Source organism: Carassius auratus, unplaced genomic scaffold (genome assembly GCF_003368295.1).
Source record: "Carassius auratus strain Wakin unplaced genomic scaffold, ASM336829v1 scaf_tig00214714_1_2670353, whole genome shotgun sequence".
Lineage (NCBI taxonomy): Eukaryota > Metazoa > Chordata > Actinopteri > Cypriniformes > Cyprinidae > Carassius > Carassius auratus.
In genome coordinates, this window is record NW_020527778.1 from 393,576 (window position 1) to 517,542 (window position 123,967).

At 36.3% G+C, this 123,967-nt stretch overlaps 6 protein-coding genes across 12 annotated transcripts in view; 4 read left to right on the forward strand and 2 right to left on the reverse strand.

Annotated features, from left to right (window-relative positions):
* LOC113092680 (myeloid-associated differentiation marker-like protein 2) overlaps positions 1–269 on the forward strand; it is a 1,256-nt gene extending 987 nt beyond the window's left edge. The window contains exon 1 of the mRNA XM_026258390.1: positions 1–269. This exon is cut by the window's left edge and continues 987 nt beyond it. Within this exon, the coding sequence (XP_026114175.1) occupies positions 1–25 (25 nt within the window). The 3' untranslated portion in view covers positions 26–269.
* A 1,184-nt stretch (positions 270–1,453) lies between these two features.
* On the forward strand, positions 1,454–2,347 carry LOC113092734 (myeloid-associated differentiation marker-like protein 2). Its single transcript, XM_026258417.1, has one exon. It carries the CDS (start codon positions 1,454–1,456, stop codon positions 2,345–2,347), a length of 894 nt encoding a protein of 297 aa, XP_026114202.1.
* A 288-nt stretch (positions 2,348–2,635) lies between these two features.
* Positions 2,636–7,303, reverse strand: LOC113092676 (MSS51 mitochondrial translational activator). Its single transcript, XM_026258386.1, has 6 exons — positions 7,130–7,303; positions 5,533–5,676; positions 5,328–5,452; positions 4,003–4,566; positions 3,505–3,595; positions 2,636–3,420 (listed from the first exon to the last, which is right to left on the reverse strand). The coding sequence occupies exons 1-6, from the start codon at positions 7,144–7,146 to the stop codon at positions 3,222–3,224; spliced, it is 1,140 nt and encodes a 379-aa protein (XP_026114171.1). The 5' UTR covers positions 7,147–7,303; the 3' UTR covers positions 2,636–3,221.
* A 2,519-nt stretch (positions 7,304–9,822) lies between these two features.
* LOC113092659 (calpain-15-like) lies at positions 9,823–37,756 on the reverse strand. 3 transcript variants are annotated; one of them, XM_026258346.1, is made up of 13 exons: positions 35,290–36,054; positions 33,789–34,528; positions 25,599–27,048; positions 22,253–22,461; positions 21,913–22,096; positions 20,652–20,875; positions 19,373–19,498; positions 18,113–18,265; positions 16,624–16,785; positions 16,310–16,536; positions 14,288–14,451; positions 13,211–13,389; positions 11,441–11,618 (listed from the first exon to the last, which is right to left on the reverse strand). In XM_026258346.1, the coding sequence occupies exons 2-13, from the start codon at positions 33,971–33,973 to the stop codon at positions 11,441–11,443; spliced, it is 3,441 nt and encodes a 1,146-aa protein (XP_026114131.1). In that variant the 5' UTR covers positions 33,974–34,528; positions 35,290–36,054. The 3 variants fall into 3 exon arrangements, with proteins under 3 accessions (XP_026114133.1, XP_026114131.1, XP_026114134.1); XM_026258348.1 differs by lacking the exon at positions 35,290–36,054 and having other exon boundaries at positions 9,823–11,618; positions 33,789–33,973; XM_026258349.1 differs by lacking the exons at positions 33,789–34,528; positions 35,290–36,054 and adding an exon at positions 37,354–37,756.
* Positions 37,757–40,297: 2,541 nt separating this feature from the next.
* Positions 40,298–102,468, forward strand: LOC113092658 (ankyrin repeat and fibronectin type-III domain-containing protein 1). Of its 5 annotated transcripts, none has more exons than XM_026258343.1 (25): positions 40,298–40,538; positions 42,114–42,219; positions 43,348–43,412; positions 49,572–49,750; positions 50,864–51,087; positions 70,696–70,736; positions 77,684–77,803; positions 84,210–84,417; positions 84,709–84,916; positions 85,985–86,182; positions 86,265–86,378; positions 87,250–87,347; positions 88,388–88,478; positions 89,329–89,436; positions 90,463–90,562; positions 90,660–90,789; positions 91,339–91,458; positions 91,578–91,796; positions 94,836–95,002; positions 95,079–95,229; positions 96,163–96,331; positions 96,416–96,582; positions 97,725–97,929; positions 98,875–99,428; positions 101,771–102,467. In XM_026258343.1, exons 3-25 carry the CDS (start codon positions 43,363–43,365, stop codon positions 102,098–102,100), a joined length of 3,951 nt encoding a protein of 1,316 aa, XP_026114128.1. In that variant the 5' UTR covers positions 40,298–40,538; positions 42,114–42,219; positions 43,348–43,362; the 3' UTR covers positions 102,101–102,467. The 5 variants fall into 5 exon arrangements, with proteins under 5 accessions (XP_026114128.1, XP_026114129.1, XP_026114127.1 ...); XM_026258344.1 differs by having other exon boundaries at positions 42,114–42,185; XM_026258342.1 differs by lacking the exon at positions 42,114–42,219.
* Positions 102,469–116,351: 13,883 nt separating this feature from the next.
* Positions 116,352–118,394, forward strand: LOC113092686 (noggin-2-like). The gene has a single exon (XM_026258397.1). The coding sequence runs from the start codon at positions 117,085–117,087 to the stop codon at positions 117,718–117,720; it is 636 nt and encodes a 211-aa protein (XP_026114182.1). The 5' UTR covers positions 116,352–117,084; the 3' UTR covers positions 117,721–118,394.
* Positions 118,395–123,967: the final 5,573 nt, after the last annotated feature.

The following is a 123,967-nucleotide window of genomic DNA, read 5'->3' on the forward strand; positions in this document are numbered from 1 at the left end:
CTGTGGATTCAAACGCTCTCAATAGCATCAGAACTTAAAAACAAAGGTTGCAAAAGGGTTAACAAACCATTTCTGATTCACCAAAGAACTTCCAGAAAACAGTTCTTCAAAGAACACTTTTCTCTTAATGTGAAGAACATTTTAATAATCTAGAACCTTTTTTGTTTCACAGTAAAGGTTTAAAAGATGGTGAATGTTTTCCGTCAATGCCAATTTCAAGATCCTGTTCACTGTTATTATTGTTTCTATATAGTTACTGGAAATGTTTATGTATTTTTTATTTCAGTTCCATAAAAAGCTTGATTGTTCAAAATAAATGGTTTTATTTAATATTGGTGTGTGTGTGTGTGTGTGTGTGTGTGTGTATAGTATTATAACTAATGGGATGTTTGTATAATTTGTTGTTTAATTTTAACATCTGGCAAAAGGACTACCAATGAAAACTAGTCTTTGGGCTAATTTGGGTACTTTTACATTCATGAATGTTGATTAATGTACACTGTCCCTTTTTTATAATTTGAAATAAATAAATAAATAAATAAATGTATCAAATCAGTCAAAAGTAACAATAAAGACATTTCTAATGTTACAAAATACTTTTTCTCAGCTGATGATAATCAGAAATGTTTCTTGAGCAGTAAATCATCATATTTTCATGATTTCTGAAGATCATGTGACACTGAAGACTGGAGGAATGATGCTGAAAATACAGCGGAGCATCACAGGAATAAATTACATTTCAAAATATATTCAAATATTAAACTGTTCTTTGAAATTATAATAATATTTCACAATATTACAGATTTTATAGTATTCATTAAACACATAAATGCAGCTTGGTGAGCAGAAGAGACTTTCTTACTGAGAAAACCTTACCTACTCTGAACGAAACATATATTATATATGATGTAAGGAACTATAATCTGCTCCGACCCAGATTCCACTCCACTATAGATGTCTGATCATGCTCATTTCCCACAATGCATCAATTTTTATAGAGAAGAACGCTAACAGTAATGTGCACCAATTGTAGAACGGAAATGAATGTGAGACACCAAGAACCATCTCAGACAATTAAAACTCCATTAACACACAGACCTTCATTTACACGAAGTACAACTGTGTAAAAGGATGTTCGAGTTCATTCTGAATCCAAAGTGCTAGAAATACTTTGTCAATGCATACTGTGTAATAAAAGCCATTCTTCATCAAGATCTTCGACGTCCTCATCATCTGGACCTTTTTTAATATTCTGAGCATCACCTCTCTCTTCCTCTTCAGTCTTTTTGAAAATGTTCATACTTTCGTTCACTCGCTGAACTCACTTTTAATTGTCGTCGGGGAGGTTTCACAATAGAGATCTAGAAGTAGTCAGACTGAGAGTTTATGGTGTGTGCACAGCCTTTATTGTCAGTGTAAAATGTAAATCGTGCAGTGTGAAGTAACGGTGCACATGAGCACGGCTCACACTTCTCTAGCATCAGACGAAGACAAGATGTTGCTCGGACTGAGTCTCTCCCACATTTTCCGGATCCTGGAGATCGTGTTCTGTGCGTTGGCACTGATCATCCCGATGTTTCGTGGAGCCATGTACAGTCCCTACGGGATCTGGTGTGAGTTTGTGTGGGTGTTCGGCCTCGTCGTGGCTGTGGTGATCTTGGTATTGGAGAAGTGCCTGGTGGATAAACTGGTGGAGACCTTTGTGCTGAAGCACTCCTGGGCTGATCTCTCCTGTGGACTGAGTCTTCTGTCGTCTCTCATGCTGTTGTCTGCGTGTCTCATCTACTGCACTGTGTTCGTGTGCTCCATATGCATCGCAGACATCTTCTGCGCCATCTTCTCTATCCTGGCGTTCGGTGTGTATGTGGTCGACGCCGTGATGTTGAAACTCAAGTGTCCTGAAGGCTATCTGTCCAGCGTACGAGGCATCCTGCGCTTCAGCCAGGCGTTTGTGGCCTGCCTCATCTTTACCGCGGTACACAGCTACTTCTTAGGGGTGGAAAGCCAGTTCCGGCCTGGAGGTTTGATCTGGTGCATTCTGGTTTATGTGGTGTGTTTCATTCCGACTGTGGTGGTGATCCCGTTACACCTGCAGAAGTGCGTGGATCTGCTGCGATTCTGCGGCCTCGATAAGATGGAGCTGGTGCTTGATGTAGTCTCCGTGGCTCTGTACATCTCTGCTGCCATCCTCTGGCCTCTGTTTGGGTATAAACACTATAATAGAGACACGTACCTCATTTACCGCATTCATGACCTGAACCTGGTCACAGTCCTGACGTATGTCAACCTGGGGCTTTACGTCGCAGACCTCATTTGGACTTTGATTGTAATTTGTAAAAAACGGTAGACGTAGATTCAGGGCGTTCTACAATGTAAAGAAATGTCTTTGGGGAAAGGGTGTTTTTTTTTTTTTTTGTAATTAATAATTTAAGGATTTAAAGGGGTTAAAATGAATGAAGAAAAAGCTTAATAGTAAAAAAAAACTAGGATTGTTATAAATTTAACTAATAAAGATAATATTTAAAATATGTACACATTCGCAAGTCTATTTGACATCTGATGGGAAATTACTTATCGCATTATATGCATATTAGCGGAAATAATTTAAACTAATTTTATTATTTAATGTCAAGGTATGTATTTATTCACACATGATCACACGTCACATTTAGTTATGAATTACACGAATTGCATAAATTATAGCTTCAATTCAAAATAGCTCAAGGGAATTTTTATAAAATTGCATATTACTGTGGGTCATTTAACATTTCTATAGCAAAACAGTTGTCGAATATTAAATATTTCACACACACACACACACTTATTAAAATTTTTAAAATGAATCCTAAATTAATATTCAGACTGTATACACACAGTTTCCAGAAACAGATTTCCAGAATAAAAATTAAAAAAAACTCTCAAATATTTGAAGCTCCTGATAGTTGCAAACGGTTTTACAATTTTTGCAAATAAATGTAGTTGTGTTTGAACTGTACTATCATTTGTATGCTAAGCTGAGTTTATCTTTAAACACACGTTGATTTATCAGTATATTTGCATGATTTTGCATAATCGTTGAAGCACTTAAGGCAGATAGAATCAATGAGGTATAAAACAGCTAAATGCAGACAAAGACATATCAAAAATATAAATTCATTAATCCCATATTTTCACATCACATTTATTTATTTATTTAAATGTGCATTGAAAAATGTCCAGCATTAGTTGTGTTCTTCCTCCTCTTTCACCTCCAGCAGTCCCCGGAAAGAAACATAGTGAGAGTTGGCATAAATGAGTGCTTTGTTAGGGCTTTTTGGCAGTTGTTCGGGTTTCAGAGAGCTGAAGGGGTTTGAGCCGGTGTCCTTCACATCCATCTCCAGCTCCATAAACACATGAAGAGTACTCTGCAGCTCCTCATTGCTAAGAGGAAGACAGACAGACAGATAGTTATTCTCACATGTGCTGTTCTGTGTCTCATGTGTCAACTCCATATGTATGACATACTTGATCATAGTGAATAAAGTGGGGATATTATAATCTCGTAGCAGCAGGAGTGTCGCCAACCAATCCTGATTCACTTCCTGTCCCTCAAACTCTGCAAATAAAGTTCAGAATCAATGAGAGCTCATACATTTAAAATGGTGATTACACTAAATCTTGTACAATTATATATAAGAGGACACTTTAAATACACGACCGTTCAAAAGTTTTGAAAGTGTCAACACTGATAGAATGTTGAGCAGCAAATCAGAATATTAGAATGATTTCTGAAGATCATGTGACACTGAAGACTGGAGGAATGATGCTGGAAATTCACATTTGTATCATAGAAATAAATTACAGTTTGAAATATATTCACATAGAAGACCGTTTTTTAATTGTATAATAATATTTACTATTTTTATTGTATTTTTGATTAATTAAGTGCAGCCTTGTTAAGCATAAAAAAAAATTCCAAACTTTAAACTCGGGTATGAATGTTTTACTCTGGGTTGTTTGTACCTGGATGAAATCCAACCACTAGATTAGGTTTGGCTGCTTCTCCTTTCTCCACAACTTCCTCCCAGAACTGATGGTACAGGCCCTTGTAAGCGCTGATGTACACTTTTCCCCGGGGTCCGAACGCTCTCAGCGGGGGCCTCATGATGGGCCCCTGGACCACCTCGGGCCCCACCATCACCACTTCTAGCCCCTGGTTCCCCGGGAACATGCGGCCGAGCTCGTCCATGTCTGTGGTTCTGGCTCCCAGGGTCTCGTTGTGAGTGGCTCCCACCACGTGAATGGTGAGCGGCCGTGAGTACGGGTCCAGGTTAAACATCCTCACTCCCATTCCGATCGTAAGAGGCCGGGAGAGAAACTCACTGCACACTCGCCACACAGACTCACGGAGCTCCGCCTCCTCCGGCCGCGGCCTGCAGGCATTGGTCCAGAGCTCTGTCATGTTTTGTCCAGACAGGATGGGCTCCAGACGAGACGTCAGATCTCCCTGCATGGACAACCAATCTTTCCAACAGCTGACTTTGTTCGCGGGACGAGACCATGCCTCCGTAGGGAAAGGGAGATCTCCTATGTATAATTATATTTACATAAACATATATATATATAAATTCTGCTGTTCAAAGGTTTGGGACCAGGAAGTAGCTTTTTTTAAAGAAGTTAAGTCACATTTGTCCAGGATTCTGAACACCATTTAATTAAAATAGAAACCTTATGTAACAATAGACACTACAGTTCAAAAGTTTGAGGTCAAAAATAATAATAATAAAAATATTATTAAAAAATATTATTATTAAAATAATAATAATAATAATAATAATAATAATAATAATAATAATAATAAAAAAAAAAATATATATATATATATATATATATATATATATATATATATTATTCAGCATGGATGCATTAAATTGATTAAAATTAATAGTAAAGACTTATATTGTTAGAAAAGATTTCTATTTTGAATAAAGCTGTTTTATGTACTTTCTATTCATCAAAGAGTCCTGAAAAAAGTATCACAGGTTTCCAACACTGATAATAGATTGGCCTGTTCTTGACATTTACTGGAGTAATGAGGCTAAAAAAATTCAGCTTTGCATCAAATAAATAAATTATATTTTAAAGTATATTAAAAAAGAAAACTGATGTTTTAAATTACCATAATATTTCACAATTTTACTGTCTGTTTTTCTTTTGTATTCTGTGATCCAATGCCTTGATGAGCATAATACACTTTTGAGTGGTATGTATATGTGCATGTGTTGAATAGTAGAAACTGTGCTAAAAACTCTGTCATGATTGCCCAACAACATCCTCCTCATCCTCACCTTTATAAAGGAGCCACTCGACGTGTCTGTCCACCGCCGCCATGCGTAGTTTATCGCAGTAGAGTTTATGTTGAGGCCAGTCTTTCTTCTGACACTCTTTACTGCAGTAATACACATTCAGACAGCTGTAGAAGACAGAAGAGATGTTACAGATGTGAGATACAGCATTTCTTCTGATCTCGACTGAATCATCCCGTCATCGTACCGTGTGCATCTCTTCAGAGAGTCTGCGACCTGTGACGGGAGTCTCTCACACCGCGCACATATTTTAAACGATTCCTCCATTTTCTCAAACATCTCCTTCACCGAGCGGAACGTAAGAGGCTTATCGGCCTTACTGTCTGAAACACTGAAGAAGAGAGAGAGAGAGAGAGAGAGAGAGAGAGAGGAAAATTAACAATAACTGTGCTTAGACTATTCTGATAGAGAGAGAGAAAAAAATACTGAAATGCATTTTAAATATATGTTTTGCATAGTTAGGAGAGCAAAATATCTTCTTCTTTTGCTGCTCAATTTTAGGGCGGTATGTTTTTTTTCGAAAAGCAATTTTTATGCTTTTATTTAGTAAGGATACTTTAGATTGATAAGAAGTGAGAGTTGAACATGTATAATGTTACAAACGATTTTCTTTTAAATAAATGCTGTTTTTTTTTATTTTTTACTTTCTATTCATAAAAGAATCCTGAAAAAAAAATGCATCACTGTTTCCAACCAAGTATGAAGCAGCACAAGTGTTTTTAACATTGATAATAATCAGAAATGTTTCTTGAGCAGTAAATCATCATATTTTCATGATTTCTGAAGATCATGTGACACTGAAGACTGGAGGAATGATGCTGAAAATACAGCGGAGCATCACACTAATTACACTTTAACAGAGATTCACATAGAAAACAGCTATTTTAAATAGCAATACATTTCATTATGTTTTTGCATTTTTCATACATTTTTGATCAAATAAATCCAGCCTTTTTTCAAAACTTACACACCCCAGACTTTTGTCATTAATATAGTACTTTTGGCATCTTGCTATCTATAATAATCTTGAATAATGGACACGTTGTGTAAAATAAAAATAAATTAAAAAACATAATGCAATACTATGCAATATTAAATAAAATATGACAAATATAACATTAAATACAGGTTGCAGTAAAAAGATAAACGAGTTTAGTTTGTGCTGTTAAATATCTTATGGTTAATTACTACCTTAACCATAATCTTTGCCATTGGAAAGTACTTTACTAAAAGCACTGCTAGTGTTATTGCAAAGAGCAATACTAAAAATGACAAGAGAATGAAGCACCGTGAAAACAGTTACTCTTGGGTGTTAATGTGGTTAACAGCAGATTGTCCTGTACTTGATTTAATGACTAATCAATAACTTGAAGCCTTTTTGAGGCTGGAGTGAATGAACAGAAGCACAGACAGCTGCTGAGATATTTATATCCCCTCCCAAAATACAGCATGGAGTGAGACAGCTGGGACAACACACACAGCTTAAAACAACGGCTCACTGCTGAATATGAGCTTCATGCATTTCAACACAGACCCATAAATAAATAAATAAATAAATAGGAAATCAAATTAAACTCTAAACTCAGGAGCCATTTCAATAAATAAATAAATAATATCTTAAGGTTCAGCCATGTCTGCTTGCTTACTAAAAATCTTTAAAAGTGCACATGTGCACGTAAACAAAAAGACTCCAGATTTGATCACGTGATCTTATCTCTCTTACAGTAAAGCGTGCACTTGTTTTACAGTGAAGAAAGAGCGCGTGAGTCAGAAACAGGTCTTACCTGTTGGAGCAGTTCATTGTTTTGAGGTCACTCGTTCGCTGATGCGGTGAGACTGAACGGGTGTCTTCCGTCGGTGGCGGGTGACGCGCGTGTTTTATAGCTGCGCGCGGCCGTGCGGGGGTTTTCTCGAGGCTTCTGCGCGAGACGATTCTCGGGTGTCCACATGTCCACGGGGAGTTCAGCAACTTCTGACCAGTGTTGTTTACAAAAACGGAGACGTCCTTTAATAATCACATGGACCATTCTCAAAAAAAAAAAAAAAAAGCAAAGAAAATAAAAATATTATATATACTGTATGTAACATTTTCATTTACATTTATGTTTTATTTATATCTTTTAATTCTATTTAGACTGCTTATTGTTTGTATTTTGACTTATGACTTATATATATATATTATAATAAATTTAATAAAACTTCAATATTCCAACACAATAAATAAATAAACATTTGTTTGTTTTTTGTTGTGTATGCAAGTAGTTCTATGAATTTAGCAGCAATGAATTATATATATATATATATATATATATATATATATATATATATATATATATATATATATATATATATATATATATATATATATATAACATTTGCTTATATAAATGTATGTTTTAGCTTTATAAGGCTTCTTCCGTATCAAATAAATAATAATCCCTGAAGTGAAACTAAAACATACAGATCTGGCACAAGTTTTGAATCAGGAATAAAAATATACCTTTCGGTTTAGAAAAAAAAACTGGAATGATTATGAAGATTTATATAATATAATATAATATAATGTTATTAATATGTTTTAAAGAGCGAATAAAGAAGATGTCATGGCAGATCTCGGCTCCAGGGGGCGCTTAATGTTCACTACATTGTGACGCAAACAACTGTTATAGATGAAACATTTATTTCTAAAATAATATATTTTTTTTTTTTTTAAGGTGTGACTGATGTCATCCATGTAGTGATTTAATTGGGATCATAATCTCAGTCTTTGTTAGTTGGTCTCCACTTTATGATTGATAGTGTGTAGGCTATATCCTCTCTATCCTTTCATGATTTGCATTAAAATATATTTGGGATTTTATAAACTCAACATGTGTTTCATTAGAAAATAAACTATTATCCATGCACCAGCTTCTGGATGTATGTCTGTTAGGGAAGGTTAGATGTAATTTTAATGGGCCATGATCTAAAACAATGGCTTCATAATATATTTTATTACTGATTACTGAAAATTCAATCATAGCATATGAATTATGTGGCCACAAAATAAAAAATTATATATATATATATATATATATATATATATATATATATAAAAACTTTTTCTATGTGAATATATAGTAAACTATAATTTATTTTTCTGAAGTGCAGCTGTATTTTCAGAATCATTCCTCCAGTCTCATAATCTTCAGAAATCATGATAATATATACTTATTTACTGCTCGAGAAACATATTGAAAACAGTTGTGCTGCCCAATATTTTTGGACAATGTGTGATCCTTTTTTCAGGATCGTTTGATTGAAGTTCAAAAGAACATCATTTATTTGAAATAGAATTCTTTTGTAACATTATAAATGTCTTTACTGTCACCTTCGATCAAGTTAATGCATCCATGCTCATTTAAAAAAAAAAAAATTCAGGGTTGATGGATTTAGAGGGTGATAGAAAAACACCAATGTATAGCTCAAAACATTATCATAAATTGAATATCTGGCTGATGCATAAACTAATTTATACCTAAAGTTTATGAATCCTCAACATCAAAGCAAACGCTCATTTAGAGACTCAATCTGAATTAACATGATGACATGTCAGTGATCCACTATTAGATGCTCACAAAGCAGATACAGATGCACTCCGCCTGTTTATTACACAAAAACGGGAAGATTTCGTGTAATAAACAGGCGTTGTGCATCAGTGTCTCCTTTTCTTCAATGCATGTTTGATATTATTATCCATGCTGTGAACTTGTATTTTCATAGATGTCTACTGGAATTTTCCCTTTACATATTAAATGAAGTTCTATGATCAAAGCAGTGGGTCACTCAGGAAAATGTGACCGATATAATTACATAAAAAATATTGTGTGAATATATATAAGATCAATGCATTTATTGTTTGTAATTTAATTTTTTAGGAAAAAGTGATAGGTATGAATATATAACATTTTATGTAATATATCGATATATATATATAATTATTACATGTCTAAAAATTACACATGTATATGAATCTTAATTACTGCACAATTGATGACAGTTTTATACTATATACTTAAAATAAAGCAGTCATTATTGGTGACATGCAAATTAACTACCTGTACATGTAAAATGTATTCTTTTCTTTTGCATTTCACAAAACAGAGCATTGTATATATATATATATATATATAGATAGATAGATAGATAGTAAAAACTGCTATATTTTAATTGATTATATAGTTGAGTGTAAAAATAAACATTTAGCCTATATTTTGCATTTGCAGTTGAGATTAAATCATACTTTCACTAATTCAGATTAAATGCAAAATTTACAATACCTTAAAAATTATGTAATTTGTTTTTGGGGAAAAGGTGCAAATATTGCACTAGTGAAGAAAAATTATGCACTTCAGAAACAAATGAAAGAATTAAAGCAAGTAGTTCCTTGATAAAAAAAAAAAAAAAAAAAAAAAAGAAAGAAAGAAAGGAAGAAAAAAATGAAACAAAACCTTTATTTGTCATTTTGGTCCAACGGAACCTGAGATTGCAAATGAATCGTAAAGATTTTAAACTTTCATAAATTTTTTTTCCTCAAAGAATCAATAAAATATTCTACATCTTATACTCCTGTCCGACAGAGATCTGTGTAATTACAGCGAGTACTTCTGATGGGATTGTGCAGAGGGGAACAGCGCTGTACAATTTACAAAAGAAAGACGGAAAGTGTGTGTGTGTGTGTGTGTGTGTGTGTGATGTCACATGAATGATCAGACTGACACACACTCACAGAGGGAGACCCTGACCAACACAAGAAACACAGGAGACGCTCAGTGCACAAATAAAGTCCATCACACACGGTCAACCTGCTGATCAAAACATTCCCATGAGCCTCTGCAGATCAGCGCTCGTTCAGCAGCTCCTCTTGTGCTTCTTTACTAAAACACAGCAGAAATAAATTAAAAGATGTTTCCCACGTGTGTCTTCAAACACATTAACCCCTCACGGTCGGTGGAATCTCACATGTGGCTTTCCAGGAAATCAAGTATCTCCATTCATCGTTACATTCCCATGATACACAGAGCAGGCTGCTGATTGGCTGTCAGAATGGCATTAAACAAATCTCACAAAACATGTCAAAACTTGGCACATTTCACCCTAAAATTAGGAAGAATAAACATATAGTTTGCTTAAGGAATTTAAACCTGCATTTTTGGGCCTCTAAGATATCCTGGGTTGTGACAATTATACACAATAAAAAAAAATAAAAGTGGAAAACAATTATATAATATTTTAGTTCTAATTATATAAAAAAATATATAAACAAAAACAAAAAAATACAGTAATGTGGAAAAAAAAACAACTACATAATATTTAAATTCTTATTATATATATAAAAAAATCTAAACATAAAAAAAATATTTTTACACTTTTTAATATAATGGATTAAAACACTGTATTCAAGTAAGAAGCTAGTGAAGATTATCCTAAATAACAACAATTATTGAAATTAATTTTTCCAGAAGACTTATAGTAATATGAAGGGGGAATTAAACTAATATAACTGAAATAGTTATAATAATAACAAAATTATAATAATAATAATTTGTATTATTATTATTATTATTATTATTATTATAAAACTGTAATGTCCAGGAGTCTTACAGTAATGTAAACAGGAGGGAAAATGTGTTTAATTGTCATGGGAAAATATAATATAATTGAAACTGTAGTAGTAATAATAATAATAATAATGGTCCCAAAAACAGGCTTCATTTGCCTTAAAAAAAAAAAAAAAAAAAGATTTTGATTATGGTGAAATAATCCATGTGAAATATTTTGTTGAGATCGGCCGTCTGACTGAACGTGTGTAAACGTGACGGGAGACTCCAGGATGGATGTGAATGAAGCAGAGCGAGTGTGTGTGTGTGTGTGTGTGTGTGTGCAGTGGGCGGGGCTTGGCTCAGCGAGCAGACGTGTGATTGGCTCAGTAGTTCCACCCAGACTCTCTCAGTGTCTGCGTGTGTGTTCATCCTCACGGGTCTGAACTCGTCCTTGTCTTTTCATGAAGGGAGAGTGTGTTTATGTGTGTGTGTGTGTGTGTGTGTGAGCGTGTGTCAAAGCGGCCGCGGTCTGTGCAGTCCGTCAGTGTCAGGCGTGAGCTGGGGCGAGTGTGTGGCTTTACTAGACGTCCAGTCGCCCAGGGACGCCTGCGCTGCTTTCCTATGGGCCAGTCTGTGTGTGATGGAGAACCCGGCGTTCCCCTCCAGCTGGGACAGGACCACCAGCACCTGTCTGCAACACGTGAGTGAACACATGTGTGTTAATACATCACACCGCTGCTCCGCCGGAGAAAACATACACAGAAAGCACTTCACAGGCAACCAAGAAGACTTCCCAAAAGGTGAGCAGCAACATTAAAATGCATTCAATTAAACATTCTTCATCAAATTCTAAGGTAGCAGATACCAAAAATGCACCGCAATGCTCTCACGGAAAAATTAAGATAATAGATAATGATAGAAATTCACATTATGATTATATATTTCACTCAAGGTGAGAAGTTATGGACTGAATACAGATAAAAATTGAAAAAAATAGTAAAATAATATTAAAGATATATTTAGTCAACAAAAGGAAATTGTGAGCAAATGGGAAAATGTGCTTAATTGCTACAATCTATCTATCTATATACAGTACAGACCAAAAGTTTGGAAACATTACTATTTATTTGATCAAAAATACAGAAAAAAAGTGTAATATTGTGATATATTATTACAATTTAAAAGAATTGTTTTTAAATGTATTATACTTTAAATGATCATTTATTTCTGTGATGCAAAGCTGAATTTTTAGGATCATTATCACATGATCCTTTAGAAATCATTCTAATATGATGATTCATTATCAAAGTTGGAAACAGTTCTGCTTCCTAATATTTTTTCAGAACGTGATACTTTTTAGGATACTTTGATAAAAAGTAAAAAAAAAAAAAAAAAAAAAAGAAGCAGCAGCTATGTTTTGAAAATATAAATATTTTGTAATAACAATATACACTACTGGTCAGTAATTTGGGGTCAGTAATTTTTTTCTTTCTTTTTTTAAAATAAAATCAATACTTTTATTCAGCAAGGATGTGTTAAATTGATAAAAAGTGATAGTAAAGAAAATATATTATTAGAATATATATTAAATTTTTTTTTTGAATAAATGCAGTTCTTTTTAACCTTTAAATGATCAAATATACTACACAGCAGAACTGTTTCCAACACTCATAATAAATCAGAATATTAGAATGATTTCTAAATGATCATGTGATCGACTGATGTTACATGTGACACTGAAGCTGGAGGAATGATGCTGAAAATTCAGCTTTGCATCACAGGAATAAATTATTTTTCTAAAGTATATTTAAATAGAAAACTATTATTTTAAGTTGTAATAATATTTCACAATATTACTGTTTTTTTCTGTATTTTTGATCAAATAAATGCAGGCTTGATGAGCAGAAGAAACTTCTTTCAAATACATTAAAAATAGTAATGTTTCCAAACTTTTGGTCTGTACTGTCTATATATACTATACTATACTATAACTCAAGTCCTCAACATTTTTTTTTATAAATTAAAGTGCATATTAAATTGTATGCACTATTTGTACTTTTTAGTTTGAATGAACCCATATTTTTTTAAGTGAATGGTTGTGTTCAAACAGCACTGTTAGTGTTGATGAGGCATGTGAATGAGTGGAGAGTGAATCTGTGTCAAGTGGCTCTCAGTGTGAACGAAGCTGAACTAAAACAGCACTCAGGGTTCACAGTCACACACGTCCTGCTCTGAGGATGAGGATGAGGATGAGGATGAGGATGAGGATGAGGATGAGTTGACCTGTGCAGCGGCGGCACGCTGTCGATGGTCTTCAGGCTGCCGCGGGTCGACACCACATTGAAGCTGTCGGTACAGTCACATGACACGTGGAGGTAGTACTTCGGGTGACGGTTCTCCACCACCACGATAAGCCCCGCCCACCCGTGAGTCAGGTAGTAACACGTCATTCCTTCCCGACCCTGAAAAACACACCAGATCAACAATCCCATCCTGAAACGGCCATCACTGCTGTTTGTGCTGAATTATTAATGACGCTTCTTCTCAGCTGAATATGCATATTACTAATCTAATACTAATACTAATACTAAAAAATTAAGTTTTGATATATTTACGGTAGGAAATGTACAAAATATCCTCATGGAACATTATCTTTACTTAATATCTTAATGATTTTCGGCATAAAAGAAAAATGTATAATTTTAACCCATACAATGTATTTTTGGCTTTTGCTACAAATACACCCCACAGACTTAATCTTTTTTTTTTAATAAAATGCATCATTAAAGACTGTGAATTAAAATTTAATTCCAAAATCCATAAGAAATAAATAAATTAATAATAATAATAATATAGTGTGCGTGTGTGTAAAACAAAAATTTATGTATAAATTCTATAGTCATAACATATTTCAAAAACATAATATACATATTAGCAATTATTCAATTATTAATTCCTATTATTTAAAAAAAGTTTATAATGACACAAAATTTCCAAAATCATATATGGATATAAAGTTAACCCATCTTCCCCTTATAAATGTAAATTACATTTAAATATATTTTTACAATTAAATTAAATTCATGCCTTTAGCAGATGCTTTTATCCAAATTGAGGCTAACATTTTTCACCTAACATGAGTTCCCTGGGAATCAAACCCACAACCTTTTGCGCTGCTAACACATTGCTGTACCACTGAGCCAAAGGAACAATATATATATATATATATATAAAGCGCCTATATATATATAACCATTTTATTCATCATGAAGTTCTCACAAATTGAAAACCATACATATATTTCCATCTTCATCTAGATGCTCTGAACTGCTTCTGAGAGCTCTTCGAGTGCTGCAGTACCTCGTGTCTCTCTCCCTTGTTCTCCGTCAGCAGGATGATGGCGTCGGCGAGGGTGGTGGACGGGGCCTCCACCTGCTCCACCATCACCTGTCTGGAGCTGTAGATGGCCAAGATGTACCCTGGGAAATCCTGACTGGGTCTGCGAGCGTTGGTGGGGCTGGAGACTGCAAACACACAAAACATGCTCCGAAATGAGTCCTGCTCACTCTCCAGACTGTGTTCAGCACCGGAGGCCTGTATCGAGTGCCTTATTGCTCTTAGGAAACGGCTACCACACAAAACAAATATTAAAACCAAAAATTGCATGCGTTTATTTGTTAAGTAAATTCATTCAATTCTATCCTTCCACTAAAAAATAGTCCCTGACAGTAAACGGTCAGAGAATGTTCTGAAATAAAAACCTAGAACAGGAATTATTCTCATCTCATTTTTTTTCAACACCATGTTTGTGTCCCTGGAGCACAAAAGCAGTCTTAAGTAGCTGGGGTTTATTTGTAGTAATAGCCAACAATACATTATATGGGTCAAAATTATTAATTTTTCTAGGGCTGTGCAAAAATTCGAATGCGATTTTCATGCGCATCTCATCAGGTTTTCACAATAAATCCTGCCCAGTTGCTACTAAAAACTAGTCCAAAACTAATCGTGATTCCAGGAGGTTTCCCGATAGAAATTGCTTCCCAGGGTTAAAATATAAATTTTTTGGAAGGGTTGCCTTGGTAAAATTAAAATGAAAATTACATTCGATTTTTTGCACAGCCCTAAATTTTTCTTTTATGCCAAAAATCATTAGGATATTAAGTAAAGATCATGTTCCATTAAGATATTTTGCAAATTTCCTATTTCCTATTTTTGCATTGCTATTAACTTCATTTTGACAACTTTAAAGATGATTTTCTCAATATTTAGAGATTTTTTTGCAGATTTTCAGATAGGTGCATCTCTAATAAACCATACATCAATGGAAAGCTGATTTATGCATACATCTCTTTACCCTTTTGACTGGTTTTGTGGTCCAGGGTCCACACAGACACACACTTCTCAATGTTTCTCTCTTTGACTGTGGGTTTAAGGTGAGTGATGCACCGTCTGGCCAGCAGGGGTCGCTCATAATTCATCACATACATAACAAACCATTCATTTAGCTGAAATAAAAAACACACTTTTGATGCTATAGTGACTGTTTATGTTGCTGCAGTGATGCACAGAACCATGGACGAGGTCCATTATTATAGAATTGTGCTATAATAACCCCTATAAATACTAATTACACTTGAAAAGAGAGAAATGTAGATGTTTTTGAAGGGATGCTCATTTTTAAATCATACCCTGTTTATTGCATCAAAGTTTAATACTATATTTATGGAGTGGATAATTTTATCAGTTGTTTATTATTCATGCAAACATACATACTGCCCACCAAACGTGTTATTCTCGGATAATCAGGATTGTGTGTCATACATATTTTGACACGATCGACACTTTTGATTACTGCCAGACTAATGCCGGCCATGCAATGTTGCCAGATCTTGCTATTAAAATAAACAACAACCTATAAATAAATAAAATACATCAAAATTATTTCAAATATTGTGGAAATTAGATAAGATTATCGCTGACCCTAAAGTGCAAATTCCTACTTTATTAGGACCTCAGTGACCTCATAGCTGGCTACGGTTATGCACAGAACTGTTGTGCTTTATCATGAATATAAAACACCTCCAGACCAATCAGAATCAAGGACTGGAACTAACCATTTCATAATGAAATTATACTGAAAAATACATCACTTTTATTTCACGGTTGCTTTTGGAATCAAATGAATAGTGTTTCATGGCTCATAAATGTGTGCTGACAGCACATCTCTTCCTCTTTACTACTAGTTATAGCACAAAATAAACCTGACTGAACATCAGAAGGTTTCTTGTTTCAGCTGCAGAAAGACGTCTCCTGTCAGATCCAGTGTTATGATTGGTCAGAGCACCTGTCAATCAGACTCCAGGTGAGGCATGGTTTGTGTACCTGGCGTCGAAGCCCCCGTCAGGTCCATCTGCCAGTGATTAAAGGCACAGCAGACCACCGCGTACTCTCCCGGCTCCAGCATCACATCACATCCTACGAACTTCTTCACCGCGCGCTTGCTGTGCCCCAGCAGACGTCCCAGGACCAGTCTGTTCCCGTTCCCAAACGAGGCCCGGAAGACCATGATGCACAGATCCAACAGGTGACTGTCGGCCGTGTCTGAACGCCTGGAGGAGTGACACAGGATTGAAGTTGCTGTTGTTTTATGATTATGATTTCATGGCTCATTCTTTATTTATTTTGTTGGTCTTTACCTGCTTCCCTCCTGGAAGAGGGCGAACTCCAGCGCGGTTCTCTCCAGGACCGTGAGGGCGGTGACGGTCACCGGTTTACTCGCCCGACAGGGCAAACAACCCTGAAGACGAACTTCCTGCCAATCAGCATGAATCTTGCAGATATCCACCGAATCAAAGTACCTGCACGCACAAGATCAAATAAGGTGTTTTCTGTTAACTAGATCTAAAGATAGACTGATCCCTCGGTCTGACGGTGATTGTGAACATCAGGTGATAACAATACCCGATTAAATAAATAAATCAAATTTAAAATAAATGTATGCATTTAGCAGACGCTTTTATCCAAAGCAACTTACAGTGCATTCAGGCTATCAATTTTTACCTATCGTTATCGATTAGAATTACTTTTTAAATATTTTTTAATTATTTTGTCTTCATTTACAATAATCAAAGAACATGAATAAAAGATCAAATAAAATTGTTAATATATATATATAAAAAAATTTTTTTCAAGTTTAGATATAATTTGCCATTATTAAATAATTATTTAATATCATTAATAAAAATTGTGTAAAATGTATTTATTATTGTTTACCTAGATCTCATATAAAATAATTAAAAACATATATCATAATAAAGTAACTGAATCGTAATGTAATGTTCCATATGTTTTTGCTGTAAAATAAATAATTTTTTTATGTATGTAGATATTGTTTGATTTAACCAATTTAATACATTTGTAACATTTGTAATAAATATGATGTAAAAAGTATTTTTTGTTTTCAAATATATTAAGATTTTTAAATAAATATTCATATTAAATAATGTTACATAATTGAAAAATTTTTTTTTTTATATAAATGTAATTATTTTAATATAATGTTCTTAATAGACTTTTTTTATAAGCTTTAATTTTTTAATAAAAACTGTAACTTTTTTAAAATAATAATAATATTTTTAAATAAATAAGGTGTAAATATGTCTTGTTTTTTCCAAGTTCTTCTCATTTGCTCATATTTAATAAAAAACTGAATTTGTATATAATACATAACATAATACAAAAAACATACAGCACATTTTTCAAATTTAAGTAGATCTCCTCCATCATTAAATAACATTTCTATAATTTAAAACTAATTAATTTTAATATATTCTTTAAACAGAATTTTCAGAAAACCAGCATAATATTTTTTATATTAAAATTATGTGAAATGTGTTTATGTAGATCTCACGTTCCATCATTAATAATATGCATATAGAATTGAATTCAATCATTTCAATTAAACATTGCGTCCTCATTTTCCACCAACTTTATATAGAGCTAATTACTAATACATGCATAATACAAAAACAAAAAATGGAATAAATATACATAATAAAATAGAAAGCTAATGTAGGCCATCAACACATTCACATCTCTTCTGAAAGACGTCTGTCCTCTTTATCTGCTGAGGCTGATCTCAGACTAAAGGTCAGTTTAACACAGATGAAGCACTTAATGACTCACTTAATGAAGTCTCCGTACTCCATCCAGAAGACACCTTCACTGCTGCCGTGAGCCATGAGCTCGTGACGCAGGTTCTGCGGCCAGTCGGCCCACTCGTCTGACCACGAGCCGTTCCAGGAGAACCGGCCCCAGGGGTTCCTCAAACGCAGCAGCCTGAAACACAAGAGCCTCGGTGCTTTACCAGAGGCGCTCAGGATCTACAGCTCTGGCATGCTTTTATTGTTCAGTCACAATGTTTGCACAGTCGTCACTCACGATTTAAAAATGCATGCATCATATGACCTCAAAAAAAACCTGTATGCACTGCTTTTTTTGTTCTTTGCATGACAGCATGAATCATCTTCATTATATGCAAAGCAGCAGGTGTGCACAAAAATGACGGCTCGGTTTTGAAGTCACATTTCGGTATGCTTTCAGGAACGGCAACTAAACATAAAACAATGGTTTACTCAACAAATTTAAATGAATTCAATAAAAAAATATAAAATCAACCTGAGCTAATGCTGTAAATTACATAAGAGCCAAATCACTCGCATATTACCATAATATTAAACGTTACAGTTAACAAAGAATCCAAACTGTTAAAGTCAATTACGATTTATTTTTAGATACAATAACCAGCACTGAAATAAAAAATTATATGCAAATGTAAATTGCACACAAGGCAGTTTTTAAATTAACTTCTAAATCTAAGTAGAAAAGTAGGTTTCTACTCCAATGTGTTGTTGAAATATAATCATAACTTGTTTGCATGACAGTTCTGTTAAATAACAGGTTTAATTAATATAATGAATATATAGGCATATTTAGTGCATATATTTAGCAAAATGCTCTTCTCTAGACTTAACTTCTCTAGTGATCAAATGAGCTAAATGTAATGCTAACAAAGCTTTTTACAAGCTGTTTTAATGATATCTTTACACAGTTGAAACACAAAGTGTGTCAAAGTGTGTGAACTTCCTGATGAAACTGACTGAATATGAATGATCCGACTCTGTTTCTTGTTGAAAGTCACTAAACACAAAGCTTACTGCGATTATAATATCTAATGAAGCTTTATTCACTGAAACAGCGATCTTGTTTTGTTCAAATGAGGATATATGAAAGTAGAAGTTTCAAATGAGCTTCTGCAAACGCTGTGGTTCAAACAATGCTGTGTAAAACAGTTATCAGGATAAACACGTGTAACATCACTGCCTCACAAAACAGATCTTTTGTGTCGTATGGGTGAAGAAACTCTTGTTTGACAGTATGTCTGACCTGTAGCCCTGAACATCCCTGACGTCCAGTATGGAGTAGGCATGTCTCGGCCGTAGCCCCAGAGACTCATACACAGCATCATCCACCTTCATGTTCCCGCCACCGCAGGACGCCCCCATCAGAAACCTGAGACACACACAGACAACCATCACAAACTCACTGCACAGTTACACCAGCGCAGAACAGTGTTTTACTATCACTGATATGGGATTATCATTTTTTTAAAATTAATTTCAGTTATTTCAGTTGTAGCTGTTTTAGTAGAGAAATGATACCTTGGTAACTAACTGATTTTTTAATAATAATAATAATAATAATAATAATAATAATAATAATAATAATAATAATAATAAAACATCAATCAATAAATGAAATAAATAAAAAATAACTATATATATTTATATAGACTATTTCATTTCCGTTCAACTTTTTTTAATTTTAGGTAAAAAAGTTTTTAATGATTTTTAATGATAAATACTGTATATAAACTTGAAACTGAAAAAAAATTTTTTTTTAAATTTTTTAAAATTAAATTAATTATAATAATAATAATAATAATTATTATAATAACTATATATATATATATATATATATATATATATATATATATATATATATATATATAGATATAGATATAGATATAGATATAGATATACACACACACACACACACACACACACACTATTTTATTTCAGTTAATCTTTTTTTTTAAGGTATACATTTTTTTTTCAGTTAACAATAATAAATACTGTATATATCCTGGTATATAAATACCATATGAATATAAAAATAATAATAATAATAATAATAACACATAGCAAAGATTATTCAAAATTCTAAATTTCAATCTTGCATATATTTATAATGTTTTAGATTATATTTTGAATATTATTATTATAATTTTTTTATTTATCTTTAGTTTAAAAATAATAAAACAGAACAAAACACACCAGAATCACAAATGAACAGACAGAGAGAAAATAAATAAACATAAATATTTTAGTTGAACTTTAGTTTAGCTTTTAAATAATGGCTGAAAGTATCCAATAATGTATCTTTTACATTTAACATTTATTGCAAATTCTACAACAATAATAATGCTTATAAATAATATAATTATCAATCGTTTGATTCAGTTTTTATAACTATTGCTAGTATTTTAGGTCATTCGAAGCATCTCTAGGAGCATGTGGACATTAACTGTCTTGTGAATGCCGAGTAGCACAGTAATTAAACTACAGGACAATTAATTGAACGATCTGGAGAGTGTGTGACGTACCCGGCCTCTTTGGAGCTGAGCATCTTGGCCCATATGAGGTCCGTGTCGATGGGCTCTTCTCGAGGGTTGGTCGAGCTGACCTGCAGCATCAGACTTTCACAGGGGGCGCCAGTGAGCGTCGCCAAACCCTCGATGGCACGGCCGGCCTGCAGCGCAAAATAGGAGCCGTGCAGCTTCGCCAGAGCCTTCTCTATCAGAGCAACCCACAGCTGCCTCCGCTGAGCCTGTCCCAGAGAAAAACCCAGATTCAAGAAATATTAATGCAGGAAGTAACAGAGAAAACAGGGATGTAGTGTTTGTAGCATAAGTGTCATTTCCAAAAATACATAACATTTTTTTTTCACATGCTGCTTTATTATAAAAATCCAAAAATATTTAAACTGTTTTTAATTACAATCGATATATTTAATCATAACGATACAATTTTAATGATAATAATAGTGTATATAATTGAATTAATAAAATAAATTTAAAATACATTTATAGTTAAATGTAGTAATATTTACATTTTTAAATTAATGTGATGTTTAAAACACTTTTCACTTACTTTTTAAAATACTTTTCACTAACGTTTTCAATAACTATTTGCTATTAGAATTATTTTTCAATTAAATTTTTTATTTAAATAATGTATCACTATGTTACATATTGTTTGAGCAGTTTTGCAATTCTTTAATTTACTTTTATTAAGTTTTCATAAAAAAAAAAAAAAAAAAAAAAACTTACTGGCTATCATTAAATATCATGTATATACTATCAAATTCATTACAGTTGATATTATTTATTATATATATTTATATCTTTTTATAAATAAAGTTCAAAATTAGCATTTCAGATAAATGTATATATGATTTGTGTTCAATAAACAATATGCATGTACTATAAAATTTCTTACAATTTATATTTTTTATTTATTTATATATATATATTTATATAATTAATTTTTTTTAAATAAATACAGTGTAAAATACATCTTTATATTTTATATAAACTTTATATAAATCTAGATATGATTTGAATAAATAATATGTATGTATCCCAACTATTTTCTTTTCCAATTAACTTAAAATAATTTATCACTCCCTCTGGTTGTCTGGTTGGCAATTTAGAAAATATGCTATTTTTCCCCCAGTTTTATTGGATGGCATTATCTGAAACTGCTCAGTGTTCCCAGTTACCTCAAATCATCATGACCCGTCTGCAAGCCTGTAAGCATATAACATCAGTCCTAACAAACAAACTCAAGCGCAGCAACACAAACCTGTGAGAAGAGCAGGAATCCGTATTCGTCGCAGGGCAGCATGTCGTCCACCAGAACCGTGGTCCACGTCCCGTCCTTACAGAGCCGCACCTGATACGCTCCCTCCTGGCAGATGGTTCTGGTGATCATCACACGCTCCACTAACTCGGGCCGCTCCGCTAGCACCGCTAGAGCGCTTAGAAACCTGTCAAACAAGCCAAAATTTCACTAAACTACACTGGACTCCACTCGAGCTCATATGACAAATACAGTGTTTAAACACATAATCAGAGCTAATGTAGACTGAGCCGTGAGCAGTAAACTAGCACTCCACTCCAAAACTCAACCATGTTTCTCGTACCAGCAATTTCCCAGAAGGCCTTGCAGTATGTCAGAGGGGCGGGGCGTCCTGAACACGGACCACTTCACGCCGCGATCCTTAAAGTTATTGCCGTTGATCTCGTGAGGGCGGAGCCACTTTTTGATTCGCTGCTGGACGCTGTCGTTCTCGGGGAACCCGACCGAACGTGGACCGGGGGGGAAACTGTCATCCACGAAGTTCACCGCGTTCTACAACAAACAAGAGTTCAGTAACACCATCGCACACAAATACACCAACATTTGCCATTATTAGTTCATGTGTGATCCTGGAGCACAAAATACATTTTTCGAAATTGAGATTTATACATCATATGAAAGCTGAATTAATAATCTTTCCATTGATGAATAGTTTGTTAGGATCAGATGATATTTGTCTGAGATGCAACTATTTGAAAATCTGGAATCGGAGGGTGCAAAAGAAATGTAAATATTGAGAAAATCATCTTTAAAGTTGTCAAATGAATTCTTAGCAATGCATATTACTAATCAAAAATGTAGTTTTGATATATTTACAAAATATCTTCATGGAACATGATCTTCACTTAATATTCTAATGATTTTTGGCATAAAAGAAAAATCTATAATTTTACCCCAGAGACTTAAGACTGTGCTTATTTTACTATTATTTTTTTTAATAAATAGGGTTAAAAGTTTTTTTTTTTCTACATTTATACAGATCTCATTTGCCATCCATCCCTCCATATATAGAGATACATATAAGTAACTAAAATGTTAATGCTTTTTATTAATATCATGTTAAAAAAAAGTTTTAAATCTATGTAGATATGATTAAATAATATGCATATTATATGCAGGCAGGAAGTAATTGTGCCATTTACCCTAAAACTACACAAATGTTCCCCCTAAAACATCACCTTCTCTTCACTTGTTAGTGTGCACAATGCACATCTTTATCGAGTCGACATGCTGTGCATCATATGAAGATGTAGAAACATGTACATTTGCAAAAAAACTGCAGCAGATACAGCTTCAAACATACATTCTCACAGACTGCAGAAGCTCACGCAACACCTGATTTTAGTTTTTTTTGCAGGAAAGACGTGCATGCTGGAGAAATAGGGGTCATTTTGACTCTGGGGAGACGTTTAATTGCTGCCACAACCGTTTCTAAAAATACATCTCCCGAGCTGCAAGCGCAGACGGACGCAGATCGGAGGGACTGCTGGGAAAATGCATGAGAACTTGTGTTTGAGATGTTTGAAATCCCATTTGCAAAGACAAGGTTGGACAATTAGACAGGTTCTAAACTTAGTTTGTGATGCAGCATTTTTCATGATGTAACTATTCTGAAGTGAGAACATCTGGGACAAATCCCAGCTGTGCTGAGACCTCAAATTAATATTGATCCTGAATATTAATGATGTTTTTAGATCAGATCAGAGCATCTTCAGGGATGCTTACGAGCACAACACATTAACAGTGTAAACACTAACACATCCTGACGTGCCCCAGAAAACACTGAAGGACCTTCTAGTCATGTAACACACACCAAAAAAACGAAACAAAAAGATGTACTTCATCTCAGAGAAAACATGAGGATTCATATCATGTTGCATATCTGGGGAAACAGCGTGTGTAGTCCGGAAACCACTGCACACAAATCTCAAGAGGACACTGGAGAAGCAAGCCAGAGCTGCATCCAAATATATTTAACCTTAGTAAGATGATACTAACATGTAGAGATCATAACTGTGGCTTATCTGGATTTCAACCTTTGGTTTTAGCGTCACGAGTCTTTAAGAGCTGTTTGTCTGCACGAGGAGGAGATACAAAGGTCAGACTGATTTAACTACCAATCTCAAGGCTGAAATAGAAAACTAGCCAGAGATATGGAAGACATACCTCAGCGATATCAAGGAGTTCCTAGAAACATTCCTGAAAGGAAGACTTTGAGAAGCTGCTGAAGTTGTATTCACGAGGAATCGGTTTCATTTAAGAGATGAAGTACCGCTTTTAAGTGCAAATGATAAATTGAATAAACACTTCCGTGTTCTTTTGCGAATCCTTTAATTGAATATGGAAAAATGAGCATTTCAGCCCCGTGGGGAGTGAATCATTACACACTCGACTCACAAGAGCACAAGGCCACTTACTTCAGCGGGACGCTCCTTAAACGCTCCTTCTGTCTGAACAGAACATCACGAGCTGAACAACTGCTGCCAGCATCTCCTCAAACACAAAGTCTGGCCATTTTCCCCTCGATTAAGGTCAGAGATATATCAAATATTTAGCAGATATGAGGGGCGCCGCTGTTTCACGCTCTGCTTGTCGCTCTGATATGTCAACAGAATAGAGTAGCAGGATGTTTAGATGATGGAACATTAGTATTTATGTGGGTCAGGTGTGTCGCATAGAAACACACACACACACATATATATATATTACAGTATAACACTACAGACGAGACCACGAGATGCACTGGTGTATCAATCACTGACATTTAAACTGATATTAAAAACAGATGGTTCATTAAAAATTAATATAGTACATCTATTGTGTTGGATATGGTCTATAATTGGTTCTTGAGCAGCAAATCGGTATATTAGAATGATTTCCGAAGGATCACATGACACTGAAACTGGAGTAATGATGCTGAAAATTCAGCATTACATTAAGGGAATAAATTACTTTTTAAAATATATTACAATAGAAAACATTTATTTTACATTATAATAATATTTCACAATTTTACAAATAAAATTTAGATCAAATAAATGCAGACTTCGCTCAAAACTCCAACTCTCTTTGGATATCATTTAAAGTAAAAATATCAGTTAAAATAAATAAGGCGAGTTTTGGTAATTTTCACATAAGGACGTTTTACATATTAATAATTTTTATTTAACTCTAAAATAACCCTAGCCTCATGAATGAACAACATTTAACTGCATATTTTGACATGGAAAACATAATAACACTTTCAAGATTAAATTAAATGGACAGCTTAAATGACCAATTCTGTTACTGAAATGTATTTTAAAATATTATCGTATTGTCTCTTAAACTAAAAAGAATCATTCCCAGGACTTATTAATTTTTTCCACATTTTAGGTAAATCGATTTTTGTTATAATTTAACTAAAATGACGGAACAAATTTGTCAATACCTATAATGGGACAACAGATTAATTTTATATAAAATGTGTATCATATGTGTGTATCTGTAGAATAGAGTTTCTGCTTATTTTTGTTAAAATCAGTATAAAGTAAGTATCTCTGCATCTTTAGACGCTGCTTAACGCATTTAAAAATACTACACAAATATATATATTTTATTTTTTATAAATCAAACTGACAGTGTCTTACCTCTCTGCAGAAGCTGACAATGTTTTCCCACAATTCCTTGGCCTCTCCTTCATCCGTGCGTCTGCGTGTCTCCACATGCATGCTCTCCCGGCGTTTGAGCGGTTTCCCGATTTTCCTCTGGTTCAGATACTGCTGTGGGGTGTGACATGCCACGCAATGCTTCATCCTTACTTCGTTCAAGAGTGTGCAGGCAGGACACGTCCACTGACACGCGCTCTTGTCCGGCGCAGACGGGGATGAGATGGAGGAAGAGGAGGTGGAAGTAAAGGCACGCTGTTGTTTCCGAGAACACGACGAGCAGTTGGACGGCTCAAAGAAACCGTGCAATTTGGATGAACCGCAGGCCGTGCAGTGGCCCGCGCCCGTTGGGTTGCGCAACGTACATTTGGAGCACGCCCACGAGCTGAAGTCTGGACTGGACGGTGACGCCGGAGTGAATCGCACTGATTCGCCCAGTACGTCGATGACGTCACCGCCCGAACCCGGCCGCGACCCTCGACATGCATCACAGCGGCCGGCGGATGACGAGGGAGGAGCTGTGGGGGCGGAGCATCCGGGGCACTTCCAAGAGGGCGGAGACGTGACTGGAGGGGCGGGGCTATTAGGCTCCTCCTCCAGCACACTCAGGCGCTTGAGTGAGTAGTTGTCTGATGGTGGGAGGGGCTTGGGTTTGGTAGGCGGGCAGGTTGAGGGGGAGGTTGGTGAGGGGGCAGGGTTCGGGGGCCGGCCAGGAGGCGGGACTTCCCTTCGGCTGCGAGGCACGGGGTTATTCTGAAGCGAGGATAGGGAAGGGGGCAGAAATGGGATGGGGGGTGGAGAAGGGGTTTCAGAAGGAGCTTGGGGTGGAGAATCTTCAGTCAGATCGATGAGAAGAGGCGCGGATGCTCCCGCTGTTTGCGTGGGAAACCCGGTCACGGGTGTGCGCACTTCCGGGACGACTAGTGCTTCAGGAGGGATCTTCGGTAAGGAGAGTTTCCTCGGACCACCACATGCCGAGCACGATAACGCCACCGGAGTATTCACTAAAGTACAGCGAGGACACGCCCACTCTGATGACCCCTCCCCTCCCATGCACACCTCCCCATTGGATTCCGCACATCGGGACTCGCCATTGGCTATCTGACCTTTGGCTTCAGGGCTGGAGGCGGGCTGTACTGGAGTGGGCGGGGGCTGCTTGGGTGGGAGGGGTCCGTTGGGCGTAACTGGAGGTGCTCCGCACACAGAACACGAACCTAATCCATGGTGATTGGTCACAGTGCAACGGGGGCAGGACCAGCGAGGTTCCTCAGCACTGCTGAGGCGCAAAATATGGTTCAAATCCGGCTTCTGCCGAGGAGCTTCACAAATAGAGCAGCGTAAGGAGCCGCTGGAGTTAAGAAACGTGCAGCGCCCACATGACCAATCAGAAGTCCTCACAACTGCAGCCATCGAACCGGGAGAATGAGAGTTACTGAAAAACAAGGAGAGAGATAAAACAATTAGTTATGGAATTCAATTCCCAAGTACACAAAAGAGTGCAGAATGGAGCTGTGGAAAATCAAATAGCATTAGGTAAAGATAGAATAATGAGGAAGATTAATAATACAATGCATTATTAATAAACCAACATTATGAATATACCAATGTGTTAACCTAATATTTCAAACAGGTTGATTAATCAATATTCAAACTGTGATACTGGTCATATATAAAACCAATTTATTTTTTTAATGCTATATGTGAGGCCAGTTAATGTAAAAAAAAAAACATTTAATTAAATTAATAAACATACATAAAAGGTATACAAACAGGATAAATATTTTACAGGCATAAAAATAAGATCCACAAACATTTTAGGGTGCATTTGAGGGGTGTGTGTGCGTGTATATACACACACACACACACACACACACACACACACACACACACACACACACACACATATATATATATATATTATTATTATTATTATTAAAAAAAAACACATAATATTATTATTATTATACATTTTATATAAAAATATAACATTTTAATTATTTAAACGAATAAATAAAAAACTTACAAAAAAAAAATTCAGAGAGGAGATAAGGAATAGACAAATTTTCAGTGCACTTGAAGTCTGTCTATATAAATGTAACATAATACTTCCATACATTTGTTTAGTTAACAGCAGTAACCAAGGAATCACTGTATAGCTTCTGTTTCATCAGCGCCATCTGCTGTCAGAGAGTCAATCTGCACTCTCATTCAGTTCCTCCGCTGTTTTGTTTTGTGCAGATGTTTTATGTAGTACAATTAAAAAAAAAAAATAGTCAGAGCATTCAGATTTGGCTTTAAATTTCGAAATTACAATCTAATTTAGATTTAAAACCGCTCGTGCTTGTGATTAAAAAGCAGTCACAGCCTCTAATCATAAATGGTTGTTTGTTATTTTATTTGTTATTTATCTTAAATTTCAATTTAGTTTTGTTATTCAACATATTTCAATTTCACAAAGAAATGCGCAGCAATTTGGTCCAAGCATTTATATTTGTCTTAAATCTTGTCGCGAGAAAATCGTATCGTGAATTCAGTATTGTGAATCCTATTGCATCATGAGTTGAGTGACTTGTTACATCCCTAGTGCCGAGACATTTGGCCCAGAGTCTCCAAAAACCATCACATACACGCAGGAAGACATTTGTACTGTGAGTCACAGTCATTAGCACTGGTCTAACAGAACTGGCCCTCATCCCACTCCTCCCTGAGTGCGTGTGTGTGTGTGTGTGTGTGTGTGTGTGTCATATCAGGACACAACTCTGTATAATGACATGGGTATGACACAGGTATTACAAGGAGAGGGTGACTTATGAGACATAACCCATGTCCCCATTTTTCAAAACACTTATAAATCATACAGAATGAGTTTTTTTGAGAAAGTAAAAATGCACAAAGTTTCCTGTGAGGGTTAGGGTTAGGTGTAGGGTTGGTGAAGGGCCATAGAATATACAGTTTGTACAGAATAAAAACCATTACACCTATGGGATGAACACACTTTTCACAAAAACAAACATGTGTGTGTGTGTGTGTGTGTGTGTGTGTGTGTGTGTGTGTGTACTATACGACTGACTAGTGAAACTAATTGTCGGCCCAAGGAGGATCAAGCTAATAAATAATGCAAAGAATCAAAGCTGGCCTGCATATCTGATCATATTGTATGCATCCTGCAGTGCATGATGGGTGTGTTCGGTGACCTATTAACACTGCTGGAAAGCAGGGAATTATTGGCGGAAATAGTTTTTCCGAGTACGTGATATAACATCATTCCAACAGCATCATATTTTTGGCTTCGGGCTGATGAACATCATGTAAGAACTATGTTGACTGGAATCCATTTAAAACGGTCACATTAGAGTCATATAAAAAAGATCGGAGCAATCTGGGACAGGGGAAATCTGAGGTTAGGAAACACCTTTCATTACGCAAACGAGGAAACCACATGATACGAGGTGAAAGAGAATTTAAAGATCAAACTATATTTATGAATTAATATGGACGTGTGGATTTAGGCTTGAAGTGTCCTCTTTTGGAGAGACTGTCACACTTTTACTCCAGTGAATATTTCTCAGTATACACAAACCTTGAAGTCTCAGCTACAAAATAGATATTGTATTTGCGTTTGCATCATTATTGGCCATAAGTACAAAAGGTAACACCAAAATATGAAGACACTGTTTCAGCCAATAAATAATCATTGATACATTACAATTAACAACTTGCCTCAACCTGATACATGAAAGCATATTTCCCAACAAAACCGATACATTTATGATAATTCTAGCATTTTAGTTTATAAGACAGACTTTTGAAAGTAACATACTAAACCACGGTGTGTGTGTGTGTGTGTGTGTGTGTGTTAGAGAGAGACAAGCAGGGAGAGTTCATTCTGAATTGTGATTGGCTGAGGTGATAGGAGCTTGTTGCTATGGGAATAAATCCTCAGTAAAGCCTCAGAGGACAGAGACTCACTTTCTACCGATAAAACACTCAGGAAACATCTAGATAAAGACACACACACACACACACACACACACACTCACTCACAATAGAGACGTACAGCACTCATGTCTCAAGTGTCAAAGGTCATCGCAAAAGTGTTTTTTTTATGCTTAAAAACTTCACCTCAGACAAACTGAAGTAGATGTGTGTGTATGTATATATAGTAAAAATAGTATATATAATTTTTTTTATTAAGAAAAAAATACATTCACACACATTTATTTGGTTGTTTTAGGCCATGTCAAAGACTATGAGGTAAATAAGTAGTTAAATAAACAATAGGATAAAGAAACAATAGGCCTACATAATTTACAAACAAAGAAAATCTTTTTTGGCAAAATTATATTTGTTATTTATTAGTTTAAATAATTTAATTTCAAATGAATTATATTTGAATAATTAATAATATTATATATATATATATATATATATATATATATATATATATATATATATATATATATATATATATATACACAGTACAGACCAAAAGTTTGGAAACATTACTATTTTTAATGTTTTTGAAAGAAGTTTCTTCTGCTCATCAAGCCTGCATTTATTTGATCAAAAATACAGTAAAAAACTGTAATATTGTGAAATATTATTACAACTTAAAATAATAGTTTTCTATTTGAATATACTTAAAAAAAATTATTTATTCCTGTGATGCAAAGCTGAATTTTCAGCATCATTCCTCCAGCCTTCAGTGTCACATGTAACATCAGTCGATCACATGATCATTTAGAAATCATTCTAATATTCTGATCTATTATGAGTGCTGGAAACAGTTCTGCTGTGTAATATATTTGATCATTTAAAGGTTAAAAAGAACTGCATTTATTCAAAGAAAAATTTTAATATATATTCTAATAATATATTTTCTTTACTATCACTTTTTATCAATTTAACACATCCTTGCTGAATAAAAGTATTGATTTTATTTAAAAAGAAGAAAGAAACAATTACTGATCCCAAATTACTGACCAGTAGTGTATATTGTTATTACAAAATATTTATATTTTAAAAACATAGCATTTTTTTTTTTTTTTACTTTTTATCATCAAAGAATCCTAAAAAAGTATCACATGTTTTGAAAAAATATTAAGCAGCAGAACTGTTTCCAACTGATAATGAATCATCATATTAGAATGATTTCTAAAGGATCATGTGATAATGATCCTAAAAATTCAGCTTTGCATCACAGAAATAAATGATAATTTAAAGTATAATACATTTAAAAACAATTATTTTAAATTGTAATAATATTTTACAATATTACTGTTTTTTATGTATTTTCTTTCAAAAACATTAAAAATAGTAATGTTTCCAAACTTTTGGTCTGTACTGTATATATATATATATATATATATATATATATATATATATATATATATATATATATATATATATATATATATATATATATGTTGTAAATACACAAATCTGAACACACAGAAATGGTTCACAATTTGACGCAGATATAAACACATTACATAAAGTGCTTCTGAAGCTGCCTGGATTCTGTTAACATGAGAAACCCTTTTTAAAAAAACACAAGGACATGTGGAGCTCTTGCACTGCTCAATCCTTATAAAAATAATATGCCTGCATTGTTTTAGCAGTAAGAATAATTCATGGTCCTGTGCCATGTGACTCCAGCTGAGAGCTTGTTTCTTGTGAAGCGCTGCTGTTTGAGCGGCTGCCCCGTCGAGTCTGTCTGTGGCGTGTCAGTTGGTAAAAAGGTTTGTGACAGCCGTTTGTTTTACTCCCTGAACTTTTGGAAATGAACAGCCGCGTACAGCAGATGGTGCTCCAAGCCTGACAACTGAACCTCTGTTTTCTTTACATCGCGTGCCTGGACGGACAGGTTAACTCGGTTAAATATTCTACACTAGCATCTCGTTTTGTCCCTTAGGTTCACTTACAATGATAACCTTGTACATAAAAGCAGGTTTCTTTTGGTCATTTTATACACTGAGTATTTTCCACCCTCTCTCGGAGCCTTAACAGCCCATTTAGCTGTTGTCTTCTTTATGCAAAGTACGTCAATTATGATTGGCTCAATATAACAGCATAGACACCCACAAAATTAAACTTCTTCCATAAGTTAATCACCCTTATGTCATCCCAAAAGCATTTTTGTCATACAAAGAAAGTCAATGAGGCCGGACACTGTGTGTGTGTGTGTGTGTGTGTGTGTGTGTGCATATATGTATATATATATATATATCCACTAAAATATATTACTTGCATAATAAAACTTCTGAAGCCAAATAGTAACTTTGTATGAGGAAAAGACCTTTGAGGAAAAATGAAGTCATATTTAATGACTGCACATTAAAATGTTGACAGTCCCTCAGTTCTCTTTCTGTGTACATTCAAATATGGCGACTCGAGACGTTAATGACAAGACATCAAGAAACCATTATGTGTGATGTTTGGATGATGAGAAACTTTGACTTGAGGCACTTTACTCATTTACAAATGGTCCTTTTTGGAGTTCAGAAATCCTCCTTCATTCACTTTCACTGTGTGCAAAAGAGCAGCATGAATAGTAAACATTTTAAACTAAACATTTTCTATTGTGTTCCACAGAAAATGAAAACCTCACAGATTTGGGTCAGAGAATTATCTTCCTTTTTGAAAGAACATCAGCGACTCTTTTCAACATACTGATGATTCAGCTCCACCACACGTGCCTCGACATGTAACACAGACATGATCAACATCAGTGAAACAGAGAAGAACCTCAAAGATCGGTTATCAACATGTGAACACACACACACACACACGCGAGAAACCTCACGGGTTCACAGGGTGCCCCTGGCAAACAGTGTAACAGGGAAAATCCTCTAGTAAAAGGATGCCTTCAGTCAAAGTGGCTGCAATACCATCTGCTAAAACCAGACCATCTGCTTATCACACACACACACACACACACACACACACACAGAATCTGTCCAAGAAGTTTCAGCTATACACTGTATTGACACACACTCCATTAAACATGAGCATACACTAGTACACTAAGGTTTGTGTTTGATTTTTCTATTTTTTTTAACTCTCTTCTGCTCACCAAGGCTGCATTTATTTGATCAAAAATAAAGAAAAATCTTCAATATTGTGAAATATTAAATCCATTTAAAATAGTTGTTTCTTAATGTAATAAATTTTAAAATGTAATGCAAAGCATCATTCCTCCAGTCTTCAGTGTCACATGATCTTCAGAAATCAGTCTAACATAATGATTTTCTGCTCAAGAAACATTTCTGATTATCATCGATGCTGGAAATAGTGGTGCTGCTTCATATTTGTTTGGAAAGCAGGATAATACTTTAAATATAGATATTTTGTAACATTTTAAACTCTACTGTTACTTAATTTAATGCATCCTATCTGAATAAAATTGAATGGTAGTTTAAAATGCATCAACAATCCAGAACGCAAAATGAACTTGAAATATCATTCCCAACTAATTTTATGCATTTCTAAATGAAATCTAGGGCAGGACTGGATTATTGAATTGAGTGAAGTGGGAGAACATTTTCTACAGAATAACATGCACAGATAAAACAGTCCAGGATCATGCACTCAAAATATATTAAGGCTTAAATTGATCTATTTGTAATGTATTTGAATTTTATTTTCCATGCATTTGGATTACAAAGTTTGAACATAAACAAACCAATAAATGTAATGTGATGCATATTTGTCTGGCATACATAAAAGAAACAGGTCAGATTTCTATAATCATAACAAAACAAAATCTGTAAAGGTGTTTTTAATACACAAAATAAATAATCAATCAATCCATTTTAAATAATTGAATAATGCTTGTTCCATATTTGAACCTTGTTCATGAATAAATGTAATCATTTTCACAATTAACAGAGGCATGCTGTTTCTAAGCAATTTGAATAAATGTATTTTAATTGAAATAAAATTAAATCAAACCATGAGTTTTTTAGTGACCTGTTTCATTGCTGCATGACTGACAAACATGAATCACATTAGGTTTATTAGTTTATGTAACTAATCCAAATGCATGCACTTCAAATACATAAATCTTAAATTTAGATCTTAATATCATTTCTGAGTGTGTAAAGAGTCGATTTGACGTCATGTTGACTTATATCCCCTGATGAGGTGATGCTGGAGCGTGCACGTGTTTACCTGCGCTCTCTATGGGGGGTAGGCTGCTGCTGCTGCTGTTGGCGTGTGATGAAAGTGGTTCCCCACACCGGACTGCTGTGGCTGGTCCTGAGCCAGCCCATCGGAGCGGCCGGCGGGAACGGAGCCGTACTGAACCCGTGATCTGATTCTCTGTCTGTGGTCAGAGACGACGCAGAACTCCCCATTGCCACGAGCAACTTAGAAGCACACGCGCTGCGTCCCTCTGTTTGTCTTTGATACACATAAATACACTCAAACACAGAGGTCTACGGTTCTCAAGCTCAGTTAGGAGAGTCAGACATCTCCTCTAGTCTGAGAGATCAACATCAGGAAGTGGCTGTGATTGACAGGATCCACGGGTGCCGTTTTCCCCAAAGGTCTGCGAGGGCCGTGGGCCCTTCAGCTCAACAGGCCCGGTCTCTCGAAGCCTCAGGTGGCATTTAACCTGCCGTCACCTCGCCTGATAGGAAGGACGACACTTCGGGGATGGCAGTACAACACATTACTGAAGCACTCGAGACGAAAACACGGGTTTAAAAGAGGAAGTTTGAGGCAGCGAGAAAGTTTCCAGTCTCCATTCCCGTCTTGTTTTTCTATGCGTCTGGTTGAGTCACAGCACAGTCCCTCTAATCATGTTCACTGCCTGTCTCTCTCTCTCTCTCTCTCTCGCTCTCTGTCTGTCTGTGGCTCATCTTTCCGCAGCTGTCACCGGGATTACGATGCGTCACATTTCATCTGGCCTGCAGAAGCAAATATTCCTTTCATCGCAAACAAACATCAGCGAGCGTCCAGAAACAAGCATATGAATCTGTGTGCGTCTGCGCATGCGAATGAGTGCATGTATGTGTGCATGCATTTAATCAGCCATGCATGCAAAGACCAATTTTAAAAACGATTTCAACCCAGTACAGTAAAATCTGTTAAAAGCGGACTTCTAAGGGCATTTCAAGAGGTTATAACTAGTAAAAAAAAAACATTTTAAATATGGGAAAATTAAAGTGGTAAATAATATGTTTTTAAATTAACATTTTCTTCCTGATAACCAATATAATTTTGTGGCAAATATGACTGATATAATAAGTCTCTATGAGTTTGCATGCTTAAAAGATAAACTTTACATTTTAGATTTATGATCAGGCACTAAAACTATTTTAACGAGCAAAGAGGATGGATACCTTTACAAACATGGCACACACACACACACAAAAAGATCTGTATCTAATTCTGACCCAAATTATATTAATAAAAATAATAATTAAAAAAAACAAACACACATTGTAATACCTGCCAGTACCAGTAAAGCTACCACCAATATACCATCCACCCTATTAAGTCAGATATAAAAACATCATATATGTGACTATGCATGCAGGCAGGCATGTGTGTGTGTGCAAACCCCTGTATAAACATCAGTGTGTATGCGACTGCGCATACATGTACTCATGCATGTGTGTCTGCAGCATCAGTGGACTCATATCATGGCACAGAGAGGGTTTCTGACCCAGCAGAGTTCCTCAGTGGGTCAGACTGCAGCTGCTGCAGTGAATCTCGTCCTGCTTGTGTAGATCCAGCTGCTCATCTCATCCGAGTCTCATCTAAAGCTCATGCAGATGTTCATAACGTGACGGCGACGGATGTGAAGGTTCTCATCTGTCTCTCCGGGCACCGGAGTATCAAGTTTGACACTCAGATCGCGACTATGAATATTTAACGGCGCAGAAAGGCTCGGGTGAGGTGCAGTGGTCTCGGGCCCGGTGAGGACATGAGCGCTCCGGTTCCTCCGGTCTGATGTGGGTCTCAACTGCGGTCAAGAGTCAAAAGCATCGGGATGGATGATAGGCTACAGAAATATCCCGACTGCTGAAACGCTGGCGTCCGGGTGCGCGGTGCGGTTCGGATCGGTCCTGTCGGTCCCGCGCGGTTCAGTGTGCCGGTTCGGTCACTTCTGATTCGGCTGGAGCGGATGATGATGATGTTGATGATGCTGCTGCTGTCGCGCGCCGCATAAACACACACAGCAGCCGAACTGCAGCAGTGCTTTCATGCATCTCCTCACGGGACTCATCATGAAAGCATGCGTGTGTCTCAAGCGCACTTGGACGTGCAAGCATAAGATGCTGTTATTAATTTAATTCAGTTCTTAATTCAGCCCGTTCCTCTTCAGCACGCGCAGAGATGAGCGAGGATTACGGCGAGTCAGCAGCGCGCATGCGCAGACTCTACCTCTGCTACAGGAATCGGATTCTCTCGTTTTTCTCCTCTGGTGTATAAATGTACACAACTAATCTAGATTATAGGTGACTGAATCTCACAAAGCCTGTCAAAAGCACGTCCGGGTTATATAGCATCTCAAAATCATAAGAAGAAATACCAAAATATAAATTATTTCTGAATTACAACATTATTTTTTATTTAACAAGAATACCCAATCAACATGTCTTGAAAAACACATAATGAATACAAAATGATTGTTTTAATGTAAGTCAAACACAGGAAGTTCTATGCAAATTATGTTATTGCACTTTCGCAATTAAAGCCTAAAACCAGCCTGACAAGATCTTACGTAGAAGCACGCATGCAACAGATTATTGTGGGGTGAGAGAGTCGAAGTGTGAAACCACTTACAGAAACCACTATAGACTCTATTATGGACCATGTTAACTGACAAAACATGCATTCAATACTTAAGACATGTGACACTGATGACAGCAGATGCAGGAGAAAATGTCTCACTGTTGAAACACACACACCTACCTTTTTTCCAATTTCAGTGAGCTCACAATAGACTTCTACAGAGCTGATCTAAAGCAAAGTGCAAGAGTTCTAAAACATTATTTGAGCATTTCCTACCTAAATTAGCAAATTAAGCACACACACACACACACAGTTTGACTGTATATTCAGAGTCAACTGACACATGAAAGATATATTGCTGGATACAAAGACAAACCACTAGATATACTAAACCTAAAATAGTCTTACTGATAAAAAGTGAACATGATCTGATTATCTAAAAACAGAACTGAGAAATAGAGACAGTGAATGACGTTCAGTCTCAATGAGGAATTGATGATGATTGATCAGTATGTTTATATTATTCATAAACTTGAGCATCTTCAAAGTGATTCATATGACAGACTCGTCACACGCTAAATTCAGATCAACAGTTAGACATCTAATACGCCGCTGATTATAATTACAATACCAAACTTCAGCTTCTGAAGAAAATGTTCCTCATCTCAGAATCCACTTCCTTGTTCAGGAGCATCAATAAAGCAGAGCCTAAACCAAAACCAGCACTTAACCTATGACCGGTTATGACAGGTTAAACTATCACGAAACCAACGTTCTATTTTAGAGCGAACTGTTCTTTTAATGATACATTGTATCACTTCGCCAAGGAAGTTATAAAGAAACAAACGATATAATGTAACATTCGATGCAACTGTCGCTCGAGCAATTAAAGAGACAGAACCCGCCAAAACACAGAAACATATCTAAATCAAATGACCTACAGCTTGACATGTGAGGTTTGTTACGATCGGTTTAAACTGTGTGATCTTACTTGTGAAGCACAGGGAGATCTTTGGATGGACCGATGATCTTCTCTTCCTCGACCTGCCCGTTTAACTTTCCCTTCTGCTGTCCGAAACGACTTATTCTTCCCCAAAACCTTCATATAAACGCGTCTTCACTCTCCACGAGCTCTCTTTTCCGCCGATCCATGCTCGTCTGTGGGTGAGCTGATGTGTGATCTGGCTGGTTTGATCTACTGTCTTAGTCTCGCAGGGTTCCTCATGCTCCTCTATGGAAATAATCACAAGAAACAGATCGCCGCGCAACCGCCGTAAACCCGCGCTCGAACACCGCGCTGCGCTGCTCAGAATGCGTAACTCTCGTTCAGAATCCGGATTTCTGAAACTCGTTTCCCAAAATGCCTTGTGTATGTATAGGAGAGAGAGATCAATTCTCATTGGACCGCGAATGTTGTCGGCCTGTGAGTGTTTCTAAGGAGACGCGCGAGGTTATTCCTACAGGGGGGCGCTCTACGGCCCAGAAACCTGAAAAGTCATTGGATCCCACGGTGGTTTTTATTTATTGAAATTTTTTTTGTTAAGAAACAAAGATTTTTAATAGAAATGCAAATCAAAATCTGCCTCAACAGTGTTTATAAAATTGTTATATATACAAAAAAAAAAAACCTCAATTCTCAATCAGTCAACATAATCAACTTTGATTGGTCCATCTTGATCAGCGCTGAGAAAAGTAACAGGTATCAGGTGGCTTCGACTTCAGCGTCTTGAAAATATATATATTTTTTAACACGAATAAAGACAGTAATGTCTTTTAATTGTCGTTAAACTGAAAATAAACGGTGAAGAGTAAGACATGGATAGCGGGTATCGTATTTGAATAATTAGCGACAACCTTTGAACCTCTTAAGTTTCGTTTTTTTTACAACCTTTCATTCTATTTCTATGAGAGAGAAACTCCCGGATGTGGGTAAATCGAGTCGGTTTTCTCAACAAAAACAAAAATCTAAAACCGAAACTTAGACTGTGGTAAATTACACAAGGATGATAGGAAATAACTAAATATTTTTAAATATTCAGTGATATCAATACTTTATTCTAATCATAAATGTGATGTTATCATTTTAAAATGTAACAATTTGAAGAAACATTTTCTGTGAAACTCACAGGCGACGTGTATTATTATTGGTGATTAATAATTTACATGTAGGCCCACATTATATGTTCACTATAAAATGCAAAGCAGTGACTTGAGGTGCCACTATTATTTTGATGGTGAACAGCGACATCTAGCGGAAGAAGGGAAGCCCTGTTGAAAAGCAGTAATAAAATATGTCTAGCTGATGGAACTGGAATAAAAACGTTCCAAGTGTTCCATCTAGTAAAATATTTTATTTGCATAGACAGAATTATAACCAGCTATTATAAAAATATCCTAAGGCTTATTTGCAAGTTGAAAGAAAGACATGAGAGACAAAAAACAAAAACAAAAAAAACATAAGAGATTAAATATATATTTATAGAGATGTTAAAAGTGCTTAGTTTAAATTACTATGATTATATTAGAATTTTACATAGTAATAGAATCATAGAATAATAACATAATTCAGATGCGTTTGCTGCAGAGATCCTTCAAAGCTCTGGTAGCAAGATGTTGCACTAATCCAGCGGCCAGTTGCAAAAACGAACTAGACTAATTATCATTTAAATCAGTTTTACTTTTAGGATTAATAATAAGAGTAATTTTTTTTTTTATATAGCTGATTTTAAAAAGTTAGAAATAATTCGATGACTAACCTTTAAGACTAGTCTGCAATTTATGCAACTGGCACTATATCTTGGTGAAAAATCCTAACTTCACAGTTTCTGTGGCATTTCCCATATAGCAATTTAACAGATTTAATCCCAGGAATTACGTGTCATCAAGTGTATTTGAACTTGAATTATAAATATATATATATATATATATATATATATATATATATATATATATATATATATATATATATATATATATATATATATATATTATATATGTTCCAAAGAGTTTGTCCTTTGAATATTTTGGTTCTGTCCCTGCATTTTCCCTCTGTAAGAAAAATATAGATATGAATAATATTATTTAAGTCTAGTGAACCTTCTCATATGGAACTTTAAAAATCATATTTTGAATTTGACATTAATGTGTGCAATTTTAATTTTTAAAACAAATATTCACTGTACCAATACTGCTGACATTACCATCATGCCAAACATAATTACTAATATTTTTAAAGAATATTTATAAGACAAAACTTCTTATTTTGGACTTCAGCATTTGAACTGTCAGATATTTACAGCGGGTATAGAAAATAAAAATATGTACGGTTTTATCCAGCTGTATACTATATAAGTTGCACTGAGTAAATACAGCTGGATAAAACATAAATTGTCCATCTCAATTGTTTTATACTTGCAAATGGGGTGATTCTTTTTATACCCACTGTAGTCTATTTGTTCATTATTTTTGTTTATGAGTGGTCTAATAGATAACAATTCTCTAGATACATATATTTTTCTAAGTCTGTTAAAGGTATTATTTACTAGATGTCTGATTTATGTTGATATAATAATACACAGACACTAGTACCAAAAGAATACATCAGACATTGCATGCCATTGTTGAATATAATGAACATTTTATATTAATAGACAAAACAAAATAGTCCAAGGCTCTAACTTTTTTTGTTTTTATAATGTATTTCCATTCCTGTGAAGACGTGGTCACGTGATACCTGTTGCTTTTCTCGCTTTATTTATTTTTTTTAAATTATTTTATAGATATTTTAGAATCGGATTTTTATTTATAAATCATTGATTTTTTTTTAAATAATAATATTTAAACGAATGCTCTTTTTATGTTTTAAAGAGACAAAATAATCTCGAGGTCCGCGCGCGACTCGGGTTTGTGAGCGGCCGCGCGCCCCCTAACGGAAGAAAGGTTTACGTCACAAAGGAAACGGTTATTATTGGCAACATTTGATGCCGAAATGTAGCTTCTGTTGGCAGTACACTGTTTAGAGACACGGGCTACACGTGAGTGGACACAATGCGATCTAAGCGAACCCAGTGTTTTCTGTTCTCATCGATGAAATCAGACTCAAGAGAGATAAGAGGAAAAACAGACCTGAGGCTCAAAACTCTTTGACTGAAACTCAGCGACTTCTTTGTGTGGAAGGTAAGTTACGCGAGTGTTTATCAGACATTCCTCTGACCGACTGTGTTTGTTTCTCTCGGCAGTGAGTTAGTTTTGTGTCACCGAACTGAAGCTGGTTTGATAAATATATAAATATATTAGTTGTTGGATTTGTGGGCCACGGGTTTTTGTTTTGCGCGCTCACGTTCAGCGGTTGTCATGGAGATCAGATGTCGCTGCGAGTTCACATTTACAGTCACGCCAATTCAGATTCGGTTCCTTTGGGAAGATAACTATTTTTTAATAACTCTGAGGATTTGTAGGATTTTTTTTGTCACTTCTGAATGGTTTCATGTGTTTGTGTTAGTAAGAATGTATTTGTTTGTGCGTCTATCTATCTATCTATCTATCTATCCATCTATCATTGCAGTTTCAATGTTTTTAGTAATAAGATAAGGGTCCATGACAAATAATGATATCTATGTTGAGGAAAATTGGGAAATAATGTGTTGAAATAGTGTTTTTATCAATCAGTTTGTTTTTATAATTGTAAACGGCAGTGTTTTAAATATATCTTCTTGATTAAATGACATATAATTCTCAAGTTTTTTCATTGCATGTCGAATGCATTTGACTGAATTGAAATTGTTATTAGGTTTAAAAATGTCAAACATTTCTCAAGTATTTTTATATCAATATGATACACATTCCAATCAAAAATATCAATATTGTTACTCCATTTGACTTAAACAAAACGTGCCTTTTCATAAAAGGCCAGAATGTTTTTTTTTTTTTTTTTTACGATGTCAAGATCATATTTCTTGCTTTTCTTGTCACATGACATCAAAATGACTTCTTATATGTTGACAACATCACACACATTTTTTTTCAATTTTTTTAGCAATTTTAAACAATATTGCTTATTTAGTTTTTTATAAAAAATTATGCCTAAGTCCTTATCCCCCCCTCCCCCCAACATTTACAGCTTTTCTTTTAAAGTCTCCATACAGTTTGAAAAACCAAGAAATTTTAATTTTAAACCCAGTGAAACAAATCCAAATCATTTTTGGTTCAGAAATTGTAGTTTTTCATTGTTCAAGAACTGCATTCAAGTGCACTGCATTTTCCACACCTTTGTTGTATTTGTTGTATTGTGATACAGAACAAAAAGTAAATAAATAATTTAATAGATTTAGACAATAAAAAGGGCGTTACATCATTGAACCGCATGTAAAAACAACAGTTCATAGAAGTCAAAAACATAAAAGTCTATGACGTTTGTTCCTATTTATAAAAAGTAAACACGTGAGTGTGTGTGTGTTCAGTTGAGTAGAATCGCAGTTTGTGATTTTGAGGAAGTCAGATGGTAAGGTGTGTCCTGTATACAGCAGGGTCAGGAAAAGGATGCTTACACACACACACACACACACACACACACTATTATATGCCCATATTGGCTAAAGGAAAGGGCTGCTATTGTTGCTTGTGAGTTTAACAGATGAATCTCAGTGTGCGTGTGTGTGTCAATCCAAACATTTGGATTGAGATGCATTTGTCCAGATCCACAGGAAATGAGCTGCTATGAAGTGTGTAATTTCCTCCATTCATTCTGTTCAGCTTGTGATTCATTACGTGGATGGTGAAGTGGACTCTTTTATATCCCGCTGACGTTCAGAGAAGCGAGTCGAGGTGAGCGGTGAGGGAGGTTGTGTTGAGTTGTCAGGTGGGTGACTCACAGGAATCACATTATCCAGTAAATATCAGTGGAAGGTTAACGCGGGAGTTGGTTTGATTGAGAGATTTGTTAAGCGTATGATGATGAAGTTTCCATCATGCCAGGAGCATTCATTTTGTACATGTTGAGCTGCAACTCTGTTTGAACATGCAGAGACGCTGGAATACCACGGCTGTCGGCTTCTGAAGGGCTTATGTTAAACACACACACACACACACACACAGACACACACACACACACGATAGTGCAACTGCCAGGATGCAAGAACTTTTTATGAGAAAAGCATGCATGGTAATAAAAAAACAAATTTTTAGACTTTTTTTTCTCACAAATTGTTTTCATTTAGAAATTTTGAGATTGTCTTACAATTCTGACTTTTGTTTTCTCTGAATTCATAGTTTGCATCTTGCAATTCAGTTTTTTCGCAATAAAAAAGTTCATTGTGAATTTATTTTTTCATCTCACAATTATTACTTTTTTCTCTGAATTCCAATTTTGTATATCACAATTTAGATTCTTTAAAATCTGAATTCATAGTTAAACATCTTGTAGTTGTTTCTGTGAAAAAAAAGAAGGATATTGCAACTTTTTATCTTTTTTTTGCTTCCATTTCTCAGGTGACATCTTGAAATTCTTAGATTATATCTCACGATTCTGTTTATTCACAATTAAAAAAACTTTTTATCCCCCAATTCTGACTCATTTTGTATGAATTGCAGGTTTATATCTCTCAAATCTTCATTTCTATCTCACAATTCAGAATTTTTATCTTGTCCATGTTTTGTGTTGCTCCTTTTGATATTGTTATAATCTGTTTCATGATAAAGGAATACATTACATCGGTACAGAATTGTAAGAGTCAGTATTTACGCTGTTAAATATGAGTTTTATAATTACATGAGGACGAAAAGATACTGTTTAGTATACTTTTTCCTATCCAGTATAATCAAAAGTGTTCCTGATTATCAGCAGAGTTGTGTTTTTGAGGTTGATGAGATTGGTTACAAACAGCATTTAAAGGTGAAGAGGAACAACTCTAGTGATGATTCCTCTTTTCCTGCGTGTGAACATGAACAGAAGCTGAAATCTAACCGTTTGTGTCTGTGTTTCTCTCAGGATGTGTCTGGCTTGATGTTCGCAGGTTGTTATGCTGATGTATTCAGTACGGACACGCTAATGGAGTAAGTCTTCTCGTTTTGCATTTCATTAACACTCACATCAATATTCATCAAGTTTAAAAGCCCTAAAGACAGGCCTTGATGTACTGTGCTTTTAGACGACTCTTCAGACGCCTATAAATCAGCCAATATGTTGAGATTATCAGCATTGGCTGATTAAATCTAATGTTAAATCTCCCACCTTTTGGTTTAAAAATCTACCACTTTGCTCTAGATATGCTTTTAGATATACTAGTGTGAATTTCAAATACATATTGTGGACATGTTCCTTTAAATGTTGTTGGTCACACATCATTCATCAGTTGCTTCTTCTAGTTCCAGTAACCCATATGAGTTGTTATGTTTTTAATGTCTTTCTGCTCACCAATGCTGTGTTTATTAATCAGAAATACAGCAATATTGTGATATATTATTGCATTTTAAAACAGCTGATTTCTATGTGAATATATTTTAAAATGTAATTTATTAATGTGATACAAAGCTGAATTTTCAGCATAATTCCTCCAGTCTTCAGTGTCACATGATCTTCAGAAATCATTCTACTATGCTGATTTGCTGCTCAAGAAACATTTCTGACTATTATCAGTGTTTAAATATTTTTGTGGAAACAAAATTCAAATCTTTTGTGCCATTTTCAATGTCTTTACTCTCAATTAAGTCTAATGTAATTAATGCCTTCTTGCTGAAAGCAAGTATTAATTTCTTAAATATATTTTTTTATCTTATTCACACTATTGATAAGTCAATGGTGCACATTGAACTTTTTTCTACGTTTATGTTTTAATGCCTTACTTCACTTGATTCATGTTTCTCCTAAATTAAATGGCGGTTTTTGTTTAAAACAGGCATGTACAGTATAACATCTCTCATTATTTTGGTTAATTATCATACACAACAAGAACATTGCTCATTGGTATCTGCCATAAAATGTGCATCCATAAAAAACAGGCTATTTTTTTAAAATGTTCTTTAATGTATGTAAATTACCAAGATGCCATATTAAGCTCAAATTTTGACGCAATATTGATGAGTAGTGGTGAAAATAATACTGTTCAACAGGAAGTATAATTTTGCTGAAATGATGTATGCACTTCCTGAGGGCATCACAGTCCCAGACTGTGAGTGTTTGATTTTAAAACCCATCATGTCTATAAAGGGATACACTAATGGCGTCATATGATGAGGCAGAGCGTTTTGTGAGTTGATGCTGGTTTAAGGTGAAAATAATGACTTCTGCTCCTCCTTCCACTCATTCTTCATCATCCTGCCCACTGCAGCCCATATGTAGAGCTAGTGTAGGAGGAGCTTTATTTGAACCTTTAAGGACAATTTAAAAGAATAGTTCACCCAAAAAGGAAAATTTGCTGAAGATGTGCTCACCCTCAGGCCATCCAAGATGTAGATGAGTTTGTTTCTTCATCAGATTTGGAGAAATGTAGCATTGCATCAGTTTCTCATCAATGGTTCCTCAGCAGTGAATGGGTGCCGTCAGAATGAGAGTCCAAACAGCTGATAAAAACAACACGATAATCCACATGTAATCCACACCAATCCAGCTGTTTCAAGTCAGTTTAACATGGTGCAATCATGTTTGGATACTTGATATAATGGTGTTAAATCAAAATGAAATGTTTAAATAAAGTGAACAGCAGAAGAAATAATTTCTTCATCAGTGCCCATCTTTGGCTGAATAGAATAATGCAATAATACTATCACTGTTTTTGTACTGTGCTGTGTTTATGTTGTTGTCAGTAAGCACTTTTGCTGTATGCAGAGAATATGATGTGCTACTTTTGCCTAAACATGTAGTTCTTACAATACTCTGTCCTACTACACATCAGTGCAAAGAAATAATATAAACCTTGATATTCGATATCTTTTTCTTGACTTATTGTTCGTCTGTCTGCTAAAAGTTAAGTTCGAAGATTGGAATAAAAATGGTAAATATATAATTATAATGTAATTGTTGAAAATGATTTTTCAAAATGGTAAATCTTAATTTGCTAGCGACTTTTGAGTAAAATAGTTTTTCACTAAATGCTTGAGAGATCATACTAATATTTGAAAGGGTTTTCGTTATAGTTACTATTCCGCATATTAATTTGAAATAGTACTCCAATGCTTAATTGAACAGACAGTGATGTTGTTGTTGTTGTTTTTTTTAACTGCAGTGATTCTAAGTAGAATTCTAAAAACAGTGTAACATTTCCCAAACATTCCGCACTTCTCTTATTGGTTGGGCAAACAGATAGCCCCTCCCCAAGCTCACTCCATTGGTCGAGTCAGTGTTGCTGTGCTGTGCTGGTCGTTATGCTTAGACAAGCATAGTATCACATGAAATATAATTTCATTTTTGCACAGGGTAGGGTTTTTAGGGTTTGATATGAGAGAGTCAGGTTAGCACACTAACACACACAAAATATGATCTGAAGCTGTATTGATCACTGAAGGCAGCTGATGACACATACTGTACGTGCTATTTTTGATGTTCCTGAAGGCAGTAGATATCACCATTGTCATCTCTATTGTTGTTACCGGCATATGGTTTTTAGGCCTAGATTTATGACACACACACTCAGAGCCCTTGTCCATGATGTTCACACATTCCTATTTTGTGCGCTCCTAAACAATGAAAATGTTCATGCTTTTAATGCAAATCTCTTTAATTTGAATAACACAGACCTGGCTTAAAATCCTAAATGATTGGGCTTTAGTTTGGTGTGTTTTATTCTGTTTGCTTTGATAGCTTGGTTGATTTTGATCCCTTGGTTAACATTACCTGTATTGTACATTGTGTTCTATCCATCCCCACCATCTTCAGCTTCTATCAGGAGAGCAAAACTGCAGACGGCAGCAGAAACGAGATGCTGCGGGGAGGAAAATATGCCGGACAAAGTTGTATGCTAGAACAAGATTTATTCTCAATGAGAGCCACCGACACACTCCTGTAAATCTGCTATGGATGTGCAATATGCACTCGTTTTTGCTTGTAGCAGGCGAAAATAGGGCAGCTGATGATGCAGTCTTTTGCATTTTTGGTCTTTTACGTTGTACATTAATTCAGTCAACATGCAGCCAAGAAGTTAAAGAATAAAGGAATGTAATGAATGAATCGGAGCGTTGCTCTCCTGTCTTCAGCCTGTATTGATTTCATGAACTCCAGTCTTTGAAGTGCAGTCCAGGCTGCTGTCTTTATCAAAGCATGATTCACACACACACACATAGACATGCACCTTTCTTAATGCAAAACACTTGGCAACAATCTCTTGTTCTAGGCAGTGTTGCTGCCTTTTTCTGATTCATTTTTCATCTTTACTCATTCATTTTTTCTCCCTCCCCTGCTCTAAATCATATTAGTTCTTTTAGAGCATTCGGCACACATTTGAGAGAGAGCGAGAGAGAGAGAGAGAGAGAGAGGCTGGGTGAGAGGGAGAGATGCTGATGGTGTTGCTGCAGCACTGATGATGCTCCGGAGGGAGAATGCTGAAAGACACTCTAAACTCAGACGCGTCAGTCTCATTGCATCTCTCTCGCGGCAGGCTCCTTTTGGAGGAAGTTTATAAGGGTGGCTATATTCAGCGTGTGAGCGAGTGGCAGACACGCGACTGCTGCTGCTGCTGCTCTGTGTTCACTGGTGTTTCTGTGGGTATCTTGGGGATATGAGTGAACGAATGTGACACAGCCGCTCGTGGAATAACAGCAGAACACTGATGCATGCATGCAAGGGTCAGAATGGCAAGTTTCGGGAAACTTACGGATTACTTTAACCGTCGGCGTTCCAGGGATGAGCTCATGGCTCGGAGGGACACCCGTCGCAGCGGCAGTTACTGCTGCACAGTAGCCGAGGCCAGGTACTCCTAAATCAGAGCGCGGTTTGAGAGTGTGTGCATGTGTGCATGTGTGTCCTGCTTGAGATTTCAGGATTTTACTTAGAAAACGGCTGGTATGTTTAGTTAATACTCTAATAATGCTTACATATTTTGTACCTTAAAACAAGATGAGCACATATCACTGAATAATCAAATCTGAACTGTATTATTGACATCTGAAACTTTCCCTCATATTTCGGCTCGGAAGAGCGCTTGATGTAGTGATGTAGTGTGTCCTGGAGGGTTACAGTGCAGTCAGTTCACCTGGATGTGGCAGAAATCATCCGTGGACAGGACGACAGAAATATGACACAGGGATGAACTTTATGGTTTCATTTACTCAACATTGTGTTGTTCCTAATTTGAAGATTTATTATTATTATTATTACATTTATTTTATTTATTTAATAGAATGAAAGCATATATGAGGCTGGGATTTCTTAGTCAATTCTCAGTGTTATATTACTTTTATTTGTATACCATTATAGTATTTATAATTATTTTCAATTAAATTATTTTGAATATTTTCATTTTATATTTTATATAACTTAAAGTAATTTTGTTGTGTGCTTTTGTCATTATTATTTTAAATTATTTAAAAAATGGTGATAGATTTCATTCATACTTATTTAAGCTTTAGTTTTAGTAATTTCAGCAGCACTTTAGCTTCAAGATTTTATTTCAGTTTTTAACCAAGGCAATATTTCATATTTTTTAAAGTTTGTTTTTCTGTAAGCAAACTCAATATTACCCTATTAAATAAGTACTTAGAAAATTAAATCATATAATGTTTAATATTATTATTTTTTTGGTCTGGTCTCTTTTCAATGTATTTTTTAATAATCCTGCTCTTCTGTAAAGCACTTTGTCAGCCTGGTTGTTATACAAATAAAATGAACTTGAATACAATAAGGAACTTATTTATTTATTTATTTTTGCATTACAATACTAAGAAATTATATCTAATCATCAAGGTAATGTTTCAATTGTTTAAGGTAAAAAAAAAAACCTCTTTATTTCAGCTTTATTGCAATGAACGAAAATAATTTTTAAGCTTTCAGTTTTACTTAACGATAAAAAATCTGCCAATTCTGTCATTTTAAACTCTGTGCTCTGAAAGAACATGTAACAAGTTAAACGTGGTATTAAATTAGAAAAACATGTAAGACAGGATTTGTATTTCTCCATTGATTTAAAGGAACATGAAAACTCATAAAAACCAAATGAAGCCAGATGTTTGCAGGGAAGTTGAATGAATCGCATTATTTTCTGCTCTAGTTCTTAAATAATTTCTTTTTTTCTTTTTTTAAAATTAAACTCATTATTAAAAAGCGCACATTGCAATTTTCTTTATTACTTCAAATTTAATTGAAGTCCACAATATGATCCGGAAGATCTTTATAAGTTTAATGTCATAAAATTGTAACATTTGTCGGTTTTGAATTGCCAGTTCTTTATTAAATGAACAGTTTAACTGAGCTTGACTAAAGATGGGAAAACCATATGCAGCTCTTAATATTTGATCAGGAGTGAAGTACGTCTGCTGGCACAGACCTCAATCAAATGCTCTGCAGCTGCTGTTCACATCTGCACTGTGCCTTTCCATCACTTCTGTTTCAGCAGTTTTTGGGATGTTTTGTAGTGAGATTATTGTATCTGGTCTTCATAAATGCAGAGCATCTTCTGGTTGTATTGTAGCTTTGATTTACTCCAGTGTTTTGGATGGTAATCGTGTTGCATAACCCGACGCCTGTTCAGATCACAGACAGACGCCGTCACATTCTGCTGTAGAATTTCCTCATGCAGTCTGGAATTCACTGCTTCGTCGCTGCCAGACATTCACTTTCGAATACAGCCAAATCTCCACATGCTGTTACACTCCATCTTGCATGCTTGAAAAATAATGTTTTTAATATTACTGTAACCTTACAGACAGACCGATTCAAACATGCTCATGTAATGCATGCAAACTTTACACAGCGATTAGGACAAAATGTTGTTTGGAGACATAATAAAAAATACTTAATTCCATGCATATGCTATAGTTGTACTAATTATTAAACAACAGCAATAAATGAATAGATAAATAACAAATGCATAAATAATCTCATATAAAACATCACAAATAAAGTGTTCAAATAAACATCCACACACATGCTTACGATGTAAAAACATTATGCAATGCAAAACATTGCTTGGAATTGATTGTTTCTCTTTATTATTAGAGTTTATTTCAGAAATACATGCATTTTAACCAGTTATCTGTTGTTGGTTCTGCTTGTTTGTGTTCCAGGTCTTTGGAGCGACGGCTACAGAGGCCTTTGTTGGCCAAATCCAGGACATTACCCAGCATCCCTCAGTCCCCCGCCGCTGTCCGCGTGCAGCAGTCAGAGAAAGTTTGTGAACGTCAACAGCGCCCTCATGTTCCTTCCAGCCCTGGTGGTCTTCAAGCATGTACACTGCCTTCTGCAGGTATCGTGTGTGTGTGTGTGTGTGTGTGTGTGTGTGTGTGTTTATTCATTAAAACGGCACAGCCGTGTTAGCAAAACTAATTTGATCAAACTCTCAGTTTTGATGATTTTGCTGTGATATCGATGAAAAGCATTTCAGTAAACTTATACTTATTTATTTCAGTTAGTTTATTACAGTTATTCATGTTATAACTGTTTAATTATTGCAAACAAATTTTAATAGTTTTAGTTCACAGTATCAGTTGACAGTTCTGTCTTTTTTTTGCACAGTGATGAGAATTAGTAGTCATGAAAATGTCAATGCAGTAACTCTATTTGATCCAAAAACAGGCTTTATTTTCATCATATTATACAGAATTGTTACTTTCTGTTGACTTTTTACGATGCAGTACATTTTGTGAAATTCTAAATACTTTCAGTTTTCAGCATCTGAATGCACAAGATGCTCTTCAGTTGCTCTATCGCAAAAATAATAAACATGGTTTAAAAAAGATCAGCGAGGGAGTGAGAGTGTAGTTGTGAATGGACCAGGTCTGGAACGGGAGGCTTCCACTCGGCACATTCCATTCACAACATGTGTGAGCTTTACACCATGTGCGATTGTTTAGCACGTTCACCCCCCACTCTCTCTCACTTTCTCACGCCTGATTCTCACAGCTGAGCTGCTCCTGTGGAAAGCTTCTCTGAAGGATTTTTCACTGTTTCTCAAATGTTAATCCTAAAGTCTTTGGCTTCCTCCCCATTCTAGTTGCTTAGCAACTGTCATCGCCAACAGCGTAGCATGGTGCAGTTTCAGCACACACACACACACACACACACACACCCCGAATCCCAGCCGTCTCCCTCAGCATGTTTGACGTGCTCATTATGTTTGGATCATGCCAAACAAGGGTCGTAATATCTGGTAGAAACTCTGACCCAGATTTGACTGACTCCAGTCTAATAAACACGAATAACTCTGTTCCAGTGTCCTGACAGATCTCTAGTGTCTTTATCTGAGAGTTTACACCCGTGGTTACAGATCTAGCCGGCTGCCTGGGAATAACCAGCAGGGAAATAAGGTTAAATGTGCCATGTGTGATATTGGTCTGATGTGTGATCCGTCCGTCCTCAGGCGAGATGTGGCGGCTGGAAGATGAAAACGAGGCCGACATCGCTCCGGGTGCCGCTGACCCACGACCGCGCTCTCAGTCGCCCTTCTCACATTTCCGACAGCGGGCGGCGTATCTGAGGAAAAGCATCTCAGCTGATGATCAGCTGGGAGAGGCGGAGCTAGAACCCGCCCAGCCGGAGAGGAGGAGCTTCGCCGATCCAAAAGTCAAACTGAAGAGGAAGTTTGTGAGTAGTTGTAAAGAGAGTTTCTTTAAAGGGACAGTTCACCCAGAAATGAACATGCAGTCATTATTTACACAACCTCGTGTTGTTCAAAATCTCTATGTGGTTATTTATTACGGTGGAGTCCTAATTTTCAAGAACGCAAATGATATTTAAGACTTGGATTAAGTTTTTATTTTTATATTTTTGTCTTTTTTGCTCCCAATGGATGCATTTATTCGATCAAAAATACTCTAGAATTCTAATATTATTACAATTTTCTTTTTTTATACATTTTAAAATGTCTAATTTATTAAGTCTTTAGCATCACATGATCTTCAGAAATCATTATAATATGCTGATCTGCTCTTCGATAAATATTTCTGATTAGTATCAATGTTGAAAACAGTTTTTGCTGTTTAATTCATTGTGGAAACATGAAAAAGTTAAATTGTTTCCACAAATTATTTTCAGCATTCACAGTAATAATAACCATTTGAACACCCAATAATGAGTTATAATATTTGAGCCACAAATCATCATATCAGAATGATTTCTGAAGATCATGTGACACTGAAGACTGGAGGAATGATGCTGAAAATTCAGCTGCGCATCACAGAAATAAATTACTGTTTAACAGATATTAACATTGAAACTGTTATTTCAATTTGTATTAATATTTCACAATTTAAATGTGTTTTTGATTGAATAAATGCATCCATTGGGAGCAGAAGAAACTTCTTTCAAAAGCATTGCATAAATTAAATAAGAACAGAATTTTTATTTTGGCTGAAGTAGTTCCCCTAAAGTCGTGTTTGAAAATGCACACAGAGGGTTTTTTATGAATATTTAATGAAGTGTGTATATTAGCATGAAAGTGGAGCCCTCATTACCTGCCTGCGGCGTGTAACAGAGGCTCAGGTGTTTGAATGCTTCCTGACATGTGGAGAGACATTGAGTTTGTATGGGTTTCACTGTCAGGATGAACTCTTCTCTGGATCTAATGAGTCGTCTGCGTTTAGGGGTAAGATGTCTGTCTGCATGGCTGACTTCCTAATATTGTAAACCTTAGCTGACTCATTTCTCAGCGATACATTGAATGCAGCCTTTCAATAGGATATGGTAAATAAACTATAACTATGAACTTCTTTACACAAGAGCATTATAGTTGTCATAAAAATGTTGATGCACAGGCTATGTAGGCTGCTCACAGCAGGCAATAACAAGTCAGACAGTAATTGTCTTGAAATGTATTGTTGGAAAGCGGTCGATTTGTTAGAAAAGCTCTTTGATGGCTGTAGCAGCAGGGCTTTAAATGGGAGGAATTAAAAGATGCAGCTTTTCAGAGATGTTAAGACTGTCTGAGATTTTAGTAGAAACACTTGGTCTTTGAATGATTAGTCAACTAGTCTTCCATCTCATCCCTTCTTATATGTGTATTTGATAAGCTCTGTTCCTCCCAAGTCTTTAGTTTTCAGTGTTAGGAGTGTTATGTTACAGTAAGCAGATTATTATTTTTTTCTGTACTGCATGGTTTAATCATTTTTACTATGCTGGCACATTCAGAAATCCTTCCTGGGTTGCAGAACGCCTTATTTCCAGACAGCTTAGTTGTTACAGTATTTGTACAAATCAACAGTGCTTTGGCTGTCTGCCAACTTCTGTCGGCTTAAAGTCAGAGATTTGTTGGAGAAAATAGCTGGAAAGAGCTTTTTGCAGTGCATTAGCCTCCCGTTTGAATGGCCTGCTGGTTACGGATGATTGGACACAGTCTGTGGACTTCTAGTGAACTTGTGCTCAATCTGTATGTGGAGATAAATGACAGCAGCAGGTCCATCAGGAGGATGTTTGAATAATTCATTATGGATATTCATGGCAGGTATCTGTCATATATTGGTCACATTTTTTATTTAATGCACGGCGATGCAGTAGACTGAATTATTTTCTGTATTATGCATTTATCGAACACACATTTGTGTTTCAAGTTGTGTTTGCATGGGAACTAGAGCTAAGAAAAGCATGATAACTATCATGTTTAGTCGTAATTCATGATTCATGTCAAATTCAGCAGTGACACTTTACAGTTCTCATCCATCCAAGATGGACTTAATACATTTATTTTTTTCTCACAAATACATGTCTAGGTCATGTTTCACCCCAAAATTACATGAAAAAATATTTGAATGCATTTATGTTCAGCATTAAAGCTTTGTTATTTTTAGTATTATTCATATACTATTATAGTCTTTAGTAGTATTTTGAAATAACCTTTATTTTTTTAATTTTAGTTGACCTTTGTAATTTTGATGTTTTTTTTTATTCATTTTTGTCAGACTTTTTTATTTAGTATTTTATTTTATTGTTTTGAGCTTTCAATTTAAAGCTGCAATATGTGATGTTTGTAATTGACCACTAGAGGGCGCATTTCCAACAATAACAAAGGCGAAGCTTGATGACGCTATGAAGCAGGTGACGATGGGAGATGTCCTTTTTAATGCGTTTTCACCATTGCAATGTATCTAAATTGGATAAACGAATCATGATCACGGATGAGGTAATTTATTTGTTTTTGTATTACCTCGGTCACCACACGTGACAAAAATCCTTACCTTAGTACAAAGAGCAATATAACAGTCCATTTGCCACGTTATGTTATTTTCTCACAGGTAACGTTATGGATAAAGTGACAGAATGTACAGGCATGTGGTGTAATTCATATCTATTAAAATCATCTTTACTGTAACTATTACGTTACTGGTACAATAACAAAATAAATAATTGATTTGCTTACCTGTCTATCAATACACTCGCGAGAGCAGAGTCTCTGTCAAGTCCAAGATTTTCGCGCAGCTCTCTCCATCTCGTAAACTCCTGGCCGATATTTATCCTGGTTTTATTCCTCCGTTTGTCACACAGTCTGCGTGTATCCGAATATGGACGCTTACGTTTTACTGGCACTTCAATACTCGCCAAAGAGTAATCGTGATCCATAACAACGACAACCAAACCATACGCGCGGCTATAACATAACCACCACTTCCGCATTTGACCATGTGATATTGCGGTGTGGTGGAACATCACATGGTGTACACCGGAAACAAAGTATAGAGCGGACATTGCGTCACTGAGAGGCAACATTTCTTTTCCGGGACGGCCAGTTATTTAAAATCGGAATTTCTCTGAAATAAAAAATCTTTGGAGACTTTTGAGATATTATAATGTACACAACTAGAGGAAATATATCACACTGTGCAAGTTGTTTTCGACAATTTTATTACAAAATTCCTCCATATTGGAGCTTTAATGCTTTTATAACTTAAACTAATTTTCAGTTAGTTGACAAAATTATTAAGTTTATGTATGAAATGTACATTCAATTTATATTTCAGCTTTATTTTTAATTTTTTTTCATTTTTATATTACAAACCAACACTGCATCGTCAAAATCTTGTTACTGTGATGCTTATAGTTTTACTGACTTAGATTTCTTTGTAATTTAGATTGTTCCTAAAAACATTTTGTATGTATTTTAGTGTTAAAAAATTTAATCAGCATAAATACATGATATGCATGACAATTTGTGCTTTATAATATCATATATTTTTTTAAATTTCCCTAAAAATCATATATATATATATATATATATATATATATATATATATATATATATATATATATATATATATATAATTAGTGTTCTTTTTATTTATTTATTTATTTATTTATTTAGGAAATATTACCTGGATCTGTTCTTATCAGGTTCCATGATATTGTCTTTTTAAAGGTTTATTGTACTAAAATAATGCTAATAAAAAAATCCTAAAATAGGCTGAATTAATCTTATTTTTTATTTTATTTTTCCAGAGCAATGCTTGTAGAATCAGTTTTATGAGAGAGTAATTTTCTCTGTTCATTTGGTGTAGGATCAGAGTTTGTCAGAGTCTTGTCTGTTGTGTAAGTAGAGCTGTAGATGGCAGTGCTGAATAGCACAAACTCTCTCTGTCCGTCTGTGTCTCTAAACGCTGAACCCAACTCAAGATCGTCACACGCATTCATTGAGAACATTTGCAGAAATTACATATGCACAGAGGACGAGCATCGCTGATAAGAGAAGAATGAAAAATCTGTTGTTAGGGCTGGTTTCTTTAAATGCTCACACACACACACACACACTCACATTTTTGTCCTCGCAGCAGTGGTTGCTGTTGGTTTCGTGGTGAAACTGTGGCCATTAAGGCTCATTATGTATTTAGACGTGGGGAGTTGCTCCCAAAATCATCCTCACTCTCTTCCCTCTGAAGTTTGTCTGTCTTTTCTTTTCCTTTTCTCTCTGTCTGTGTTTTATCTGACGTGTCTTCCTAAAAAGGAAAGCTGGGTCCCATGAGAACTTGTGTTCAGACACAGCTTAAATCAACAAACATGTTTCATTTCAGACGTGCAGTAAACATTAGCCAGACCCGACATGTGATTCACACATTTTTACTAAAGATCAGAGATGAATGAGCATTTAAGGGTTTGTGAGAACAGTATTTGTGAGAGGGGGATGGGATCGGCATTATGCAAATGCGAATAGAGAAGGATTTTGTTAAGACTTAATAGAAATCCAAATGTTGACTTAATTTTTGGATATTGATGTAATTTGTTTAATCATTTGTAGTTCAGTGTGTGCAACTTTCTGCTGCGTTTATTCACTAGAACAACCATTGTGGTGACCATTTAGCAAAAAAAGTAACCGTTTTTGTTGGCAATTAACAATTTGATTCTTTTTCAGAAAAAAATTGAACAAATTTGAAACAATTTTCACTCAAATTGCTCATAAATTTCGCAGATGTTTCAATGTAACATTGAATTAAACATTCAAATTTTGAAGGAGAAAAACTGCAGTAGTATTTTCTTGTAAAATGTATATTTAGATATTCCGATTTATTTACAACTTCTATCTTATCTTATTTATCTTATTATTATTATTATTTTTTAAATAAGAAAATCTATATATACAATGCCGACAGCTGATTTAAATTTTTTTTATTAATTATATTCCATTCGTCTCTGCTCTAATTGGTTATTAATTGATTAGATGTGTATGATTGTCAAATATGTGCATTAAATCACATTTCAAGGGCTTTACGAATTGTATTTTAAGGAATCAGTTCACCTAAAAATAATTACTCACTCATGTTGTTCCTGATTTTCTTTCCCCAGGGACACAAAATAAGGAAAAAATAAGAAATGATGTTGGTTCCTGGTGCATACAAGCTTCAAAAAGAAAACCATCATAAAATTATTTTATGTGAAATTTAAGTTGTTATTCACTGATATAACTCTCTTAGATGCGTTTGTGAGTTCTTTAGGGAGTCATTTGTTTAAAGCTGCATATTTTCAGTGAATCAGATTACAGAATTCACTACTTAATTGTTACAATAATTAAAATGGTGAGTTGTGTAATAGAAATCAATTAGAAATGTGCAATTCTTTATAGAAAGACTATAGAACGATTCAATGACTCACTCATTAATACAGGGACTTGTCGCCACCTACTGGTGGGTTTAGTGTCTCATTTATTTATTCATGACTGACCTAAACCAGCTAAAAACACTCTTAGCAATATTTTGTTTAATTATCGTTATTGAGATATATTTTGTCAATATTGCATACCTCTAGTAGTGACTTAAATTAGGAGTTTGTTTCTCATGCAAAATGTCCTTTTTTTAGCTTTAAAGCTTGGGTCTCCATTCATTGTAATCATATGTACAATAGCGACCAGCACAGCCGTTGGAATTCCTGCTTTTGTGTTTGACAGGAAAAAAGAAATCCAACGGTTTTGGAAAGAGTTTTAATTCAGTGAACTGTTGCTTTAATTCTGGGTTTATGTTGTAGCTGAGGTTGTGCAGTAGTGCTGTGTTGATGTATGGTTGTATATTTTTACTGTGCTCACAGTGAGCTGCTCTATTCATCAGTCTTAAATAATACCATCACTGATTGTGTTGAGCTAGTGAGTGTTTGGACGGCTGATATACCTGCTGTATTTCTGCTGTCAAATTAATGAGCCCAGGTTAAGTGTAGCTTTACGAGTGCACCGTTTTTTTTATTTTTTTTTTTACAAATGCTTGATGTGTTTTCTTCGTTACCGTGGTTGTACCTGACCTCATTACTCAAGCTTTTTACTAATGTCTGCATCAGTAAACCAGATTTTATTATTCAGAAAGCTTGCTATAAACATGTTGACTTGAACTAACTTAATAGCCAGATCTGAAGGAGAGGACCTGAAAGAAGCATACCATAGAAGGAAATATTGTTATGCTAATGCGCGCTGTAGCACCCCCTCTGGCAATGCAGTGCATGTGTGCGGTTTTCTAAATAGACCCATTTCACAGTTTGTAATAATGTAAAGATTGCAAGTTTTATACATTTCTTAAAATATTTATTAAAAAATATATATGCATTCAAACCAAAAATTTATTCAGACACCTTGAACATTGCACACGTTATCACAGTTTATTCGCTATAGTTTAGAAAATGGTAATAAAATATGAAAAGAACTCAAGTTAAACCGAGTTAACATTTTTTGGTTTGAGCTTATTTATGTAGTATATAAAAACCGTGTGTGTGTGTGTGTTCGCAACATTTTTTCAGTTATTAATATTATGTGTACTTTAAACAGAGACGTATTTATATTTTATATTATTTTAGATAATGTTTATGTTATATTTACAAAATGTGTGTAATTTACGTTTTTAAAATATATATATATTTTTTTTAATTATCATCATTATTATTAATATTATTATTATTATTATTATATTTGGTTTATATATAAATATATATGTATGTGTATATGTGTAAAGGTTTTCAAAAAGTATTAATATTATTTATACTTAATGCATGAATGCTCACACACATACACACACATGCCTGTATATTATTTTTTATCTAAATATATATATATAATATATTTTTATATATTTAAATATATTTTTACAATTGTATTATTATATACTTTTGTTATTAACTTGGCATTAAATAACAGTAAATAAAAATCCTCCCAAAAATGTGTAAACACTGCTTTTTTCTATTTTAATAGTTCGTGCAAATGCAATAGTTTTTGCAATTTTATTTTGTGGAACAAATAGAAACACAGTAGGTTTAGTGTTCGCTGTGGTCTCCCATGTGTCTCTAAATATGTTTACCCCACTTTAGTTTACTTCAGTGTTCCAAACACAAAATAGTTCAAAAGTGCGTGAAGTTGCCCTTGACTTGATGATTGTTGTTGTTGTTGTTGTTGTTGTTTTGCTTTGATTGTTTTTTTTTTTTTTGTGTTCGGTGTGGACTGACAAATGCAGCAGGTTAGCGCAGTCTAAATCTGTAACTTTTATTGAAATGAGTGACTTGTGGTTGCTCTATCACTCCAGATCTCTTTGAGTGTGAACGCCCCTTCAAGATGGACCGATTCACTTCAGTTGAAGTGGGTGGATTTATTACGGCTTGTTTACAGCCTGTTTTTTGCTTTTGCCTTCATGGTCTGCAGCCTTCTGTCAGAGACTCTATTTTGTTTTTAATAAACTGACACTTATTGGTTGTTCGGGGTTAAGGGTGTATAAATATATATACGTGTATGTGTGTGTGTGTGGACTGGCTGTCTCCCAGCCGTACACCCAGAGAATACAGCCCTTCATATGCTTACAAGCAGTCCTTGGAAATCCTACTTACACACAGCACTACTACAAGAAGAGGAGTGTGTGTGTGTTTATAAATATGTGTCCATGTCTCTGAATCTGTCTACTACATCACACACACACACACACACACACTTCATGCTCTGTGGCATGCACATTTCAGAGCAGCTTGTTTTTGTAACCATGAGGACTCTGGGATTGGCTTGAGCTCCGGTGGCTGACTGATGTGTTGAATGTTTTAGCTGGAAATAAAGCACATCGATGCAGCCAGTCGGCGTAAACACAAGCCGAAATCCAAGATTGTTTGATTGGACCAGCTTTGTGATTCATCTTATTCATGACAACTTAAAAAAAGAGATGTTTTTAAAATCTTTCAAGTAGTTTTTAATAACATTCGTTTTCCATTACATTTAACTGATTCTGAAATCTGATTCAATGATTTGTTTGCGTCATCAATGCAACTTTTATCGTTTTATATTTATATTTTAGTGTTGGAGTAAAACTATATATGAAAAATGAAACAAGGAAATGATATATATATATATATATATAAAATGTAATTTATTTATTTTTTTACCCATTGAATGAAATTAGTTAAATCTGCTTGTTTGAAATGATGGTTTCTGTAAAAAAAACAACAACAAAAACAACAAGACCTTTCAGAGCCAAAATGCAAACATAATGAATTTCAAAACAAAGAAATCTTGACAAATTTTCCATTTACTTCTTTGTTCTAATATGAAATGTTTATAAAAGGGTGTTTTTAGTGCATACTAAAATTAAACAACAGATATTTAATATGCACAAAAATTTACATTTTAGTGCATATTAAAATTCTGTGCAACTAGTATTATTTATATTACATGTAATTTTCTTTGCTCATTTAATGATTTTTTTATATTATTATTTATTTTTCAAGATATTGAATCTGGTTAAAATTATGGTTATTCTGAAATGTCTTTTATTTACATTTTTTAAAATAATAATAATAATATTATTTTTCATTTTTCATTTGGTTTGTCAGTCTTATTCTTCCAGCTTTCATGCACCAACATCACTGAAAGTAAAAAATTCCATATAATTTACTATAAGATGTCCGTGTCTTTCTTTCATTTGTGGTTAAAAAGTATATACTTAAAAAAAAAGAAAAAAAAAGACATAAACATCTTTGATGACATAGTGGTTAGTAAATTATCAGGACTTTTTTTTTTTTTTGGACGTGAACAAAATTTGGAAGGCTTTCTTATTCCTGACACGTTCAGAGATGCAGACGCTCTTCAAAGATCTTTCAGAGAGCAAAGAGATAACAGAGACTCTCTGAGCTTTTCATTTGGAAAGATGGACATTAACTGGGCAAAACAGAAGGTTTTCAAAGGACGCCCTCATGTGTTTCATCGTTCGTTTCCGTGTGAAGGCCAACTTCATTTGGGTGTCAAGACTGCATCCATCTGATTAGATTTAATGAAACAATCAAACCCAAAATCAAAAGTGAAATATTTAAACAGACTTGATATTTAAATAATATGCACATGCACCTCGTCTCAGCATTTGTCTTCATCATCTTCCTTCTTTTGGACTGTTGTCATTACAGCAGCAGTTTTTGAAAATGAAAGATCAGATACGTTTTTTGCATGTAATTGTATGCATGCTCTTCTGAGCAGTTTGCCTTCGAGCGTTTGCATATATAATGCAGATGTGAGTAATTATGTCATTGGCTGAAATCTTTTTATATAGTGAGTCATTGGTTATGTCACATAAATGGTACCCAAATTCACATACCGTATTTTCCGGACTATAAGTCGCACTTTTTTTCATAGTTTGGCTGGTCCTGCGACTTATAGTTAGGTGCGACTTATTTATCAAAATTAATTTGACATGAACCAAGAGAAAACATTACCGTCTCCAGCCGCCAGAGGGCGCTCTATGCTGCTCAGTGCTGCTGTAGCCTACACTGAAGACATAGAGCGCCCTCTGGCGGCTGGAGACGGTAATGTTTTCTCTTGGTTCTTGGTTCTAAATAAATGCGACTTATAGTCCAGTGCGACTTATATATGTTTTTTTCCTCATCATGACGTATTTTTGGACTGATGCGACTTATACTCAGGTGCGAAAAATACGGTAGATTTTCTAATTCTACTCGTATTGCAGTTTGAGCTGCTTTGTCTCTTTTTATTTCTGAATTGGCTGATATTGGAAGGTGATCATATCAGGGCTTACTATATGTTTTCCTAATCAAACCATAAACTTTGTTTGTAATGTTATCAGTTATCATAGCAACCATTAATACTTATTTAATTATGTTATAAGTAGGTAAAGTCTCAGAAAACTGGTACAGTAACCTTGAAAAGAGTACACCTTTGTATCAATTTCTTTCCCCAAAAAGGTCCATATTAGTACCTAAAATGTATACATTAGTACCTAAGAGTACCATTTATTTGGGTCCCATGAAATGCATTTTTATTTTTCCCTAAATTATGTGTTTATTTAAAGATTTTGTGTTTCATTATTTAATATAAATGTAATGCAAAAATGGTGTCTATTGAAATCGAATTAATGCAACTTTAACAATTAAAGAAATCTTTTAATATTTAATTAAATAGTGATATATGTGTCAGGGTGTACGTCTCAGTATGTGTGTATGAGTGTGTGAATCCGTGTATAAATGTGTGTGTGTGTGTGTGTGTGTGTGTGTCTGTTGGCATAATCCTGTTCAGGAAACAGGTATTCTGGGCTGCTGGCTTCTATTTATTCACACCGACACGCAAAGGCATCCGTAAGCCTCCATTAAGACAGGAATGGAATGTATTGAGACCTGTCCACACACACACACACACACACACACACATGCGCACTTGCAAATTTCCATGGAACAGGTTCCTGCTTTGGTGTAGGTGAAAGCTTCTCTTCTGCTAACTTTAGAAAACTTAAATATCCCTGTATAAAAACACATTAGCTTTGACCACACACACACACACACAGAGAGATGCACACACATCAACCTGCACATGCATCACACAACACTGAACACACAACATGCATGTTCCCTTTTGAAGTGCATTAATATTTCTGTTATCACACACACACACACACACACAGGTGTGTGTCCATTCATAGACTGGGCTCTCGCCATCTCAAATCCCTCAGATTCCAGGGTCTGATCCAGGTCTCAGTGGGACATTAAAGTTTTTTCCGCTTGGGAATTTTGGGGAAATTATATTCATGTTGTGCAGCGATAGCATCAGCGTTCCGAGTGCTCTGATTGGCTGTGGCCCTCTCCGTCTGCTGTGAGAGCGATAGAGGGATGTGGAGTGAGTGGAAAGTTAGCAGCAGTGGATGAATGAGAGATGAAAGGATGGCTAAAGCCAGGATGGAGGGGTTGACAGAGAGCTGCTGCAGGAAAAGAGAGAGAGAGAGAGAGAGGGCTGATATCTCTTTATCCCTGGCGTCTGGTGAGCGGCGCTTTGTTCTGGACGTGTGTCTGTGTGTGAGGAACGCCTCAGTGGCACCGCACCCCTCAGATGATACAGTAATAATAATAATGCAATAGATATATTGAACATAATCTAATATAAAACTAGGGATGTCCATTGATTAAACATTGTTATCAAACTATATCTAAACATGATGATTAATTTACCAAATTCAATAATTAGGTTGCATATATAAATGACTTGCATTTTACAAACTAAATTTGTTCATTTTTGTTTAGTTTAAGTTACTAAATAAACTTAAATGTAATAAAAAAAGATTTTTTTTAATCTAATGCAAATAGCAAATATGCATTAAATTAAATATTTCAAAACTTTAATGTGTTTTATTTCAGCTAGTTGTAGTGATTGAAGTTGAAGTACTGAAATAAAATAAACTAAATGAATTCAAACTTAAAACTGTATAATGTCATTTTAAAAACAAACAAGAACGAATAAAAATGGCTTAAACATTACAATTAAAATAAAAAATGTAGAAATAGAAAATATTGAAATAAACACTGCCTGGTGAGAGATGGTAAATGTAAATGTAACATTTTTATAATTTATTTTGACCATGTTTATTAGATAAATGAAGTACTTAAATGGCAAACAATGTTACAAATAAAAGTTATGCCATTAAAAACATTTATGTTTAATGTAATTTATCTTTGGTAGTCCTGCCGTTTATTCACCATTGAATCTAACTAAAACTAAAGTGCAATTGTAACCAATTTCAGAGCTATAGAAACACTAATAGAATACACTAATGTAAACAAATATGGTAGAAACACCGATGTGCTCTCACACACTCTGTCGTGCCCTTTTCATCAGCGCAGGAGTCTTTGAGGTCACTGAGCGCGATCGCAGTTTCACAGGTTCAGTTACAGACAGACGGCTGGGAAAGGAGAGAGAGAGTGATGCTGATGCAACTTTAGACCTGTGTGTTTCCCGTAGAGCCCCCCTCAGCTTTCTCACACACACACACACACACACACACGGGGAAGGTTTGAGGTGGCGCCCTGACCTCTTTATTTATTAGCTCTGCTGAGCTGTGGAGTCTGTGGTATTTTCTTCCGAAATGCCATGCATGTGTGAGTGCATTTACGTGTGTGTGTGTGTGTGTTTGCATGCTCAGGCTTCAGGTATTCAGCAGGTTAAAATTTTAGATCACTTCACCAACCTCAACACAAAAATGAACAGCGCTGGCGAACAGATTAACAGATTATCTTTCCTATGCCCTTTTTTTAATTATTGTTACATCTTGGTTCAAAATCATAAAATGCTACTTTTCCCATTTTGTTTTTATTTATATTGTTTTAATCTAATTATTTATACATTTTTAATCTTTCTAGTTTGTGGTTCAGAAATTACACCGCCATGAACCATGATTTGCTACTTGTTAATTGGTCGCAGACAGCATCAGGGGGAGGGACATTCTCATTCTAACGCATTTGATTGGACAGAAATCCATGCAGTCCAGGATGAGTCATCAATATATTAAATCTGTTTTAGACGAAAAAGACTATATTTTAAACATGAATATGTGTTTAAAATAATATTTAGGAGTACACCAGCATACCGATGTGACTAAAATGTTAACAGGCACCAACTAAAAGCCACTAAATTCTAGTTTTAATATCATGATGTTTCTAATTATTTCTTTGTTTTATTTGTACAGTCGAGATAAAGGGTGTAATAAAGATGTGAGTCAAAGTCATTTTGGCTTGTAACATGTTAATCAGATGTTGAGTGTGGTTCGTGGTCGTGCACGTCTGTGTTTATGTGAGTGTTTTTGTGTCTGACTGCAGCACGTAAACAAACCAAATACCGTGAGAACGGAGAGGTGTGAAGAGCGTCTCTCTCTCTCTCTCTCTCTCTCTCTTCTACTCGGGCTCTCTGTCTGTCTCCATGTCTGGCTCCCGACCCCAAACCAAAATGAGTTTTCCTCTTGTGTCAGCAAATAATCGGAGATCGCTCCTAACCCTGCGCGAGCCTATCTCACACACACACACACACACACACACACACACACACACACACACACACACACACACACACACACACACACACACACACACACACACACACACACACACACACACACACACACATTTCATTTAGATGTTTTCCATGTTGTGCACAGATTATTATCCTCAATCCTTTTTTCTGCTTTTTCAGTGGGGAAATATTCACAGATAAATGTTTTTTTACTGATCTTCAGCTTATCATGGATCTTTCTCTTATGGATCTTAAAATGATTTCTGTCAAGTGTAATAAAAAAGTTTTGTTCCAAATGTTCCTAAAATTACATGTGCCTAAAAACCCCAATCAACCCTAAAATCAAATAAAATCTTAATATAAAAGAGAGAGATTTTATTTTTCATGTCTGTTTATATTTACATACTTGTTTTTTTTATTATGTTTAATAAAAATGTTGAATAAAAATGTTTTTATTAAACATTTTTATTGTTTCATATTTTTTTCATATTTTATATTTTTATGCAATACACATCTCAATAACATAAAAAGATAAATTTATTTATTTTTAATATATTTTTTATGAAAAACACAACTCATGATGCAATAAACGAAGTCTCTTCTGCTCACCAAGGATGCATTTATTTAATCAAAAATACAGAAAAAACTCTAATATTGTATTCTGTCTAATGTGCTAATTTATTATTAACTGCTGTTTAATATATTTTTGGAACAGGTGATACATTTCTTCAGGATTCTCTGAGAAATAAACATTTAAAAAGAACAGCATTTATTCAAGATAGAAGTATGTTTTTCCTTTCACATCTTATCAACTTAAGACATCATCGCTGAATAAAAATAATAATTTGTAAAAAAAAAAAGAAAAAAAAGATTGAAAATACATTTTGTGACCCAAACTTTTGAACGGCAGTGTATATGCTGTTACAGAAGATGTAGATGTATGGGTTTGAATGGCGGCCAGTGGATCCAGCTGCTGTAGTTACAGCTTCTACCAGTAGAGGCGCCCTGGACCACAATAACGTCTCCACTCATCCACTTCTTCTTCTGCTCTCTGTTTGTGTGCCATGCCTTGCTTGATATCGGCTCCTTCCTTCTCTTTTCATCTCACTTTTCATTTCCATTGCAGCAGAAGCACTACACAAACACAGCAGCATGAAGAGCCAGACTCATGTTTGATGATTAATGGCTCATTTAACACTAATGAAGGAAAATAAACCGAGCGAGCTGCGAGAAACAGAACATGTAGTATGTGGTTTGGATCAATCACAGTCATTGCGTTGAAACGTGGCAGCGTGCAGCATTGTGATAAGAGATCCACACCCATAATAAAGCAAAATAAAACTAACAGATAGGAAATGTAGATACGGGCCGTTGTGCAGCAGTCAGTAAATCAGTGTCTTACGGACCCACCGCCGTGGCTGGCATCGGTCTGCATGCGAATGACTTCATCCTGCAGATGACAGCATGTCTTCTAGCCCCATTACCCTGATTTGAGGTGGTTACCAGATTAATGGGTAGCATTCAGTCGCTCCCCACAGGAACCACAAGCGAACACCCATCAGCACACACACACACATGAGGTTTCAGAGCGTCTGCGTCTCTCACTGTGAGTCACTTCACATCCATGGCAATTGTCCGGTGACACTGAACCCAGGTCTGTGGTTCTGTCACTCTGACACATTCCCTCTTTCCACAGCATCCTCACCCAGAGCAATCTATTTTGCTCTTGAGGCCGCTCTTTAAATACAGGCTTCTCATGGACATGAAAAACCAAAAAACATATCAGGGAATATATTTTAGTTACATTTTTTCATGCAACACACCAGGCAAAAACATAAACAGAAAAGTAATTGTATTTAATTTTATTCAGAATTGTATATGCAGTACACAATTCAGTAACATACACAGATAAATTAATTCTCCTGATCTTAAAAAGCCTTTTGGTTTAAAAGCTTCTGCTTAAATTAATGAGGCTAATTTTGATAACACATATAAGTGTGAATTTCTTTACAAAACTAACATTTTAATTTAAGAAAGCTTAACAGAATATGTTTTGAATGTATCTGATTATGTATAAGGAAATTGTTAAATAATTTTTTAATGAAAGACTCAACTCCAAAACATACACCGATAAATGAAAGCTTTCTTATGCTTTATACAGCTCAAAAACATAAACAGAAAAATAAGTGTTATTTTATGTTTACTTTTTTTCATGCAATACACAACTCAAAACTGTAAAGCATACCAGAATATTATTCTTTTTTATTATTCTATTTTATTTTTATGTAATGCACAACTCAAACACATAAGTCAATCATTTTATTTAATAAATATATTTTTTCTTTTATTTTTAATTTTCATGTTACACACAACTCAAAACTGTAAAACTTGATTATTATTATTATTTTTTTTTTTGCAATACACAACTCAAGAACAGAAACAATAAAATTCAAGAAATTATTTTTGGCAAACATTTCGGTGTGTTTCTCATACAAAGCTCTCAAATCATATGGACTCCTGGTAGTCATCAAAAATAGAAATACAATTTCTCTTGATTTTGGAATGATTTCAATATTGCACTGAAGCATTTTTTTTTTCTCATTTAGATTAGTTTTTTTGTCTAGCTGTGATGAATTCAGTTTTTGACTGTTTGATTTGTGCATCAAATCAAACGCTTTTTAAAATCAAACAAAATTTTCTTATACATAATCGGATACATTGTTAAAAGTCTGTTTTTTTAAGAAATTCACATTTAAATTTCTCTACAAAACTGGTTTTAATAATTTAAGCAGAAGGGTTTGGATCAAAAGGCTTTTTAGGACATTAGAGAAATATAAATCCAGTCAAGTGTTCCCAGACGTTTCACTGCTACTGTATATGTTTTATAGTCTAAAATAAACAGAAATATTATAAAAGCTCTTATGTTTTGGAGAGCCGTTTCTATGATAATTAGCACACAGCCATGCGTGCAGACAGGAGCTGAACTGCGGATCATTATGGCAAGCGAACAGAGAGAAAAACACTTTGAGATTTTCCATTTCACATAATGTGCTGCAAATGTTTCCAATTTTCCATTTCATACTCGAACAAGCTCATTTGGTTAAAGGGGGTGTGAATGTGTGTCTGCCAGAGATGCGAAGCTACAGCATCAGACTCTGATTTGGGAGATTTTTAGTTAAACGCATTAAGAGGAATACAGAATCTCCCAGTGTGTGTTTATGTTCATGTATATTCATGCGTGGCATCATTAGTTCATTAATCTTCTCTTTTGAGTGATGTTTGCCGAGTCAGGGTCCCAAATCCTGGAATAGACTTGTCATGTGACTTCACCTTTCAGAGTAACTTTTCTAGTGTAGAAATTTGTGAATAATATAATGAAATTTTTTAGGGCCAGTAAAAAACGATTTCCAGTCCAGCAAAAAAAACAAAAAAAAAAAATTTCCTGTTCATGTATGGCGGTTTATGAAGCTTGATCATTTTAAAATCTTAATTATAAATTATAATAGTAATTTTTAAAAATTCAATAAAAAGAAAAAGGCTCTCTATTTTGCATTTACAATTACTTAAAAAAACAATTGCAGCGTTTTTTAAGCTGCATCAGATATAATGAACTTGTTAGTGATCTTTCTAAAACAAGAAAGTCATGAATATTAATTGTTCAAAAAGTGTGAAAACCCTTTTTTTTCCTAAAAAGCTATTGTCTCTAAAAACATCATTATTAATTACTATATTATTGTGATTATTTGTTAATGCACCAAATACACAGTTAAAAACGAATATTCTGTCAATTGTATGTGCATGTAAAGTGTATTTTTTTTCATGCGTAACCGTATAAAATATATAAACGTACATTTAGTATAGAAGTATAATTAATTTATAATATATAAGAAGTGTATTTTGATAGGGATAGCAGACAAGATTAACAAGACACAGGTGCAAACAATGAATGCTGATGAGTCTGGGCAAAGGATTATGGGAAATGCAGTCCAAGATTGAGAGACAGTGCTGTGAGTGCCCTCTTGTGTTTATCAAGGGCACTCCAGCTGATGATCATGACAGTATCAAATATTCTTTCACAGTTAATTATAATATTCTGAAAATTGTATGTGTACTATGTTTAAAATGTTTAAAAGTATAGCGAAGTATAAAATTATATTTAGTATAGAAGTAAAAAGGGTTTCAAAATATACAAATTTTAATTAATTAAAAAATGTTTCTATTTTCAAAAATAAGTACAAAATACTTTACAATAAGTATATTATTATGATTTTTGTTGATGCATCAAATATTCTTTCAGAGTAAAGTCTACTATTCTGAAAAATTGTATGTGATAGCAATTTATATAAAACTTTAGAAATGTAATAACATTAATAAATTATATTTAAAATAGAAGTATATTATAGGAGTATTTAAATGATAAAATTTGAAATAATTTAAATATATAAATATTCTTTCACAGTTAAAAGTTTAATATTTTGAAAGCTTTTCAGTATTATGTATGTATATTATATAAAAAGATTAGAGATGTTTTTAAAGTTAAAAATATGTAAGTATAAAAATGTATTTAGTTTAGATTTTCATATATATTTTTTAAATAAGTCAAATTTAATTAGTTTATATTGTATGTAGCTGAATGATTTTTTAAACTTTTCTGTTAAATATTACATACTGCGGTGCATTACCAAATAAATAAATCTATTTTAATTTCAATGCATCAGTGAAAAATCAATAAAACGAACAGCAAAGCAGCTCATTTTCAGGATCACAAATTATCATGTGCAACTGCTTCCTCAACCAAAGCTGTTTATTTATTTATTTTTGTTTATGTTCAATCCCCTGCTAGTCTGGAAGTTTCTGAAGAAATATTTGAAGAGCTGCTAATGATTCCACTTTAACTAATTCAGAGGAACAGAGAAATGGCATCACATAAAAAGATAAACAAGTGAATTAGGAGCCGATTCAAACAAATCAAAATCTCTTACCTGCTCACCTGCGCCTCTGCATTAACCAAATGTCAAATAAAAATAAATCCATGCAGGAAAAGTGACAGGTGATGCTCTAGGCAGCTGAAGCTCATTTCATATGGAGAATAAAACTAGTTAGTGAAACATTAATGGCAGATCGATCAGCACCTGCTCACTAATGAGTAAAAGTGATGTGAAATATGACACTGAGTGTTTTTTGTTCCACGACTTTCTAACAAACACTAAGTGTAATGTGCCACTGACCTTTAGTTTAACTTTTATTGTTGCAGCTATTAGTATTCAGCACCGTTTAGAACACCTCCCTCTCTCTCTCTCTCTCTCTCTCTCTCTTTTTCTGTTTACTGCACATTTAGTGAAGCTTATCGCATGGCAACCACAATTAAAGTACACCAAGTCAGCAGTAGCAGAGAAACAGACTGAAAAAACACTGAAACACCTCCAGCAGCGAGCGAGAGAGAGACAGATAGACGGACACAGTGTGTGTGTGTGTGTGTTTTAGTAAGTCTGTACCTGAAGAGAAGAAAAAGGAAGTGCGACAGGTGAAACTGGAACTGCACAGGTATGTGATTAGCAGAATGCCTGAGGAGCGTCTGTGTGTGTGTGTGTGTGTTTAGTAGTTTTGTTAAAGGGTTTTGCACACTAATCACACTCGATGCGTGCCGACATGCTGTGTTGAGAGATGCTCTCAGTGAGAAGTTCTCATTTGGTGGTTATGCTTTTGTCACAGCGCTCGTTTGTGCTGACGAACGGCTAATTCGTGTGGTTTGAGGCTGCTGAGGTGTGAAAAGTCTGAACACTGGAGATGATGTTCTGTGATTTCATTCGCTGTGATTCCAGCGCTTCATACTTGAGTGTAGAAACGCAGTACTCACAGTGGCAGAGGAAGAACATCATCATCATCAGAAGTTAACAGGAATATAAGTGTATGAGCGAAGGTTTAAAATCATACTTTAGATGTCATAATTCAGTGTTTTTCTGTGTCGGAGACTCTGACAGGTAAAGGTCAGAATCACAGCGGTGATCATCCTGACTCCAGCTGTTCGCTTTGAAACAACCACACACCCTTTCAAATGTCACCACATCTGTCTGTCTGTCCATCTATCTGTCTGTCTGTCTGTCTGTCTGTCGGTCGATCTTTTCATCTGTCCATTGATAGTTGAATAGTTAAGGGTTAATGTACTGTTAGCCAGACATTTATTACCAAATAAACCCTTGGTAGGTTACTGCAGATCATTTGATAATGTGTGTAAACCCACTTATTTCACGGCTGCTTACCAAATTAATAAATAAATTTGTATTAAATACTAATTTGATACATGAGACAGATATGTTGGAGTTGGTTGGGGAACAGTCGGTTAAATGATTTAGTCAGATTATTTGACCACAGAATGTTGCAATTGACCAATCAGAATCAAGTATTCTGGAGTGTAATAATCTGACTGCAGTTTTTGGAGATGATTGTATCTCTGTAAATTGGTCGTGACGCTGTGTTTGTGTGTGTTTCAGAGTCTGGGCTCCATCGACAGGAAGGGAACGCGGCAGAGAAGGTAAGACACGTCTGCGTCACGCTCTCATTCGGGTGATGCAAGGGTTAAATATGCCACGATGAAACCGTCAGGTCACTGGGAATGTGTTGAGCCACAGAACAGCGAGATAATCTAGTTTTAGCCAAACTGTAATCTAGAGTAAGCATTAGGGCTGAAACAATTCCTCGAGTAACTCGATTACAAAAAATTATCGAGGCAAATTCCTCTGCCTCGAAGCCTCTTTTAATTCATTTTAAATCTCACAGGTTCTTTCGCAATGATTTTTTTTTAATGTGAGCAGAAGGAGACACAAGCGCTGCGTCCGAAGTCACATACTAGATAGAGCTGGCATACCACAACTAGGGCTCTATGATTTCCGTGATGCAGAAAACACGGAGGGAATCACGGAATCCAGTCATAAAAACAGAATTTACAGTTTAACCTGGAATGTCACGGAATTTGCAAAATTTTGAATGAATTAATCAAAAATAGGTCATTGCACTTACATCAAATCAGGATATGTGCTAATATGGTTTGATTTGAGTAAAACTAGCATCACATCACATACACAGAACTGTAAAGGTACACCAACCCGTCAAAATAAAAGTCCTGTTTAGTTTAGGTATTGCAGTTTAGTACCAAAAAGTTACGTTTGCTTAATTTTCAATAATTAAAAGATGAATTAAATTAATGTTTTATGTGTTTAATGTGCATCTCAGAAAATGCTTTATTTAAAACCCCAACTGAATGGCACTTAAATGCACTTAATTCATCTGTCAACTTTATTGTCATTGTTCACAGTACAAGTACAGACAGAGAAACAATGGGTACTAATTAAATGTTTATTTTTGATGTATGCATTGCATTCTATGCATTTTAAAAAATAAAAAAAAATTCTAAAAAAGGAAACTTAGTTGTTCATTTTAAGAGACACTGGAGTCTTATTTTCTCTTGCATAATTAATATTGCACTTTAATTAAGCAAAAACAAATTTTATCCGATTACTCAAGTAATCGATGGAATTTTTGGTAAACGAGTATCTCATGACAGAAATGGATGCATTAAGATCAGATTGAAGATGTGAGCGCTGTAACTTGCTCGTGTCACCTGTAGGTTACGCATCAGCTGCATTTGAACAATCTGTGTTGCATCTCAACAATAAATGAGTGAAATAAGTCTCATTAATGTTTTAGTGCTCCTGACATGTTAAATGGTCTTATTATTGGGTCTGTGAATTATGAAACTGTCACACAGTGTGGTGTAGGAAAGCCTTCCAATCAACAAGAACGCCATGTTAACTTGGTTACTAGATTGAAAATGGAAAATCTCCTAAATCTGTCACTAATGAGAATTGAACCGCTGATCGGATCTATTCAAAGGACGAGCAAAAGATGAAGTCTTGTTTTCCTCTCTGTGAAGGTTATATAATTCTGCTTTGTAGTATTTTTCACCCCAAATCAATGATAGCGGATGTAGTGTTGATTATTTGGCCTAATAAGTATACTTCATCATTGTCAGCAATTCGTTAGTAATTATTATGTCTGTTCTGGTCGCAGGTTAACAATGTGTGTCAATTTTTCATCCTTGCTGAAAGTTATACGTTGTGCAAAGCAACAAAATCACATTTCATAATTTCACAAAATCTAAAATCAAACTGACAGCAATTAAATACAATACTGCTAAAAAATTTGGGATCACTGAGTTTTATTAAAAATTGTACTAAAAAAAGTTTCTTCTGCTCACCAAGGCTGCATTTATTTGATCAAAAATACAGTAAAATTGTGAAATATTATTAAAATGTTAAATTGCTGTTTTCTATATGAATATATAGTAAAATGTAATTTATTTCTGTGATGCACAGCTGTATTTTCAGCATCATTCCTCCAGTCTTCAGTGTCACATGATCTTCAGAAATCATTCTGATGCTCATTTGCTGCTCAGGAAACATTTCTTGTTATTATTAATGTTGAAAACTGTTGTGCTGCTTCATATTTTTGTGGAAAGCGTGATCATTTTTTTTGTTGGATTCTTTGATGAATTAAAAGTTCAAAAGAACAGCATTTATATAAAAAATAATATTTTTTTTGTATTATAAATGTCTCTCACTTTTCATCAATTTAGTGCTTCCTTGCTGAATATGTATTCATTTGTTAAATTAATAATAAAAAAAAAACATAGTGATCCTAAACTTTTGAACTTTTCAGAGACCTGTCACATATGTCTCATAAGTTGTCTCAAATAGAATTGAATTGTTTTTCCAAATTTTTTTTCTTTTTTACTAAAAATGTGTATAGACAGTTTTTTTTACGTAACTCTGAAATATACAATTTTGTTCATGAATATGCAGTTTACTTGCTATTAAGTGTCTTGTAATAAACGTTGGCAAACTTTGGAAGGCTTTCCAGTCAGGCAGACTGAAGGAAACCTGTGTGGCCTTCCTCTCAGAATTTCAATTCAGTCAGACACATTGTTTCTGTGTGCACTGAGTGAACTGAATTAGTGAGGAAAAAACATGCATGTGCTCTAACCATTTGTGGTCTCGCGTTTGGACATCTAGCAACCGTTTGTGAACAAACCACATCAACCTTACGTTGTAGGACTAGTTATTGTGGGTTGCATAACTGAAGGGAGAAAATCTAATGAATGTGAATGATTGATATATGTCAGCAGTGTCCATATGTCTCTCTGTCTCTCTCTCTCTCTCTCTCTCTCTCTGACACACATAAGCATTTTTCACATAGACAGTGTAATAACTCTAATAAGTGTGCATGTTTCTGTGTTTGGTTTTGTGGTTGATGTGTGTATGTGTAAAGGTTGACTCAGTGTGTGTGTGTGTGTGTGTGTGTGTGTGTGGAGGGGCTGAAGTTGTGGTTTGCATCTTTGATGTGGTTTGGCCATGAAAAGTCTGACGGTTCCCTAACAGTGCCGCGCCAGACACACACACACACACACCTCAATAAAGCCCCACCAGAGGAACTTTCCCGCGAAAACATCGCCTGGCATCTCACTCATTTGTGTGTTTTCCATTCTCGTTTTTCTCATACTCTCACACATAACCCACATATATATATATATATATATATATATATATATATATATATATATATATATATATATATATATATGCACACATTTGGCCACAGGAGATGACACAGCCGAAACCACCGGCTTGGAGAACTTCCTCACAAACACACGCTGTTGTGTGTTACCGTGTGTGTGTGTGGTTGACGTCTATAAATGTCTGACACGTTCACACGTTCGTGATCCGCTCCAGAATAAATAATCACCATGATGGTCGTCTCCACTCTGATTGAAATCTTGATGCCCTGTGGAATTGTGGGATTCTGGAGGGAATGACAAGATGGGAGACGCTTTCGGTCCATTCCTGCAAAGACCACAGAGAGAGAGAGAGAGAGAGAGAGAAGAGAGGAGAGAGAGAGAGAGAGAGAAGAGAGGAGAGAGAGACATGTGGCGAGTAGGTGGCCCTCTAGAGAAGCCACTTTTGTTTTGGAGTTCAGGGAACATGAATTAGAAGTGTGTGTGTGTGTGTGTGTGTGTGTGTGTGTGTGTACTAGACTGTACTGAATGAGTTTATAGCTGTATTGGGTGTTGATATTCATATACTCAAATATACAGAAGCAACATTTATCGAGATTAACTTTTAATGTTGATTTGAAAGTTTTGACTAAAGTTTAAGAAGCCTCAAAATGTGAAGGTTTATATGCTTGACAGATGTAATGATACATTGCCAGAAGTTGATTCTTTTATTCTGAGTCACTTTAATTATGATTTTCGTTAATTGAAAGTAACACACAAATCCCAGTGTTAACGTGTGTGTATCAGAGGTGTAAAGAGTAACTGAAAACCATACTTGAGTAATAGACAGACACCTGTCTAGATGAGTGAAAAAGACTCCAAGGCACCATTTACAACACGACTTGAGTAAAAGCCTTTAAGTGGAAATGTCCAACACATTTGATGTGCAGTATACAGAGCCTTAACTGACCGGTTTGTGTCTGCTGTTTAATACTGTGTGTGTGTGGTATTTATATGCTCATCTAATGAGCAGCCGGGGCTGAAGCGCTGGAGTCTGAGCACCCATCGACATCTAACAACACAGACAGACACTCGCCTCTCCCTCGCTCTCCACATCCACTCCAAACCTAGTGAGACGCCTACCTAGCCAGCACACAGATAGCACAGCCTTCAGTTCAAAAGCACCTTGAATTGCATGCCAAATTTCCATCCAGTTGATTTACAGTGACAGACTTATTAACTTAATATGATGCATACATCAATGAAACAGGTGAGATTCACACACTCAATTCATTCATGCATGACTGGCAGCGTTGAGTAAGTTACTGTAAAAAAGTAATTAATTACTAGCTACTAATTACATCAACAGTGTAATTACTGTAGATTACTGTACTAATAACTCTCTCTAAAATATATTGCATTACTTATTGCAACCTCGACCAGTTTAATAATACATGGATGGACATGAAACTGCTCTTTTAATTCTTTTAAATACATAATATAAAATTGCATAGATTATCTTTGGACTGACCAGTGTATTTAAATGGAGAGGGAATTTTCCTGTAGTCTTTACAGTATTTAATGCAATTACATCAGAAGTATCTGTAATAAAATTACAGAAAAAATAAGCGTAATCCCTTTTAAATTACAATCATTCATTTCTTAGTATTGCATTACACCTAACACTGCTGACAAATATGCTTCTCATTATGTTTATTAGTTTGTTTGATAAAAGCCTGCCAGTTCATTAATAAAATCAGTTCATTTCAATTTAAATCATTTTAACTGAATATTGCTTACCACTTGCCATATTTTAACCATGTTTATACTTTGAACCAATTGTATTGATTTCACAGTGATTCTAAGCAATTTGAATGAATGTATTTTGAAAATATTATTTATATAAAATCAAAGAGGTGCAAATAGTTGAAAATAAACTGCTACGATTGCATAAAACTGTCCTGTTTCTTACCTGGATTGGATTTATTGATAATAAATATATAAACTGGGTTAATGTCTATTTAAAACAGATTCAATTTATTGTTTCTTTTAGAGAAATCCAACCTGTTTCAATGATTTATGACTAGCAAAAATGCATCACATTACATTTAATACTTTAGTAAAACAGCATAATCAAAATGCATGGAAATTTCAAATGCAATTCAAATTGGCCAAATTCTGCAGTGTGTATCCTTTATAAACAAGGCAATCCCAGAATGCTTTGTGCAGCTGACTTGATTTTGAAATCTTCTCTCTCTCTCTCTCTCTCGCTCTCTCTCTCTCGCTCTCATTCATGTCTAAAAGTGCATACAAATTAAGCAATGACTTGTGCCGTGTTTATGTTTGCTATTTATTTTTATACCGGTGTTTGTGTGTACATGTCCATACGGTGTGTGTGTGTGTGTGTGTGTGTGTGTGTGTGTGTGCTCTTGAAGGAGGTGATGTCATCACTAAGGCTTTCCTACTGTAAGAAATCTACTAAAGGCATTACATCAGCACATGGGACCCTGACTGAGCGCAGTGTCATCCAGAACAGCTGCCGGCAGAATCAGATTAATCCCGCTGTCCTTCTTCCTCTCTTATTCCCAAACGGCTTCTTTCTAGGAACATTCCTTTCTGGAAATACGGATGCGGTCACCTCTGTATGGCATGAGCGTTTGGGACGCGCTGGCACTGGTGTTCGCCCGCTGACCTTGTCCTTCACTGTTTAAACATTCTTCAGGCGCACTTGTTGACTTGTTTGTCATTAAGCGATTGTAGGATCGTTCATTCACGCATTTACAGCACTGTCAGACTCACACGCACAGATCTGCATATAGAGTCCGCTGCTGCTGTTATGACCACACTGTTGCTAATGAGACGACAAATTCAACACATGCAATCCCTCTTACATAAAGTTTAACAGGGGAGTCTCTTGGAGAACATCTCCAGGCCAAAATGCACCTTATTGTGACATCATTTTCTTGATGATTAGACTTATTTTCCTTTTAAGTTTTTGTAAATATATTTTTTTTCTATATACATTCTCAGACCTCATATAAAATCTTTTAAAAATTGAACACCTGGGATTAAAAATAAATAAATTAAAATGCAAAAATTCAAACCTAGCAAAAAACAAAATTTTAGAATTTTGAAAGATGTAAAACAGTAAAACAAAATATATATATATATTTATTTAAATTTTATTATTTATTTATTTATTTATGTATGTATGTATCCATAAAAACAATAATAATTTTATTATTAAATAAGTTTTATTTTATTTTCATCATGTTTGTCCTTTTAGTTTTGGGCAAAATGATTTTTGATTTAACCAAGATAAAATGTTTACATTTTTAAAGTGACGCTGAAATGTTAAATTGTACTATTTGTTTATAATTAAAGATCAAATATTTATACACATAATGGAAATATTTGGTAAATCTCTGGACTGGTGAAATTAACTAAATAAACTAAATTGATAGTATTTTGAAGAATGTAAAACAATAAAACATTTTTATTTTGTTTATTCATTTATTATTTTAAGATTTTATTTATATTTATTAATTTGATTTGTTATTAATAAACACAATAATTTTTTATTTATGTTTATTATTTGTCTTGTTTCATATCATTATCCATATTTGTTAGTTCTATGAATAATAATAATAATAATTGTATTATATTATTACGTTTTATTTTATTTACATGATCTTCATCCATTTGTGGCAAAAGGATTTTTGATTGAAGTGATAGAAAAAGTTGATCTGCATTTTTAAAGCGACGCTGAAATTAATTTTTCAGTTTGTGTGTAATTGAAGATCAAATATTTATACACATGAATGTTTGGTGAAGTTCTGGACTGCTGTCAAGCACTGTGTGTTTAAGGAAACACTGAGTAAATCAGTGTATGTAGAGTAATCATGCTATTTCTGTGTGTTTGTGTTTCTCAGGGCTGAGTCTGGGATTGTGAAGTTCACCCAGAGACTTTCTTTGAAGGACAAACACTGCAAGGACAGAAGTCAGTCGTCTAGACCTCCGGCCTACAGGAGGCGCTCTCTCAGCGTGGACTGGTACCACAACATTTACATCAGTCTATGTTTTCAATAATGTCATTTTAAACAGCTAAAACTAGTTTGCGTGAGATTGACTGCCCATTTGGACTCAAAAGATGCCAGAGAAGCCATGCTGGCTCTGAATGCTGCTAGTTACCCAACGTTTCTCCTCCGCTCATCTCTACAGACATCATGACTCCAGCTCTGACTGTCTCTCTGCTCTCCACCCTCTCCGTCTGTCACGGCTTATGCATGTCCAAAACTCACAAATCTGACTCACTTCCAACATGCTTTTCTTAGGCACTTTTTCTGAGGTCATCAACATGCATTTCATTTTAAAGGCACGTGAATCTCTCTGCATTTTTAATTTTTTTTTACTGTTTAAGAAAAATGACCAAACTTTGACCACAGTTACTCATTTGGACACAATTTTTAATGGTGCCTCAAAGTACTTTAATGAAGGACAGATTCGTATAGTGCTTTTCACAATGTGCATTGTTTCAAAGCAGCTTTGCACAAAATCATGATTTTAATGTTTATAATATCTTAAAATCTTCATGCCTTATAGTTGCATTTAGCAGATCGGAGCTGGACAATAATATAGTTGCATTTTGTGATGATACAAGCAATCAAGCAGTTGAGATTTGATATATAGTATGTATTTATTTATGTAAGTATCCTGTATCAATTATATATTTATGATAGCAAACATATAATTAGAGCGGGTCATTTGAAAATCTATACTGCACTTTGTTTTTATTAAATATGTTTATTTAATTTCTAGTTAATGTTATCACATTGGACTAAAACTTACTGACTTTGCTCACATATAGTATGTGGCCCATGACCAATCAATTCCAAAAATAAACACAAAACCAGTGCTAACTGGAAGATCGTAGCTAAGATTTGGTGGTAATGAAGCATAATGAGAGATTATACAAGCAACTTTTAAATGTCCGGTCGTTTTCGACTGGGAAAACCAAATTTAAGAGATAATTCACCCCTGAATGAAAATTGTCTTAATTCTTTCTTCTGTTGAATGTAAAACAAGACATTTTGAAGTATTTTGGTTGATGGTACCCATTGACTTCCATAGTATTTTCTCATACTATGGAGCTCAGTGGCTACCAGCAACTCTTTGTTTCCCAACATTCCCAAAATCTTCTTTTACGTTCAACAGAAGAAAGAAACTCATACAGGTTTGGAACAACTTGAGGGTGAGTAATTGATGACAAACTTTTCATTTTGGCTGAACTAAGGATTTTCAGTTAAAAGTTATTTAAATCATCCCATTGTAAACCTGCTAGTATGCACTTTTATGGTGTTGAACTCCGAGTTTATGTGCTATTGTTTGTGCATGAGAAGAGGTTTGTATCGGCGGCCGCATCTGGGACATGGCATATGGCAGATTGGGAGCCGAGCTCCAGAGACACATATAACTCCGGGGAGTCTGAGGGCAGCGTGTCCCAGGATGTAGCCACCCTGGCTGGGCATGATGCACACTGGCCCCCCCTTGTTTTCAGGGTCGTGCAGAGACTCACGCAGACTCCCTGTCACCTCCTTCACGCCGAGCTGTCTGTCGCCAGAGCCTCTTAGACGGGCCTAACGTCACACACACACGTACGGGGACGATACACAAAGACACATCAGCACACACGCATTCATACATTGATTGATCCCGCGCTCACACGCGCATCTCGTCCCCCTGCGGAACATCCCCATGGCGACGGTCTTCTGTCTCTGCTCATCAGAATTAGAGAGATTTGCCCCATGGGGTGGGGGGCAAACAGGTGGTGGGCAGTTGAACTCTCTCACACAGCAAACACTCTCACAGGGGAGCGACTACTACTGCGATAACACACGCGCATACTGCCGCAAGCACACAAATACTCTCGTGTTTAATCTCTTAATCTGCATGGATTAGAACGAATACGCCCGCGCCAGAAACACGCAAATGCGTAGACGCACACATGATGGGAAAAGACCATGGATTTACTGTGTTAAACAAACTTGCTCCTGTTTTAATGCCGTCAAACGACGTGTGTGTTCACATGAAACGCATTTCACCGCAAATCCAAGTGAAAGAAATTGCATTGTATTCAATTAAACCTATTTTTGGAGATTTTTGTTTTGCAATTAGACATTTTTTGTGTATATATATTGTTGTAATGCAGAAATCCAACTTTATTATCGTAATGTGAATATATATATCATATATATGTGTATACATTGTATTATTTAAATTGTTAAATATTTGTAATGATTTTAAAGCACTTTTAAAGAAAGAAACTGCAGGCAAAACGCATGCACTGGTAAATTTTTAGGTAAATTTTGCAGGTTTTTTTTTCTCCATAACTTTTCTTCTTTTAGACTAGAGGAAAGAAGAATTCCTAAATATGCATTTAAGGATTGATTTAATCTATTTGTGCCTGTTAATTCCATTATAACACATACATTTAAAGACTGTTTTCTCAAAAATAGGACAAATCTCCAATGAAAGCAGTACTTACAGTGCATTGACCAAATTTAAGGGATTTTATTCCTGCAAGCTTTTAGAGAAGTTTTTGTTCATATAGCATTTGCCTGATTTATATAACTTTATATTCCTAAATACCTGGTGAAAATTGGTAAACCATATTTTCTGATTTACGGAGAGATAAAAAGAGACATTTAGTATGTTACAGTTTTTTGCTCTAGAAATAAATGCAAATTTAATTATCTAATACCTCATTTGCAAATTCAAATATACAGTTTCAGAAAACTTATCATACAAAACAGTTGTTTTAATGTACTGATTAATCAGCTGATCTATTAGTTCACATTTGTATCCTATTCACCTGTAGTTTATTATGATATTCACCATTGAGATTTCGAGGTGAAATGTGACCCGTTCTTGTGAGATTCTGATCAGCAAAGAGTGTTTGCATGCTGAAGATCTCTGTGGTGACATGCAAACCTGTTGGTGCGTCTTTTAAACAGCGAGGGAATCAACTGATTAGCTTTGATTCCCCATTGTGTGTGTTAGTGGTCGAAGGGTTAGACTGGCTCCACTAGGCCTGAAGTACACAAGAGAGAGAGACTGGTTCTGTTGACCCTAGTAACACACACACTGATCTGTAATACTGTCCTCACTGCCCCCTCCTGTTGCTTACTGTCACACACTCCACCTCCAAATTTTGGCTGGTCAGACTGCAGTCTGTCTGGTGCCAAGAATCAAATTTCAGACTCTCCTTTTCACAGCCACATATAACTCTCAGAGAGGTGTCCCTCTGCCCCCTTTCCGTCTGTCATAGCCAGCTACTCTAAAAGAAAGAGAGACGTCGTCCCGTCCGCTCTTTACGCATTCCTCGTAAAGCATTCCAAATGTCACCAGAGTTTTGTTTGGCAGAATCACTGTTTTTCTCACACATCCTCAAGACATTCTCTCGACTAGACTAGAAAATGTGTCTGGCTTCAATGGAAGTGAATTAGCATGGTTCAAATCATAATTATCTGACCGCCATCAATTCGTTGCAGTGAATGAAGAGCTATCGTATCGACCACAAGTGCAGTATGGAGTACCTCAAGGCTCAGTACTAGGGCCGTTACTTTTCACGCTTTACATGTTACCCTTGAGAGAGAGACTGGTTTTGGTTTCTTGCCTCTGTCGCCTCTGGCTTGCTTAGTTGGAGACACTTAATTTCCAGCGATTTCTCCAATTTGACTGCACAGATACTATTTAAACTGAGCTGTGCTGGATAATGACTATTCACTGAATTCAACGATTAACTGCCTTTTTGCATTATTGACAGTTTTCCTATTTAATGCTGTTCAGTTGCTTTGTCACAATCGGTATTGTTCAAAGCGCTGATTCTCAAACGATTCATTCAAAACAGTTCTAAGATTGAGTCTCTCTAAACCCCTCCTTTCCTTTGATTGGTCAGATGGCCCAGTCTGTTGTGATTGGTCTACGTGTCAGAAACAATTCTCCCATTGCCATAATTCTGTATTTTGAATGCTCAATAGAAAATATAAACATCTATTATGTATCATACTTACAGGCTGTGATTCAGTGAAGTCAGCTGGTCCAAATAAACTGGGTTTATTAGAGAAGCTGTCAAAAGTAAAATGACGTGTTTGTGGGTTGGGTTAAGTTGTTTGCGGACACCAATGTAAAACATAGGTGGGAAATATGCAAATGTAATACCCTGTGATATGCATCCATCATGAAAGTGGGATTTCGAATTACTGACGACTCATTATGGCCCAATAGAGTTGGTTCTTTATTTTAGGAGACAATAACTATTTATTGTGCACTTGTACAACTTTTCAGATCATTTACATTCACATACAACTACAGTGCATGAAAGGCAATATTGAAAATAAATATGATGGAATAACATGCATTGATGCATTGTGCAGAATAAGCCCAGGGACGTTCCCATTGTTCCCATTTATTTTCTGTATAGCAACATCAGATCTAAAAACCAAGTGACAAAAATACTCTCCAGCTTTATCATTGTCATCATTGAAACGAAGCGGATAATTTAGCAGCCACATTAGTGGAGGTATCCGGCTGAGTTTGATCTTGGAGGTAAATGTGAACATGTGTTCGGGGAAATGGTAAAGAGTAATCTCTTACCATCAGTGAGCTCAACACATGCACATGTGTGCAGGATTGCATGTGTTTATATGAGCCTACTGTTCTCAATGGCTATTATTCTTAGACCGAGACATTACTCACCAAATTTTCCATACTATGGCCTATTCTCGTTTAGCCTTGACTTACTGGATGTGTTAAATGTGCTTGTATTTGCATGCAAAATTTTGCTTCGCCTTTTGATGTGATGCCAGAAAAAAAATCCCCAGATATTTGAGCAGTTTTGCCCCCATCTTGACTGTGGTTTGTGCACACAATGTAAATAAGTGTGTTTTGCTGTGCATAAGTGCAATCCAATCATTTTTCAAATGAGTAGCATTTTGAATTACGAATAATGTTCGAAAAATCTAAATGTTATCCCGCCTGACTTGAGATTCTGAACAAAGCGTCACATGATCAATGTACAGAAGTGCTACTATGTTTCTTTCTTTTTTCTTTTTTGCTAATGTTTCAAAGTTCTAAATCTTTCAGATTTGGTATTCCTGGTTTTTTGTGTGGTCTCAGACGTTTGGACCTCACGGTAGTTGTGTGGTGGGAAACTATAAATGTGTGTGTGTGTGTCTGCTCCATTCTATCACCATTCGTCTGATTGGGTGCTGAGACGCCTGTGTTAACATGTGGTATCCCTGTTTCTTTTGTTTTTCTCCCTTTATCCCTCGTTCTTTTATCTGCTAGTCTTTCATGTGAGTGCGCAACGTTCGCTCAGCAGTGTGTGTGTTCGGCACAAGAGGAGAAGCTTTTGAGCCCGGCGATCAGCCGCCTTTGAAACTGATCTGACCTGCCACAGATATACTCACTTTTATCTGCACATACCTGTCCGTTAAAATAACCACGTTATTATCAGAGCACTCGGAGGTGTTCGCCTGTTTCTGGCTGCGTGTATCCGACGTGGACAACGCTCCGTCCTAATACAAGAGCATTTGTGACAGTTGTAGTTCTTGGAGAGCTTTGTTCTCTTTCCAACTCCAAAGTCCCTCTGAATGAATCTTCATATCCATGTACACACATATACAATATTAGTGGTCAATATAGGTTTTTAATTTAGATTTGACTTTTAGTCCCTCCAAGATTACTCTATTTTTTTTATCTTTTTTTTTTTTTAAAGTAAAACCTCACTATTTGAATAATTAGAACAAGAAAACGTATTTGCAAGAAAGATTTTAAGGGGCCAAATTTAGGAAAATAAACTTAATTCAAGTTTTATTTGCTGATAAGTCAAGCACAATTATGCATTTCAAGTATTTTAGATTTTTACTACATTTATTTAAATGTATAATTATATAGGACCCATTACTAAACATTAGTTAATACATTGACTGAAATTAACTAATGATGAACAATTAATTTAGCAATTTGCAAACAATGAACTATGTCTTCGTTAACATTAATTCATAAAAATACATCTGCTTAATGTCAGCTCAGGTACGTTAAATATTAACAGGTACAGCTTTAAATTTTAGTTTTGTATTAGTAAATGTTGAAAGTAACTAAGATTAATAAATCTTTTTTAAATCTAAAAAATGGTACCTTATTATATAGAGTGTTATTGAAATATTTAATGGAAACTTGTTGAATGAGTTTTGGTGGTGTATTTCTTGTATAAAAATACTATTTTTATATTGATGTATTAAAGTTCACAAATTTTTGCAGACTGAAAACATAAACCTTCAAAGACAACAATTAGCACTTTTTTTTAATTATTATTATTTTGTCCTGAGGACAGTGCTGACAGCATCTCTCCTTATTCCTCATAATTTCTCATTTCTGATGTAATTTCTTTTTCAGGGCTGAGTCCAAAATGACTCAACAGGTTCCAGACCCCCATCCTCTGATTCCCCGCAAATACTCCAACACGTCATGTTCGTCTCCGCCGAGTGCTGCACGACGTCTCTACAGAAACCTGTCTGGAAAGTTCCGCACGGCGAACCTTGTTCCGGACGAAACGTTTCTCCCGAGCCAGTCGGACAAGGACCACTTGCACAAAACCACCATGGTGAGATGCAAACACTTCAACAAGAATTATGCAATAATAAAAACCAAATTAGTCTTGCAAGACTACTAAATTTTGACTTTGCAGCTTGTGAAGCGCCCACTTAACATATGACTGACATATAATGCAGCCAATCACAATTGATGATGCTTTAACCTTCAAAAAACCATATTGCAACTCAAAAATCTTATTCAGTCAAAAGTGACATTGGTATATTTCCTACATGTTGTGTTTGCAGTTCTACAGCATGCATTGTTTTATGTGTGTGAGATCTATCTATGCATGCATGTCTAGTTCCAGGGAAACGCAGCTCTGTTTGAAGCCGTGGAGCATCAGGAGCTGGACGTGGTGGAGTCTCTGTTGAACACCTTCAGTCTGGAGGAGCTGGATTTAAATACCCCCAACAGTGAAGGGCTGCTGCCGCTCGACATCGCCATCATGACCAACAACGTGCCGATGGCCAAACTTCTGCTAAGAGCCGGGGCCAAAGAGAGTCCCCACTGTGAGTACACACTCCCTGTGATCAAACACATGCAGCACGAGCCCCGCTTTATGAATCATAAACCATACATCGACAGATGTTTGCCACATGCTATATATTACAATAAAGCGTTAGTGGCTTATTGCTTCAATCAAACGGCGGCAGCAGCAGTGTGATATGGTATGCAACACCAATGATCAAAACGAAATGTCAATTTTAACACCACTTTATATTGTCATCATTATTTTCACTGTAATATGTTTGGGAACGTCAAGTCATATTTCATCTTTTAGTTAAAAAAATTAATAAAACATTATATTTAATAAATAAAAATATGCACATTATGTATTGTTTAATATATTATTCATAAAATTCATAAAACATGACGCATAATTTTTGGAGCATTTTTTAAAACTCAAATTAAATTAAACTTATTTTTATTGTAAATGATCATATTGTAAATTTTCTTGGTAGCATTTGCTGTTCTGAAATTCATTTATGTTAATTTAAAAAAACATATTCAAGTAAAAAGACAAAGGTTATTATTATTATTATTTTTACATTGCGGTAATACCGTTTTTAGGGAGATTTTTTTATAAAAATTTACACATTTGAATGATCCTGAAACATAATTAAATATTAAATGAAACATTTAAATGTGAAGCATTTTTTTATAAACTCAACCATTTATTGTAACAAAGTAATATAACTATCAAAAGCTACCTATTAAAGATAATTCAAATTAATTTGCTTATTAACTTTTTTTTACAGTGGTGAACATGGCTCATTTATAACTCATTCAGTGCACGTTTAAAGTCCATTAATTCATTTTTACTGATGTTTAACTGTACACAAGTAGGATATAGGGAATACAGTGAATATTTCAGTGGAATTGGGTTGACCAATCAATCAAATAAAAGAGGTTTCATTGCCTCTCACATGTGTGTTTTTGTTTATAAAAGAAAATTATATAAAAAAAGACATCTTTTCCTTTCTCGTCATTAATAGGAAAATAAAGTGGTTAATGGCTTTTCATGATTTGATGAGATGTTTGCAGGTGTTTGTTTAGTGTGCTTTTGTACCCTTTAGTTCTAAGTCTTGAAGGCAGAGCTGCTCACCTGGCCTCGCTGGTGCAAGAGGCGGAGCATCGCATAGCAGAGCTTGTTGCACATGTGAAGGGGGAGGAGCCTGGGGAGGGGGAGGGGTCAAACAGAGAGAGGCAGCTGAAAACCTTGGAATGGAAGCTCCGCCTCTACATGCGCATGCAGACGGGATACACACATGCCAGTAAGCAAACCACACACACACACACACCTACACACACACACAGTCGTGTGTGGCACTGAGTGTGTCTTTGTGTTGAATCCAGGTCGTCCTGAGCCTCCCAGTGTCGTCCAGCTGTCCGTCAGCAGTGGCACCAGTCTCAGAGTCTACTTCCAAGAGCCTCTTTGTCACAATTCTGCTGTTATTACCAAATACCGCGGTGAGTGACCCCTGACCCCTGTTTAAGATTTCGATTATACCACTAAAACACATGAACACACACAACAGACCAGTCAACTAGCTGGTAAGAATCCAAATCATTTGACGGCCAACTAGAGAATATATTCCTTACAGTCGAGATGATAGTAGTAGTAAGTAAAATATTTGTATTATATTAAAGTTGTATCATTTGAACAGCCTTTTATTTTTATATATTTTCAGTTTTAAAGTAGTAAAAACAATTATTGTAAGTAAGATAAATATATACTGTTGTAGTTTTTTAGTTTTCTCATTTTTAGTCATTTTGTTATTGTGCTTTTGTCATTTTATTAGTGTTTTTTTTTAAATGTTATACTTTTTCGGTTTTAGATTTACTAATTTAAGTAATTTAAATTAGTTGCAAAGTAAAAAGTTATAATTTTAATTTAGTTTAAGTCTAATAGTTATATTTCTATTTATTCCAGCTGTATTGCAAATAACAAAAATCGCTTTACTTTTAGTTAATTAATTAATTTAGTTAATTATTTACTGATAATGACCTTGATGCTGTTATATACAGAAAAAAGCCTTTCCTCTGGTTGTAGTATCTGTCAGACATTAGGGATGTTGTATGGGTCCTTGAGTGGTGCAAACTAATTTTAGAAATTTGCTGATCAGACTTTGGGAACAAAAGACTACCCCGTATCTTTTCATTTTCACATTTTGCCATCACATTATATAAAACAACAGCCCACAAATAGACCAGGACACAGTTTGTTTCAACATATAGAGCAAGCCCATTTCAAAGCACATTATATGTGACTAGTAGACACAGAACTAGGTGACTATTCAGTGCAGTGCAGACTAATGACTGCTTCTTATGTGTGTCTCAGTGAGCTGGAGCAGCGTTCCTTCATTTACTCCATTACTGGGTGAGACGCTCATTGAAGACGTGACTCAGCTCCAGTATGACATCACTGGACTTCCAGCGGTTAGTATGTGGAGTAAAACATACTGCAAACAACATCACCACAGCTGTCAAGCTCCAAAAAAGCACTGGAACGTTTAACAACATACAGCTTGTGCACGATATTTCAGGATTTCTGAAGCCAGATGATAGCTTTGTGTGAGAAACGGACTTGACATTAAAGTTATTCGTAATCTGCTCCATCTTTGTGAATCACTTTAACCCAGAAAAGTGTTTTTAGTTTTATGAACGAACATTTTCTGAATGAAAGAACGAGCATTGTATGAAAGCAGCGGATTTCAACAACTAGGGAGCCTCAGCAAAATGACTCTTAAAAATTTAAAATATTTAAATATAGACAGAACAAGCATTAAAATAATCTAAAACAACTAAAAAAATAAAAAAACAGCCCTTCAACTGCTTCTAGACCTGGTAAAGTCATATGTAAATGATTTCTGAATTTTCATTTTGGGTGAACTCCCTTTAAGCTATAATATATCTTTGATTAATTTTAATATTCTAATTAATTTTAATATTAATTGATTAATTTTAAGATTACAGTTAATTTCTTCGGAGAAAAGAAACATTGTTTTAGAGGTGAGGAACCTTTTAAAGAAAGATTATTGTTTAAGTTTTGTTATGAACTTTTATCATTTATATTTATTATTTTTAATGTTTCCATTTAGCTTTATTTTTTTTTCTCTTCAACCTGCATTTTATATTTTATTTCTGTTATTTGCCAAGCCAACATTTCTATATTTTCCCTATTTCTATATTTAGTTTTGTTTAAGCTTCAGTTATTTCAGTTGATGAAAACTAATTCTATTTTTATTGTTAGTTCATTATAGCAACATAACATTATAATAAAAATATTGATTTTTATTGGTTTTGTAAGAACAACAAAAGTGAGCAAACAAAAAAGACCAAAGAAATTATTGAACAAACAAATAAATAAAAATAAATAAAGCCTGATGATTCTGAACTCTACTGGAAAATAGAGAGAATGTTTTTAATGAATTAAACACAGTGGAAGGTTGTGTTAAATGCACTCTCTCTCATTTCAGGGCACATGCTGTTATGTCCAAGTATCAGCTTTTAATATGAAGGGATGGAGTTCACCTCAGATAGCTGAACCTGCTTGTGCTACTCCTTCAAGTGAGAACACACACACACACACACACACACACACACACACCACATTCAACAACTACAAACAGGATAGATGTTAGTTAAATTTAGCTTTCTGAGAAAATGCATGACGTGTGTGTTTGTATGTATGAGATTATGTATCTGCGTTTTTGTATGTTATATCTTATACAAGCCCTCCTTTTCTCCCACAGATTTTAGGGCTCTTTTACTTCAAGTGTGTGTGTGTGTGTGTGTGTGTGTGTTTTTGAGCATGCTAGATTAAATGTGTGTTTTTTTGTTTTCCATTTCGACTCCCTCTGGAAATATTTGCATGGCTATGAGAAGCTGTAAAGTTGCAGACAGAACGGCTCTTATGCACCAGCTCAAACACACACACACTCTCTCACACACACTTGTTGTCTACCTCTACAATTCATGCTCACACACACACGCCATTTTACGGGCACACACAGAATTTATTTTCACTCCGTTTCTCTTATTTACATCAAGTTTGCGTCCTTTTTCCTGCTCTCTTATCTCTTTCATAACACACGTGCACACACACACACACACACACACACACACACACTCTCGTGAGGTTAGCGGGGCTGAAGAGAGGGTCTGTGTTAGACATTCCCGGAATAGAGTGTAGATGTTTTCCCGGCCTGCAACCAACATACTGTCAGAACATTATCTTGTTTACTGTCCCAAGAGTGTGTGTGTGTGTGTGTGCCTGATGCAGGTATAGAAGGTCAATACTGAATGATTTACTGACAGATTAAATCATCCTAGCAATGCTTTAGCATTGTGGTGACAGTTTTACCGTAAGAAATGGTGACCAGTGCACTGTTTCTTATCTCTCTCTGTGTTTCTGCAGGCTGGAGGGAGGTGGACGGTCTTCCCCCCCGCCAGCAGGGTCTGAAAGAGGCGTTAGAGCAGCTCCTGGGGCAAATTAAAGGGACGCACCGTAACTGCGCCTGCCACGGTAAACACTTACTCACTCACACTGGACCTGAATGAAACCCTCTTCATTCACACAGAGTCATCACCACCACTAACATTACACTGCTTTAAACAAATGCTGAGTGAATGATTCAGAGGTCTGGAGCGCGTGGGGGTCTGCGGTGCGATGCTGGGGGTCCTGTTTGTTGTTTTTAGGGCATCAGTGCTGAGGGTTTATTTTACTGGGAGTTAAAGGGGATACATTTGACTCGACTGTACGGAGTTAAGAACAACAGTGTGTATGATCACATACTCTGAGGAAATAACCAGCTGCTCGTTCCTGTCTCTTTAGACTCCAGTTAAACTAGAAAAGGTCTTTTGGATACGTAGGCATCAACTGCCCTATGGAAGCCTGTTTAAGCACTGAATTTTTTTATCTGAAAACACTAATAGTGCTGTAGTGTTTTCATGGTATGCAATATTGGGTAATTTATTTATTTGCATTGTGACATTATGTTTTACAACAGTTAAACACATTTAAACTCCTCTTATCATTAAATTATTCTTATTTTATTAAAATGCTTTAATGGAAATCATCCTCTCATGAGATGATGTTTATTTTTTCCGTTAAAATCAGCATAAATTATATTCTGTACAACAAAAGTATATTTTATAAGTGCTTAATTGTTATAAAAATAACATCTCAATTCACTAAACTTATTTAAATTTTGTTTAAAAATAAGACTTTTATTTAGTAATACTTTTTGGTAATTTAATTGAAATAATTATTTGATTACAGTAATTGCCATTTTTGGCAGTATGTCAAAAAGCTATGTTTTATTCTGTTTCAATCACTAGTGTTTTATATGCATGTTATATACATTAATGGTTCTAATCTAGATCCTTATGAATATTCAAGTTAAAGTTAAAAAGCAACAGCTATTACTATTGAAAAGCAAATACTGTTAGTGAGTTATCATTTCATCTGAAAGCTAAAAGTGCAGATCTGAACTCCTCTGCATGAATATCTGTTCTGCTTTTGACATGTCTGACTTCTCTGTGTGTTTAGAACAATGCAAAGCCTCGTCAAACACCAGGAAACACTCTGTGTCTAAAAGCCTGAGACATCTCTTCCAGGCCACCAGCAAATTTGTCAAAAATCTGAAAAGGTGAGAGAAAACGGCATCAGAAAATGCCTGCTGCAGTGTTGAACACTCTAAACACATATCTTGCATTATCTCTGACTTTCTCTCTTCCTCTCTGTAGAGGCCTTTATCTGGCCTGTATATTTTATAAAGATGAAAACGTTCTGGTGACTCCAGAGGATCAGCTGCCCGTCGTTGAGGTGGACGACTCGTGCAGCTGTCACGCACAGGATTTACTCTGGTTTACAAAAGTAACAAAGTGTTGCATGCAACCAAATCACTCTTGTGAACATTCTTGTGATAACCAATCAATGTTTTTGTGATAGGTCTGGTTTGGTGAGGTGTATTGCCTGTAGTTTAGTTTTAGTATTTATTTTTATTATTATTATTATTACTTTTAATAAATGGATTTATTATTCATTATAATTGTTTAAAAAAAACCTAAATGTATATTATTTAAATATATAATATTTTATGTATTAGTCAGCTTTAATTACAGTATATAGCACTTTATACAATACGGATTGTTTCAAAGCAAATATATGCAGTACACACAAATAAAACATGCAAAACGAAAACTTATTTTGAATGTGATAAATGGCGATTGATATTTTGTCAGCACTAAATATAAAACATTGTAAATGTAGTTCACATCGTTAAAGATAAGGAGATTAATGTTACAGTCCGATTAATAATGAAATCGTTCATTACACTAAAACTGATTCAGTAATTTGCACTGCAGTACACAGTAACAACATTTGAATATTAAACATGCTCTCCATGGTGATGTGTGTTGACAGGTGTCACATCTGTGGGAGGAGCTCTCATGGATGCAGCAGTGCATCAGTCCTGCACAGGCGTCTAGTTCCTGCACGCTTCAGACGCGCCTCAAACTGCTGCAGGCAGCTGCACAGCTACAGGTGAAGTCTATAGAGTCACCGGGGACGTAAAAATGCATCAAAATAACCAACTCTTTTATTTATACCTGTAACATATACAGTATCCTAAGGTAAAGTTTCTTTTTTGGTTTGTTGTGCAGGCTCTCCTTGGCACGGTGGATCTCGGGCAAGTGTATTTTGAGTCCATCAAGGATAAGCACGGTAACGCTGTGTTGGTGCTGATGAAGGACATGAGCGCAAGTGCGCCGCTGGAAGGTGTACGCTGGATTCCCGTCAGTAAATTCCAGCTGCAGCGCAAGTCTTCCTCTTCCTCATTAGATGAGCCCAGCGCACTGGAGACGCTTCTCACCACACTGCATGTGAGTACTGTAAACACTTAAACACCGCATATGTGTGCTTAAAACACTGAAACGACGCATGCCTGTTCTTTAAACACTGAAACGCCGCATGCCTGTGCTTTAAACACTTAAACACCGCATTTGTGTGCTTAAAACACTGAAACGACGCATGCCTGTTCTTTAAACACTGAAACGCCGCATGCCTGTGCTTTAAACACCGAAACGCCGCATGCGTGTGCTTCAAACACTGAAACGCCGCATGCAGCATGCGTGTGCTTCAAACACTGAAACGCCGCATGCGTGTGCTTCAAGCACTGAAACGCCGCATGCGTGTGCTTCAAACACCGAAACGCCGCATGCGTGTGCTTCAAACACCGAAACGCCGCATGCGTGTGCTTCAAACACCGAAACGCCGCATGCGTGTGCTTCAAACACCGAAACGCCGCATGCGTGTGCTTCAAACACCGAAACGCCGCATGCTTCAAACACCGAAACGCCGCATGCGTGTGCTTCAAACACCGAAACGCCGCATGCGTGTGCTTCAAACACTGAAACGCCGCATGCCGCATGCGTGTGCTTCAAACACTGAAACGCCGCATGCGTGTGCTTCAAGCACTGAAACGCCGCATGCGTGTGCTTCAAACACCGAAACGCCGCATGCGTGTGCTTCAAACACCGAAACGCCGCATGCGTGTGCTTCAAACACCGAAACGCCGCATGCGTGTGCTTCAAACACCGAAACGCCGCATGCGTGTGCTTCAAACACCGAAACGCCGCATGCGTGTGCTTCAAACACCGAAACGCCGCATGCGTGTGCTTCAAACACCGAAACGCCGCATGCGTGTGCTTCAAACACCGAAACGCCGCATGCGTGTGCTTCAAACACCGAAACGCCGCATGCGTGTGCTTCAAACACCGAAACGCCGCATGCGTGTGCTTCAAATACCGAAACGCCGCATGCGTGTGCTTCAAACACCGAAACGCCGCATGCGTGTGCTTCAAACACCGAAAAGCCGCATGCGTGTGCTTCAAACACCGAAACGCCGCATGCGTGTGCTTCAAACACTGAAACGCCGCATGCCGCATGCGTGTGCTTCAAACACTGAAACGCCGCATGCGTGTGCTTCAAACACCGAAACGCCGCATGCGTGTGCTTCAAACACCGAAACGCCGCATGCGTGTGCTTCAAACACCGAAACGCCGCATGCCGCATGCGTGTGCTTCAAACACTGAAACGCCGCATGCGTGTGCTTCAAACACCGAAACGCCGCATGCGTGTGCTTCAAACACCGAAACGCCGCATGCGTGTGCTTCAAACACCGAAACGCCGCATGCGTGTGCTTCAAACACTGAAACGCCGCATGCGTGTGCTTCAAACACCGAAACGCCGCATGCATGTGCTTCAAACACCGAAACGCCGCATGCGTGTGCTTCAAACACTGAAACACCGCATGTGATCTTTAAACACTGAAACACTGCATGCTTGAGCTTTAAACATTCTCACTTAAATTACATTTTTAATGCTCAACGAGGCTGCATTTATTCAATCAGAAATACAGTAAAAAAAAACAGCAATATTGTGAAAAATTATTACAAATTGAAATAACTGTTTTCTATTTGAATATATAGTCAAATGTAATTTATTTCTGTGATGTGCTGCTGTATTTTCAGCATCATTGTGATACTGAACACTGGAGTAATAATGCTGAAATTTCTGCTTTGATCACAGTAATCAATTACATTTTACAATATATTCAAAAAGAAAAAGTTATTTTAAATTTTAATGAAATTTCACAATATTAGAGTTTTATTGTATTTTTGAGCACTTCAATGCAGCCTTGGTGAGCAGAAGAGAATTCATTAAAAACATTAAAAACACTTTTGACAAGTACTGTATATTTATGTCCAAAACCCAATTTTAGAATAATGAGAACCATAAATTCAGTCTAACTGTGTCCAAACGTCTGAATTTATACAATTTAGATGCGTCGTGCCCAGTTTGACGTCAAACATCATCATTGACTTTCTAGTGTCTCATTATTGACGTCAAGCCTGGCATGACTCATTTTGATGCAGTGTATTCAGATTCAGAAAGCAATGTGAATTTGAAACAACTTTGGAGAGAAAATAAATATATATATATTTTTGGGTGAACGAATGCTTTAACTCTTATATAAAATAAATGAGCCCAAATCCAAAATAATCAGTGGGGAAGAACAATTCAGCAGCTGTGAGCTTCTGTATTCCTCGCTCTTGTTCCTGGAGTGGCGTGAATTGTGGGAGTATAACAGTAGCATTGTTCAGCTGATGATTTAGTCTGAGTGCTGTAAACACTTCACCCACCGCTGATCGTGTGTTTGGAGCACCTCTGGCTCAGGAACATCAGCCTCAGTGTCAAAATGGTGTTTTGTCTGAGCGGCTCAGATTTTCCCTGTGGTAAAGCTGTGTGTGTGTGTGGTGGAAGTGGTTCTACAGCTCAACAACCACATGGCTCCAGAGTCAGTCTCTCAGTCAAATAGTTTGGAAATGATAAACGTGGGTCACTTTCAGGCTATTACAGGAAGTTCTTCATTCTGTGTGTGTGTGTGTGTGTGTTTGCCTATTTTTCCATTCCATATCTTTCAGACTGCACACAGAATGTTCTAGACACTGTATATCATCTTTTTATTTGTATGTTTTTTTTTTTTAAGTACAAAGCAGTCCTGAACAGTCCTGGCTTTTATTTTGCAATAAAGTCCATTCAGCTGTGCATTTTCCTGCTGAATCAAAGCAATATGTGCATGGATGTAAAGGAGAAGGTTGAAAAGGCTGATATGAGTTGAGATTATTTTATTAGCTTGCAGAATACGGGCACTGCTTGTACAAAACACACTTTTCCCAGGTGAACAGTCAGTTATTCAGAAATATTTTACCATGAATAACCAATCAGAAAGAGGTACTCCAGAGTAGCATTAACAACATGTCATGTTTATTTCACTTGTTTTGGGATGAATTTCTATCTGGACGTGTTCTTGACAGGTTTCTAGAGATTGTGTTCTCTAATGAGCTCTTGGTGTGCAGGAGAAGCTGGCGTATCACCGGCGCAGCAGGAAGTGTCTGTCTCCAGGCCTGTATCTGGGATATCTGAAGCTCTACACCTCGGTGGACCAGATCAGGATGCTCGTGTCACAAAAACACCCAAACGTACTCTGCCACGTCAAAATACGAGACAACGGCCATGTCTCCAGGTATGATGTGTTCATGGTTGTGTTATGCATGCGGATGCCTTTATATATGTGTGTAGTAATTATATGTGTCTCGTAGGGAAGAATGGCAGTGGCTTCAGTCGCTGAGTTCGCTGGAGGACAGCGCAAAGGTGTGTGACGATGTCCAAAGCGCTCCACATCGCCTCCTACTGGACCTGCGGAGCGCTGCTAAAGATTTACTCACCTACATCAACATTCCCAACCGCCAGGTTTGTGCATTCACACTTCCACACATAGACACACACTGAGCTTGACTGCACAAGCATTTAATGCCATTTATGTGGAAATTTAGTAAATCGGCGCCACACAGTATTAACTGCACACATATACACACAACACAGATGAAACGCATGCCTGCTAGAACTTTTTGCATGTTTTGTGTGTGTAAATGAAAAAGTCATGGACATTTCTACACTGAAAACATTTGGTGTAGGAAACTGTAGTACATTTCACAAATAATTACAAGTAACACGCTGAATCAAATTTGAAATGTTATTTTTTTTTGCAAAACATACACCAATAGTCTTATATAAGTATATTTTCTGTGAAAAATAAAGGTTTTACAGTGTAAAGTCATCCTTTCTGAATAAAAGTATTAATATCATCAAAAAAGTGGCATAATGTACTGTAAATATTGTTTAACTGACCCTTTTGACTGATTAAATGCATCCTTTCTGTTTAAAAGTATTTATTTATTTTAAAAAAAGGCCTTTATTGACCATAAATAGTGTTTTCCTGTCTTTTTTTCATTAATTTAATGCATCCTTTCAGGAAAAAAGTATGGATTTCTTCGAAAAAATTGTCATAATGTACAACAAATAGTCTTTTACTGTCACTTTTGATTGATTTAATGCATCCTTTATGAGTAAAAGTAATATTTTCTACCAAAAACGGACAGAATTTAAAAGTGTTTTACCATCCATTTGATTAATTTAATGCGTCCTTGCTACATAAAAGTATTAATCCCTTTAAATAAAGTGCCATAATGTACCACAAATACTACAGTAGAGTCTGATGAATGAAAACCTTAACCATTAAAATCAGAACATTATATGCAGTAAAATAAATAAATAAATAAAAAGGTTCTTCAGAGAACTAAGATACTGCAAATACTAACGTCTCTCCTTTTCCTTCTATATCAGGCGCAGGATTTCCGTGTGTATGTGAAGGAGGTGGTTGAGTTGGGAGGGGGCGTGTCCTTCCTGTTGCTCCTCCCACCGTGTGAGGAGGTGTGTTCACCGCCCGGACAGAACCATCTCTGCTCGCCGCGCTCGGGTTTCCTCACCCTGCCGCTGCAGATCTTTGAGTTAGGTGAGACCACACACCAGAAACACATTCACACACGCGTATCTTCTGTCCCGTCCCCCTCCGTGCTCTCACTCTCTGTCTGTGTAGTTCATTTCGAGGCCTACTGCCCCAGTTTCATCGGTCTGTACTGCCGTGTGTCGGCTCTGCTGGCTCTGGAGTCCCTGATGTCCCAGCAGACTCTGCGTGAGGCGTTCTCTGAGTCCGAGCTCTTCGCTGCCAAGCAGAAACATCAGCAGGTTGAGGAGTATTTGCAGGTATTTCTGTCCTCCGTGCAATTCAACACTGGCAGCCCGCCGCCGCTCCAGTTCAGCTTTCATAGGTGAAACTGATGACAGTAAACCTGCAATAAAAATCAGAACAAACTGTTCGACCGTGGCATTTACAGTATCATCTTTAATAGATGCAGAGCTAAAGATCAGCCCATGTGATCAGTGAGCGGAGTCATCTGAATTTAAGATTGATGTTTGACAGTCTCCCATTGAACTACATTGATACACTGCAAAAAAGACTATTTTTAATGGTCTAATTGTTCAGATAAAATATCTAAATATATTAAAAATGATCAGTTTAATTAGGAAGCAACACTGTACAAGGTGTTAGTTTTTTTTCACAGTTTCTTAATATTAAATAACTTATTTAATATTTTATCTGCATGTTTATTTATTTATTTTTTTAACAAGACTTTATCTTGTGATGAGTATTTCTGAAAAAAAAAATATATATATATATATATGAAAAATAATTTAAACAAGGTCAACCTTGAATTATCTGTGAATAAAATAAAATGTATTTATTTGATGATTTCATAAGGAGACATGGTTATGACTTTTGATCAATTTTATAGATTATTACTGAATAAAAATATGAATTTTGTAAAAAAAAAAAAAAAAAAAGTAACATACTGAAAATAGTTTTTACTATCGGTTTTGATCAATTAGATCCATCCTTTTCAATAAAAGTATTTTTTGTTCAGATAAAATAACTAAATATATGGAAAGATAAATTTACTAATGAGGCAACACCATTTCATATTTTTAATTTATATTTCATGTATATTTTTATTTGCTTTATTTTTTAAATTTTCTTAATTTTCTAAAGTATTTCTTGCATAGAAAACAAATAAAGAAAAAAAATTGCAGTGTAACAACACATTAAATACGTGTTACATTACACACACACACACACACACATATATATATATATATATATATATATATATATATATATATATATATAACAAAAAATATCAAATATAATATAGACTGTGTAAACCTCATAGGTTAATTAAACTAAAATTAAAAGTTTAAGTTAAAATATACTGGTTCAGCAACACAGATACCTCTAATTTCAGATGGGTTCAGATGAGATGATCATGTTAGTGTGTGTTGTCTCTCAGCATCTGGAGGAGCTGTGGCGTGATGCGCGGTGGATGGTGGTGCTCCAGTCGGCTCGGTATAAACATCAGAGCTCTGGAGCGAGCCTGGGCTGCATTATAGACTTCTCCAAAGAGAGTATTCCAGAGAAACCAGCGTCCACTTCCTCTCAGCTGGACTTCCTGCCCTCACCGACCCCGTCACCAGAGAGCACACGCAAACACAACGGTGAGAGAGAGAGCGCTGACATGCACGGATAACGTTTCGAATGTTTTACTCTCTTTTTTATGTTTTATAATCTCTGTATTTCCATGCAAAACTGTTCTGATTTATAAATGGCTAGATAATAATAATAATAATAATATAAATTATTTATTACAATTACAAAAGGAAACAAAAATAAGAAATATTACAATATTGCATGATCACAGTATCATATTGTAATCTTTTTACCGTTGAAACCAAAAATAATGAGTATTTAAGAAAAATGTAATTAAATCACAGTCTTTGAGATTTGATGATCGCACGAAGTCATATTGTAATTTTGTTTTTAATTTGATTAATCATGCATGCCTATATTAAACCAAGCAATCGTTTATTGACATGATTAATTATGATTTAAAAAAGAACATTTTAACTGATGAGTTAAGATACAGTTAAGTCATCTGATAGAAACACTGAGAGTTTGACTGTAATTGTAGACTTTTTGTTTCTAAAGCAAAATTTTATTTAATTGTCTTATTTGTAAAAATTGGGATATTTAGTAATATTCTTAAAAAAATGGTCTTGTTATTGTTTTACCCTCATGTCATTCCAAATCTATATGCTGTTATTAATCTGTTGAACACAATATTATCATTTTTATAAAAAAATTTATTTTATGTTATAAATTCATTAAATTATATATTTTTGTATTTACAGTCCTTTACAGTGACTATAGGATATAAGCTCCGAAAAGTATAAAAGGACAAAATCACACACGCAAAAAAAACAAAAAAAACAATTGTATAAAGTCAATAAATAATTACTTAAACTGGGGTCTGTTCCCCATTTTGTATTATTTATTTTATATTTATTTGAGCTTGACATCCTATACAGGTTTGGAATAACCTAAAGGTGAGTAAGTAATCTGAACTGTTCTTTTAAGAAGTCTGTCTTTCTGTCTTTCCCAAGATTCCCAGGGTCTGTCAGATGAGGATAACTCGTCGGAGGTGTTCCTCACCGCTGACAGCGAGTACAGCTCCAGTGTGGCCCAGAGCACCAGAGAACTGGACCTGCTCCCACCGTCTCCCTCCAGCTTCAGATCCTTCACCTCCACACAGTCCTCTCCTCGCTCCTCGCAGCCGGACGTGCTGCAGACCGGAGGAGGGGTGAGCAGACGTGAGCACATGATCGATAATGACTTCATCCTGCCGAGCCGTCAGATCGAGCTGCTGCGGGTCACCGAGAAGAGAACGGCACTGTGCATCCGCACCAGCAGTCTGGAGCACCCGCCTCCCGTCTCAATGGAGACCACACCCACCAGCTCCTCCAATCAGAAGTGCTGGACACGCCCCTCCTCCTTAGACCTCTGCTTCCCTGAGCCCCGCCCCGTGCCTGTGCGCACCCAATCAGAGGACAGCGGCGTCCAGCGACTCTCTGCTGGTTCTCTTCACCGGCCGTGCCACAGTACACTGAGAGTTTACCCACAATACCGCACAGGCTTACCCAAAGACACCAGTGTCAAAGTGAGTGTGTGTGTGTGTGTGTGTGTGTGTGTGTGTGTGTGTGTGTGTGAGCTCATACACTAATCGTCACAGTGCTGGATAAAACTCAGGGTGCTTTAGAGAGTATAGAAACGTAATAGGCCCTAGAGGAAGTTGTATTGGAATTTGAATAGAAATGACAGTAAGAGGAATTTGATTCAAAGAAATTGAATAACATACACATAGGAGTTTCAGTTTGTTTACTTTATATTAATTAATTATGCCTGTTTATGCACTGATTTACTGATTTCACTAATTTCACCGATTTCTTTTTTTTACTAAAAATATTTTTTTATTTAAGATATATTTTTAATACATTTTAAATATTTGAATAAAATAATACATTTTTATTTGATTTCTTTTCATTTAAATTGCTTATATTGACAGAATTCTAGCATTCTTGGAAATGAAGTGTTTTTTATATCATTGTCTATTATCTCAAATTTTCTAAATATATATACATTTATATATGGCAATTGAAATTTTTTTTTTTTTTGATATCATCTAATGTTTTTGTAAGTAAAGTATTATTATTATTATTTTTTACTTTTTTCTTTTTAATTTTGTTTCTGAAATCCTTATATTATATTATATTATATTATATTATATTATATTTAGTGCTGTCAATCGATTAAAAAAAATTAACTAATTAATCGCACAATTTTTTAAAATTAATCGCGATTAATCGCAATTAAAAGACTGAAACTTTTTGGATATGTAAATGTAAAATGTAAATAATTAATGTAAACTCAAGACAAAGAAACTATTTAAATTCAAAATATGATTGTTTATTGGAATTTTTGTTTAACTTGTAACACAGATTTTCTCATGTAAACAACATACCTGCAATAAACCATCAATATCCTCCAAATTAACTGTTGGCTTGAAAGCCATATTTATTACAGAAATAAAAACACAGGCATGTAAGTACCATTTGAATTTCAAAACAATCAATGCCAATAAAAAACAAAAATGATTTCCATGTTGAATTCTAAGTGGACTGCAAAAAAATTCCAAAGTATAGTCATTGCCAGTGCTTTAAGTGGGCCAGTATGCACCGGTACTCAGTACCGCCACTTCCAAATATAGCTCTTGAGCGTACCGCCACCTCTCCGTGCGCCCAGAACGTGCTTGTAGCGTACCGGTACGCTCATTTGGACATCTGTTTAAATAGAGGTTTTAATCTTTTACCTGCACTGCCGATTTTCAGAGCGCCCTTCACAATGCAAGCTTCCTAATTCATCCCACCCAGAGCAGAAACTACATTACCCATTCACCCTTAAATAATACAAGTGAATAGCGCATGTGTCGCTTTTCCCACTGTTAAGTGTCAACAACTCAACGTGGCCGGAGAAGGTGTGTGAAACTCGTTGTGAGTTATACTAAAGCAAAATCTTGAGTATTTATTGTCTGATAAACATTAAAAACTGCAGCCCCCGCTGGCTGTTCATTGGCTGCAGCATCTTTTTTCTAAGTTCTAAAAAAATACCGTAGACGGCAAGGCACACATTTAGATATTCATTTATGTAATTAATCTATAGCCTATGCACAAAGACAATATGATCTTTTTGTCCCCTTTTTGTTTTAAAGCTTGATGAAGAGAGAGAGCGCACGTTGCTGCAGCTGCGAGGAGGACAGTGATGCACGCGCACAGGAGTGATTGACAGTTCGCGGCACTGTGTACAAAAAATACTCCGCTACACAATTATTTCGTTATTTTTGTTTAAGCTTATTAACGTTAGCTAGGTCTGATTTACGCACTGTTACAGTCATTGTTTTTTTTTTTTTTAAGCAATGACATTTGAGTTCATGATTTTAATGTTGCTGTTTCTTGTGGCAGAATGAATGAAGAGTAATGTTTCTTGTGGCAGACTGAAGAGTAATCCGGCAGAGTTTAATACTGAAACTTTCCGTCTAAAAGTCCTTCCTTGGTCTTATCCATATTTCTTTGCACGTTGAACACACATAGGCCACAACTGGAAATAAAAAAAACTGCAACCGCGTTAATTGCGTTATTTTTTTTTTACGCGTTAAATATTTCAAATTAATCGAATGCGTTAACGCGCTAATTTTGACAGCACTAATTATATTATATTATATTATATTATATTATATTATATTATATTATATTATATTATATTATATTATATTATATTATATTATATTATATTATAAGAAATTAAATAGACATTTTAAACTCTCAATTAATTGTGCAGTTAAGTTCTGCTAATTGTAAAGTTTGTTAGTATTATATTTGAGCATTGAGAAACCTAACCATAGTTTACTAAACTGATGATTAATCTGCTGACTGTCTGTGTTTGTAGTTGCGCGTGACTCTAGAGACGTCGGCCAAAGAGATGGTTCGTCTGGTGGTCCAGGAGATCAACGCTGTGTGCCATCGCCTGCAGAAAGCCACGCAGCAGGGCACCTGTGCCCCGGATCAGAGCGGAGCCCCGTCTGAGGGGTGTGTGTATGACAGCGAGCAGCTCCAACACTTCGGCCTGGTTCTGCTGGTGGAGGAGAGAGAGAAATGGCTACAGGACGATTTCTGCCCGCTCACGCTACAAAACCCATGGACTCGAGGCAAACTCTGCGTCCGCTTCAAAGAGTATTCCCCGCTCGCACTGCAGCACAGCAGAGCCACGACTGTTTGATCACGCAAACCTGTAAATACACACACACACACACACACACTCTGACTGAAGTGCATAGACTACTGAAGTACGCTGTTTTAGATTATGAATTACTTCATGAGGTTCGTGATTAGCCAAGCGGAGTTTTATAGACGCTAACCTTACGAGAAAATCAATCACTAATGAGAGTTAAAGTCAACATGAAATAATGTATAGTTCATCAGTGTACATTATTTTCATAATCTACCCACTGCTTTATATACTCCATATTACATATAATTCATAAAATTGATCAAAATGACAGTAAATATGAATATAATTAATAATAAATAAACTTTCTAACAATTGATAATGGTTTCCACAGAAATATTGTGCAGCACAGCTGTTTTCAACATTGATAATAATCAGAAATGTTTCTTGAGCCATAAATCTTTATATTAGACTGATTTCTGAAGATCATGTGACACTGAAGACTGGAGGAATGATGCTGAAAATACAGCTGTGCATCACAGAAATAAATCATTTTAAAATGTATTCAAATAGAAAACAGTTAATTTAAATGATATTAATATACCAGCAGTTTTTACTGTAGGTTTGATTAAATAAATGCAGCCTTGATGCAGAAAAATTAAACATTTAGTTTATTTCAGTGTCTATATATATATTTATATATATATAAATATATATATATATATATATATATATAAATTTTTTTAAATCTTTAATGTTATTTTGTAACATTTTGAAATGGAAAGAAATAGTATTTTCTTGTAGAATATACTCCAATAATCTTTTTGTTTTTATTTTTTGCAGTTTACTAATGCTTTTCTCTGAGAAATTTTAAATTTATTAAGAAAGTCCATCACACTTAAAAAAACAAAACAATTGGTTATGAATGGCATTTCATGTTGACTTTAACTGGTTCCATGCGTACTATCATCATCACATCTAAAACTCAGGCCGCATGTCCACCAAAGCCTTTTTAGCCAGACTGAAGAAGGAAAGCACTCATTGAAAACTTTTTTTTTATCAGTTATGATACTTTATGCACTGAAGTAATATAGCAAATGAAATGATTTCCCAATCATTATTTTTCATTCCATCTGTTAAAGACATGAATGCTCACAGACAAGCAATATTAACTTCTCTATTGTTGCTCCGTTGTAGTTCAAGCAGGGTGTGACGTTTTAGCCCCGCCCCTCCTTCGCTGTGATTGGTCAGCTGTCTATAAAGTGACAGTCATCAGCACAGTGTTTTACCCAAAGTTGAACATTCTTCATCTCTGAGTGGCAAGAAAACAACAAAAACGTGTGAAATAAACGCTCAGAGCCTCGCCACGCTCCCGCTGTTTTAAAAACCGCTGCGCTCCCGTTGTCATCAATTGAAAAAATATGCTAGCCTCGGGGGAAAAGTGTTTTGGTGGACACGTGGCCTATTAATATCACTTTCTTTGCATATTTGGTTTAGTGCCACTTTAACGCGATGGTGTAAGTTCAGTCTGGACAGAAGCTCTTCCACACGTGTTCTGAAGTGAGATGTTTACAGCTGACCGTCGGCGGTTTGAAATCACCGAATAAACACTACGTCATGATTTCTGGGTCAGTGCATTCTTCCTCAGGATACCGTTAAACCCTTCCACCAAATACAGCGACGGTGGTCAGACGTATCCAAACTGTGAATACTCCATTAGGTTCTCCCTTGAGCAAAATACACTGAATTACTGAAGGTTTCTATAAACCGATGCACTTGAGAAGGAGTCTACACTGGAAGCACCACCTGAACAGAAGCTTTAGCCAAATGAAGAGTGCCGTTAAACCTGGTTTTGATTGTTTGTGGACACACACGTTGGACTGAACGAATAATACAGTGCTGTAGAAACTCTTCCTGTTTCTAATGTTGATTTGTGTTGCTTTGAGGAGCGGTCACTTTTGTTGTAGTGTGGTGAGATTATTCTGGATATTGTGTTTGCTGTCTGTGTTTGGCCTCTGATGGACACACACAAGTGTGAAGTTAAAGTTTTGGTGCAATAATATTTTACACTGTAGCTTGGAAGCAGTTTTCTCTTCCGGATGAACGTTGATTTGTGGAATCATGTACAAATACACACTTGAGCTGATACACAAGCACTGTTCCAGATGATTTGTGTGTGTGTGTGTGTGTGTGTGTGTGTGTGTGCATGTTCCTAGCATGAGCTCATAGTCTTATTGTTGTCCATTTGATGAAAGCATAGATCTGAGCAGCTGCAGTGTGTGTGTGTGTGTGTGTGTGTGTGTGGTTTACTATCTGTATTAATACGAGTGTTTTATTTACAGCTCCTGCAGCTATTGTCTGATTCAGATTCAGTCAAGTCCTCCACGCGTCTCAAAATACAGGCAGGTAACAGAAAAATACTGCACATTTTCTTCATGAAATAGATTTTTAACAATAGCTTTTTAAAACTTTTAAATAATTAGTATTGTTATTTTTTTTTATCATGTTTTATATATGAATTCCCAGCAGTAAATTACCCGTGGAAACAGGAAATGCAGTGATCATCCACTCATATAAATCACTCGCAATCTACTTACAGAATAAATTTTAATATCTCCGTCAACTGTAAATATGAAGTATTTTATGGAAGCACAGGATGAAAAATAGAAAGGATAAAAAAGTCAAAATTGCGAGATATAAACTCATAAATCTGAAAATGTTCCTTGGAATTCTGTTACATTTTTTTAAAATAAAGTTTGAAACAAAATGCTATTAAAAAAAAAAGCAAAGCCAGCAATAGAGATTCGTGCGAGTTGTTTTGATTTTCACGTCACATCTTTTCTCTTCATTAGTGTCACTTTTCTGAATTATTTTTGAAGTTTCATTGCGTTTGAATCAGCTGTTCAAAAGTTCACCGATCAGATTTGTTTAAATTTTTTGAACAAAATGAATACTTCAGTTCAGCAAGGATGCATTAAATGAATCCAATCTGACAGTAAAAAAAAAATAAGCATTGAAAAAAGATTTCTATTTCAAACAAATGCAGTTCTTTTGAACTTTCTATTCATCAAAGAGCCTTAGAAGATAAAACATTCAAGGTTTCCATAAAAAAATATTGTGCAGCACAACTGTTTTCAATGTTTCTTGAGCAGTATATTAAAATGATTTCTGAAGATCATTTGACAAAAATACAGCTTGCATCGCAGGAAAAAATGACATGAAATATATTTGAAAAGAAAATAGTTATTTTAAATTGTAATAATATTTCAAAATTTTCTGCCTTTTTTATCAAATAAATGTAGCCTTGGTGAGAAAAAAAAAAAAACCGTAAACTCTTAAGCGCTGGTGGATAAGTCATCCATCTTTCACTGCAGATCTGTTGTTTGAGTTGATATTTATTTTCTAATGCAATGGCAGAGCCGCTGTAACCTGTTTTCTCTGAAATAATAGCCTCTATCTGATTGACTGAATCCACACTGAGTGTCTCACTTCTACTAAGTAAAGTGTGGGAAACACTCGACACACACACACACACACACTCCCAATAGAAGAGTCCTGCTCGCACAAACAAACACTTACAACACAAACTGGCAGACCACACACACTGGTATACAAGGGCTCCCTCACACACACACACACACACACACACATGCATTAAAGTGCAGTGGAGCGTGTGGAAGACCACACACACGCTGCACCTTTAAGACCGTCGCTATGACGGTTATCGACAGTAACCTTAGAATCGTAGCAGGGTTCTCACACCTCCTAATTTTACCGTGTAGACTCCAGGAAGACCTGCGCTAAATTTAGCCCTGTGCAGATCTGCAAATACTGTTAGCAAAACATTCCCAAAAGAGCCTGAATGGATGTGATTCAGGGCTGTGCTGCAGATCTGTGAGAGCCGCCGGCGGAGAGCGTGTTTTCAGACGCGCTAATGATGCTAAGCTTGATCCGAGAGGTTAGCTGCCATAATCTGAGGCAGCAATTAATAAGAAGACAATCCCATAATGCATCGAAACAAGCTACGTTTACATAGTCCATCCAAAATATTTTTATAAAATATTTCATTTTTTTCTTGATTTTATTATTGATTTTATAGATTTTTCTTTTCTTATTTTTATAACTTTTTTCTATGTATTATACATGCTTTTAAATATGATACTTATATAAAAATATATAAAATTCACAATTCAGCTTATATTATTTCCTGTTTATGAATAGTGGTGTAATCCAGTGTAGTTTGTCTAACAACTTGCCATTCTTATTTTTGCCTTTATTATTATATTAATTAAAATATAATTAAATATAGAAGTAAATAAATATAGAAGTACAATATACAATAAAACAAAATTACTAAAGAAATACTTAAAAATTATCATGAAGCACTTTCCATGTGCGGTCAACACCGAATAAGTGTACATCACAATAAAAGATTATTAAAATATCATGATTTAGTGTACTTTTAAGTTCATATTTTTAGTTTAACATTACTACTAAAAGTGTATTTAAGTGTGATGAGCATAAATGTGTCCTCTCTTTAACCACACTTGACTGGGAGTTTAGTTCATGAATATTATATTATCTGCATTATTTTTTTCAAGTAGACTTGAAGTACACTGGAAGTTCACATTCAGTATGATTGAGTGCACCTCTATTTCACAGGACTTCCACGCACCTTTAACTTGGTCTCTTCCTCTTTCTTTACAGCAGTGTAGTCACACACACAGTAGTGTAACACGTGTCGGCGTGAATGTAATTATATCTAACCTAATTGAGGGGCTCATCACTAGGTTCAGCCTCTATCTTTAAACCGCACAAACCGCAGCCTGTTATTCCCATCACGGCTCTGATTACAGTCTGAATGATAACAGACGTTCTTCTGCTTCCGGTGCCTGGAGATGGGTCTGTAAGACTATACGTGATACCAACACAGCGTCCTCTGTGCATTTATAGCATGAAATGATGTGCAGAAATGCTCCTGTTTCACCTGTTCTGTGCTTATTGTGTTGGGTTTTCAGACAGACCCCCCTCCGCTCGGGACCCCCGGGGGCTGTAACCCTTTAAAGCACCTATAAAACATTTGGTAGGAGCGTTTGAAGTTTTTATGAAGCGCTGGAGTATTGTTCCCCAGAGAGACGGCGCACTCCACTGGCGCCTCACTGCCCTTGTACACTGCCAGAGACCCACGTGTGTGTGTGTGTGTGTGTGTGTGTGTGTGTGTGTGTGTGTGTGCATGGCTCTGTTTGTTCTTTCTTACTGTCTGTGTGTGCAATAGATGGAATGAAAGTGTGTATGTGTATTTGTTGCCATGGTCTTTAGTGTAGTAAAGTTTGGGAGTGTTTGGCTGCGTTCACACAGTACAATTCTGATCTTCTCACACCGGATTGTTGCACACTCTATTATTTATATTTATGCATTCAGCAGACACTTTTATCCAAAGCAACTTACAGTGCATTTTTCTTTTTTTACCAGTATGTGTGTTCTCTGGGAATTAAACCCATGACATTTTGCGCAATGCTCTACCACTGAGCCACAGGAACACACTTTAAAATACTGTAATGGTTTTTATTCATACTTTACATTTTTCATAAAATAGACTTCTTGTTTTAGTTTAATTTCATGTGATTTATAGGCAGAGTGGATTTTTTTATGATTGGTAACTGGCATGGTTTTAAAAACATGATTCTAATGGCTACATCATACCATGCTATTTTAAGATTAATTTAAAGCTGTTTTTAATAATTTTATAGTATTGTACATGCATACTGATAGATGATTAAGCTGAAGAGTCGAGCTTTATATATATATATATATATATATATATATAATACAAATTACAAAAACAGATTCAAGTTAATAAAAGTTAAACGTAACTTTTATTAGTTTATCAATTTTATTATATAATTTTAGTTATTTCAGAATAAATTAAATAGAAGATGAGAGAAAAATGGTTTACTCTTAGAAATAAACATTTATTTCAAGTGAAAAGACGTAAAACCTCACATATTTCCTGTAGTACTTTATAATAATGTAATGTTATTCATACACTGATTAATGTAAATCAGTTGTTAATGTTATTGTGTGTGTGTTGCACTGTTGCATAGTGACAAGTTTCTACTGTGTTCCTTTTGGTTGCTAGGTGTTTGTGTGTTTTCAATGCAATATTTATTATTTAAATTATAAAGTAAAAACAAATATTTTAGTTTTTGAGAAAAGTATTATTATAAATGAGACAAAAGTTTGAAAGGGCTGTCCATAATGCTGAATTAATTTCAGTATTTTCATATTTCTGATCTGGATCAAAGTTAGATTGATGGAGGAACATCAGTGCAGACTGATAAACACTGCATTAAACTTCATTGATAATTAATAGAGGAATGAATCCTTCTTCTGCCAAGTCCTAGACTTCATGGGTTGAACTGTGCTGGCCAGGCGTTTAGCAGCTCGCCACATTGAGACTGAACGTACTGTATTAGATGTAGAGTCACAGATTTGTGTGTATCGTCTTATAGAAAAGAGCTTTGAATGCGACTCATCCAATCAGATCAGTTGTTTTATATAGATTCTGTTGTATTGAAAGGTGTGAAGGAACCAATCAGAGAAGGCCTTACTCAACAGCTTTCTCTCAGGTTGTCTTGTGCAGGTTGTGTGTGTGTGTGTGTGTGTGTGTGTTTGTTTGCATTCACACACTCACACTGCAGAGCAAACAACTGCCAGCAGCATCTAATCCACTGGAGCCAGACTGTGTGTGTGTGTGTGTGTTTATTACTTCTGTTAATATAACACTAATAATCATTCATAAGCCTGTGTTCAGAGCTGGTGGGTGTGTCCTGGCACACACACACACACACACACACTGTGCCATTGTTTATAAATAGGATTGGATTGATGAAGTGATGAACAAGACTAAACGAGGGGGCGATAGAGTGTGTGATTCAGGAAGCTACTATAGTTATCTGAGCACAAAACTAGTGTTCTGACACTTATTAGGAAACATAATAATAATAATAATTAACAAAATTCAGTTCATTCAGTGCTAGTGTGATAGAATCACTGCCCAAAGACACTCGAGCGGTCTCGCTCTCTCTCTGTGCTAAAGGAGGGATGTTTGTTTTCTGCAGCTGCTGGTTTATGTGTGTTTTGATTAGATCACCAGTGTGAGTCAATATTCAGGACATCTTCTGTGTCTACACTGCGTCTCTGTCCTGTGCTGTTCTGCATGCTGTCGCTGCACTGAGGCATTTCACAGTATGTGTTCAGAGCGATCGGCATCTTGCTACAGGAGCACACACACACACACACACACACTCCTCAGAGCTACACTTTCACCTCACACAGGACAGATAGCAGATCAATCTGAAGGACTCGTGGGATTAAGTTGCTAAGTGTGTTTCGGTTGTTCTCCTGACTGCGTGTCCTAACCAGAACGTGAAAATACAGCAGAACATCAAACAATCACAACCACTCAGAACAGTTTCATGTTCGCGTTTTTTGCCGTTCAGTTGCTCTATAAAAGGTTTTCAATAGAGTTTGAAGAGTTTGAACCAAACCTAATCCAATCAAACTAATGCTAAACTAATGATAGTCATTGATTTGTGAGCATAAAAACTATAGACACCATAATTCAAACATTTGGTTTTGGTAAGATTTATTTATTAAAAAAGATTTAAATTAGGAAATTTTTCTGCATTTATTTCAGTCAAAAGTGCAGTCAAAACAGTAGAATTGTGATATCATTACAATTCAAAATAGCCGTTTTTCTGTGTGAATATACTGTAAATGTGATCAAAGCAGAATATCCAGTCTTCAGTGTCACATGATCTTCAGAAATCATTCGAATGTGCTGATTTGCTGCTCGAGAAACATTCCTGATTATTATCAATGTTGAGAACAGTTCAATTTTGTGAAAAAAATGATGCATTTTGTTCAGGGTTCAAGTTCAATAAAAAAAGTATTTGAAATAGAAATTTTATAACATTATACAAGTATTTTTGCAGTTGTTTCCAGCAACAAACATGGTCCCATGGTTTCAACAATCGTTAATGACGTCATGTGCAGATGACGGAGTAATAACTCTTCATTAATGGCTCAGATTGTAGACATGCTATATTGAACATGTTAGCATGCCACATCACACTAACAAGAAACTCTGCTTCTATCCACAAGTGAACTTTGCGATGCTGTTTGTGAGAACCGTGTTAGTAATGACCCTATAGTTTGCTTTTGGAAAATCATCCCAAATCGATTGAGGTGTTTACATGAAGGCCTTTCAATATGATTTGACCTTACGGTTGCACGTAAATCTAGCTCGACCTCAACTGAGCACATTTGGCACATTTACAGCAATATCTTGCGGTTATTAGGACCCGGGCTCCAGGAATGTGATGTCATCCCGTCCCCCGTCCCCCGTCCCCCCTCGTGTCGGGAATGCCCTCTCCCCGGGTCTCTTCCTTTTCCTGCTCTCCATCTCAGCAGGATATTTTCTCGCATTCATTTTAATTTTAGGCAACATGAATGAGGGTAATCAAGCTGGAATGCAGTGAAGTCTCACACACACACACACACACTGACCACATCCCAATTAAACGAGTCCGAGAGATCATTACTGACCTCCTGCCCACCCCCTCTTCCACTTTTCTTTTCTTCCTGTGTCCTCTCCTCCCCTTTCTGCGTGACACATTAGGCCTGAATAGAAGCGCGGTGCATTGGAGCTGTGTGTTCAGTCGCACACACACACACACATTTAGAGAGAAACGTCCCCATGCTGTGTCACTGAAAACCCTCACAGTCTGCGCTGTCAATCAAACGCTGTTTTGTCCGTATGCTGAACGTAAGGTATGACATCACCTCACGGGACAAACGCCATCGGCCTCCATCGCCGTCTCCAGAGAGATTCGTCAACTTGATGCTGTTTGCAAGCGTACAGTGAAAGAATAAAGAGGAGATCTTCAAACAGGCAGCAGATTTCTCAATGCTGCTTCCAGCATCTGCTTTCAGTTAAAAACGCTGTTGATGCAGAGAGACACGGAGCGAAATAAGAGCGCTCTGTTTACTCTGATGAAACAACACTGTCACTTTGAGCATCGAATGAGTGAAAATGAATTACAAAGCAGCATATGTAGTCCTAATCATTCAGCAGATGAGGAACACTGCAAGTCTGTCTGTCTGGGAATCTTCTTCCAGTAACATTAATCCAATGTTTGTTTACAATTCTCTTTTTTTTAATAATGTTTTCAAAATGTTAGCACAAACATTTTGTCCTGGATGCACATTTGTCTAATGTTTTTGAAATGTGATCCCTTTTTACTAGAACGTCTGTCTGTCTGTCTGATCTGATGTTCTTAGAACTTTGGCTAACGTTCTGGCAAGGTTCTCTCCGAGTTAGAGTACGAACGTTCTTCCGGTAACATTAATAGAACATTCATTCAGAGTTTTCTGGTCTTTAATAATGTTCTTAAAGCGTTAGCCCCAAACCATTATTTATACGTCATTCATTAAACATTTTCCTAAAATGTTTATCTAACGTTTTTTTAAATGTAACCACATGTTTAAGAACGTTCCGAGGACATTCAAAAGTAACGTTCCCGTGATGTTTGCAGAAAGATACAATGGAATGTTCACTGAAAACCAACAAAAACGGTTTCTAAAACCTTTTCAAAACATTTACATTACTTTTTTTTAAACACTTAATAATAACATTTATTATCAGATCATTGTTTAAAATGATATAGCCTACTGCATAACATCAGAAGCTCATTCGTTGAAATTTGAATGTGATTATATATGAACCAAATTCTATATCGTTTCAGTCTGTTGGGTGAAGGTGAGCGTCAGTGACCTCTAGCGGTCAAAATGCGGCATGACACCGGCAGCTGAACCCCAGAACCACAGCCAGACTATGGGATTAGAATCCCGCCAAATGTATTGCAGTCACAGATCGAAAAATAATAAGCATGCATAAAATATTTAAAAACACGTGTAAAATAATAATGCACAAAACCGAAAAAACGAATGCATTTTTTAAAATAACAAAACTGAAACATGAATTCAAAATTTTCCAAATTGCAAACAAAATCAGGTTTCCTGCTCATATGTTATTTTTTTGTGTGCTTGTGGTTTATTCCCCTTTGCTCTTGTTTTTACCTTCTGTGCTTGCGTTTCTAAAAGTTGCAGTTTGAGTTTCATGTAAATCAGGGGAGGCTTCAGCGTCACCATTGGCCGCAAGTTCTAGATTGACAGCTGTGCCTCTAGCCAATCAGTTCTCAATCAGTCTAGCCAGGGAGTTGACGTCACTCCAATGCGACTCGTGGCTGCTGTGGCAGGTGTGTGAAGATGGATAACCAGCGTCAGCAGACAAATCCCGGATGATCTCAGGTGATTAGCCATAAATATTTTGTTAGTGGGTGACAGAAACATTCCCTTTGTGTATTATGATATTTTCTGCAAGCACTATGTAGTCCGAGTAGGCCGATATCATGTTAACACGTGTCTTGTTAGTTTGGTTTATTTACCAATACTTTATATTATAGGCAGTTAGGCTGCATGATAAATCACACGCAATATTTAATTTATCTTGTCAGTAAAGCCGGTTGTGTAATCAGCCGTAAATCTCCATCACCTGCGCGCTTTCACAAGGAGCAGCATTAGCGTTCGACTTGAAGCAGCTGCATTAAGATCAAGATGCGCATTAAATATCACACAAAGGGAATGTTTCTGTCACCCACTAACAAAATATTTAAGACCATTTACCTGAGATCGTCTGGGATTTGCCTGCTGACGCTGGTTATCCATCTTCACACTAGAGACTGACATTGATTGTAAACGTGCGCTGTGTCCAAATTCAGGGTCTACATCCTTCGGAGGACGCATTTGAAGGATGTTACGTCACAGCGCCGCGACGAAGGCTGTCCAAATTCGTAGGATCCTTCAAATGCGGCCCACAAATGCGTCCTCCTTTTCCCCGAATTCGAAGGATGGGTGTGATGGATCCTTTCGCGTCCTACCTATCCCATAATTCTTTTCGGCAGGACTAAGCGAGCGGTAGCGGAGTGGGGGAGGAGTATTATTTTCGATGTTTTTTAAAAACTGGCTTTTCAAAAAGATATATTTTCAGTGGTTTTCTAGTTAGGCATTTTGTTTTAGCATTAAGCATTTTTTTTACATGTGTACGTGTATATGTAAAAAAAAAAAACGTTTACTTTTGTAAACTAGCTTCTTCCTTACTGCCTGTGTGAATATCCCCTTACACACAGCTTATTTGTTAGTGATTGAAGCTGTTTTAACGCTTCTAAGGACGAAAGAGCAGACAGAAGTGTTTATAAAGCTCCGGGGAGAGAACGATGAGCTCTTCACCGGCGTCTTGCTTGGCGCTGTCACGGTTGCTAGGCGACAGGATATGAGCAACGGTTAAGGGAGGGAACTGAAAGAAGGGTAGGCTGTCCAAATTCACAAACACCGACTTCCGGTTTTTGCGGTCGTCGGAGGACCCATCCTCCTTCAACCGGGTAGGAAGGATCCTAAGGAGGATGCAGACCCTGAATTTGGACACAGCCAAAATCACTATCACGGGATTGGGACAGGACGGGAAAAAATGTTGGTGGGACCTGGAATCGTAATAACACTTTGATCCCCAACTTTCTACACAAATATAGCCTACCTTATAAATAAATAAAGTATAAACTATAGGCTTATATTTTAATTAAGGAGATAAAGGAGAGATCGGTAACGGCTGGTCTATGTGGTAATACATTGGGCAGTACATCCAAAAGCCCACTTATCATTCATAGACCTCAAATATAGCTTTTCATCGAAAAGATGTAGTAATAACTTTATATGGCCGCTCAATCTAATGTTGACCTACAGATATGTGCGCTATTGAAGTGTGTGTGGACACTGAACAGCAGGACAGATGGAGGCACCTGTGCTCTCACTTGCTCTTAAAATGTGAACTTGAGCGAGAAACTCCATGTATGAAAAATAAATCTATAGAGAGTGCCACTCTCAGAGAGCAATGTCTATGCTCAAATGAAAAATAATAAAATAGAAAGCGTGTGTGAAATGCACAATGTGCATTGTTTAAGACTGCTTTCAGTTCAATAAAATATAAAATAACAAAAAATTATTTAACTAAAGTGGGCATGCTGTGGTCTGTGTTGTATTTTTTCACTTTAACTGACATATTCTGGCAGAAAAAAATAAATAAATACAACATGGGAGAGGGAGAGATCGTGTGTCATTCCGGGAAATGGGACGGGATTTCCCCTCAGTTTTTTTCATGGGATTGGGACGGGAAGGGATCTTTTTTTGCGGGAGGGGGACGGGAGAGATTTGAAAATCCACTCCTGTGTCACCATCACACTCTACTTCACACACACACACCTGCCACAGCAGCCACGAGTCGCATTGGAGTGACGTCAACTCCCCCTTGAACTGATTGGCTAGAGGCACAGCTGTCAATCTAGGGCTTGTGGCCAATGGTGACGCTGAAGCCTGCCCTGATTTACATGAAACTCAAACTGCAACTTTTAGAAACGCAAGCGCAGAACGTGGAAACAAGAGCAAAGGGGAAAAAACCACAAGCACACAAAAAAATAACATATGAGCAGGAAACCTGATTTTGTTTGAGATTTTGAAAAATTTGAATTCATGTTTCAGTTTTGTGCAATATAATTTTAAATGCGTTTACGTTTTTGATTTACGCTTATTATTTTTCGATCCATGACTGTGCTTTTTGTTATTAAAAAAAATTGCATTTGTTTTTCGGTTTTGTGCGTTATTATTTTACACGTGTTTTTAAATATTTTATTTATGCTTATTATTTTTCGATCTGTGACTGCAATACATTTGGCGGGAAAATAATCCCATACCAGACAGTCTGCCACCGATCCACAGACTGCTGGGGCCCTGCTTTACATGCCTCACACTCCTCATGTCATGAAGCCCACAGCTCACAGAGGGATATCCCTCCAGCCTCTGCAATCCACCACAGACAGCTTGAGAACAGAGAAAGACGCTTAAAATTACACAATCATTAATGACAGTTTTGAGCATTACTGAATATTGATCAAAAATGAATTAATGTACATTCAAATAATTTGACAGGTCATATATTATTGTTAATGGCTTGATGAAAATTTTACATGTGCATTTTGAATGCACAGTCAAATTTGTGTTTTAAAAGTTCAGCCCAGGTCTTTGAGGTCACCTGTGAGCTGCTGGGATGATAATGAGGTGCTGAATTTGTACGTATCGTTTGAACATCAGGCTGCACATCGAGCTTGAGTTCTGGCACCGTGAGAGGTGACACGTCTCTGTATGTGGCCCGTTTAAACACTTAATTGCGCCTGCTTATTTGGTGACCCCGAGAGTTCATGAGCATTGGTTCCTGCCAGTGGCAAGAGCAAAGGTCGAAGCCGAATCCACAAACCTCCACACAAACCAGAGGCGCTTTAATGGACCAATTATTGGATTCCTAAGCACTTCACTTTGTTTTTCTTTTTCCTTGGGAAAAATGGTGTCGCCTGTGTGTGTGTGTGTGTGTGTGTGTGTCATATCAGGACACAACTCTGTATAATGACATGGGTATGACACAGGTATTACAAGGAGAGGGTGACTTATGAGGACATAACCCATGTCCCCATTTTTCAAAACACTTATAAATCATACAGAATGAGTTTTTTTTTGAGAAAGTAAAAATACACAAAGTTTCCTGTGAGGGTTAGGGTTAGGTGTAGGGCCACAGAATATACAGTTTGTACAGAATAAAAACCATTACACCTATGGGATGAACCCACTTTACACAAAAACAAACGTGTGTGTGTGTGTGTGTGTGGCTCAACTTATGTCAAACTAGTAAAAAACGGGCTTCATTGGGGGAAAGAAAAGCATTAAAATACACAATATGCACCATGTGCCAATATGTGCAAAAGCCCCAGATAACTGATGCATCCAGAAAAGAGTGTAATTTGAATGTGGTAAGAATGAATTATAAGGTTTCCACTTGAAAATTATTTATGCAAGACGATATAACCTCTCGTAATAGGTGGGTTAAGTGTCAAGGAATGTGCAAGATAGGGAAAAACCCAAATACGTGTTTTCTGGTTGCTGTTCTGTAGCAACCTGTGATAAATCTAGATTTGGGGTGTGTGTGTGTGGAGGAGGAGGTTGGGAGGGGGTCACATTGTGTGTGTGTGTGTTCTGCTGTCAGTCACACTGAGGGTTCTTGTTGAGTTGGCCCCGCGCGCGCACACACACACACATGCGCGCGCTCATGGAGCCGACGGGGGGAGGAGGGAAGGGGTGGGGATATTTAACTTGGGAAAGAGAGGAGTTCTTCTCCAGACACGCTCATTCTCCTTCTGTCCCAGATCAGGACTAGACGGGTTTTTCGGACGGCTCCGTGGAAGAGGATTTCTGGCACAGTGGGGATATGAAGGTACCGAGGCTGGAGAACATACAGCACACGTGCGTGGGAACGCTTGACGCGAACGTGTAGTGGAGTCTCCACTTTTATCTCGGACTGACACCGAACACATTCTTTGCGCGGAACGGAACGCGTTTGAGGTTCCGATCTTGCTCTCGCGCGCGGAGTTCTGCAAGATCCGTGGAGAGACCGGGCGCATTTCGTCCGTGTTCAGCAGCGCCGGTTCGGCCTGTGCGCTCAGAGAGTGCGTAAAAATAACATTGGCTAAGACGCGCTCCATTCCGCGGGCGCGCTGACATTTCAAACGCCCGCTTGGGAGGCAGCCGGCAACAAAACCCGAGCAGGCTGTGGAAACGGTGCCATCCCATCCTATCCGGTTGTCATGGTGACCCGCCGACAGCTTCGCTAGAGGAAAGTCTAATGAGGATAAGATTCTGAAGCGCACTTGGCAAGTCTCACTTGAGCGAGTATCCCTGAAAAACAGCCTATGTCCAATGTCATTCCGGGCCACGCGGCCGTCTATTAAAAGATCTCGCTCGTGCTGTCGCTCGGACTATTTATGCGCGGGTGTGTGAGGGCCAACTCCACTCCGTAGACAGACAGAAGACGAGTCATGGGCAGCATCCCCCGCGCGCTGCCGCTGCTGTTGTTGCTCCTGTGCGCGCACGGCGCCGCGGCCCAGCACAACTTACGCCTGAGGCCCTCGCCCAGCGACCATCTGCCCGTCCCGGACCTCAGGGAGGACCCCGACCCGGAGCACGATCCACGCGAGCAGGATCTCTCGGAGAAGACGCTGCGCAAGAAGCTGGGCAGCCACTTCGACTCCAACTTCATGTCCATCCACCTGCCCGCGCAGCTGAACGCCAGCGCGCCGCCGGAGCTGCCACGCCTGCCCATGCCCGCCGACCTCAAGAAGCTGAACCTGACGGAGACGCCGTACGGGAGGAGTGTCAAGGTGGGCAAGAAGGCGCGGCGGAAGTTCCTGCAGTGGCTGTGGATGTACACGCACTGTCCAGTGCTGTACAGTTGGAAGGACCTGGGCGCGCGCTTCTGGCCGCGCTACATCAAGGAGGGGAACTGCTTCAGCGAGCGCTCGTGCTCCTTCCCCGAGGGCATGTCCTGCAAGCCGGTCAAATCGGTGACCAAGACCTTTCTGTGGTGGTACTGCCAGGGCTTCCTCCGGCAGAAGTACTGCACGTGGATACCGGTGCAGTACCCCATCATCTCCGAGTGCAAGTGCTCCTGCTGAGCAGCGCGCGAGCGCGAGAGAGGGCTTGTCGATTATGGATGATTGCACTGTTTACCCACGGACAGGGACGTGTGGCGCCACATAGCGAATCTATTTTTTTATCCATGCATACACACACACACACACACACACACATATATAGCTTTTTAATTCAAAATATGTGACAGCATATGTACATATTTAAGTGAGAAGATGATGATGAAGAAGAAGAAGAATAATGCAGCTATTTTTGTTAAAGGATCAGGACCATGTTCTCACGAGGAGCACTTCCGCTCGTGGATATTTTTATGAAATCACTGCGAGGAAACAACGTCAGTCGAACTCTGTTCATAGAGACTGAAGAACACTGCATAGAGGTTTTGTACAAATATTAATATCGGTAATGATGATGATGATTTAAAAAAAAAAAGGCTGGGCTGAAAATGATACACGTGAACTCAGTTTTTTTTTGGAGATCAAATAGTATTTTAGTAAAAAAAATTGTATATGTTTTATTTATTGTTTTAAAGGTTGTGAGTATAGATAATGAGAAGATAATAGAATATAACAGAAATTCTACTTGAAAAACTCTAAAGATGAATTTAAGAGAATATTAATATTAACGATAATAATAATGAACATGTCCGTGTAAATGCCATGGTTTTAGCAATAAACTCTGTTAAACTTGCACCAAAGGATCTGAGAAATATGTCTTATGTCAGATTCTTAATGGTTTCTTAAGATTGAATGATGCATATGTTGCAGAATGAATGCAGATGCGTGCGTGCTGCTCTTTCTGAATGAGATCTGGACCCTTCCGCGTGCTGTCGGTGTGGAAATACTCTACAGGGCGCGCTTGGAAACGTGCGTAAAAGCGCGCAGATGTTAACAGCGCTAAAATATGATTCAGCCATTTTCAAACACTGTCACTGGTGAAATAGAGCAGGGAGAGCCAGCAGCTCCTGACGTACTGCTTCTGGAAAGGGAACGGCAAGGGGGAGAAATCTGAGAGACAGAAATCTGAGACCGATTCTTGTCCAAAAGTCTCAGCGTGAGAAACACTGCAGCCCTCTACAATGCCTCCGAACCGATGCTGACGGTACCAGACTGTTAATTAGTCAGCAAACATGCTGTCTGCGAGTTCAAGAGATGCGTAAAAACGCGACTTCACACACGCGCACACGTGCATGCTGCGTGTTCCAGAGACGCGCGTGAATCACGCGCCTGCCATTTCGGCGTCCAGCGCGTCCGCGCGGATCACTAGGGAGTGAAAGTGCATGTGTGTGCGTTACTGCTAAGGTTATTGTGACAGATACACTGCTGGCGCAGAGTGGGGGCTGTTGTCAGCTCTGTTTCTTGATGATGTCTTGAGCTTTTTGGAGGAGGCTGAGAGTGTGTACGACTGTGCGAGTGTGTGTGTGTGTGTGTGTGTGTGACGCTCCGGCGCCACTCGGCTGCGCACTCTGGCGAGCGCAGAATAGATTGAACAGTAACCCTTTCAGCCTGTGTGTGTGAAAGCCAATCCCCGACAAACTAGGCCTCAAAACACCCAGCCGTCAGACTGGCGGAGCACTTCAGCCTTCCATGAGAGAGGGGGGGGGGGTATTCATCATTAAAAATATGACCCAAGCTGGAGTGAATCAGGGAGTTCTTTCAGACCGAAGTTAAACACAATGTTTTCTGTCCTTGGCAGAGGCCAGTGAGATACCAAATGTAGTAAATGCTCCAATTTGCAGTGTTCATGGAGACAGTGCTCGGAAAACAAAAGCAAAACAGCTCACTTATCTGGATGAATTACAGCTCTGAGAGGGAAACCGATGGAGACGTTTAATCATCAATCATCTGCATGTCTCCAAATAGTGCTGCAGTGGTTGCAGGCCCGCTGTAGTAGTTTTTCATTTGATTTGTTGTGTTTTGCTGGAGTGTGTGTGTGTGTGTGTGAGAGAGAGAGAGAGAGAGAGAGAGATGCTTCCATTAGTCTTGTGGGTGACATTCACACTGTGCCTGTTGGACCACCATCAGTTGCCTGAGCTCATGATGTGTGTGTGTGTGTGTGTGTGTGGTTACTACAGTCTGTGTGACTCAAACTATATGCATGTGTGAGTCCCCAATCCAATTTAAACACTTAAGGCAAATGTCTGAATGTCTTTGCATTATATGGATCATTGTCATGTTCAAGAAACCAATTTGAAATGATTCGAGCTTTGTGACATGGTGCATTATCCTGCTGGAAGTATTCATCAGAGGATGGGTACATGGTGGTCATGAAAAGAGGGACATGGTCAGAAACAATGCTCAGGTAGGTCGTGGCATTTAAACGATGCCCGATTGGCACTAGGGGGCCTAAACTGTGCCAAGAAAACATCCCCCACACCATTACACCACCACCACCAGCAACCTGCACATGATGGATCCATGTTCTCCTTCTGTTTACGCCAAATTGTCACTCTACCATCTGAATGTCTCAACAGAAATCATCAGAGACTCATCAGACCAGGCAACATTTTTCCAGTCTACAACTGTCCAATTTTGGCGAGCTCGTGCAAACTGTAGCCTCTTTTTCCTATTTGTAGTGGAGATGAGTGATGGGGTCTTCTGCTGTTGTAGCCCATCCGCCTCAAGGTTGTGCGTGTTGTGGCTTCACAAATGCTTTGCTGCATATCTCGGTTTTAACGAGTGGTTATTTCAGTCAAAGTTGCTCTTCTATCAACTTGAATCAGTCGGCCCATTCTCCTCTGACCTCTAGCATCAACAATATGCCACATACTGGATGTTCTTCCCTTTTCACACCATTCTTTATAAACCCTCGAAATGGTTGTGCGTGAAATCCCGGTAACTGAGCAGATTGTGAAATACTCAGACCGGCCCGTCTGGCACAAACAACCATGCCACGCTCAAAATTGCTTAAATCATCTTTCTTTCCCCTTCTGACGTTCAGTTTGGAGTTCAGGAGATTGTCTTGACCAGGACCACACACCTAAATGCATGGAAGCATCTGCCATGTGATTGGTTGATTAGATTATTACATTAATGAGAAATTGAACAGGTGTTCCTAATAATCCTTCACACACACATTTGTTTTTGTGTAAAGTGGGTTCATCCCATAGGTGTAATGGTTTTTATTCTGTACAAACTGTATATTCTATGGCCCTTCACCAACCCTACACCTAACCCTAACCCTCACAGGAAACTTTCTGCATTTTTACTTTCTCAAAAAAACTCATTCTGTATGATTTATAAGCGTTTTGAAAAATGGGGACATGGGTTATGTCCTCATAAGTCACCCTCTCCTTGTAATACCTGTGTCATACCCATGTCATTATACAGAGTTGTGTCCTGATATGACACAAAAACAAGAGCATACACACACACACACACACACACACACACACTGTACAAGCCAATGGTTGGGAAAAAGAAGTTAGAAATGCTAAGATATAATGTTACATTGAATACTATGTCCGTGTTTTTCGCTCTGATAAAAAGGTGCAAAAGCTGCCCCAGGGGCGGTAGCTTTTCACAAGTTACTATTATGTACCATTTAGGTACTCATAAGTACACCTTTGAAGTGCTTTGTTTTGAAAAGGTACCACCCTGCTGACAGCTTTCGGACCTTTTGTTTCAGCAAGTGACACCTGTGTGAACTAGAGGAGAGCAGATTTCATTTAGCCACAAGAAAATCACCAAATACAAAAAAAAAGATCCTGCAGCAGATGATATTTGAGCTTATATAATGACATTTAGACGTTGTGTCACTTACGTGTCTCCATGCTGCAGGTTATCAGGTGTTTCTGCTACGGGTCTTCTTCAGACCGATGCTCTCAGATCCGCTTTAGAGAGAGTTTTCCCTGTTTATTCAGGATTTAATGGGGACTGATCCATCAAGAGGATGTCAGGAATCACTGTGTCGACTCTTTATGTAACACTTGCTGACGATATCACCAGGGCAGTATAATAAACCACTATTGATTCATTTGTCCTGACGACGCGCTGAGATGGTATCTGACAGATTTTCAATTAACCAGGAAACTTTTTGCAGCATAGTCAGGAATAAAATGTACTGTGTTGGTGTCAAAGAGTTTGCATTATCATTCAAAAGTTTGGGATTAGTAATTTGTTTTAATGAATACTATTCACGAAGGACACATTAACTAGATCAAAAGTGAGAGTAAAGACATTTATAAGGTTACAAAAGATTTCCATTTCAAATAAATGCTGTCCTTTTGAACTTTTTATCCGTCAAAGAATGATATATCATCATTTCTATAAAAAAAATCTGAAGCAACACCAAGGTTTTCAACATTGATTATAATCAGAAATACAACAAAAACAAAGGATCATGTGACACTGAAGACTGGAGTAATTCAGCTTCAATCACAGAGTTTTTAAATATATTCACATAGAAAACTGAGATTTTAAATGGTAACAGGTTTTCACATTTTTACTTTAAATATGCATCCTTAATGAGAACCTCTACTGTATATGACCTACTGTAGCTGCAAATGGAAATAGGTGAAAATGTCTATTTATTAAGCTTTTTCTTCTCAAATGTGATCACATTCTAAGGCCATATCTGTGTTTATGATTATTTATATTCAGTTATGTGTGTGGATGCTCATCTATCTGGCACTTTTCTTAAAATGTGATCCTCTAATGTTAAAAAACTGTTTAATTTGCCCTGGATTCATCAGGTTTATTGGTTGTCATCGTGGCCGTCTGTTGCATGGGTATTTAAGAATATTTATCTATCTATATAATCAGGTCAGTTTGTATTTTCTTGTTATTTAGGTAGTTATGAGACTGTTTAGCACGTAATTAGATTTTATGAAAGCATGAATCATAGAATCAATCAATTCTTCTGTATGAAGAGAACATTAAACAGGCTGCACTGCCCCCTATTGACCGAAACATACCACAATCTATAATGATCTAGAAGTTATTGCTTCACTAGCTTATACATAATGATGGTAAATTATCCGATTCCAGGGGCGGATCTAGAAAAATATTGATGGGGTGGCGAGAAAGGAGCAGGAATTGTTGAGGGGTGGCAACATATGGCAGAAGTATATATACTGAATTTAGTCACAGTTATCACAGTTTGATGATAAATATATGTGCTCACTATAAAAGGACAAAGGCTATCATTTACAAACTTAATCTCATGCAATCAATGTCTTGCATTTGAAGCAGTTCATATAAGGAATAAGTGACTATAAGCACCCCCACACTCACTAATGCGTACAGTATGCATCGACATGTAATTAAGAGCGTTATAAAAGATTCAGTGTTATCAATATGTTAATTTATTATAAGAAACACAAGACTTTAACAGCTAATGACTGATTTTCTACTGTTTAGTGTTAATCATCATCTAACTCAACCAGTCAAGAGCTACATTTAGCCTTAGATGTTATATGAATATGGTCCTGAAGCATAGGTTTTATTAGCTGACAATAATAATAAATAAATAAGCATTATAGGTGCAAATACAAATGTACTTTTAGAAATTGTTTTTGAAAAACATGGTGTTATTGTTTTGGCAATCTTAAATTAAAACTTCTATGAAAACTTGTGTGATATCCCTTTAAAATAAGGTTTTAGTATATCTTTTAAGTATATTTTACTGTGCAATTTCGTACATAATTTCTTTGTGTTAGACCAAACTTTTATTTTGGTGGGTTGTAACCAGAGTTTCTGTGTTTATTAATAAACTATTATTAGCTATTAGGCCTACTTGAAGTATAGCATACTCTACTGTGCAATAGTACTATATTTCTATATATAAGTCATACTGAGATTTGATTTTGACAGGTTGTCGTAAAGACATTGCCGTTTCTGTCAGTCTGTGTATACGATACGAATATTTACAAATCACAATTGTAGCTCTCCACATTTACCTGTGGCTGTAACTTTATTATGACTCTAATTTATTTTATAGTCTCAAGCATTCAGAAATCATGCAAAAAGAAATTAAGCAGTTTTACTATGATAAAACCATGGTTTATTTTTGTAAGGGTTGTGATATGCACGTTTTTTTGTTGAAGAAATGATAAAGGCTGTGTCATCTATAGCAACAAGGTGTCCAAAAATGAAAGATTAAGTGAATATTTAAATTAAATGTTTGGTCAGTAGCCTAAACAAGGATTTGATCGTCCTGTAAGTGTACATGTACATAAACTGTTTATTTTGTATTTGCCTACATTATGTATTGTAACAGTGTTATTATTAACCATTCATTATTGCCTCATTATTTTTTATATAATGCATT

What these genes read in the sequence shown, in the direction of transcription:
- LOC113092734 (XM_026258417.1), top strand. Translation starts at nt 1,454, where the DNA reads ATGAGCACGGCTCACACTTCTCTAGCATCAGACGAAGACAAGATGTTG.
- LOC113092676 (XM_026258386.1), bottom strand. An exon ending in AGTGGTTGGATTTCATCCAG is followed by an intron (nt 3,596 to 4,002) that starts GTACAAACAACC and finishes CTTTATTTGCAG; the next exon opens with AGTTTGAGGGACAGGAAGTG. An exon ending in ACTTTATTCACTATGATCAA is followed by an intron (nt 3,421 to 3,504) that starts GTATGTCATACA and finishes TCTTCCTCTTAG; the next exon opens with CAATGAGGAGCTGCAGAGTA.
- LOC113092659 (XM_026258348.1), bottom strand. Translation starts at nt 33,973, where the DNA reads ATGGGGAGTTCTGCGTCGTCTCTGACCACAGACAGAGAATCAGATCAC. An exon ending in GAGTACGGAGACTTCATTAA is followed by an intron (nt 16,786 to 18,112) that starts GTGAGTCATTAA and finishes TTGTGCGTGCAG; the next exon opens with GTACTTTGATTCGGTGGATA. An exon ending in ACAAGGGAGAGAGACACGAG is followed by an intron (nt 13,390 to 14,287) that starts GTACTGCAGCAC and finishes TGTGTTTTTCAG; the next exon opens with GGTCGGGAAGGAATGACGTG.
- LOC113092658 (XM_026258341.1), top strand. Translation starts at nt 47,124, where the DNA reads ATGCATGCAAGGGTCAGAATGGCAAGTTTCGGGAAACTTACGGATTAC. An exon ending in TGCTTGTGCTACTCCTTCAA is followed by an intron (nt 88,479 to 89,328) that starts GTGAGAACACAC and finishes GTGTTTCTGCAG; the next exon opens with GCTGGAGGGAGGTGGACGGT. An exon ending in GACAACGGCCATGTCTCCAG is followed by an intron (nt 95,003 to 95,078) that starts GTATGATGTGTT and finishes TGTGTCTCGTAG; the next exon opens with GGAAGAATGGCAGTGGCTTC.
- LOC113092686 (XM_026258397.1), top strand. Translation starts at nt 117,085, where the DNA reads ATGGGCAGCATCCCCCGCGCGCTGCCGCTGCTGTTGTTGCTCCTGTGC.